At 38.6% G+C, this 144,179-nt stretch overlaps 1 protein-coding gene across 16 annotated transcripts; it reads left to right on the top strand.

The window, feature by feature from the left end:
• Positions 1–26,352: 26,352 nt before the first annotated feature.
• On the top strand, positions 26,353–140,951 carry MPDZ (multiple PDZ domain crumbs cell polarity complex component). Of its 16 annotated transcripts, none has more exons than XM_032206236.1 (50): positions 26,353–26,410; positions 34,526–34,600; positions 35,237–35,403; positions 43,995–44,105; positions 44,989–45,128; positions 47,024–47,237; positions 49,460–49,588; positions 51,615–51,818; positions 54,707–54,821; positions 59,915–60,003; positions 61,621–61,816; positions 62,634–62,723; positions 64,782–64,861; positions 67,889–68,035; positions 68,734–68,901; positions 69,926–70,111; positions 82,941–83,150; positions 85,225–85,341; positions 87,751–87,903; positions 93,312–93,596; positions 94,430–94,553; positions 98,095–98,293; positions 101,209–101,250; positions 105,868–105,972; positions 106,776–106,871; positions 107,349–107,526; positions 109,687–109,797; positions 110,323–110,406; positions 113,029–113,130; positions 114,306–114,377; positions 117,067–117,229; positions 117,851–118,047; positions 120,093–120,184; positions 120,449–120,533; positions 121,306–121,386; positions 123,139–123,231; positions 123,332–123,406; positions 124,985–125,156; positions 127,716–127,861; positions 128,181–128,264; positions 128,373–128,566; positions 128,803–128,950; positions 132,117–132,203; positions 133,706–133,799; positions 134,464–134,504; positions 135,536–135,658; positions 136,591–136,695; positions 136,884–136,996; positions 137,797–137,920; positions 138,770–140,951. In XM_032206236.1, exons 2-50 carry the CDS (start codon positions 34,585–34,587, stop codon positions 138,914–138,916), a joined length of 6,294 nt encoding a protein of 2,097 aa, XP_032062127.1. In that variant the 5' UTR covers positions 26,353–26,410; positions 34,526–34,584; the 3' UTR covers positions 138,917–140,951. The 16 variants fall into 16 exon arrangements, with proteins under 16 accessions (XP_032062127.1, XP_032062126.1, XP_032062122.1 ...); XM_032206235.1 differs by having other exon boundaries at positions 43,992–44,105; XM_032206231.1 differs by having other exon boundaries at positions 43,884–44,105; positions 106,779–106,871.
• The last annotated feature ends 3,228 nt before the right edge of the window (positions 140,952–144,179 follow it).

Genomic DNA, 144,179 nt, shown 5'->3' with positions numbered 1-144,179 from the left:
GAAAAAAAAGTCTTCTTTTTCCTCTGTAAACTCTTCTAACATGGATGGGAACAAGTTCTGCACAAATTCACTAGTCTGCATTGACCTACTCCTGGAGGGAGAGCTCTCAAAGAGAACTCTTTCCTCTGTACATTTGTAGTTTGGACTCAGCTTGGAAATTCAACAGAATTCAACTTGGAACTTCAACAAACTTTTACAACAGTTTTTTCCTTATCTGGGAGAACTGAGAAAAGACCATTTCAGAAAGGTCACAGATGCAACGTTTATTCAACACTGTATTCTGATATTAATAATTTTAATTATTTCAATTTGAATAGTTTAGCTCTGTATGAAGAACTTTTTAGTTGTCTCAGACCATTATAGTAACATTTATCCAACCTTTCTCCTCACACTCTTCATGCAAAAGTCTTTTGTATTTATGTAGCTCTTAATTTTTCTGCCTTCAAATGACAAAAGTAATATCGCTAGGTTTTAGTGGGAATTTTTCAAGGTGTGATGTTTGGGTTTTGACTCAAAGTGTTTATTAAATTTCATTAGTCATATGAATACTCCTCACAAAATGAATTTAAAGTTTAGGGAACAGTCATTTAAAACCAACAGACGTGCATCTGGAATAAAGAAAACTTAAACCTAGTGGAGGGGGACCAGACCAGTGAATATTTAAGCATATTAGACGTACAGAAGTATGGGATCTCACAGGGTGCACCCAGAGTTGCTGAGACAGCTGCCACATGTCACCATGACATCATTCTTGGTTATCTTTGCAAGGTCATGGCAATCAAGGAAGTTTCCTGAGGGCTTGAAGACAGCAAAAGTTACTCTTTTCTTAAAGACAGGCAAGAAGAAGGCTCTAGAAGCTCCGAGCTGGTCAACCTTGCCTCCACAAGGCAATCAGGAAGATTGCCGAAAAAACAGACGTGGCGTATTTCCAAACGCTGAGGACAAGAATGTGTTTGGAAGTAGTCAGCACAGGTTTATGAAGAGGACATCATCCCTGACCACACTCATAGTCTTATCTAATGGGATGCTTGGCTTGCTGGATGAGGGGAAAGCAGTGGATTTTGTCTATCTCAACTTCAGCAAGGCTTTTGTCATTGCCTTTCATAGCAATGTCATAGACAAGCTGATGAGGTATGGGCTAGGTAAGTGGAAAGTGAGGTGGATTGAAAACTGTTTGAGTGGCTGGGCTCCAAGGGTTGAAGCTTCTCCAATGAGAAGCAAAAAGTCCAGCTGGAGGTCAGTCACTACTGATATACTCCAGGGGTCAATACTGGGTCCAATCGTGCTTCTGTCTTCTTTAATTTGACATATTGCACCCTCAGGAAGTTTGTAGGTGATACAAAACCATGAGGACTGGCTGTTACATTGGCTATGTTGTTTTTCAGGACCTTGACAGGCTGAAGAAATGGGATGACACAAACCCTGAAGTTCAGAAAAGGGAAATACAAAATCTTGTACCTGGTGAGGAGCAACTTCATGCACCAGTACAGGCTGGAGGCCAACTGGTGTAAAAGCAGCTATTCAGAAAAGGTCTTGTGGGTCTTGGTGGACATCAAGTTGGTCATTAGAGAGCAGCATATCCTACTAGCAAAGTAGACAAATGGTATCCTGGCCTTCTTTAGGCAAAGTATTGCCAGCAGATTGAGGGACATGATCCTTTCCCTCTGTTCGGCACTGGTGAAGCCACACCTGGAGTTCTATGACTGGTTCTGGGCTCCTCAGGACAAGAGAGACATGGATCCACCAGAGAGAGTCCACTGAAAGAGTAGCCTATGATTTGGTGACTGATACAATTAAATCAAATGAAAAAAAAAATAAGATCTATTAATGTTTCTAGTACATAAAAGAAAATTGAACTTCAGAGATGGAATAGGTGAGTAAAAATATATGTTATGCAATAGATGGCATTCATTTTCTATTTTGGCAGCTGTTCCTTAACAGGTTAGTTTCAATGAGAGATAGGGGGAGTGAGTGAATGTTAAGATCATCTCCAAAAGTTGATAGCCTTTTACTGCATTCCATGAAGAGTATTTAAAGATGCTTCATTCCATGAAGAGTACATGTACTTAAAAATCTGAAGTTCTTCATTTGAGACCAAAGATAAAATACTACATGTAAAAAAGAGATACTGCATGACTTCTTAGTTACTCTTCCCAAATGTTCGGTGAACATGTTTAAAAACTTGATTACATGATTCTGGTAGATTATACCTGGGTTAATGCCAGTAAGTTACACACTCCAAGAAAGGTGAAAATCTCCCCAAACTACAGTGAAATTAATGCTGCCAAAAGCGAATTGAATACTCTCCAAAAGTATTTCCAAATAAAACTCCTCCATTACTCAGTTGGGTGCCAATAAACAGGTCCACTTTAAAGCTTGGAACTTTAAGTGCAATGAAAACCAAGAGCTCATTTGCTACACTTTCATGACAAGCACGATTTTATTTTTTTTCTTTTAATTTGAGCTATTAGAGGGCACATACTATATTAAAAACAAAAACAACAATAAAACAAACAAACAAAAAAGAATAAGTTGCCTCTCAGCCTCTCAGGGCTTTACTTAAATATAGTGATCATCTTATAGAGAATAAAAGAACAGGAGGAAGAGCTCTAAGACGAAATTCCTTTGCAATTATTTTGGTGAAAATATAGGGTCTTCATTTTGACTTATACCATTGTAACTGGGGAGATGATTCAGTTTTTGTTTGGAAATTGGCTGTGAGTTCCTAGTAATTTACCTGCCCTTTTATGCTTATTTATTTATTTATTATGCTGAAAGTTAGTCTAATGATATTTTTTTAGTTAACTGATAATGCCTGTATCCAATCCAGCTGTCAGGCACTGCATGTGCTATAAACACGTAATTGGAACATCCTGTTGAGTAAGTGTATAAATAAAATATAATAGTTTAAATACAAATCAGATAATTACAAAAAAGTATCCAGCTATGCATATGATTATTTTTACATTGTTAACATTATACATTTAAATCTTTTATGTGTCTTTGATCTCTAACAGAATGTTATGAGCCAAATTTAGCTTTTTTGTTACTCCAGTGAGCGTCATGCAAACATACCAGTAAATATATATTGTCCCCTATGCTGTTTTATCTTGTACCTTCTTTTCAAAGACATTTTGAGGTATGTCTCCTACAAGCCATGCTAAGCACAGGAATTTGACCTGTTGTCATAACAGCTTGACTGGGCTTCCATGGAAGCCTGCAAAACTAAGTGCACTCCCAGGCTGAGTGACCAGAGCTGCCCATTGGGCAACTAAGTCACAGGTACTCTCTCTCATGCAACATGATGTTAAGCATCTCTGTAGAAGAAAAGCAAGGAAGATTTCTTACTAAATAATGCCCAATGAAGAAAGAAAAAATACTCTTAATGTAATTCTGCAGAGCACCTTTCATTATAGGAGGGAAGTGGACACCTGAATTTGCTTTCCCTTCACTACTTTAAATATTTTGGGGGTGAGGAGGGCAGTTAACTTTATAAAATCAGACACAATTAGCTGTCAAATTTCCAGGTATGCAACACTATGGCATGTTATAAAATGTCACACAGACATGTACATGGTACCTATGGCTGTTGATGGTATCTGCTGCATACCAATGGGCTTCTTAATGAGAGTTCTGTGTATAGGAATTGATTTTAATTTTCTATTTCAGTCTGTGAATAGCTATTGTTCTCAATACACAGTGTCTAGCAAAGTGTTTAATGGTAAAAAAAAAAAAAAAAAAAAAAAAGTAAGATTTTGAACACAAAAGAGTAGAAGACAGAAGAGACTGAACTCATTTGCTTTCAAAAAATGAAACTGAAATGGTGACAAGACTTTCACAGAAAAAACAACAACAACAACAAAAAAAAAAAACCCTCTGCTAAGTCTCAAAACACTTCTGAGAAAAGACTGATGAAAGACTGTGAAGAAAAATGATTCATCACTGTTTGGGAGGGGAAAAAATGAAGTAGAATTAGAAAAACAAATATTTGGAGCAGAAAAGATGAAGGAGAATGCTCTTTATAAAGTTAATGGTAAACTCAAATGGAATAAAAATTCCGACAAATAGCTAAAGGAAAGACAAAGGGAAAAAACTATAAAATGAAGAAATAAGGTTATTATAGCATACAATATATGTACAGTTTGTTGTTGATTTACAAAATGGCTACAGATAAAAAGCTCCTCTTTTTTGTTTGTTTGTTTGTTTGTTTTCCATCTTTTCACTGAACCTCCTGGAGAGATCCCAGAACTGTATCTGGTGTATGTTATTAAATGCAGAAAAGCTAACATTTTTTTTCCTTATACCTATTATTTTCTTATGATACCTTGAGGACAAAGTGTGATTTTAGATATACCAGTACAAAGGTTAAAAAAAAAAAGTCCTGATAAATCCCTGTGCTTTCTTGCCTCTTACCTGTACAAAGTATCAGTATAATTTTTTGAAGGGCAGTGATGATGTTGTGTGAGGGTGTGCACTGACTCACTTTAACCATACCATAAAAGAAAACTGTTTTTGAGATGGAGGCAGAAAAGTGCAAGAAGGTGAAAGTGTGAACAAACATACTTTCTGCAGTGCTGTGGTAGAGGAGTTAGGGTCCAAAGCAGCAACAGCAGAGGGTATCTATAGCAGCATCAAGCTTCTATAAAATTACCCACACATACTGCTGCTGCCCTAACTTTGCACTATGTCTGGCTGGGCTAACACCACTCTCCTTTTGGTTACCCTGGCTCTGACCCTGAAAACCCCATTCTGATAGCAGAAAAGGATCAATCCTCTCATCTACTGTGCTAGAACCCACCACTTGCCTTCCCCAAAACACATGCTGAAACCTGCTTTTCACAGCCCAAATGGGCAATATCAGAAGGATATTAAGTTCCCAGCCTGCAGTAGAAAGTCTGCTAGCAACACTATAAAATAATCATGAATGCATCTGAAGAGTTAAGGAGCATGGCTGTATGAGAATGGGGTGGGTGGGTGGATGTGAGGCAGTCAACATGGTCAACCATGGGAGAAGAGCTCGGGAGAGGAATTTCTTATGATCAGAGTACCTTGCAACACTTTTCTTTGACACAAATGTTTTCATATATGTTTCTTGTGATAGTCTTTCCACACATTTATATATAAGTTTGGTTTACAAAGGATGACATGTGCACCAATATGCTAGGGGCCCTGTGGCCTTACTCATTTATTTATAGCTGACAAAGGATTCAGTAGGTTTTGAAATAAAATATTTATTTTTTTTTTCAATGTATTAAAAGTGTTCTCCTAATAATAGAGGTTGTTATTTCAAAATATACTACTGGATTAATTTAATCTTCATGTAAAGATATTTCTGACTTTCCTTCTAATGATATTCTCCCTGTTGGCTGTGTCTAAATGCCTACCCCATTCAGTGTTAATACTGTTGTATACAGCTCATGCCTATGGAATACTATGCAACATGGAAGTAGTTTCTCCTATCTTTCTATATCTTCCACACTACCTCGTAAATTTTTCTTCACAGCCCCAGGCCAGGAGCAGGAAAAAAAAAAAAAAAAAAAAAAGTGTTTTTTCCCTGCATTGCTCATGGAAAATAAAAATAAAAATCTGAAGCAATTAATTCAAAACAAAATTGTTTTTTTTTAATTTGATTTTTTTTTGTTTGTTTGTTTTAATTTGAAACAGAATTGTTTTTTATTATTAGTGCTCTCCCAAACAAGTTATAACTATAGTACTGATTTAATTGAAAGATTATTCATCTATGCCATAAATTTCCACTTACAAGCACTGAAAATGGAAAGCCAAGATATAAAAAGAAGAGTTATCCTTGCAAACCTTTTGTGTTGATCTAGCATCTGTCCTTGGCATACCAGCCAGCAGAGACCTCTAGAGGCTGCTCATGGCTTCATCCTCCTGCGCATTGGCATCCATCATACAGGAGATGCATCTAAATACTCCACCATCTGTGGGACAGCCATTTGCTCCCATGGTGTGTACATGAAAGTCCCACAGCTTTCCCATTTCTGGACCATATGCTGCTCTCATTTATATCCCATGGATTTGGAACTCAGGCATAATGTAAATGGGAAAGCCTAGTTATCAGGATCTGCTGTTTAATTTATGCAAAACTAGGGCACTGTCATTCTGTAAATCATATGGTGCACATTTTCAGAATTCATCATTTACATAAAGGTGGGGGTGTCCTTAAAAGTGGTTGGGAATGTACAAAGGCACACATCTGAATCACAGAATTCACACCCAGATTTCTATTACTACCTCATCTCTGACTCTGTAATATTCTGATTTTCACATTTCAATTAGATCATCAAAGACACAAAGACAAAATTTGCATCTGCGTAGGTTTCCAAATACCTTCCATATTTTCAATATTTAGTTGCATCTGCAGTTTCTATTAGCAGCAACAACAACAACAACAAAAAACTCCTCTTCCTCAAAATTCTATGAAGACTCTTCTTACTGTATTTTGAAAGTACCAGTTTATTCTACTAATAATTAGGTCTTCTTTGGATGTTAGACATTATTCTCTTTGAAAATTAAAATACTGAGCTGGTTCTACCATGGATATAAAACATGCACATGTAATCTGTCTTACAAGTCAGAGGTTGTGGATTTTTTTCTTTTAATTTAAAAATAAATAAAAATCTTATGGGTCTGGTAAACATCAACAGAAAAACTTAGAGTTCTGCTTCCATCAATGCAGAGTCACAATTTCCTGGTGCACATTAACCAATTCCAAATATTTAGAAATGTTGTGAGCCTTTTGTTGATGTCAAGCTGTTGGGCCCATGGCAGCACGATGCTGCAGATACCATCAAGTAATGCAACAGCAAATTGGACTTTGACTAAGGTAATTTCTCCCACCCTTGTGGAAGCCAGCCCTGATTTGCTAGGCACTTGGTAGTGTCTAGAAAAAGGAGTGGAGAAAGCTGCAACAGGGTAGACTCCTCATTGTATTTGCTGCCCTTGTTCTTTTCTCAGATGATGTTTTTTTTTCTGTTGTCCTGTGTGAAGGCCAAGTGCACAATTCTCTGAGAGTTTCTGGCAAGGAGTTATTCGTTTAAATGCTTTGTGGATTTGATCTTCAATACCAGCCTCCTAGCGCTATAAATCTATTGCCTCTGCAATAAGCCACCGTACCACTGAGGCAAACCACTGAACAATTGCTGGTGCCACCAGCAGACCTGTTTATTTCTGTTGCTTTGAAGAGCTTTATTAGGGCAGGCTACTTTTTATGTTGCATTTGTAGGTATTTCTCATAACTCACACTACTGAAGATGCCCTTCAGTAAGGACTAGCAGTATTCCACAGGGAGGAAAAGAAAAACAAAAAAAAAAAGAAAAAAAATAGTGAAGAGGTGCTGCCTTTGTTATGCAGTTAATCCTTCCCTTTACTTTCTGAAACACCAGCACAGGGTATAGAGGTTAAGGAAACACACAGCTGCTCACTCCAGCTTCCAGTAAGCTAGTGATGATCATCAAGTTGCATCCACTACTCATTGCATAGTTATAGTAACTGGAGTCCAACAGTGTCTCAATGCCTCATGGAAGAGCAGAATTAGTCTGTTGGGGTACAACTGGTGCTTGCTGAATTTCTGGAAAGTAGGTAGGATGAAGCAGGGTTTAGCCAAGTTTCTTTTGTTGTTAAGTGATGCCACCATCTGGTGAGCTATCATTTTTCACAGCTGATTATCAGGATACCCTCCACAAGCTGAAGAGGATTATGGTTGAAGGTCAGCTCACCCATGCCTAGATGGATGCCCTTCTAGTGACCAGGATCAGGACAGCTGTTTTAGGGTCTGCACGGATGTGTGAAGGAAAGTAGGCACTTCTGAGGTGAACAGAGGAGCTGCGTGTCAGTTAGACCCTATCCAGGAACGTTCTGTGTTTCTTTTGGACTTTATCATTTCCTTGCTGGGGTGAATTCTGTGACCTAGTGGTAAGGTCAAGCCACTGAAGAGTTATTAAAGCCTTGAAAGTTCTTGCACATGGAACAGCATGAAGATCTTGCTTGTATGGCAAAGACGTGACAAAGGGGACACTCAGCCAGCAAATATTAGCAAAGTCTGAATGATTATGCAGCCTAGCAATTTGAGATGGGCAGTCTGCTATTGCTTTTTAAAGTCCAAGTCCTTCTATCACTTTTTGAAGTCCGAGTAAAATACAATAGCACTTAACTAAATACAACCCTCTCTTCCCGAAAATCTGTATTTGTTATGCTGTATTTTGTGAAATGTATCTTCTGCATGGAGGTCAAAAATCTTTCTCTCTCCTTTTAGCAGGAGCTTGGTTACTGAAGGGACAAAGTTTTCCCCGTTTTCCCCTGTATTTTGTCAAAATAAAAATGGCTGCTTAGACATTTGATTCTTCAGAAAGGAACAAGTAGAAAGTTTGTCTCTCTTTCACAGAGACAATCCCTTCTCATACAGTACTTATTGCTGTGTGATTGATCAAAGTACCCAAGAAATAGGTCAAAGCCTTTACAGCACTACACGCCATGTTCCATTTGCTCTCTGGTTTATGTTGATTTTAAGAGGCTTGTCCTTCCCTTAATACCAAATATCTATTCTTCTCCATCTTTGATCCTAACCACATTTCCCAGTCTGCATGTTAAGCACAGTTTCCTGAAGGCCTGATTTCAACTCTCTTCTTTTTGCTCATATAGCTGGTCAGAGAACTTAATGTCACTGAGGCATATTCATTCCAAGCTCTGTAATCATCCTCCTGTACTGGGTATTATGTATTTTATACATCTTAATGCCAGCTGTCTGGTAATGATCAACAATGTGGGACTGATTATTGACTTTCATGAGAACTGTGGAGATTGTAAATAATACAGTCTGTTAAGTTTGATGAAGAGATGTTAAACTTGCTATGATTCATGAAGCCAAGAAGAATATTAGTCAAGAACAGACCTGTTGCTGATTACAGTGGCCTCTTTAGAGCACAATGTTCATTTCTCGAATCATTCATCAAATCACCTCATTGTAGTAAAATGATACTTGTGCATAGCCAAGACAGATAGCAGAAATCAGTGGGAGGAGACAGGTCTTGGTGAAATTCTTTAATTTCATTGTGCTCCAAACCACATTCCACCTTGAAAAATCTTGTATGAGCTTCTAAACCCTAAGGAAGTAGAGCAATTTGCCCATAATGGCTTTATCTAGATAAAGATTTCTTTTAAAAGTGTCATTTAATAGACATTTATTCTTCTTTCTGCTTTTGCTTTTTTGGTTTCAGTGGCCCGTCTCAACTGTTTTCATCCTGCATGTCAGTCAAGGACTTTATTTCTTGGGGTGAGTTTTGCATTTCTTTGTCAGTAGTTAATGACATCACTAACACCTAAATCATCCTGAAGAATCTAACCTTGTGCTCTGCTTTGGGTGTTAGGACTACCAGCAGTTATTGCAGGAAACAATAAAGAATCACAGTCTTGGCATATGAAAATGTGAAATATAGAAGAATAGCATTATCAGCTATTTCACTCTTTAATGTGATTATAAATCTACCAGTTCAATATATCTGGTCCTGGTAAACTATCTGCCTATATATGTATTTGTGTGTGTGTGTGTGTGTGTGAAAAAAAGACAGAGGTATGTATAGAAGTATAGCAGGAATGTGAAATATGTGTGTGTGGGGGGGGTTGGGTGGGGGGGTTCAAACTAAAGCAAATTCTTTCTGCTTAGCTTGGACTTCATCATTGGCATGAATTCCTCCCTATGAGAAAAAAAGACTTAACTGGGCCTCCTGTAACTTTTGTTGTGTTTAGCTCCAGTGTGTAAAACACTTTGCTACCCTCAGATGGCAAAGTATCAGGAGGGTAGACAGCTGTCAGAGCAGTTCAAATCCAGAGATAGAAGCCAGGAATTTGTATTTTCAGTCTCACATCCTGTGGATCCATTTGTCTCCTATACAAGGATAGTTGAAAAATCAAGGAAACTGTATTTGCAGGACTTGGAGGAACAGAGCAAGAAACCAATCACTGCCAAACTTTAAGTGCAAGTGCTTTTTTCAACAGCTCTCCCAAAATGTCCTAAAGCAAACACTCATCTTAATGATATCAAAGTCCCACATCAGGAAGTTACAAGCACATAAATCCAAACTAGCCAAACTAGTACAAGAAATCTGTTACAATGCTGATTGATTAATAGTCACTGGAAGGGAGAAAGGATGGCACCACATGGAAATGAGCCCCTGTGCTGCCTCCTTGGCTTACTTGTCCTCCTTAGGCTCAGTGCAGTCCAAGCATTAAGGCCTGACTGTCCAGGATGCCCAGGCACCCACCATGCTCTCTCCCACTCCCCCCAGCCCTTTCCTCCCTGTCTTCCATGGAAAGGAAATGTCAACGTGTAAAAGAAGCATAGCCAGTGACATCCATGTATCTGGAAGCCAGCGTAGCCACAATGTCCATTTCTTTAGGCTTATTTCTAAGCTGTGGAGTGTGGTGAGGATAAGCATGTCAAATACACAAATGTAACAGGCATGAATATAAGCTACAATTTGATACTATGTAAATTAATATCTCTCTGTTTCTGATCAGTGATCTGTTTGCCTAGGTGTCACTTGAAAGTCCTGGAAAACAATGATTTGCTTGTGGCAGCTGAAACAGCTAACTTTGGAGGTCCACTTTATTTTAGGCCCACTTTATTTTAGTTTCTAAATTGCAGTGGGTGCTACTGGCCTGTTTTGGTCTGAGTATTACCATTTTGTAATGTTCATATCCAGGATCTAGCCTGTTTTAAACACCAGGGTCATGTATTCTCAAATATGCATGCCTTGTATACCTAAGAAAATATACTTTGTGTGTGTGTGTGTGTGTGTGTGTGTGTGTGTGTGTGTGTGTGCGTGGTATGCTGTTGAAGCTATTAGGCTACCAGGTAGAAGTATAGCAGAATTGGTGTAATGAGTAGGGAATGTTGTACCAAAGGTAGATTTCAGTTTATTTTGATGCTTCCTGTAGTGTTAATTCTGCAGGTCTTTGGGATTCCTGGAGGATTAGTCAAGATTTCAACTCAAGGAGCATGAGATTAAAAAGGGAATGAGAGGAGGTGAAATGTTGTGAGAATACTCTGGGAAAAAAATCTTCCCAGACCAAAGCTGATAATGAAGGTTTGTCATTCCCTCAAGGAAGGGATCTGGTGTAAAGACAGTCTAGTTCAGCACTTGTTAAGGCTATTATTGTGCCATTCCTACCTCCTCTTTATGTTGAGGGTAACCAGTTCCTGGGTCTCTGCTTATTGACAACTTCAAGCTTTATTTCAACTTTCCCATTCCCTTGAAAGTCAAGGAAAATTTTGTAATACAGGTTTAATGGAACAAAAGTTATTGTCCTCTCAAGTCTGGACTTGTGTTGCAATGGTCAAAGAAAACTACAGTTATCAGTGATCATGTGTAACCTCTGGCTGGATTTCTAATACCAAATTTTGGCCCAAAACTGTTTCTTTAGATGCTAGGAATTCATTATTTTGCATACAAATGATTGGGGAAAGAAAATGCAAAATTAAAGTTGCTGTTCAAGTAAAGATAAAAATACCTTTGAAATTGTTTAACACTGAAAATCTCTTCAAACTCTTGATGCTACAAATCAATCTATTTCATGATATACTAATCTTCATCAGTATAGTTTCATTTGGCTGCAGCACTGAACAAGAAAAATACACTCTACTATCTTGTAGTCGAGCACAATGATTGTACTGACATCTACTGGTATAATAATATTTTAAATTATTTTGTGTTGTATTTGAGTTAAGAAATGACTAGCTTTGTTAGGTGTGTTAGAGAAACTTTCACTCCCTGCAACTCCTACCCTCCCGTCCAGTCCCGTCCCGCCCCTCGCCTCCCCTCGCCTCCCTTCCCTTCCCCTCGCCTCCCCTCGCCTCCCTTCCCTTCCCCTCGCCTCCCCTCCCCTCCCCTGCCTCCCCTCCCCTCCCCTCCCCTCCCCTCCCCTCCCCTCCCCTCCCCTCCCCTCCCCTCCCCTCCCCTCCCCTCCCCTCCCCTCCCCTCCCCTCCCCTCCCCTCCCCTCCCCTCCCCTCCCCTCCCCTCCCTTCCCCTCCCCTCCCCTCCCCTCCCCTCCCCTCCCCTCCCCTCCCCTCCCCTCCCCTCCCCTCCCCTCCCCTCCCCTCCCCTCCCCTCCTCTTCCCCCCGCCTCCCCTCCCCTCCCTTCCCCCTCCCCTTCCCTCCCCTCCCCTCCCTTCCTTTTTCTTTTTCTTTTTCTTTTTCTTTTTCTTTTTCTTTTTCTTTTTCTTTTTCTTTTTCTTTTTCTTTTTCTTTTTCTTTTTCTTTTTCTTTTTCTTTTTCTTTTTCTTTTTCTTTTTCTTTTTCTTTTTCTTTTTCTTTTTCTTTTTCTTTTTTCTTTTTCTGTTTACAAAACCAACTGTGCTATTGTACTGATATCTTGGTAATAATAGGATATATTTTCAGGAAATGCATTTTCATTTCAACCTATCAACAGGTTACAATTTGGTTATTTTGGTTAACGTTTTTGGTACACCAACAAATTTGGGTTGGTATTTCAGTACCCCTTAGTCATACATTGAAAGAGATTGGTGATGATGCAGGATAACGCACTGCTAAACTCAAGTGATTGCAATGACAAAAAGGTTAGACCACAAAAGTAATGGTAGGCAGAAAATTTCCAAGTCAGGGTTTAAAATCGCCCTCCTATTACATGAGAAATGCTCCATTATCACTCTGACAGCACAGACATCCTGCAACCCAGCATCTGTATGAGGACAGAAAAACAACCATCTCTCTCCTGCAATCACCTCTGACTAAAGCTATTTTAACACTTCATGGAGGAGTTTTTAATTTATAGCTGGCCGAACACATCATGAAATGAAATGGAATCCTATTAGAAATGAACATGCTGATATATATATATCCAATGTTAGAAATGTTCTATCTGATTTTGATTGAGAGTCCCCTGACTGCAGAATAACATTCCTCATCTTGACCAGAAAAGAGAGACACAACGGTCATTGTGCCAGGAATGGAGAGAAAAAAAGACAAAGAAACTAGATCCTCTAAGATTTAGCAAGAAATTTGTATGCTCTCTCTTTCAAAGGATTTTTGGTGTGGTCTGTTGAAAAGTCCACTTGGAAATGAAAGGTGTAAAGTATTTAGCAGCTGTTGCTTGATTTTTAGCTATGATCATCATTTAATTGACCTCATTAATGCAAAACATTAACATAACACATTTTAGTGTGTTAGACTTAACAGGGTAACCCTTAGAAATGGTTGATATATGTTTTACCTGCAGTCGGATTGGAAGTAGTACAGTGTTATGTTTATTAAATTTGATTTATATATGTATTTTTTAATCTCAGGTTTAGGACTTTATCAAAACAGTAAGAAATTATGAAGTTTGAGGTGAAGGAGCATTATTCTTGACAAGTGATTAAAAATGTAATTTAGGATTTGATAATACTGTTAAATACCTTGATTACCAGTAGCTTTGGACAGGATTGTATGTGAGCAGATTTCAGATTCTTTGTAAATTAAAATTCATAATTACATTACATTTATCCTTTTATGCTTTGGTTATTATAAGGATACATCACTCACTATTGTTTGCTAAGGGAAACTGCTGACCAGTAACTAAATTAAATGCTTTCCCTTTACTGTTGTGATATAAGCTTTTTAAAACAATAAAAGATCACAAGAACTTGACCCAGTCTAACCCATCTTGACCCATCGTGACATGGTATGTTCTCAATGTGGCTTTAGAACAATGCATTAGGAATATAAACTCATTTATAATAAATGGTTATTATTTAAAAATATTTTAAACTGTGTTTTTGTTTCTTTTGTTTCTTTTTTTTTTTTTTTTCTTTTCTTTTATAGACTGATTTATATTTGCTATAGATAGTAACAATATGAAAAGTAGCTTTTAGCTGGGGTCATCCAACCAAGTACTTTACAAATTCTAGTTTTAATACATAGCTCTTTTGCAGTGTTAATTTATGGGAAATACATTCTTTCTGCATTTTTTAGTACAAAATAATTCTTGTATATCATTCAATAAATCCTAAGGCTGTGGTAACGGAAAATCTAAACTGACATCCAGGGCTGAAAATAGTGATTTTATTTAAGTTATTACGGAAATGCTGCTGTAACTAGAAAACCTAAATATTTGAAATGAGAACTTAATACCCCTAGACAGCTTAATTCAACTTTTGAACCCTAAACAGCTTAACTAAACCTTTCATTTTCAAAGTGTGAGAATTCTGCAATACAGCTTGCTCTTTGAAAAAGGAGACAAAGGTGAGCATACTGGTAACTTGTTACAGATATTTTCAGAAACTTTGCTTATAATTAGATATCTCACTTTTATACCTATATGACTAATTTTTCCAGCTTATACCTTAAATGTTGTAAAATTTTGCCAGCTATACCATCTTGACAAACCTATCACATTCTTCACGGCAGTAGACTTGGCATCTACCTTTGAAATACTGTCCTTAAACAAAGCGTGTTCCAGAATAAACTTGTCAATTCACTGATATTGTGATCATGAAAGAAATTTTAGTAAAACCAGTCTAACTTAGTCTGGAAAGTATGGGGCATCAGATTTTACGTAGGGTCTTCTTTTGCCAAGATCACTAGAATCAATTTTAATAGATTCTACTTTCTAGTTAGCTACTGCACTTCTTCCAGGAAGGCACTCAGGTATTACATGACTGGTCCTAATGAAGAGTTTGAGAAAATTATGATTTTAAAAGTAATCAATATTTTCTGTCTTATGGCTTTTCATGTCTTTATATTTAAGTTTTGAATAGTTTTTTATCCATATATATATTTTTTTTTTCTAATCATTCCCTGAAAACTTCTTTCCTGTGGCAGGGAGTTCCACAAATTGTACAAAGATTTACATTATTCTAATTTTTACCTTCTAGTTTAATTTGAGAGCTCCTAGTGGTTGCATTGGACAAGGCAATGAACTACTGTTCCCCATTTTCCTTCTTTGTATCACTCTCTGCTCTACAGTTTCCCTCAATCAGGTGGACTTCCTGTAAGCAAAGATTGTACCAGGTATTATGGTGTTTGTTGGGTGAAAATGTCTGATGCTGCACCAGTGAGCTAATTTGTATACATTTAATTTTAATCTTTTTAAAATCCTTGCTTACATTTTACTGTATTGTAAGATAGTGGTGGTATGTTAATTGCCTGCATGCACTATATATTGTTTATTGCCTGTAATGTATGTTTGGTACTTTTGTGCATCACGATGGAGCCACATGGGTGTCAGAAGCAGTGTGGTCATACTAGGACAGTGTCTGCCCGGACTAATATGCTTTGCTGCCCATAGCAAATAAGCAGTGTCAGAGTATTGCACTAATGCAGATCTAATGTTTCAGGTGCCCCAAATATCTCTGAATGTCCAAAGGTATTCTGCCTATACTGCCAATATTGCCTTTATTTTGCCAATACTGCCTATCTCTGCACAGCAGGGCATAATTACCCATAGGTATATTTGAGATAGCAACAGCACCACTGACAAGAAGTCAGGACTGGTCCCACAGGTCACTTTGGAGACCAATTCTGCAAAGAAACTGCTACCTTTCTTGCTCATTTCTTGTTCCATAAGTTACAGTTATAGGTTCCATAAGTTACAGTTGAGATACACTCCATTATACTTAATGTCTTTCCTCATCAGACACTTGATAGAAGTAGTCCTTAAACTTCTCTTAGTGTTTGTTGGGTGTTCACCTGATTTATTTACAGTTTTGAATAGAAATTAAGAAAACCTTTTTTGAGCCATATGCCAAACTAATTTGAAGTATAAATCTCTTTTGTTGATTATCCCCAAAATTCTACAACGGAAGTCTATCAGATTTATTATTTCACTCACTGAAGAAACACTTCCTTGACTTTTAACAGATGTTAAAATTCCTTAATTTCTAGAGTTTGCAATTCTGCTTGGTCTTAATGAGTACCTTCAATACCTCTGGGTTACAAAAAGTTTATGTTCTCACATTCTGCCACACTTTAAAGGAAAATACCCTTGTAAGAAAAGTGTAACTGTTACTGTTGCTGTATATGGTACATGCTCCCTTCTCTGACTGATGATGCTTTGTACTGGGTCTAGTGGAAGCTTGATGCAGCTGGGAGTCTGAAGGCAATACTGGTAAGTGTATTTTTTATCTGTTTATTTTCCACAACTATTTATAGCTGGGTATGGGTATAAGCTTGCTGTCCCTCAACAAAATTGCAGAGTAAGTCCTATTACACTGTTCTGAGGATGAATTTGCCTGTTTGAAATACTTTGAACTTTCCCCTTACAAATCACACAAAAGTATTAAAGTCAAGACGCTCCCAAAGTTTGGGAGGTTATGCATGTATTAATGACAGACATATTTGGACCCTTTCCTGAGACCTGAGATTAAAAAAAAAAAAAAAAAAAAAAGCTGGTAAGAAGTGTGGACCTGAATCCAAACAAAATGTGATTAGTCCAGCTCGGTTCAAGTTTGCAAATGTATTTGCATGCCTAGTCCCTTTCATAGCTTTTAGGGCTTTGCTGAAAGTCCTAAGATATGGGCAGAAAGTATATGGTGTCTTACTAAAGGACACTAGGACAGCAGTTGCCTCAGCTATGAAGAATATAGACACAGGTATTGAAATATTTCTCCCTTGTGGGACCGAGGCACTTCTTGTCATATATGATTTTCAAATAATGAAGTTTTCTGAGTAGCTGATACCTGAAATAACAAGTTGCTCTCCTCCACCTGTAGTAGAGATGTCCACTTACACACAGAATAATTCAGTGTACAGGCTCTATGCCTATTGCATAGCAGACCTTAACTCAATTTTCATTCCTCCCTGTGTTTGGACTGAGGGTTTTCTTGATCAAGTACACTGATGTGACATTTATGTAGTAAGCGTGGTTTAAGAATTCTGCTTTTAAATGTAATGTATGTGACACTGTGTATGCAGTCTGCAAAGTGTAACACTCAGTGTCAAATGTAGGAACTGTGTCTAAGAGTAACTGTAGTTAGGATAGTCCAGCTTATTTTTGCAATAAATGTGAGCTTAAATCCCTTCCAAGAGGGTTTTGAAATTTATTGATTTATCTAATTGCCTGATTCTTGCTTTAAAACAGTGAAGGAGAAGCATAGTATCCTTTGGTCATTATGGTACCTGGTTAGGAAGGGAAAGCCTGGCTTCAGACCTCAAAATGAGATAGAAGTATGTTTGGATTCCTAGCAGACCTTACCAGAAGGTAGACCACATGTGTATCAGGAAACAGTCATCCAGGTAGATGAAATGTCCCAAACAATGTTAATAGATTTCAAGGAGTGAGGTCTCAGGTAGCAGACTTTGGAAAGTCTGAGTGTGGGGTGTAAAATTACCAGTAACCTTCTTTAGGTACTTACGTATATCCAGAGAAAGACTTTTTGATCTCTTCAACTCCAAGAAATTCTTTAGAAACTTATTTATTTATTTATTTTTATTTTCCTGAGGATATTTCAACATCTAGTCTAATATTTAATTCATAACACTGGAATAGAGAGTGGTGTTATTAGAAAAAGCAACAACAAAAGACTTCTGCAGTGCAGGTGACCTTGTAGGCTGTACTGGGTCTGGTAAAACCACCACATAGGCATAGCTGTGTGAAGGCATCAGCAATGTTCTTGCAGTCCACACCAATTGTGATGCATTAGGTCCCAGAAAGGAAGACACAAATACAGTAACCTGGAGGAGGGAGGACAAAAGGCTTCTCTAAGCCACTTAAACTGGATGAAGGGCTCTATGTTTTGTGGTGGTGGTGAGGGGCTCCATGCTAGCGGTCTACAGAGTCCCAGCTGGTTTATGCACGGGAGTCCTAAAAACTACAAGAGCTGTTCTTCTACCAGCTTCCCTCAAGTTTTTCCTATTGAAAAAACATTCAACGGGGAGCAGAAAGTGTAGAAATGTCTCTCATTGTCTGCAGTAGCTCCTTTCTGCTGTTCGAATAGCTTTTTACAAAGCAGATGTGCATTTTGGATCTTTAAGAATGTCTATGCATGTTAAGGTAATATAGGGTTAAAAGACACAATGGGCTCAGTGTTTTTCCACCCTTTACCTCCCCTTGTTTCGGGTGTTGCCTGGGCACTTAGATTTAAAAGCTCAGGTTATCAAATGATATGGACATGTGAGGAACACAGGAGGGAAAGTCTGGTTTATTATTATTTTTTATTATTATTTTTTTCTGAAATGACATTGTTATTCTTCATTCCTCCTGCATACAAATTAGATTTAGAGTTCAAATATTAGTAACAGCAGCTTTAAAATTCATCACTTTGCAGTTGTTAAATCCATTTCCTCTCAGTTTGTCCCCTTGGCAACAAAAATAAAAAGGCAACCATACGATGAAAAAAAAATTGCATCTCATCTGAGCCTGTCTTTGCATAACACATTCTGAGACTCTGTCTGGTTGCTAACTTGACGTTGGCTCAAGACAGAAGATTGGAGGAGGGAAGTTTATGAGTGCTTTGAGATCTTGCCCTGTGCTCTGCACACCGTATGAATTCTTAAAGACTGGAAAAAAAAAATAAAAATAAAAAAGAGAGAGAGAGAGAGAGAGAGACTTAGCTAATGACAGTGGCAACACAATCTCGTTAGAAAATAAACAATTTTAACCAAAAAAAAAAAATATATATATATAGGAAAGCATTTTACTGCTGAAATTGAGGAGTTACCACAACTGTGTGTTTTTATATAGAATATTCATTCTTATTTTTAGTTATGATGTAAGTCTGGCATTTACTGAATGGCTAAGGGCAAATTTTCACATGTTGCATATCAAGTTCTTTAAAAGCTCCTCATAGCCATACCACTGTGAGAAGGAACCCTTATATATGAGAAGCAGATGACCTAACTGAAGAGGTGTACTTTAACAGAAAAAAGGGATTTACTGAATCAGTTTACCAGAGTAACACAGCTCTTTTAATGCTAGTGAGAGTCCCATTGGTCTAAATTCATATCCGCTTCATTTGCTAAAGTGATTTTCACTTAATACTAAAGTCCTGTTTACGAATGATGCAAAATTGACCATACAGTTGTCAGGTACTTGTAAAAATGGGCTTATTCCAGAAATGCCACCCTTTTCCAGTTTTTCAGTTAGTTCAAAACTCTTTCCAAGTGGTATTCCTTTTTCATTTTTTTCTTATTATATTCTTGGTGGTGTGCAGAAACCATGAATGCCTCTGTATTGGCTGAGCATGTACATGGGAAGGCAAGTCTGGTACCAATCAGAGAAAATAGTAAGGATTTTTGCATTAGTGAACCTGCCTAAGATCTTAAAAACTTGGCCAGTAATAGGCATGCTCCTTCACATCTGGGCCAAGAGTCTGCAGCACAGAGCACCAGAAGTTTCATCCTTTCATCCCGCTCACAGAATAGGAGATGTTCTCAATATGGGAAAGGTTACCCCACTCTGCCTGTCTTTACAGGTGCTGATCTTGCTAGACAAAATATCATTGGCATGGGATGACATGGTTAATTGCTAATTAACCATTATTTTTTTCCTAGTGCTGGAAAAAAAAAAAAAATTTCCTAGTGCTGGGGCACCTGAAACATTTTTTTCCTAGTCCTTTCCCGGTGCTGGGGCCGGTCCTCTTTAATATCTTCATTGATGATCTGGACGAGGGTATTGAGTGCACCCTCAGTAAGTTTGCAGATGACACCAAGCTATGCGCATGTGTCGATCTGCTTGAGGGTAGGAAAGCTCTGCAGGAGGATCTGGATAGGCTGCACCGATGGGCTGAGGTCAACTGCATGAAGTTTAACAAGGCCAAGTGCCGGGTCCTGCACCTGGGGGCGCAATAACCCCAAGCAGAGCTACAGGCTGGGAGAGGAATAGTTGGAGAGCTGCCAGGCAGAGAAGGACCTGGGAGTGATGGTGGATAGTCAGCTGAATATGAGCCAGCAGTGTGCTGAGGTGGCCAAGAAGGCCAACGGCATCCTGGCTTGTATCAGGAACAGTGTGGCCAGCAGGGCTAGGGAGGTGATCGTCCCCCTGTGCTCAGCTCTGGTGAGGCCGCACCTCGAGTACTGTGTTCAGTTTTGGGCCCCTCGCTACAAGAAGGACATGGAGGTGCTTGAGCGGGTGCAGAGAAGGGCGACGAAGCTGGTGAGGGGCCTGGAGAACAAGTCCTATGAGGAGCGGCTGAGGGAGATGGGCTTGTTCAGCCTGGAGAAGAGGAGGCTCAGGGGCGACCTTATCGCTCTCTATGGGTACCTCAAGGGAGGCTGTAGCGAGGTGGGGGTTGGTCTGTTCTCCCATGTGCCTGGTGACAGGACGAGGGGGAATGGGCTTAAGTTGAGCCAGGGGAGTTTTAGGTTGGATGTTAGGAAGAACTTCTTCACTGAAAGGGTTGTGAGGCATTGGAACAGGCTGCCCAGGGAAGTGGTTGAGTCACCATCCCTGGAAGTCTTCAAAAGACGTTTAGATGTAGAGCTTAGGGATATGGTTTAGTGGGGACTGCTAGTGTTAGGTCAGAGGTTGGACTCGATGATCTTGAGGTCTCTTCCAACCTAGAAATTCTGTGATTCTGTGATTCTGTGATTCAAGAGACTATAACTATTTCCTTTGGAGGTGTCAGCTGACATTTAATAAACCTAGTCACACTATTTTTAGTATAAATCCAATGTGCAGCTACATCATAAACAAAGTGAAAGAAGGACACAGATACACATTTTGGCTTAGTCTCTACATGTAACTTAAAACTGAAAGAGTCATGTGGAAGCATCCTCATCGGAAAAGCACCTTCTGGAAGGTCATGGAGCAGTTGTTTGCCAAGTTCCTCCATACACAAAACTACTTGGCAAAACTGCCTGTAAATTCTGTGGTCATTCACTGCCCTCTTGAACAGACTACAGCTCTGATGCTGGTTCATGCCTGGAACTGGAAGACACCATTTTGGTAGTCCAATAGGTAGGAAGCTGTTTATCCCAAACAGGTAATATTTTCACTCTTCCTGGGAACCCAAGCCTCAAGACTGTAAATGCCAACCTTTATTTTCCCTGTGCCTTTAACTTTGAAAACCACTAAAGTAAATCTGAACAGAAACAGCTCTCTAATTTCACAGTTTGGATCAGAAGCAAATAAGAAAAAGACCAGGACAGAATCTCAAACATGCTGATTAGCTCAGTAGTGTATATGGAGGAAAATACAAAGTATTTGGGCAGTACCACAAACAGGATGGTACTTTTGTGTGATGAACTGCAGAGCCATGTGACAAATTGATCTATGCATACTGGTTTGCTTTAGTTTAGTTCCATCAATTCATCTTCAAGAGGATTTATTCTGAAAATAAATCAACATGCCAGATAAATATTTCCTTTTCTTCCTGTAAATGTGGCTCCCTCCTATTTAGCATGCTGTAGTTTAGCTGTCTGTAAAACCAACTGGTTGATCATGTGGCATTTTCTCAAATAAATTTATATCATTGTTCTAATGTCTCAACACTTAGGGAAGAGGTACAATACATAACAGCAACATGGTTAACTGCATACAATTCTATTACTTATACAATATACAATGTATATTACATATACAATTACAATACAATACAATACAATTCAATACATAACAGCAACATGATTAACTGCATACTCCTAAACTGGTCAGGTCAGTTCTTCCCATTCTGATTTTAAAGCTCAGAGTACTCTCATGTAAGAATTATCTATTTTTCTAACACAGAATTTATTAAAGATATTTCACTTTTTTATTTTTATTTTATTTTATTTTATTTTCCAAATACTGGAACAACTGTTGTATTGGTGACTACACCTGGTTACATGGTGCTCTGGACTGTGTCCCCTGAAGCACTTAATAAAAATAAATAAATAAATAACATTTAAATTAGATTCTCTGAGAGTGAGGTGTGCCAAATATGTGCTTACCTTCAATGAGACATATTAAGAAAAAAAAAAAAAAAAGTCTTAATCTGAACAAACCAGACTCTCCTTGTAGGTATTTTGTGTCTGAGAAATCTATGATAATGTTTATAAGCTTTGTCACTTACTTGGCTTCACTCCTCTGCTATGGGCAAGGCCTGTGGTTTTAAACAATCCTGTTTGTGTGTAAATAAATGCCCTTTTAATTTGCCATAATTTCAAGTATTTTGTTTTGTAGTCATAAATAATTAACATACCTTTTATGATTTTTTTTGCTCCGGTCTACCTTAAGGGGCATACTTTCTCTTCTACGCACATGTGTAACCTCCAATAGCAATAATAACAGTTATGAAGTATGGCCCCAGGGGAGACAATTTCACTAAAAACCTTTAAAATGTAAATCTACACACCATTCTTGCCAGCATATATGCTCCAGTAAGTGAAACTAATATTCTGTACCTACCAGCATAATAATCCAAAACTTGAATAAATTTCAAGTGCTAAACTTAAGAGAAAGTTCCTAATTTTAACTTTGCATGACAACATGCATGGTGTTACCTCCTACTGCATACTTACTTGTTGCTGTCTGACTTTTGAAGTGTAACTTTTATGTTGAGGTAACAGAGGAGAAAAATGTTATGTTTAACTTGATTGTGTGTTTCTTCTAGTATAATTTCTTGAAAATGTAGTAAAGAAGTATTGTATTCTAATGAGTTCCATGAAAAATAAGAGGAAAGATGCTGATCCAGCTTTATTTGGACAGATAAAGTTAGAATGCATAACCACGTACTTAACATAAAACTTTACATACTAAAACTTTAGTCTAGCAGTTATAGCAATTAGAATCACACTTGCCTTTGATCTCAGATTGTTTTCTAGTTTAATTCTGCTTAATGCAATGGATTACTTTTGGTGTACACATCTGGGAATAAGATTTAATATATAGGAATAATTAGCATTTTCTGACAAGGAAGGTTATTAGTGGTGTTTAACCTAAATTTTGCGTAAATGCTCTGCTCAGAAGTGTAATATTGTATATATGTATGCATAAGTACATGTGCATAAACATCAATAAAATAAGTACTGTTAGTACTGAACAGTAAGGTTATAAAAGCAGAAATGTATTCAATTGTTATTTAAGCTAGTGCTTATAAAAAAGGTTTATTGTACTATTATGTATATATATACTTAAGTTCAGAGATGGGATTTTTCAAGCCTAAACATAACATATATAAATATTTCAGAGTTCTTCCTCTCACATTTCCTCTATGTATCTAAAATACATATTCTATCCATCCTGCAGCTGGACATCCAATACAAAAATACCATACAAAAATACCATTAAATAAAAACAAAAATCAAACAAACAAGAAACACAAAACAAACAAACAAAATGTTTTGATACACAATCCAGTGTGATAAAAGCAGACAATTGCTTTTGTGAATGCATTTATTTTATTTTATTGTATTAGGAAATACAGTGACTTGTGACTTAATGGACACATATCCTTGTTTTTTTGTAAAGACATTTTTTGGAGTTCACTTATCCTTCATGTCTTCTAATCTAAGCAGTGCCTTGTTAATATTAACCTCTGCTATTTTACCAGCAAGATATAACCAATGACTACAGAATTAAGTCAAATAGTTATCTCATCCAATATTCATACTTCCACCATGAGTATGTCTTAAATCCGCCAGAGAATTTAAATATTGCTGGAGATTAATATAAAAGAACATTGAATGTTTTTTTAGGTCCCATTCATCTTCTCCTTAAGAGATCTTTCTGACAAAATAAAATGTTACAGATTTTGTTGTAGTAATGGTATTTTGAAGAAAGTTTCTGTTTTAAAAAGTTTAAAAAACTGTTTGCAGTTTTACTTTAAAATCACATTGATATATGTATGTAGATATATCTTTTGTTTGTGTATTTGCTTTAAAAAAATTGTGAACACATTTAGGCTTGAAATACAAATTAGATTCTCTTCCCTCACATATTGAGGACAGCATCCCTCAAAATTGCATAATAATGGCTGCTCTACTTATGCTAATGCAGCTATAACACAAACTTAATTTTGTGTGTTAGGTGTACATCACCTAACCTACCTTGAGGAATCTTTAATAGTTTGAGACTTTATATTTTATTTATTTATTTATTTATTTATTCGTTTATTTATTTATTTATTTTCCTGGGGAAGGACTAAAAAGGTAAAATGGTTTCCTTACTGTGGAATCACTAAAATTACTTTTTGCCCTACTCTGTAACACTTTTGATAAAAAATAATAAAGAAGTAAATAATAATTGTTTCTGTCTGTCTAGTTATTTTTCTAAACCTATTAGTAGGCATATCCGCCAGACTAGTACTGTAGTCTAACCCCAAATGGTTTTCTTTGCTATTTTGCTAGATCTGTATCTGCATGACTCTTCATAAGTGTCATCGACTATTGTAAATGAGAGCTCATAATTTTACTATGATGGTTATTCACAGTACAGTACATTTACTGAGAAGGCTAGCTTTGCAGGTACAGTTATGTGAGTATAATTAAGCCCATGAAAATACTTTTAGAACAGGCAAGGCCTAAGGTAGCATGATGTTTTGAACATCAGTAGGTATAACCTACTTATCATATACTTCAAGGGATTTGACAAGATCTGAATGTAATTGAAATTCTACCTGAGAACAGCAGATTGCATGTTAAAAAATTATCTGGAAGGTATATCCCATACAACACAGATTGCTGTGAGGAACTGTTACATAGCTGTTGTTGTTATGCATCAGGAGTAAAATACCACTGCACCTAATTCTGATCATTTTAGCTCCAAATAAAATTACAGACTTCACTGTATTTGATTTCATTGGGATGCTGTGGTTAAAGCCAGAACAACAGAATAAATAACAATAGCTGTCTGGTTTTGCATTTATCTATTTGACTGTGGATCATTTGTTAAATAATGATACATGCAAATTGTGCCTTATACATAAGATTTCACTCTAGAGTCAAAAAAAGGCTAATGTAACATGGAAAGTAGGTGGGGCAATTTATAGGGTATTCACTGTTATAGCAATAGCAAACACAGCTCCAATATTTGATCTGGTGGGCAATATGCTCACCAGCACACACTGGATTGAGCAATATAACCTGTGAATTAAATATTGAAAATGATTTTTTTTTTCATAGCCAAGAAGTGGAAGAATGATTGTTAAACATATAATTACATGCAGATTTGAATATGTATCAGAGAAACAGGTCGCTAATCATTTGGAGTCCTTCAATCTGCCAGCTGTAATACATGAAAAACATTGTCCTGAGGGTCAATTTTTTTTCATAAGTTAATCTGTCAAATAATAACAACAATAATAAAAACATTACACGTACAAAGAGTGGTGTTTCTTTAAATTTACATGAGAAATGTTCTGCTTTTTAAAGCGCCAATACCGGTATTGCACTCATCGATCCTCTCTCGGATAAATAGGTTGGTATTCTACCTTATCTCCAAAACAATTATATTCTTTAATTGTTTTTTGGTACAAAACAACAACAAAAAATATTGCTTGAATATCGTAACACACTCAAATCCATTTGCAGAAAGAACCAAGCCAAAGCGAGAAGGGAGGCGGGAGAGCTGGGCGCCAAGCAGCTGCAGACCCTGGGCTCTTTTCACCACAAAGAGTCTCATTGCAGCAGAGCCGCCATCTGCATTTGCAACATGGCATTATCTCTTGGCAAGGAGCAGTGGAGCCGATGGTCTTGATGATGTGATGTCCGAGCATGCAAACTTAAGAAATCAAGTGAAATAATTGCACTTTAAATTTTTTTTTTTTTTTCAGAATTATTTTTTACTGTCTTACCAACCGTTTCTTCATTATGTGCATTACTCTCACGGTGTTTATACTTACGTGAAAGATACACAGCACCTTATTTTAGTTGCTGAAAAAGAGGGAAAATCACCTTTTTGTTAGCCTTATGACCTCATTCGGCATTTTGGCTAATTTCACGCTTTATTTCCAAACGTTTCCCCTTTCCCTCCACTCAACCCCAGACTCATCTTGCTGACCCAGCGGGGATGACGGTGGTTCTTTGGGGTGCAAGCAGGGGTAGGTAGCTTCGTGATCTGCGCTGCGCCTGCATGAGGCTGGGCCCGGCTGACCTGCAGCAGGAGGCACGGCGCACGCCACAACCCGAGAAGCTCACGGGCGAGTGCCCGCTTTTTACAAACAACAAAAACAAAAAGGGACAAGAGGGGAGGGCAAGCCCAGCCGCCCGGTCCCATCCTGGCGAAGGGTGTGCGCTGAGCCAACCGGCCCCCTTCGGAGCCTCGCCTACGGCCGGGAAACCGCTGGCAGGGCCCCGGGCAGAAGACCCCTCGGCTCCCCCCGAGCCCTGCCGAGCCGAGGCGATCCGAGCCGCGGGGGCGGCGGTCAGGATTAGGTTTCAGGCCGCCGGGGCGTGCCTCAACGGCTACCCCGCGGCGCAACGCGGCCGGCGCCGTTACTCGGGGTTGGGCAGGGCGAAGGCAGAGAGCGGAGCCGGGCGGGTAAGCGGGGCGCCGGGCCGGGCCGGGCCGGGCCGGGCCGCCCGCCTTTGTGGGGACCCGTGGTGGTGCCGGGGCCGTGCGGGGCCCCGTGAAACGTATTTATTTCCCGGAGCGTGACCGTGGGGATTTCGGCTCGCCGGGTTGCGGGGGGCGGCTGGGAGGAGGAGAGAGGCCGCGGGGCCGTGCCGGGCTGAGCCTGTTGCTGCCCCCGGTCCCCGGCCGCGCCGTGCCGGCCTGGCGGGCAGTCCGCATGTAAACAACAGCCGCGTCCCCCCCGCCGGCTGCGGGAAGGTCCGCCCGCCGCCCCCGTGCCTCTCCCACATCTCTTTCTTTCTTTATTATTGTTTTTTTATTTTCCCCTGCCAGGGGGCGCCGGGGGTCGAAGCCGGGTCTTGGGGGTGGGGGGGTGGGGAAGAAGAGGGGAGTTGGCCGCTCTCTGGAAGCGAGAACGGGGCCGAGCGGCCGGCTTGCACCCGAGCCGGAGCCCTGGGGCTCGGATGCAGGGTGCCTGTATCTGCTGCTGCGCTGGTTCGCGGAGCTGGAGCCCGACAGAGCTTTCCGAGGCCCCGCCGGGTCTGCGTGAAACACGGTCCTTTCCGTGGGGTGGGGTGAGAGGTGCAAGGCTGAGAGTTAGTTTTTTGCCTTTTGGTGGGTCTGGTCGTGCGAAGAGAAGGGTTTGCTCTGTGGGACGGTCTGTTTCTTGTGTGGTGCCCCTCCCCTGCATCCTGTGCGTTCCTGGGTTACTGGGAAGAATGATTGGGAAGAATGACAAAGGCAAACCCTCACAAAGCTGACCCTTTGAACTTGTACCACATTTAATGGATTTGATTTATAACTTGGCTAAGAAGTGTTATTTTCTCTTTTTCCCTTTCTCTTTTCTTTCAGCTTTAAAAACAGTGCCTCATCCCTGTATATTTTTGCTCCCTTTCACACACACGAGACTTTATTAGCGTAAGCTGTTGAACAGAAAATATCATTACTGGCTATAGTACTGGAAAGGATAGCTGGAGTCCTTTGCCCAAGCAGAGCTGTCTGTATCTTGATCAAATTAAAGGGCCTGGCTTCAGCTGTTGTGGGAGTCTGTTGTGTAATACCTTGTGGTTTCCATATCAGCAGTGCATTTTCCAAGATAACAACTTGTTGGGAGGGAAGAGTTTAAACTAGTGAAACGGAAAGTAGAATATTTGTGATGTTTATATGGAAATGGAAAATAATGTAACATTAGAAGACAAAGAATGCAGAATTAAAATATCTAAGGGCATATCAGCATAGACATTAGCAAGCAGTGTTTTAGTGGCAGAGAACATCATATTTTTTTTAAGTTGTTATCCATTTTTAGATTACGTATTTTTTTTTTTTATTTCTATATTGCATTAACAGAGCATGCATGCAACATTTACTGATAATGGCTAGTGTTTCTAACTTCCTTTGTGCTACCAAGAATTTTTTTCTTCCGGAACAGGATGTGTTCTTCCCTCTTGTCACATAAAAGTGTATTAGTAAAGCTAGATTGCTATCGGCAGTATGGAAAAAAGAGCTGCACTACTTACATACTAATAGATGATCTTTATTTTCTGTCTGGCACTGTGTCTGTGAATTCTGTGGAAATTAATGTCATACAACTTTGCAGGTACTCAGATCACTGTAAATGGTTTTAATTGATAACATTTTAATCAGTGCCTTGAAAACCAAAATAAAGGCCTTTGAAATTGTCTGGTTCGTGTTTCCTATAAGAAAATTTAAAGTTCCATAGGTGGTATGAAGTAAGTTTTAAAATCTGCTTTCTATTGAAGCATCCTGATGAAGCAGTTTAAGCCAGAACAATACTATGCCGACGGTATGGTGTATCATCATTGGTAAGAACAATTTTGTTTTGCCATTGACATACACAGCAAGTCAATACATAACTGTGCCATTGAGTGTTTAGTGCCCTCTTCTCACACACAAATTGCTTTGGAGTACTGTTGCTGCTGCTTATGAAATAATTGGCCTAGACAGATTGAAGTATTTCTTTTAGTAGGGTTTTCAGAGCAAGTCCTTACATCTGAACCACCTTGTACAGTAGACTGGTTACATGATGTAATGACTTCCTGCATTACTCTCCTTTAATTTTCAGAAAATATAATAGAAGTTCTATAGTGTCTTCAGCTTTAAAGGAAGATGACAACTCTTCATTGAAGATCAGTGGCAATTCATCAATGATGCTTCTTGTTTATTCATTTATGAGTACTTCTTTCACCTCTGTGAAGAGTCCAGTATACATTAAGAAATGCAGCTGTTGTTGGAACTGCATTTAATTAAGCTTAACTGAATTTAATGAATATGTTAATCAAATCTGTATACTAAAGAAGTAAATAGGCAACAGTAACCATGCCTGGATTTTATACTGACTCAGGATATGTAGTGTCACATATATTCTGCATATTCTTAAAAATTGCTTTTCAGTTTCAGAAGCTAATCCTATACTTCTGGTGTTTGAAGCAAGTGTTTTCAATTAATGCCAATTTAAACTGTTTACTGAAATATATGTATATATATTTGTAAACAGATTATCTATTTGTTACTTTACTTACCATAAAAAAAGTTTCCCTGCTCTGTTGTTTTTTTTCAGTACTCTTACTGAATATTTCTGAATATCCTACATCGCATAAGTTTAAGCAGAAGGTAGAAGCACAAAGTGTAGTTTAGGCCCAGTTCCAGGTTGTAATGGTAACTTATGCATCAACTAACATGAATATTACATTCACGTAGAGGTTCTTACTGAGTTACAGAACATTATTAATTCAACAGAAAGGAAAAGATTCTGCATTTATCTGAAAGCACTGTAAGTTTCCTTAAAACATTAGTGTGATGTGTACAGAAGGCTAAAATCAGTTGAGTGTTCAAAATTTAATTTTCATAGTTGGTTCAAAAGACGTTCCTTAGCTCTTTCAAAGGACTTTCCTCTGACATGTAGAGCTGCTACTATCATCCTTTTACGTGTTTTTGATATATTCAGTATTTTGCTAAATTTCAGGGAGCGTCACTTTTCAAACCAAACTGCTTATAGTCTTAATGTAGGCTATCTATTTGTGAACCACTTTTTTTTTTTTTCCCTGCTTGGAATGTTTCAGAAAAATTTTTGCATTAATAAAGCTTTTAAATGTAAATTTCACATTTCTCTTGTTACATTCCTGGTAGTCAGTGGAAATCTGCTTTGTTTCTTGTGGAACAGAGCACATTAATTTTACCTGTATTTAGTCCTTACAAATTGCTTTTTCTTTTATTGAATCAGTTCCTCTTCTGTCATACAGAAGCATGCAGTCTGAGCATGCAGTTCCTTGACTTGTGAAACAGGTGGTTGTTGTTACCTGCATGTTGGTGACCTGTCAGTGAAGTACTGGGCTAGCCTTTTTTCACATCTCTATTCATTTCCACTTTTTGTTTCTTTTTCCCCTCTTCCCCTGTTTGTCACTGCTCTCCTGCATTTATTTCCACATCCACTCAGTCCATGCTCAGGTATGTATATCACTTTCATTATGAGTAATGAAGGCTATACCTGTCAAGCTGCAGTGGTCAGTCCCATCTAATATTGCTCGTAGTCCTTGAAAGTGAGCTCCCTTCACGACAGTGGAAGAATGAATAGGAAGCGCGAGACCTTTCAGTTTACCTTGGATAGTTTCAGCTGCCTTTATATTGACAAGTCTTGTCTTCCAGGAGTTCAGGCATCACCTTAATTTTCTCCACAGGGATAGTAGCCAGTGTGGCAGAAGTAGCTGGGTGAAAGAGAAGAGCTCCTTTAAACTGCAGGCAATACCGAAGGTTTAGCGGTAATTAGTATCTTCCATTTCCTGTGTGGTTTGGTTTTCATTCTTGTGCCAAGCAGGGCTAACATGCCCGTCTGAGTGACAGAAAGCAGGGGAAAGGAAAGACAGAGGATAACAATCAAGTACAGAAGGATATATATACCTCAGCCAAATTCAAGCCCAGGTGTTGAAATTTAGATTAGGAGTTTTAAAATGCTCTTTTTAGCAGCTACAGAATATAGGTGGTGATTACCATGTTGTTTAATTGAATCAGATTTGGTTTTTAATCTCATGCAGCTCCTAGGCAAACTTTGTGCCTAGAGATCGCTCTCAAGATAGGTGTTTCCTTTGTATCCTGAGAGCGCTTAAAGTAATGGAAGAGCTATAAGTCAAAGCCTATTACCATGTTTTCTACCTTTGTCACTGCATGTTTGTTAATCCCGTGCTATGAGTGTTAGTTTTTGAGGTATTTTCTGAAATGGATTTATGAAATTGTAGATGGAGTACCCATCAATGAAAAAGAGTAAGTTTCCTTGTTGAAACTACATGATCGTGAAAGAGTAATAATTAAAAGTGACTAATTTTTTTTGGTGAATCTTCTGTCTGTTTCACTAAATAGTTTGTATAGTTGCAGTGAAGAGGAGGTGGTAAATATAAATTTAATGTCTGGTTTTTAAAATTCTTATACCTATGGATTTTAGTGTTTTAGGAGTATGTTCTAAGAAATCAAGACTGCAGCATGTCGGCTCTTTTCTGGCAACAGAAAACATAACTTACAGAAGAAGGGTAGCTGCAAGAGTGTAGAGGTACATAACACACATTTTTGTGTGTTAGTTGGGGATTTCAAATTTTAGAAGGGCAAGTGTATTAATGAGTATATGAAAGGGACCATCTTTTATCTTTTGTGCATGCTTAGTAGAAGGTTACATATCTTTCATTGTGTACCTGGCTAAAATTGCGTGTGCTTTTTACTTTCTTAAAAAACAGGAGGGAAGAGAGATGTCTTTTTTTTTTTTTTTTTTTTTTTTTTTTTTTTTTTTTTAAGCTGGATCTGTCAGATACCCATACCTTTTAAAAACATTGAAGTGCGATTAACTTGCTACTCATTTAGCAGTACTTCAAGTAGCCAATAAAAAAGTGCAATTCATTCAGTCAGTGTTCTTATTACTGTGAAGAGATTAATGAACTTTTGCTCTGAAACACACAAATAGTTAAAGCCACTTTGAATTAAGCTACTAAGCTCTTTGAGTCATGAACAACCTTTGTGTCATTTATAGGAGGGTAAGTTTGGGCTTCAGACTCCTCTGATACAGACAGCCAGGAGAATGGAAAGTAAGACAATCAGAAATATCTCACTTGTGTCTCTAGAATTTGTCATTGTGTTATAAAAACACTCTCTGTAGCAAATGATGGCTATACTTCTTTCAACAAATAAAACTGTGCATCCTTCCCTCCACACTTCTCCCTGGACAAGATTTGTTCCAGTGCATTTTTACTGAAATACCTAGAATCAAGCCGCTTTAAATGCCAGCAGTTGCTGCTGCAGTGGGTGGTGGTTGGTGATTATAGATGTCTGTGCAGTGCTTGCTGCTCTTGTACTTGGGCTACATTGATGTGCCACTAAGCTGGTGCTGACAAATCCCGCTTGCTAGCGTGGATAGGACACAGCAGGATCATGGTCACATGGTTTTTCGCCATTTACGAGTGTGCACAGAGCAAAGAGGGGTCATCTTGGACTGTGAGACACAGAAATACTGGTGCGCCTCAGTGCCTTGCTTCTGCGTCAGAGGAAGTGTCCTGAAGGAAAACATCCTGACGGCAGTTTCAGTCTCGATCCCTTTTGGTGCTGCAGTCAACAAAGGCATTAAGCGGGTCAGCTGAGGAGGCAATTTCTGCCAATATAAACACGCAATAAGGATAATTAAGGAGAAATAAAATAAAGGGTGAGTTTAAAAAAAAATAATGATTTGCTGACACTCAAGTAGCTCTGGAGCAGTATTCCTACCTCTAGTGCATGAGGTAAATATAAAGTATATCATGAGTGCCTTAGCAGAGCTAAGCACTTTTTTTCATTGCAGATTAAATAGGATCATCTCTATCTCTAGAGTCTGTTTAAGTGACTTCTGTTAATAAGTGTCCATTTTTAGAAAGCTTCCATTACAAATCATCAGAGATCATTATTCTAGGATTGCACAAACACAGTGGTGACCTTGTCCATTCTGTCGCCTGTAAAACATGCTTTTCACAGCACACTAAGAATGATATTTTAGGCAAGTTGAAACATAATGTAAAGCAAGATCCTGCAGCCTCAAAAGATGTTTGCTCTTTACAGCTGCTTCTCTTCCTGAGATTCTAAGGGACCTAAAGCAGAACAGTAAACTTGTAATTTTCATGATTAGTTCATCAAAAGGTTAGAGTTAAAGGTATTATAGCAGTGTGCATGTGCATGCAGTAGCATAATAAAAGGGTCATGGGACAGATGTGACAGAAGTAATTTCTTTTTTTTTTTTTTTTTGATGCAGTTCTCTGCATCCACAACACAGCTGCTTGAGCAGTTGTACAGAAAGAGCTGGAATGGTGAAACAGGGAAAATCTGCTTTAGTTGGCAGTGCCACTGAGAGGAGGACATAAACAGGACATAAATGGCTCTGTTTGTAAATAGGGGCTCTGAATAGAGGATGCGATAGTTGTTTTTTTAATTTTGAAGTAAAAGCTATCAGTGCTTAAAGTTTGGGGAATCCAGCTTCTTTCTTGATTTTTAAATAGCCTTATCCCATGTGAAATAGACATTTTTTTTTTTGTCTTGATTTTGAAGGGTTACAAGGTGAAAACGTAAGATATTCTTTGGTTTTGTTTTCAGATCTGGTAGTCATGTGCTGGGATTACCTTGTTAAGTGAGAAAACATTCATGAAGGCTTGAATTTCGTGCCTCTCTCTAAGTAGTGTATTGTCCTAAAAATGATGATCAGTGTTTCTCTGGCAATGTATTAGTAAATTCAGACACAAATAAACTGATATGAAGTTTCAGGCATATTGAAACTAGGGAAGTCTTGGCAAGGGAACCTGAAAACATTCTAAATCCACTTGAATTGAGTTTTCTGTACAAACTGCAAATGATACGTGCTTGTCAAAATATTTGTCTTGGTTTGTGATCCTTCTAACTGAATCCATGTTGAAAACTTTTTTCTCGCTGTTATTGTGAGGATTGACTCATGCTTATCCTGCTCAGCTTCTACAAGTTCTATTTATACTCTTGAATTTTAGTTAGGCTCTCACCCCCAGAGATCTGTCAGTATCACCCTTTCTTGATTTTCCTTTTTATGTACGAAGAAAAAGTCACTTTTCCTGAGTGTTTACTGATCACTGTTCTCTGTGTGGTGATTTGCTCACCAGACTGAAATTGGGATGTTGTCTTAAACTGCTTTCCTATTCTCAAGAAAACAAAGGTACTGTTTTGGAGGATAATATGAAGAAAGGCACAGCTGATTTCATGTATCTGCAATGAAGTTTGAACTCCTCACTTCCCTTTAGTTACCCATCTCCATCATTGTTGTGGATGCATGGAGGGACTCTAGCACTAATCCAACATTACAAATTTCTGAACAACATCAGACATGCTATTAAAAAACAAAACAAAGCAAAAACCCTAACAAAAACCCTAACGAAAACCCACCAACGCCCCAAAACCAGACCAGTTTCAGAAATTTATTCTTCCCAGGACAGAGCTTCCTGCCTGGAAACTTATGTTTGCAAAAATTGGCCGTCATTCATATATAACTTTTAATACCAGTGTATGTTAATAGTGGAGGTTGTAGTGTGACAGGCCTGGATAGCATTAACATGTCATGGCTTCAGTGACTTTTCTTTTTAAAGGTGACTTTAAAAGGTAAGCTGCAACTCATGCAACTGAAATTGTCAACATAGGGCTTGAAAACTGAACCCAGGGGTAATGCTTTTATGAATCACTGAAAAGGAAAGCAATGAAATGCTGTAAAGTGTCAGTGACAGCTGTGATTCATAGCTTCTGATTAGAGCAATTCAGGAGATGTTGTGGAGCTGTATACAGACAGAGCCTTTGATATGGAAATGTAAAAATATTACAAAGTATATTCCTAAAAGCAATTTTCAGGAAGGTTTTAAGCTGTAAAGTAACTCAGAATGTGGTCACCTATGAGGTTATTCTAATTATTCAAGGAGATGTAGTTTTTGTGGGTTGTTATTTTGGGAGGTTGTATATTGCTTTCAGAAGTCAAACTTTTTTCTTCTTGTTCAGAACTCAGTACTTAATAGTCTATAAATGTGACAGTTTTCCTTGTCTGATATTTTGCAGGAAAATACTGTATTTGCTACCACTTACCATATTGGAGTAGAAGCTGAGAAGCTGAAAAAATGTTGGAAACAATTGGTAATCTTTTTATTTGTATCACTGTATTTTTTTAGCTAAATTAAGTGTGCTTAATAGATGTAGGATGTTGGTATATACTCCATATATTCTATACAGCCGAGGTAGGTTTTGTAAAAAACAAACAAACAAAAAAAAAAAAAAAAAAACAACTTGCCCATATAATTATACATACATAATTTTTTTACCATAGGAAAACACATCATTTGTTTAGTGTATTTATCTTTTTCAACTTGTTTTGTTTTAGTCTGTAGTAGAATTTTAGAAGTTCATATGGAAAAGACAAATGTTTCCTTTTAGAGATATTTGTGTCACTTCTTATTTACAGTTGCCTGTACACTTATGTACACTTACGTACAGTTGCTACAGTTCTTGTAAATGAATTTTAATGAAGGCTCTTTCACTTTTGCAACCCAGTTTATAGTGGAAAGAAGTGTAATTTTCTTTGCTCTCTGTCTTGTGCTCTGCCTCTGACTTCCTGATTCATTAAGACGTGTTTGGGATGTTTTTTGTGTTCAGAACTGAACCACTGAAGTCCTCTGTAGTTTGAACAGAAGAGGGATTTATTAAAATCCATTGTGTGCTTCCTATGTCTCTGTTCCTAAATTTACACTGACTTGGAGTGAATTATCTCTACAGATACGCATCGGGCTCTCCAGGCCGTAGAGCGCTTACAGGCAAAGCTACGCGATCGAGGTGACATTGCAAATGAGGAAAAACTGAGCTTATTAAAATCGGTGCTGCAGAGTCCTCTTTTTAATCAAATTCTCAACCTTCAGACTTCTGTTCAACAGCTGAGAGATCAGGTAGGAAAAGCAACCACCCAGACATAAGAGAAAAATTGAAGGTGCAAAAATAAGTGTATCTCTTTGCATGTTTTGTAGTGAAATTATTAAATTAAAGGTCTGATCCAAAGCTTCAGAGAATCGAGGAGGATATACCAAGTGACTTTTCTGGGTTTTATCGTGGCCCGTAGTGTATACACGCACTTTTTACGTACGTACTTGTAAGATACGATGTGCACTGTAGGGAAATAGTGGTACTGGGTAGTAAGTTAATGTACAGCTTTCTGTCTGTCCTTCAAAAGGAAGCAGTATGTTTTGTTTGTGGTCTCACTTTTTTTTTTTTTTCTTTCCTATGAACCTTCTATTGATTCCTTATATCTTAACCTGCTAAAATGAGAATATATAAGTGAAGCTGTGGAAATGTTGGCTTCATAAAGCGATGAAGATATATTTTTCTTGACATTGGAGTAAGAGATTAAGAAAAAGTGAGAGTTTCTGCCTCCTTTCTCCTTGCTCAGGAGTTTAAGTAAAAGTATGACTTTTATGCCTTCCTTTGGTGAGGAAGAGAAAAGGGGCATCTTATTTTTATTAAATTTATTATTGTCATCTTGCTCTGATGACATGGAAATAAAAACTTAAATATAAAATGTAGTTCAGTAACTAAACTACATATCTAGCTCTGCAAATAGTTTTTCCTGTTGAATTCTGCAAGATGGGTGATTGTGTGACTAGTATGCAGAAATGCTGAAGTAGGAGTAAGCAGCCCCTGTGTTTTGACCATATCATCAATATGTAGCTGCATCTGGTCTCTGGCCAGGCTGTAGCTGGTGAAGAGTCCTTGTCTTCCTGAGGCTAATACAACTGCATGGTAGAAGGGCAGAGTCTGGCCCTTTGCTGTTTCTTGTAGATCATCTTGATGCTATTTTACATAATCAAGAACTACGTTAGAGTGGTGCCTATTGTGCCATGTGTGACAGTGTTTTTTGAAATTTGCATTTTTGGTACGTGCTGATTTGATAATATTGGAGTGATTAAAAAAATATAGAAGGAATGCTGCTCTGATGATTTGTTCACTCTGTTATTTGGAAAGTGGTACACAAAAATACATGGATACTTATGTGGTGATGACAGTGGAAACATACAGTCCAAAAATAAGGTGTGCCTGAAACATTAGAGGGAATTTGCTTAAAAGGCAGATGAAATTTTTACTTCTAGTCATTAGTTTTGAAGTTGAAGGTTGCTTCTGTTTCTAAATACAGTCATCTAAGTGAGATGCAACTGATAGTCCATAGGTTATTTCAGATGAGCATTTTTTTTTTTTAAATCAAGTAATAGTTTCACCAGCAGCCCCAGCCTTGCAGGTCTATCTGTGCAGTAGCTTCAGTGTTCTGTGCATGTAGCGCAATATATACGTAGTATCCAATCTAGCTGACAGGGGAACCACTTGTACATGTATGTGATTTTTTTAATATGCACTTATATGAATGCCTGCACATGCAAATGTGAGTTCCCATGTGTGGATTTGGGTGACCTCAAAGAAATTATCCAATATTTTCTCTACGTAATCATTTCTTCCCTGCAGTATAACTTGAAATAGTCTGTTTCCTCTTTGCTTTATTTAAATGTTTATAAATAATATTGAAACAAGGGGAAGAATAAGTGTAATAGGCAGTCAAGTTAGAAAATTAAATTTCTTGATTTCGTGGCATTTTCAAAGCCCCAAATTTGTTCAAGGCCGCCCTATAGTTTTATTTATTTATTTATTTATTTTGATGGCTGGAAAGGCACTGTGATCTTGGAACTCTTAAATTAGTAGTTGGTGAAAACTTCAAGGCAGGTGAGTATTGACCAGGCTTTTTGGCTGAGCCCTGCCAGACAGAGGATGGAGACACATTGTTTCCCAAGCACTTGCAGTCAGAGCTATCTTTGAAACTTGTCAAGTGGTGCTGAGCTAGTTGTAGCAGTCTACCCATTGCAGCCTAAGATCGTTAAATTCTCTTGATCCTGCACAATAAGCTGTCCTGAAGTTGAAACGTGGTCTCTGTCTTCTCAAGGTAAAGTGTGACAGTCTGTTAAATTGTTAATGTGTTTCTAATTAGTTGATGAGTTTTTGAAGAGTTAGAAGACTACTGCAAAGTTCTCAGGAGAAGGGCATCTGTCAGTGAAGTATTGGCTTGGAGGAGAGGATGGGAGCATAGGAGCAATGATGGCAATTTACTTTCTAAATTAAACTGATTTGTTGCAAGAATCCCAGTAGAGGTAGATCATTAAGTGAGACGTACTTGTGGGCCTGTAGTGGCCACATAAAAATTTCTGAGGGTTGGATATATTTCTGTCATGTGGCATGGTATCTGGAAGGTGCAGGGTTGATTGTGAGACCATCTTCTGTTTGTGTAGTGAGTCTTGAAAATGTCCTGGCAAATCTTGTAAACATCAGTCATGTTCTATCAAGATTTAAGATGTAAATACACAGTTTTAGCATACAAGTACTTTATGCATTCCTGTGAGTATTCTCACCTTTTTATGGTCTAAAATATTAAGCTTCCCGTGTTTTGTTTTGGTTTGGTTTGGTTTGTTTTTTTGTTTTTTTTTTTTTTGACAGAAAAGTGATCGCTTGAGCACCCAGAGATCTGAAAAAGAGTGTCAACATGCAAGCAGGTGTTTCAGATTTGCTGTCCCGTTTTCTTAAAGCTTCTGCATATTAATTGAAACTGATCCTCTTCTATTGTTGTTGTGTGCTTAACGAGAACCTCTTGAGTTTGCATTTGTGTTTAGTGGAGTTGTGCGGAATGAACAGTATGTTGCTTCAGATGGATATTGATGAGGCACAGTCCCGAAGTCAGCAAATATGAAGCTTTGGTGCCTATTGATAGGTGCTCTAAAGGTTGTTTTTTTCTTAGATAAGCGAACAGTTTTTGTTTACGCTGCAGATCTGTCATTGCAGAGTTAAGAACTTGAGTCTAGGAACACTGAAGCAATGTTTTGTTGAGAATTGTTATCCTGACTTCACCAGTCCCTTGAGTTGAGGAGTGCTGAAGCAAACACTTTTTTTTTCTTTCTCCCTCTTAGTATCCTTATTCCGTGGTGAATGCTTGCTTTCTGATTGTGAAGAGCAATCTTGTTTGCAGATAAAGGAGTGACAGAAAAGAAAAACTGTGACTGTGATGTTTTGAACTTTCCAGTTAAGAATCTCTTAAGAATGTTTTCTTTAGCATATAAAATTTATTAAAGAAAACACCCAGACAGCACTGGCAGCCCTTCTATGGCACCTCTAACTCTATTCTATTCCTTTCTGCCTCTCACTTATCTACTCTGCCTCTCTTCCACCTCCCTCCTTCACTCAGCTCAGTGTTTTACCAGAACAAAAAATCCTTTCCTTGGCTAGGCTACATTCCTCTAAAAAGATTTTTTTTTCTTTGTGAGCTCAGTCATAGTTTTTTATACACAATAATTCAGTAAAGGAAGAATTCTGCCTGCAGTGCAGCCACCTACTAATTTGCATGTGATAGCTGGGTGCCCAGCACTGCAAGACAAATTTAGGAAATGAGCAAGATGGAGAAACTGCATCTTTCATAGTGCCTGTGAATGGTCGCTTAGCGCTGTGATTTGCACAGCATACAAGGACTTCTAGTTATTATTCTGAGCTCCTTCCTACAACTGCGCCATTTGTTCTGTTATTTGAAACAAAGTAGTTCATACACTCGTATGAAAAGCTAATTTGGTATCTGCTCTGTACCTCCCGAGGACGGAGCCCTTTCTCAGGGAGGTGAAGGAGCATTTACCAGAATTGCTTTGAAGCATTACCAGGGAGCAGGGTGCCTTATGAATAGCTGCTGCTTGTTCCAGAGGAGACTTGGAGGAGATTTCGGTGCTGCCCTCACAGTGTTTTTGTGTGTGCTGCCTTCTCTTTTGGAGAGGAATTTGGAGCGGGCAGGGAGGCTCCTGCATGGAGCCTGGCAGCTGATCCTTGCCTGTGACCTCCCATGCAGGCCTACTGTGCGGCTGACTTGTGCTTCACCACTTCTGTTACCACTGTTGCTCCTACTGCCACATTTGCTACACAGCACACTTTCATACTGGTTGAAATACTGCCTTATGTTGCATGCGGTCTCTGAGGCTGGGGACTTTAAAAAGTAGAAACACCAGGAATTTGTTCTTTTGACAGCTGAGACCTAGCAGTGATTATTGCATTGCTTTAAATGCTGATATGCTCACAGACATTACTTTTTTTTTTTTATCAAAGACATTTTGAACAACCAAATATAAGTGCTGTCTGAATGCATTTAGCATCTATCTGCGCAACTGTAGTGTAGGTTTTATCATGCTCAATGGTATTTGTGAATTTTCTTTTCCTCTTATGCCAAATTATGTCCATATATTGTTGATGTTGTGTAAAGTAAGAAAGAGGCCAATCAAGGACAATTACCATAAGCCAAATTATAAAACAAAGCAACGTTCTTTCATACATTACTTAAATAAACACATTGCTATAAAGGAACTTCTCAATACGGAAGTAGTATAGTATAGTGATTTTATTATTATTTTATTATTGCAAAGTATTACAACTCATATGCTATGGAAACTATTTCTTGAAACGACAAGACCATCATCTTCCTAAGATTTCTACTTGTGACTTATTGCACCCCCAGAAATGACATATACTTCTGTGATTAACAATGACATACACCAGTTCTCCTGATTTTTTACATGCTGTAAGCTTGTATTTGAAGAGGTGGAGTGAAGAGAGGAAAACCAAGGAATCATGATGTTCCTGTTCTTAGTTTGTGTGGGGATTCTAATATTCTATCTTTAGGGACATTGTAAATGTCATTTTCAAATAGAAATTATTTTAAAGTGTGCGTGGGTGTGTTTCAGGAGAGAAGGGTAGACAAATTATTAAATACAAGGTTTTTTACACACACATGTATGCAGAACTTCATTCTGTTAACAGTTTGGTAGATTTTCTTAGACTTCTCATCACAAGCCAGAAGCAGAAGCCACGTTATGTGAGGTAGGTTTCCCATGTTAAGCACATCCTCTATTGAACATGTAACTGTTTATTTAAAAAGAAAATGATTAAAATGAAGTGTTACTATCAATTGTTAGAGAAGAGGTAGTGTTTGATACTGCATTGTAGGTATTCTTTAATGTAGGTATTATTTCTAGGTATTACTGAAGGTTTGAGATGAACTTTTTCAAAGCTTTATTTAAACTGATATTAATTGGATGTGCTTTTTAACTTTCCATGTTTTATATAGTGTGCAGCTCTTCTTTTCAGTGATACATTAACCGTCATGCAAATAAAGACTATCCAGTGTCTTTAAAGTAATAGAGTTAATAAGCATTTATGGAAAAATGTCTTAGAAAATCCTGAACAATTTCCATCTCAACACTAGTTTGGAAGGCAGAATGAATACAGGGGTTCAGTCGGTTCCCACACCTTTGCAGCAGTGTACCACGTAGCTCACAGAAATGTACAGAAAGGACAAGGTACCAGGCTGACAAGGTAGGTCCGTATTTTCAGTTTGAACAGGATTTGGTCTGTGAAAACATACAATGTGATGCTAAAACATGAATCTGTGGCCTGTTGCTACATTTTTTTCTAGCAAGTAGATGTGAGAGTTTTCTAACAAAGAGGAAAAAATAATTTCCGAAGGAAAATGCCATATTTTAATGAAAAACACACATTTAAGAACTTCAAACTTATCTAGAGAAGAAAATGGTGATACTAGTAATACGGTCAGGTGGAAGTTAATGTGTCCGTTGTGGTCTGTTGTTTGAGCATTGCCAACAGTGAAATGACCTTCCTAAAGCAATACTTTGCTATGCAGTTCTATCAGAATGTTCACAGAACTTTCTGCAGGATGTGCACAGAGCTCCTCTATATACTGATGGCTGTGCTGTACTGGATGCTCAATGCATGAGAAGAACTCTAGATTCATAGAAAACATATATTATACAATTCACAGTAAAGGGAATGTGTTGTACTCAATAGCCTTTTATTTTTGAGATGTAGCTCCATTTTTCTATTTGCTGTTTTTGCATACAGAAAAATAAGTGCTTTATTCTGTGTTTGAGCAAGACAATACCAAGATATAAATGTTATTTACATTATTCATACCATTGTAAAAGTGCCATGCCTTAGGAGTACTGTGCTTTGCTTGATCTCATTTTTTTTTGTGCACGGCATGATTTTTCCAGAGTTTTATATTGCTTCCTATATTTGTGTGTGTAAAGGAGTGTTCCTGCTACAGGGAGGACAATGCTGCTCTATATGGTGAGAGGTTTCACAGGCTGGGATTCTCTTGATGATAATAGTTCACATATCATATGATAATATGGAGAGATTCAAAGTGAAATTAATGAAGAAGGGTAGGGTTTCAGACAGTGAGGTGGGCACGGCAGCAGTTCCTCAGCTTCAGCAAGCTCCTATGCCATAATATTCTATTTCTTACCCTTTTTGTTCGTTTGTTTTAGCCTGCATGGCTCTTCCTGTTCTAAAGCAGAGGGGTTCTAGCTTTATTTATAGTCTCAAATTTTGCTCCTAGCATAATTATAATTTTATTTCTTTTTGTTCTTTTGTCTTATGACTATGCACACCATTCAAAGGCAGTTTTCACAGACGCTAGGGTTTCTTAGGACTAATGATAAAGCCAGTGACCCTTCCCCTTCCTGCCATCCTGACTGATGAAACTTAAGTTCATGCCATATTAAAAGGGTCCCAAGATGAAATAGTGTTGTGTTGAGAAAGGTGCTAAATGAAATGTAAAGCATTTAATACATTTTTTTCTCCAAGTTTAATCACGTTGGCTGGAGTCATTACCACTCACAACTGCTGAGCCTTGCCTACTTAGTTTGAGGTTATCACTCCAAAGGTTGCATCAAAGCGGTTTTATGAATTCTCACCACTGTATGTGGCAGTTGGTTTTGGTCATACTGTGCTGTTCCTTGTCTAGGCTAACCTTGCTGGCTTTGCCGGAGTTCTTTTGTGACTCCTTTCACCAAGCAAGTTCTGAGAATGATAACCTTCAGCAGGAAGGGCAGTTAAGTGCTATTTTATGCTATGAGCAGAGTGATTTAGAAAATGAACATGTATCCATGACTGATTAATGCTTGTGATAAACATCATGTTTTTCTTCTTTCCCATTTTGTTATGGCAGAGCAGGCTAAGTGTTATTGAGGGCTTTTCTTTCTAGTGCTGCCTTGTATTAATTCTTCTGTAACTTGTTGAACTTTCCAGACGGATAGGGTATTCAGCAAATGACATTTGTTCTATTATATTTTCCTAAAGCACTTGGATGAGAAGGAATTGTGTGATGGAGAACGGTACTGACTTTTTTTTTGTTGTGTCTGGGCTGTTAGGAGAATGATAAGATAAATTTGAAAGGGGTAGCCTGTTTAAATAGTTAAGACTGGCTGGCACAGTAGCCATTTTAGAATAAGTTCCCAGATTAAGGAAATTTTGTTGATGCTTGATATATAAAAATAAGGCTTTGAAGAAGGGGAAACAATGTCTGTTGTGGTAGAGACTGCTGCAATTTTTGCACTGTGAAACTATTAAAAGTATTTGAGGACAGGGTATTGTGGTCCTGAGTAGAGGTCAGCATGCCAGGCAAGTGTGACACAGATGGGTCTGGAGTAAAAAAGTGCATGCTGACGGACAACCATCAGGCGAGTGGGATAAGAGGCAGCTGAGGGCTGCTTCTCCTGAGCATTGTACATTCATTTGTGTGAAGTGATGTCTCCATTCTCCCACCCCCAGCCATGCATTAGATTGGTCAGCCAAGACCTGCTTGAAAGTGGGTAATTTACTCTGTCTGGGCAAGATGGGGACTTCTCTTATTTTCTTTTCTTCTCTAAGAGAAAGGTATTGTCACAGCTGTCTGTGTAAAGGTACAACTGCAGCTTTCAGATCGGCCTGGTGATTTTAGAGTTGCTCAGTAATTTTGTATATAATTGTAGCTCATGTAGGGTGTCACAGTGGCAGCCTCAGTGTATAACAGTGCAGAAAACCTGACTGGCATAAATTTTATTTGGACCATTGTTTCCTGCATAGTAGGTGAGGTTTCTTTCTTTTTTCTTTTTTTTTTTTTTTTTTTTTTTTTATCAAAATGCGCATACTTTTCTTCCTTGTAAAATAATTGAACAATTTGATTTTTAAAAACCTGGCAGTATAGAAAAAGCTTGTTCAGACTTGTTTACCACTACAGTGATTTGAGTTATTCAAGCTGCTATGCTGATGTGAACAAAAGAATTTTAGGGAGAGTGTGCAAAATAATTTTAGATTATTTTCATAAATTTATTTCATGTTTTAGCTCATAATTCACAACTTGTCAACTATAAATACTAAGGATAATTTATCTTTTTAAATTGTTGTTCTAAAATTGCAAATTGTGATTTTAAATATTTTTAACAAGCTAGCACCTATTCATTGTGCTTTGTGGTAAGCAGGAGTATCTCTGGTGTGTGAATAAATCTGTGTTGTTATCAATCTCTTTCAGGTAAATATCACTCCTTCCATACATTCCACTGGTGAATTGCCCCAGCTTCTCCACCATGGTGTGAATGCGGGGTCCTTACCACATAATGAGTCATGTTTGTTGGCTCAGCAGAACGGCAGCCCAGCTAACGTGCTAGAAGCATCAATGAGATCCATCACTCCTCAGATTAATGGGAAATCCTCTAGCGATGACTTTGAGCAGCTGGTCAGAAATATGTCCCAGGTAAACATGTCTTCTGTTGACCCTCAAATGTGGCAAACAATAGCATACTTGCTGTAAAAAAATAAGATAATCTCTTCATGTGAGGAACAACTAGTAATGAGAAAGCAGGATTGGAAAACTATCCTTGATGTTGTTGCTGCTGATACTGTCTTTAGTTGAGCAGTGTGACACTCATAGATCTGCATGCCATTATCTTTCTGGGCTCATTGCAGGACTGATGTGTGCATGCAGAAGATGCTTTGTCAAAGCATGTTTTTGTCTACATCATTTATGAAGCCTAGGTGTGCTGCTTCATTGGAAATAAGACAAAAAATTCATTTTTGGGCTTACTGTGCATTGTTCTGTAATCTTACTACTTTTCTGTGGTAGACAAAAGTAGTGTTTGAGTCCCTTCAGTGGCTGGGGCTGAGAATAGACAGGCATGTATTTTAGCATTTTTCTAATTAACCTTTAATAGAGCTTGCTATAGGAAGTCCTCAGCTGTTCTTCTGGAAACACTTTTGCACAGTTCTACTTTTTCCTCTTTTTGAAATTCATCCTCATTTCTTTTTGGCATCAAAATTTCAGAGGGTACAGGCCAACTTTGTAGACCTTTGTATCTTAGTCTTGTCACTAATGATCCTGCACTCATTTAGCTGATTTTTTTCTGGTTTTCCTCTTCTGATCTAAGGAACCTTTGTCTCTCAAATCTTTTGTAATTGCTAGCTTTCTATATGATAGCTAGAAAGGAGCACTGAAGAACTATATTTCAGTTATCAGCTTGTGTAGCCTTGCACAGCTCTAGAAATAAAGTTGGAAACTTATTTACCAAGCTGTTTACCACACTCATTAAAGCTGCTTTTTGACATTTTTAATATTCATCCACTTTTCTTCTGCCAAACAGGGTCGTCTTGTTGAGACAATTGAGCTAATTAAACCTGTAAGTGGTGGTCTGGGCTTCAGTGTTGTGGGACTCAAGAGTGAAAACAGGGGAGAACTGGGAATATTTGTGCAAGAAATCCAGGAGGGAAGTGTGGCACATCGGTAAGAATACTACTGGAATATTTTTCTGTACCAAATGTTAACATGACGCTGTGATTTAGTGGTGTTATTGCTATTGTATTTGTCGTACAAGAGTGTTCTTTGCTTTTATTATATGCCATGTGTCCTACCAGGTTTAAAATAACTCATGAGAGCAGCTTTTATAATTTTGGAATAGAGTGCTGTATGATTTGTGCTTGAATTTTACTCAGAAGTAATTTCTTTGTGGTTTTCTTGTAGTCTCTCCCTTTCAACAGGGAAAAAAGAGAGGCTACAGTTCTATGTCACGGCTTTAAAAACTAAAATACAGGTGTTGGCATCCTTGATTACACTGAAAAAATAACTTTATCCTAAGAAATCCATTGCAATTAAAAGGGTTGGTTGTGGAGTAGGGCTCTGTTATACACGTGTAAGAAATCTATCTTTTAACTCAAGCGAGGCTTGACCTGAAGTCTGTGGACTATTAAAAAGAAGTACTTGGTGTTATCAGAAACTCGGTGATAACAATAGCTTGTTGACAGTATGGTTTAGACTTTAGTCCTGATTCCACTGATTCCTAGTGATCAAACTCATTGGTGAATGGCAGCGATACTGGTTCATGGCAGACTCAGTGGGGTATATCACTCCGTTCAGATTTGCTGATTGGGATCCTGGTTAGAGGTGCTTCGTGGTGTACTCTGCATGTCATGGGGGATGGCTGGATCATTTTGCTGCTATATGTCATTACAGTATTTTTTTAAATTGCCTAAATCCCTCTTTTCCCTTCTCCTCATTTCCCCTTAGCCCCCCACTCCCTTCCAAGTGACTTTTGCTCCTCATATTCCAAGGAGTTGAGACCTATCTTCAGTGAATCAAGTCCTGCCTGACTTGCTGGCAAGAAGAGAACTATTCAACAACTGTTACAGGACTCATATATCAGAAAGGGCCCAGCAATAATAAATCTTCCAAAGCACTCTGAAAAACAGTTCAAGTTCACAAGTAAAATATTATTGGTTAAGGCAAAATAGTGTTTTTCCTGAAAGATACTGAGTACCTTGGCTTCTACACTACAGGTGTAGAAGCTGATATAATAGGGAGCCTTATTTTTGTTGCTGCTGTTTGCTTTGTAAAGCACTGCCACTTCGGGATACTAAAGGCATGACTTCAGAGTTCTTGCTGGTTTGTTGTGGAAGTAATAGAAGGGTGGAAAAGGTAGAGGATAACTTGTCTGTTTAGGCTTCATACAGTTCCTTTGAAGTAGGTCTGGGGAAAGGCTCAGTATGTAATTCTACAGCAGTGTTTCCTTTGTCAGGAAGTGAAGTATTATTCTGTAATTTATTCAAACCTTATTTTTTTTTCTCATTTAAAAGGGATCTTTTGTATCATTTTCTTTCTGTTTCTCTCTCAGCTTACCCCCACCCCCCCCAAAAGGAGGGGGCGGGGGGGGTTGTGCAAAGCAAAATTAGTTTCCATAACATCTTGATGGAAATGTGTTCCATTCTTCAGTTCAATAAATATTCAGAATGGGCGCACTGAACAAAATAAAGCACTTGGTCTGTTAAGCAAGAGACTCAAAGTCAAGAATAAACATAAGTTCCCAGGCTATGGTTGGTTATGGTTGGGAATGACTGAGGCCTAATGTGCTTAGTCTCAGATGGGGGTACACGGAGAAGAAGGCTAGCTAGGGGGTAGCAGCCAGGGGAGAGTGGCAGTAGGATTAGCTTCAAAGGAAGCAATCATCAGGGTGCCACATCAGCTCCTTTCAGCAAAACTGCAGGGAAAGATTAAAAAGTGGGTGAATACAGAGCAGGATATTAAAAGTATTGGAAAATTGTCAAAATACTGTAATTTCTCTGGCAACACTCTCTTGATTTTTTTGTTTTTGTCATCCCCCTTCCCTGTTTATACATATGTGACAGAGATGGAAAGCTGAAGGAAGCAGATCAAATCCTTGCTATTAATGGACAAGCCCTTGATCAGACAATTACACATCAACAGGCTATCAGCATCCTACAGAAAGCAAAAGATAACGTCCAGCTAGTCGTGGCCAGAGGCAGTTTCCCTCAGCTCATAAGTCCTGTAGTTTCCCGGTCTCCTTCTGCTGCTAGCACAGTTTCAGCCCATTCCAACCCGGTGAGTATACCCCAAACGTATGTTTATTCCGTTTTGGGCATGTATGTGCTTTCTGTATTGAGACACTTTTTGTAACTTGTATGTATATTTCCTTCACAGTTCTAGAGATTTTTCTTCCACATATTTGTTTCACTTTGTCCCATACAAAGAGTAGAAAATATTAAGCCTTGCTGCTTGTATCTCGATGTTGGCCATATTCATTCTTCCCATCACCAAACTCTGTCCACCAGTGCAAATAGAACCTTTTTGTCTTACATTGTAAAGCTCAATTTTGAGTTAGTAGTAAACAGGATCTTTTTCTTTCTTTACTTCTGCTTGTGTGTGCAGACATTTTTGAGGAATTACAGTCTGATTTGCACTACCAGCTGAAAGGGTGCTTCTCTGTTTACTCCTCAGTTGTCTTTTTAGCAGTTACTCTCACATAAAGCAACAGGGAGCCATCCAAATGCCATGCCTGGGTATGCACTATAGGACCTATAGAAAGCAGTTCTGCTACATTTTCTTTCTTTTGAAAGCTTTTGCACATCTAGTTGAAGAGAAGTTAGCTCAGAAGCATGGTAATATTACGCACGCTTTTCTCTTCCTGGTGTCTTCCTCATGTAATGGCTGATATGTTTTTGCTTCCCCTGGGGTTATACAACCTATCTTTGGTTCCTGTGTGTTTCATTGTTCAGTTATCTGTCTCTTCTTCAGGGTGGTCTAAAGTTGGCGGTATATGGAATGATCAGCCTGGAAAAAAGAAACCATTTTAGTGTTCATTTTATCCATTAACGTAAAACATTTGGTGACATAAGAAAATAGTAATTCTGAAATCATTTTTACGGAGATGTTGCTGATGAGCTTAACCTTCCCTGTCAGCACATAGAAAAGGCCTACATTCTTGCAATTTTCCTGTTACATACTTATTTTCTGTATGTCACTACCTCTGTATTTTCTGAACAGCATCTGCCTCTCGAAAAAAATGTTCCTTTTAAACCTGTCCTAGGTCCTTCTGTTTTTTCTTATGCATATCTTTTCTATTTGTCTTGTTCATTAAGCTTTCAGTTGCTGGTGGAAAGCAGCTTATCTTAAGGCATTCTTTTTCCTTAGGGCATTGCTTTATTGTCCTTGGTTTATGTTAAGACTGTGGATACCCAAACAAATACTACAGGGCTTTAAATTTGCAGCACCTTGATTTACTCCAAACTAGTGACTTATTTTTGAGGTCCTGCCTGGTGGAGTACCAACTGTGGTTTTAAATTTTAGACGAGTTTATGATGTGATTTGTTCTTACACTAAACAATATCATGAAAACTCTACTCATCCGCTCAGTACTGTACCATATGAACTACTATTTGTCTTTCTTTTAGAGCAGTTATGTCTGCCACAAAAATGAAGCCTATAGTCAAAGTTATTTCATTCCAATGCTGTTGACATCAGACAACGCAGAAACTGTTGTTCATTACACTTCTGCTAATGTATAGCTCACAATGTCTAATGCTGCTTTCAGTCTCAACCTCTGAATGGGGTTTATGCTTTCTGCTGTGCTTTGTTATAATTGCCAGCGTGAACATGTACACATCTGAAGATTTTATTTTACATTTCTGCAAGATTTCCCAGAAGTGGTATTTTTCTTACTGACTGAAATGAGTCATGGAGGTGGACAATCATAGGTTGTTGCATACATTCTTTCAGCAATCAGGTTGAAAGGCTAAACACACTTAACTGATGTCAGAGTATGTGGGAATGGCACAAAGCTGCTCCAGGGAAGTTTCAGACTGGACATTATGAATAAAATCTTCACTGTGAGGGTGGTCAAACATTGGAATAGGCTTCATCGAAAGATGGTTGATGCCCCAAGCCTGTTGTTGTTCAAGAGGCATTTGGATAATACCCTCATTAATGTGTTTTAACCTCTGGTTGGCCCTGAAGTGGTCTGGCAGTTGGACTAGATGATCTTTGAACGTCTCTTCCAACTGTTCTATTTTGTTCTATTCTGCTTTCTTCTCTACACACATCTGATTCTTTCAAGAGGAGGTACAGCTGTTAGAGATGAGCAATTTATTACTAAATATTATGTAATCTTACATGTAATAATAACAGTTGAAAAGGTCCCACATACCTGCCTGTAGTCTACCTGTCTTTATTTAAAAACTCGCCCAAGAAAGAAGAGAAAATACTTTTATTTTAATACATACGTACTTATTTTAATCACATGCAAATGTAATGTTTATTCCTTTGAGGTTCACTGGCAGCACGTGGAGACCATTGAGTTGGTGAATGATGGCTCAGGTTTGGGATTTGGGATTGTTGGAGGAAAGTCAACTGGAGTGATTGTTAAAACCATCCTCCCAGGAGGGGTAGCTGATCAGGTAAATTCAACTTAACCTTCTGTTTACCATTCTGTATAGTGTGAAGTTAAACTTTACTTTTATATTCATGCTGAATAATGCTAGCTTTTTTCCTCTAAATATAAAAATGAGAGAGCAAGTAATGAAATCTATCCTCAGTAACGTAGTGTTTAGTGGAGTGCATTTTATTGTACCAGTCGGGTTAGGCTCCAAATGACTTTTTCCAAACTGTTACGTTATATCTGTGTGGTGCCGATGCCTTTAGACTCCTAATTCTTTCATGAATATACTTGTTGTGATCTAAGGAGGGACTAGTCTGTTTACCTCCTCTGCCCATACAGTTGTGGTGGTTCCGCTCGAGTGGGCAGCTGAGCTCAGCCGCTCTCTCACTCCTCAGCCACAGCCGCTCTCTCACTCCTCCTCCTCAAAGAGGAACAGGGAGAAAATATGTGAAAAGGGCTCAATGGTTGAGATAAGGACAAGGAGATCATGCAGTAATTATTGTAATGGGCAAAACAAACTCGGCATAGGGAGACAGTAAGATTTATTGCTTATTACTAACAAGCTAGAGAAGTGAGAAACAAAGGAAAGAAACCAAAAACCTTCCCCCACCTCTTCCACCCTCTTCCACCTCCTCCCCCCGAGCGGTGCAGAGGAATGGGGGAATGGGAGTTATGGTCAGTCTACAGCACTTCTTCTCTGCTGCTCCTTCTCAGTCACTCTCGTCCCCTGTGCTGTGGGGTCCCACCCACAGGATGCAGTCCTTGATGAACTGATCCGGCGTGGGCTTCCCACAGGCAGCAGCTCTTTCAGAACTGCTCCAGATATGGGTCCGTACCATGGGGTCCATCTCTCAGGAGCAAACTGCTCCAACCTGGGTCCCCTATGGGCAGCAGCTCCTGCCAGGTCCACCTGCTCCTGCGTGGTCTCCTCCACGGGCTGCAGCGTGGAACCCTGTTCCACCATGGTACTCCATGGGCTGCAGGGGGACATCCTGCTTCACCATGGTCCTCACCACAGGCTGCAGGGGACTTCTGCTCCGGCGCCTGGAGCACCTCTCCCCCTCCTTCTTCACTGACCTTGGCGCCTGCAAGGCTGTTCCTCACTCCTCTCACTCTCCCAGCTGCTGTGTGGCGCAGCGTTTTTTCCCTGTCTTAAATATGCTCTCACAGAGGCGCAAAACAACATTGCTTATTGGCTCGGTCAGCAGTGGGGCCCTTCCCAAACATGGGGCAGCTTCTAGATCCTTCTCACAGAAACCACCCCTATGGCCCCCTGCTACCAAAACCTTGCCACGTAAACCCACTACAACTGTTAGAAAGAATGATGCATCAGCTTCACTTACTTGAGGTTGAAACAGGCATCTGGGCTCATGTGTCTGCTTCTTGACACAGCCCGTGAGACTGCCTTTGTTCATGCCTGAAGGGCTCAGAAGTGAAATTGGTCATCACAGGCCATTTCAAACCTGTCCATGAGCAGATAGATTAATTTTCCAGACATTAATGCTTTTCCTGTGGGCTAAATTTCTGTGAAGCTTTTCTATTGGTAAAATAAATAGGAGAGTAAACCTAAATAGATATGAGTGTAAGGTGATATAACTACGTGAATCACGCTAAGAGAGAAATGTATTTTATTTTGAAGTTATGGTTAATCTTGTGGGCCATTTTTTAAACAAGCATAAATCTGAGTGTACATTTTTAAGCTGTGTTTGGAAATGAAACCTGAAATTCTCTAAACTACATACAGCTGTTAAATATTAGTAGGTAGTAACCATAACTATGTGTATTTTTTTCACATCCCAGTGACTTTCCTTGAAAAAATGATGTCCAGGATATTTCTGGGGAAATTTTTAGTAAAAGTAATATGCTCTTAGGCAACATATTTGTCTTCTCCATACTGTCAGGGTATTGATGTGGCATTCAAAAAAAGTCACCTACTTCATATATATTAAAAGTAACTAAAACCATGTAGTCATTTTCTATTTGTATGATTTATGGAAGAAGTTGCAGGATTTTACTAATTTTTTTCATTATTACTCTTCTTCCAGCATGGGAGACTGTGTAGTGGAGACCACATCTTGAAAATTGGTGATACTGACTTGGCTGGAATGAGCAGTGAGCAGGTGGCGCAAGTTCTAAGGCAGTGTGGAAATCGAGTGAAACTGGTAATTGCAAGAGGTCCTGTTGAGGAGCCACCTCCACCAGCAGTCCCACCAGGTACTCCAATACCTATCTCGACACCAGAGAAGCAGGTAAGCAATATATAAGTTAATATATAATAAATACACTTAACTTTTGCTAAACTTTTACTTTAGACTTCATTTTCTTTTTACAGCTGTTCAAATGTCTTTCATGCTTATGTTCTCAGAATTCAACATTTTCATATGTAGTAGTGTTATTTTTTTTTATCTTATACTGTGGGAGGCGTTAAATGCTGTCAGTCCACAGTGCAAGGTGCTACATGCTTGAGGTCTTCTGGGATCTGGGCTTGGGATTAGAAGTTATTAAGGTCATACGTCTGGGTTGATTTACCCTTTGACTTGCTTATAATTATGCAGTGATACTTCAGGAATAGCAGAGTCCGTGTAATATTTTCTTGAGACATAGCATGCTGTTTCTTCAGCATTTCTCTGTCCACTTACCCTTTTACTCTCCAGGAGCACTTATTTCTATATCATTGCAGCCGTCCATCAGACAGTTCTTCTCTGTGCCAGCCACCACACAGAAGCTGCCTCTTTCCTGCATCACCTGACATTGCTCATTTACTAGTCATTTTCCAAAGAAAACCAGCTGCTACCGTTATTCCCTTGCTGATGATTATACTCTGTAGTGTTACTCCTCAGACTAGCTATGACTCCTCTACAACTCCCAGCTACAGCTCTCAGCATTAGCTTTGTCCCCTCAGAACCTCAATGATATAGGTCATTCCCGCATTTGCTGCAAAGCCTGTTTTCAGGGAAGTAAGGAACAGTAGTATTGTGTCGTATGCTTTGGGGCCTACAAGTAGATAACATTTATGCATTGCAAAGAATTTTTCATTTTCTTTTTCCTGTTGTTTTTTCTAGACGTATTCTACAAAGTGCATTTCAGGTATATCCCTAATAAGAAGCCTTTAACAATTTCTTGCATGATTACCAGTGTTTTGCCTTTGTTCCTTGTAGTGGTATATGTGGGAAAGAAACAGATGTGTTCATCCCATCTGTTGTGTTTATCAGGCTAACTAAGAAAGTTACTGTTAACATGCACACTGAGTCTTTTCTGAGTATCTGAGAGGAGAGAGTGGTGGTTTTGTGTCTCTACAGTACTGAGGCATGAGACCCTGCCTATATTTCAGATAAAAGGATCAGTGCATGACCTGTGATGTAGCAATTTCTGAAGGAAAGCTGAATATGGTAATTTGTCTGTGTGTATTTTGTTTGCCTTTCTGAGGTTATGTGATGAGATTTTAAGGGCCAGTTGCAGGATTGTGGAATTCCTAGTAACAAGAAAAAACTTCAAAGCCCACAAGAAGCAAAAACTGTCTTTTTTTTGCCACCTTCCTTTTCATTTCCGTTGTTTAAAAATACCCTGTCACTCGTATGCCACTTCTGGCAGAAGGCACACTGTTTTTAAACTATGCCTGCCTGCACAAAGTCTCATTCATGGAATGAACATTCAGTTAATGATACTGCAACCTCCGTAATATGGATTTGGGTGTTAAACATGAATCGAGTGAAGATGATGACTGTTACAGCTTTGTTTGTCTGTTTTCTTTCTAGAAAATATATGGTGGCTAAAGAATATGTGAGGCCCTTGACATTCAGTAAGAGCAGAATGCTTCTCCAAAATTGGCATTTCTCATCCTGTTCAATGTAGATATATTTCCTGTAAAAAGTGATGATGTTACTGAAATTGGAGCAGATTTTTAGCATTGTAGCTCCCTTGAAGTATTCTTTCTCTCCCCACCCGCACTTTTTTTTTTTTTTTTTTTTTTTTTTCTCTCAAATAGCTTTTATTTTACTCAAATAGTCAATGTGGGTTTAGATGATATCTGCTTGGTTTCCATATTGGCACTTTACAGATATTAGCTGTTGTTTTTTTGTCATGTAGAAGAAGCAGAAAAAAAAACAGAGTATAGCAATTTCATCACAGATTTATACTATATTTATAAATGCTCATTTCAAATACGTGTGTAAGTACTGATGTCCATATAAATACAATGCAATTGAAGGTTTTTATGTTCCAATCTAAATGATTCTATGGTTCTATGTGAAATCATATATGTATCCGTAGTAGCTATGGAATTGGCTAGTAAGTACACATTTTAGACAGCTGAAAGATTAAAATTTATTGGAAAAATAAGTTTTTAGTGTTGATTATTTTTTCTGTTAATACAAAAGCAATATTGTTAAAATGGGAATTTAATATGTATCCTCCTGTAATAGATATTTTCATTAACAATAAGTAAATGAATTCTTTACCCTAAAATTCTTTGTTATTGAAATTCAGAGTGCTGTAGTAGGTGTTATTGAAGGTTGTCATTGTTTAGCTAGCTGGAAGGATAATTGCTACTTGCTAAAAAAGAAATTTTAAGTCTTTCAAAAACAAGAAAAATAATTTCCTCAGTAGAAACAGCTTTTGTTAAGTTTTAAGCTTGGTATGCATAGGGAAAAATAGCTATACTTATTCAACAAGAATTAAAACAAATAGAATACATAATATAATTTTGATTATTATAATTTTTTAAGAACACAACAGTCCAAAATTGGTTCTTAGGAAGTACCAGAAGGGCAGTAAGGTATGTATAATAGTATTTATGCACGGTTTGTGTAACTTACTGTACAAGATGTTTATTGTTAAATTTGTTCAACTTCCACCAGTCATTTCTCTCATCACATGACTTTATTGGCTGGAGAGTAGTATCTCAGGGGCACTGGGATGGAGAAGGCATGGTCTGCATTACTTTACAGTTAGGAATGTTATCTATGTGTATATCTCTGCTGAATACCAAATAAGAGCAGAAGCAAAGTTGGTACTCTTTTTTTTAAAAAAAAAAAAAATATGTCTAACTTTACAGATCAATGTTAATGACATGAAAGTGTGTGGTGGACCTTTTTTAAAAAACAACACACTTTCTTTCTAACTATACTTTTCTTATTAGGTGGATGCTTCTGTTGATAATTGTGAAGATGGGGAGAAATTTAATGTAGAACTCACTAAAAACATCCAGGGATTAGGAATAACTATTGCTGGTTACATTGGAGACAAAACATCAGGTAATGATAGATTTCTGTGATCTACTAAACAATTTATTATGTAGTATGGTGTAGTTGCTTTAAATTTGAATGCATGTAATTTAGTTTTGCTATAGTATCTCACAGAATCACAGAATTTCTAGGTTGGAAGAGACCTCAAGATCATCGAGTCCAACCTCTGACCTAACACTAACAGTCCCCACTAAACCATATCCCTAAGCTCTACATCTAAACGTCTTTTGAAGACTTCCAGGGATGCTGACTCCACCACTTCCCTGGGCAGCCTGTTCCAATGCCTCACAACCCTTTCAGTGAAGAAGTTCTTCCTAACATCTAACCTAAAACTCCCCTGGCTCAACTTAAGCCCATTCCCCCTTGTCCTGTCACCAGGCACGTGGGAGAACAGACCAACCCCCACCTCACTACAGCCTCCCTTGAGGTACCCATAGAGAGCGATAAGGTCGCCCCTGAGCCTCCTCTTCTCCAGGCTGAACAAGCCCAGCTCCCTCAGCCGCTCCTCGTAGGACTTGTTCTCCAGGCCCCTCACCAGCTTTGTCACCCTTCTCTGCACCCGCTCAAGCACCTCGATGTCCTTCTTGTAGCGAGAGGCCCAAAACTGAACACAGTACTCGAGGTGCGGCCTCACCAGAGCTGAGTACAGGGGGACGATCACCTCCCTAGCCCTGCTGGCCACACTGTTCCTGATACAAGCCAGGATGCCGTTGGCCTTCTTGGCCACCTGAGCACACTGCTGGCTCATATTCAGCTGACTATCCACCATCTCTTAAAAACACTTGACCATCTAAAAAAAAAAAAAGGAATTAGTTTCTTTTTGGAGGAGATTCAGATTAGAAGTAATCAATTTATATATTATAAGATCTCACCTTAGTATTTTTGATCAGTTTTTAAATTCACTCTTATGCTTGTGCTTATATCTTTTTGAAAAACATTGCTAAAACAGATTAAGCCAATTTTATGGGAACTGGCTGGTCTTTTTAAACCACAGTTACATTTTTAAAAGGCCCTTACAAGATATCTTGTATTCTTGTAATGTTGTATTCTGACAATTTTTAGCAAGTATTTAAAAAGCAAGTAGTGCTTTTTAAAACTAAGTGTATAGCACTGCTGGCAGATCAAGAATTCTTCTCAGTGAACTGTGGTTATACTCAGTGTTGTGTTTTTTTTTTTTTTGTATTTTTTTAAATCTTTTGGGCTGTTGCAGATTTAGATTAATTTATTAATTGACTTCCAACTACACTAATGTAAAAAAAAAAACAAACTAAAACAAAAAAAAAAACCAACATATCAGTGTATATATACAATTGCGTATTTTTACTTTGTAATTTCAACTACAAGTTGCAGAAAAATGATCTAGAACTCTGTGAGGCCTCCATAGAGGGGCAAATAAAATACTTTTGTGAAGGGCCAGTTGTCAGATGCGTCATCAAACTTTTCAAAGAGCTGTTGTTTTGACTCTTACCCGTGTACATATTGTTAGGAAAATGTATCAATAGATACATTGGAGTTCATAGACATAATTACTTAGCTTTGAGAAGCTGAATTAAATTTTAACAATCTATTCTGTAGCATATAATGGTTACAGCTTATTTAAGTACACTCTTCAGCATCTTTCAGTAAAATCTTTAAAAGGCAGATTAAGTTGTAGAACGTGGTAGATCTGATAGTGTATTTTGACTGATGCAGTGTTGGAGTATCAGCAGTTTAAGATTTTAAATTATTGTGCTGCATGTAACTGCAGTAGGAGTTACTTGTGTAACTTAATGATTAATTATGTAATCATTAAGTCAAAATTAAAAATAATTTTGCTGTGACAGAAGCAGCAATGAAACTGCTGGACAATGAGAACTGTATTCGAATCTTTCTTCACACTGGCAAATAACAGCTTGTCATCTTACCATACAGCTGTTACAGGATACGAAAATGCTTGGAAACTAGGAAGACGAGGCATTTAATTATTTACAAAACTTGGTAAAAAAACAAATTAAGAAAAAGGAGAAAAGAATTGTCAATCTTATGACTTAAATATACTTGTTGTCTTATTCTTTCTAAGCTGAATATAGTCATTAGAGCAAAACAGAGATGTATTACAGAATCACAGAATCGTTTAGGTTGGAAGAAACCTCCAAGATCACCTAGTCCAACCTCTGACTTAACACTAACCAGTCCTCCGCTAAACCATATCACTAAGCTCTACATCTAAACGTCTTTTAAAGACCTCCAGGGATGGTGCCTGAACCACTTCCCTGGGCAGCCCATTCCAATGCCTAACAACCCTTTTGGTAAAGAAGTTTTTCCTAATATCCAACCTAAACCTCCCCTGGCGCAACTTTAACCCATTCCCCCTCATCCTTTTGCCAGGCACGTGGGAGAATAGTCCAATCCCCACCTTGCTACAGCCTCCTTTAGTGTACTTACAGAAAGTGATAAGGTTGCCCCTGAGCCTCCTCTTCTCCAGGCTGAACAAGCCCAGCTTCCTCAGCCGCACCTCATAGGACTTGTTCTCCAGACCCCTCGCCAGCTTTGTTGCCCTTCTCTGGATTCTCTCAAGCACCTCGATGTCCTTCTTGTAGCGAGGGGCCCAAAACTGAACACAGTACTTGAGGTGCGGCCTCACCAGAGCTGAGTACAGGGGGACGATCACCTCCCTAGCCCTGCTGGTCACACTGTTCCTGATACAAGCCAGGATGCCGTTGGCCTTCTTGGCCACCTGAGCACACTGCTGGCTCATATTCAGCCATCAACCAATACTCCCAGGTTCTTCTCTGCCAGGCAGCTTTCTAACCACTCATCTCCCAGCCTGTAGCTCTGCTTGGGGTTGTTATGCCCCAGGTGCAGGACCCGGCACTTGGCCTTGCTGAACTTTGTACAGTTGGCCTCAGTCCATCCAGATCCTCCTGCAGAGCCTTCCTACCCTCAAGCAGATTAACACATGCACCTACCTTGGTGTCATCTGCGAACTTACTGAGGGTGCACTCGATCCCCTCATCCAAATCATCAATAAAGATATTAAAGAGGACTGGCCCCAGTACTGAGCCCTTAAGGGATGCCACTAGTGACTGGCCTCCAGCTGGATTTGACTGCATTCACCACAACTCTTTGGGCCCGGCTATCCAGCCAGTTTCTAACCCAACGAAGCGTGCGCCAGTCCAAGCCAAGAGCAGCCAGTTTCTTGAGGAGAATGCTGTGGGAAACGGTGTCAAAAGCCTTGCTGAAGTCAAGGTAGACCACATCCACAGCCTTTCCCTCGTCCACCCAGCGCGTCACTTTGTCATAGAAGGAGATCAGGTTCGTCATGCAGGACATGCCTTTCATAAGCCCATGCTGACTGGGCCTGATCACCTGCTTGCCCTGCAAGTGCTGCGTGATGACACTCAAGATAATCTACTCCTTGCTAAGATTTGTCATATCAAGGCCAAGTAAAAAATGAGTCTTCATGTCTGTGTAGACACTGGTGTATCTTGACAGCTCTTAGAACCCATTTTTTCATGCTTTATCTTCCCATTGGAAGTACTCTGAGTGCGATGTCCTGCATCTGGGCTGAGGCAATGCCAAACACAAATACAGGCTGAGTGGAAAGTGGATTGAGAGCAGCCCTGAGGAGAAAAACCTGGGGGTGTTGTTGTTGAGAAACTCAGCATGAGCCGGCAGTGTGCACTTGCAGCCCAGAAAGCAAACTGTATGCTGGGCTGCATCAAAAGCAGCATGGCTGGCAGGGAGAGGGAGGGGATTCTCCCCCTCTGCTCTGCTCTGGTGAGACCTCACCTGGAGTACTGCGTTCAGCTCTGGGGCCCCCAGCACAAGGAGGACATGGACCTGTTGCATCGAGTCCAGAAGATAGCCATGAGGATGGTCAGAGGTCTAGAACACCTTTCATGTGAAGACAGGCTGTGGGAGTTGGGGTTGTTCAGCCTGGAGAAGAGAAGGCTCTGGTGAGACCTTATAGAGGCCTTCCATTACCTAAGGACTTAAGGGGGCTTACAAGAAAGCTGGGGAGGGACTATTTGTCAGGGAGTGTAATAGTAGGACAAGGAAGAAAGGTTGTAAACTAAAAACCAGTATTTTAGATATTAGGAAGAAGTCCTTCACTCAGAGGATGGTGAGGCACTGGCACAGCCTGGAGAAGTTGTGGATGCCCCATCCCTGGAGTTGTTCAAGACCGGGCTGGATGGGGCTTTGGGCAACCTATTCTGTGATTCTACTTGTTAGTCAGAGCCGGAACATTTGTTGAGTGGAATGGGATTCTGTTAAAGTTTCAGAAACAAACAAAACAGGCTTGTGACCATCAGACCTGATTTCATGGCAGTTCATGCTAATATTTTTCTTTATGTATAATAATGTGAATAACAATGTTGGAAATCCAGATATTTTCCCTTTCCTTAGCTGAAGTTATTTGAAATTGCACAGTGCTTTTTCTCAAATTGATTTTTTTTTCTTCTGTAGATGTTTTTATATGCGGCTTGTACCTTCAGATTTAAAATCAGTAGTTGTCTAAAATATGTGGTTTTTTTTGTTTGTTTGTTTGGTTGGATTTTTTTTGTTTTGCTTTTGTGCCTATTTTGCTATTGAATGAAATAGACTTAGAGCTGTGGTTAAGAGCTGGTTCAAACAAACATTGTAGTCCTGCCAGTTTATAATTTTCTCCGTTTGTTTATCTAAGCATACAGCTTCTTAAGCAATTACGAAGTACATAGAAAATACAGAATTTACTAGGTTAGTACACTCAACCTGAACTTTCTGCGCTGCAATTCTAAATCTAACCAAGTGTAAGAAAGACTTTTTTTTGTCAGTGTTGTTTTTAACATTTAGATTAGATTAAAGTAGAATATTTTTTGTTCCTTTGCAGTAAACAACGTACATTTGGAGTAGTAAGATTTTGAGTAAAATTGGCTGTAATGCAAGCTGACATTGATTAGACTTATTCTTTAGGAATGTTTTACTGGAAGCATGTACATTCATGATGATTCTTTCCTTGTTTTACCTCAAGATTGGGTTTTCTTTCTTTTTTTCCTTTGGCTGGTGACATTAGTAGGTGATTGTTGCATTATTTAAAATGTTTCTGTAATAAATTTATTTGCTCTGTTTTTCCATCCCAGAACCTTCTGGTATCTTTGTGAAAAGCATTACAAAAGGCAGTGCTGTTGAACATGATGGCAGAATCCACGTGGGAGATCAAATTATAGTTGTAAGTAAACAAAGAAATAAAAATACTTTTCTGCCAAGCTCTGTACTTATACAAGTTGTGAAGGAGCGCTCATGTAATACTTAAAACGTTTAAGATTGGCGTTGAGATGGTGAGTTGTCTTTTGACTGAGAATTCAATTAAATTACGTTTCTGATTTTGCTACCTTTTAGGAGCTTTGAAACTGATAAGGCAGAGTTTCAAAGTTTAATACAAGTTAAGCAACTGTTTTCAAAATTATTTTTCAAGTAAGTTATTAAAATTTTAAATGGTCAGAGAAAGAAGAAAATATTTTCATGCATAATATGTTGCTTTTTTGATGAAAATTTGGTCATAAATGAAGGAACCACGCTTAGATCTTAGATCTAAGTCTGTCTTAGATCTGTACTTGCATTTGTGTGAAGGCAGCACTAACAAATTATGATCTCTCTCCTAGTATGAATATGCCTTCATGTTTGTCTGTGAAAGTATGTATGGTTTTTATAATGTTTTAAATGCTGAGTTCAAATGGCTGAAACAAATCAATGCGAAATTTGATTTCTTTTGCTACTTCAGATGCAGAAGGAGAAAAAGATTTGAGATGACTGTAGGCAAAAGGATAATAAATGTTTTAAAAATATGTTTTCCTTAATTGTGGTGGAAAAAATAAATACTCCCAGCTTATTTTAATTACTTTTTATTTAGAAGGGCACCAGAGTTGGAAGTAGTTCAAAGAAGGGCAAGGAAATGACTAAGGATATAAGAGGAGCCATTCTTCATGCAAGAGGAATTAAAATAATGGGATATGTGTGCTATATACATAGGCCTAAACAATTAATGGGCCAAGGGGATGTAACATTGCTTCGAAGTTTTTCAAAAATTACAGATTCCAAGGCATGAGATGTAGAAAGAATAGGGTAATACGGAGCTTGCAGAGAGGAGAATGAAATGTTGTGTGTACTAGGGACAATGGAATGAAAATGAGAACGCCAAAACATTTCTTGAGTTTCAGAAAGCAAAACTGAATTAATGAGGTAACAGGATGACTTCAAACAGAAGAGGCCAAATTTCTATTTCTTAAAATATTAAAATTCTGGACCATAAATAACATCTGGACCACTGATAGAGTAATTGGACTTTATAGTGTTCAGACTTTCCTGCATCTGAGATTACCTGACTCCAGAATTGCTATGCTCTGTAGTTCTCCCTATGACAATGAATGAATGTGTCCCTCCTCATGCCCCTTTCACAAGCTGTTCCAGCCATGGCTGTGTTGGTTTATTTGCCATGTGTCTTCTGCTCGGAGGTGGGGATGTTTGTGCAGCTTGCCTGCCTGCCTGATCCAGAGCACCTCGCACAGCACTTGCTTGTGCTCTTGCTTGTGTCCTCTTCCACCTCACAGAGTTTATCTGCATAGTCCCATCATGGCAGGTACTCACTTTGCTGTGGTACAGGTTGGTACAGCTTTTGGGTAAAATGCCTAGCGTGCCGAACATCAATATGTCTTCCAGGTTTTTGTTCTTGTCCTTCTACTTGCTTTTTGCTCTTACAGATGCGGTATGATCGTGACATTACTTTTCCCTGGACATTTTTTTTTTCTGGTTGTTTTCTTGCTGGCTAATAAACTACTCAATCCTGCAGGTGGATGGAACAAATCTTCAGGGTTTTACCAATCAGCAAGCAGTTGATGTTTTGCGACATACAGGACAAACAGTTCGGCTCACTTTGATTAGAAGAGGGATTAAGCAGGAAAATCATATTCAGCCCCAGGAGGAGTTCAATGCTGCTGTTGAAAGGGACTTACTGTTACCAACAATGGATAGTGGCACAGCCAAAGGTAATTAAATCTGGCTTTGCTTTAAATTTGGCTTGAAATATTTTTCTTCTCAATTACAAACTAGAAATAAAATTGGTCAGTTTCATTCTGGACAGTTATTCCCGATGGCAGAGCATGAGGGCAGAATTTGGTCTACTATGATATGATGAATCTTTTAGAAACAGTAGTATTATTTTCTACATTTTCAAAGCAAACCTTGAAAGCACTGCACTCTTGGCTGAATTCCTTGAAGACTTTGATCCTGCAGACCTTTGAAAGGTAAGAAGGCAGTGAGTATGTTATTAGTGCTGAAGTGTGAGAGTGGCATTGAAGAGCAAGCAAAGAGATACCCTCCATGTTGGGAAAAGCAAGTCTCAGTTCTTTTTACTTACATGTCTGTGTCACAAGGTGGAGGTATGAGAGGAATGGGTTATATGTAGAGGTCATTAATAATCTGATGGGGTATTTATTACATTTGTACACAAAGTTCAGAAGCCATGGCGAATATTAGTTTTGCCACTGAGATCCAATTAGTGAAGCTTAATCTTAACTGTGCACATCTTGAAGTATGTGTGCCAGATCTTGAGAGAATATCCACATGGAGGCTGGATGATAGACAGACTTATTCATCTACTTACCTCTGCTGATACCAGTCCAGAAAATATATTTCAGCTCATAGATTAAGGCATAATCCTTAATTTGCATAAGATTTTGAAAAATGTACTATTGTGTTCCCTGTGTAACATCCTCTCAGTGCTCTGAGACATGCCTGTGAAGTTGGTGAAAATGGCAATGCATAAAACTGAAAGCTGGAAGTTGTTTTTTCTTCTTTTTCCAGATAACAGTGAAACAGAACAGGGATCTCCATCATTGCCATGCAGTCCCAGTGCAATAAACATTGGAGAGGACATTAAACAACAAGAAACAGGTTCACAATGTTTAATATTTTATTCTGTGAAATGACACTTTGCTGTGCTTACGCAAAGGTCAATTGTTTTATGTGCCTTTCAATCATCTGTGTGCTATGCAACTAGAAAGTGGAAGTAATCATACATGAAAGTGTGTACTGTGTGTGTACTCCTGAGTGCTGTAAGTCAAATACTGTCTTTCACTACTACTGAGGTGTGTCTGAAAACAACTGCATTTATTTGTCAAAAGATGTCACACAAAGCATTCTGCTTTCTACATGCTTGTGTTTCTTTTTATTGTAGTTGTGTATTTCCACTTGAACTTTTTCATTAAACCTTTTGGCCTCCTTATTCCCCAATATGCTTTCTCTTTCCAACTCAGCATGCCCTATCTTTCCAATTCCTTGCAGCTATCTAGCTAAAGTTTGAGGACTTTTATCTTTTGTGATAAGTATCTCTCTCACAAATTCCCAAGCTTGCATTCATTTCAATCTGTGCTTTCTGTTAGTGTTTGAAATTCAGACAGTTCTGGAGCACTGACATGCTCTGACTTTCCCGTATCTTTTATGGAAGTTATTATTTTATAATGGGTATTTGCTTTTCCCCTTGAGATGTTAGGGCATTGTGCCTCATTTCAGATTTCCTCTGTGGATGTATATTTTCCAGATTGAGACAGCACTTGATGTGTTTTCTAATATCTCCTTGATTTCATAGCTAGAGAAGCTGAAAAGCATCCATCTCTGTGAGTTATCTAGTAGATATCTTCTTGGTATATCTTTTCATAAATGCTGCTTTCCATTATTCTAGATAGCTGAAAACTTTGTTTTTAATACCTTCCCTTCAGATACTGCAGGGTCTCTGCTTTGAAGGAAGTACTGTTATATTTGAATGCTGCACAGTACCTAAGCAGCTGGCTTTATTTTCGTTGTTTCTGAGCAATGTCTAGATTTGTGACACTGTCTGAGGCTGTCAGTCACCTTAAATTCTTACAGAAAACCAGTGGGAGTTCAGAACTTAATCTTTGAATAAAGATTTTAGGCTTTGTCTATGATTAGCATTCAGTTACAAAGTTTATTTTGATACTTGCTGTATGCACAGCATGGACTGTGGACCTTAAATATATAGGGTTCCACTAAATTTGCTGTGCTGTTTTATCTAAATACTGTTTGTTCCTTCTGTTTGTTTGTTTCCTGCCTTTAAATCCAAACAGTTCAAATGAGGGAAAAGTGAGTAGGAGAAAATCATTTTTCTGTTTTATTCAGATTGCAGATAAACATTCAATTGAGTTAAGAGTTGCTGCAGTTTGCTGCCTAGCTTGTCACTGTATTTTTCACAGCATCATGACTTTTCTCCCCTCCTTCTATTCCAACAGGAATTTCATTGCAGCTCTTCCACTGCTAGTTATTTCTCATTATATGTGTGCATCTATCTGAATCTATTTTATTTTTTATTTTTTAAAAAGGAGCTACAACTTATGTTCTTCCACTGCCCTCTAGGGCCTACAGGTTTAAAAGATCTTTTATGGTCATGCTCAGAGTTTTGAAAATATAAAACCTCAACACTTTGTTTAGAAACTCACTCCATTTGGATACGCTTTGTAAAATGTATCCAAAAGTCCAAAAGGAGCAGGATTCAGTATTGCATCTGTAAATATTTCAGCCATCCCACTGAATCAGTCTGACCAGCCCACCAGTCTAATTTAACAAATCTGTGGGGCATCTATGTAGCTTCTTTATTTCATGCCCACTTAATTTCTTTCTCAGGTAAGGTTGCATTAATGTCACTCAACACCAAGGCTGGTTTAAATCTGTCCTTTAAGACAGACTTTTTGACTGAACTTCATGTCTTTCAAAGTACACTTAGCTTTGGGGCTGGGATCAAATATGATTTGGCAGGTTTTAGTACTGGTAAGCCCAAACCCAGTAATAAAGAACATGTCAAAATTTTAGTCATATATAGGAGAGTGCTAGCGTTATGGAGTGAATGTGTAATCTTGTGTGGTGCGTAAACTTTACCAGAAATAGGTTTAGACAGAAGTTTTTATTTTTTGTCATAGTAATCTCAGACGTAACTTATAGATTTTCAGCTAACTACTACAGAAGAAGCGGCTACAAAGGCAAAGTGGCAGAGGATTATGGGTTCAGATTATGAAATAGTGGTAAGTAAATTTTAATTATTATTAAGTGTCCTTGAATTGGTCCACGTATTATGTTGTTAGCATACAGATAAAATATGTGCATATTATATTTGTGCATTTATTTATAAAGATAATATATACACTCATTAATCTGTTGGGAGGTTTTTACTTTATACCCATATGCAAAATTTACAATATTTTTCTGTAGTGATTCTGGTAAAATGATCACAATTGTCTTAGGTTACTGTGCCGACGGATATTGTTTCACAGATTTCCTGCCTTCATGGGGATAAGCATGTATTAGAGAAAAAATAATATTTAAGGTAAATTTCAAAACTCCCTTGATTAGGCAGAATTTCAAGCTAGTGCCTGAAATCTCTTACCCATTCTGCATACTGAATGGATTGTTTGATACAGCAGTAGAAACAATACATACAACATTTACTGTAGATACAGCTGTAAAGCAGTACCTGAGTTTAGGACTTTATTTCAAAGTGATGTGCTTTAGTCTCTGCAAAAGCTTTAGTCTCTTTTTAGTCTCTTCCTTAGTACTTATTTTTACCTTTAACTAAATTATCCTTTTCTCAACCCGTGAGTTGTTTCTTTCTTTTTCTTTCCCTCCTCTTCTGAGGGAAATTCTTCTGAGGAGGGAGAGTGAAAGAGCAGTTGTGGTGGAGTTCAGTTGCCTAGCAAGGTAAAACCACCATAGACCCATCCTGTCCAGGTCCCTCTGCAGGGCCTTCCTATCCTCCAGCAAATCGACATTTTCCCCCAACTTGGTGTTGTCTGCAACTTACTAAGGGAGCACTCAATTCCTTCATCCAAGTCATCAATAAAGATATTAAAGAGGATGGGCCCCAACACTGATCCCTGGGGAACACCACTGGTAATTGGTCACCGGCTGGATTCCACTCCATTCACCATCACCTCTCTGGACCCAGTGCTCCAGACAGCTTTTAACCCAGCAAAGAGTGTCCCTGTCCAAGCCATGGGCTGCCAGCTTCTCCAGGAGAATATTGTGGGAGACTGTGTCAAAGGCCTTGCTGAAGTCTAGGTAGACTACACCAACAGCCTTTCCCTCATCCACCAGGCAGGTCACCTAGCCGTAGAAGGAGATAAAATTGGTCAGGCAGGACTTGCCTTTCATGAACCCATGCTGACTGGGCATGATCCCTCGGTGGTCCTGCATACTCTGCATAACTGCATTCAGGATGACCTGATCCATCACCTTTCCTGACCCTGAGGTCAGGCTGGCAGGCCTGTAGTTCCCTGGGTCCTCATTACAACCCTTGTTGTAGATGGGTGTCACATTAGCACATCTCCAGTCATCCAGGACCTCCCTGAATGACCATGACCAGTGATAGGTGGTGGAAAGTGGCCCAGCAGTCACATCTCCCAACTCTCTAAGGACTCTCAGGTGGATCCCATCTGGTCCCACGCACTTGGGACAGTCCAGGTGGAGCAGCAGGTCTCTATTTCCACCTGAACTGTGGGAGTTTCTTCTGCTCCCCATCACAGACTTTCAGGTCGGAAGGCTGAATATTCCGAGAATAAGTGGTCTGGCTAGTAAAGACAGATGGAAAGAAGGCATTGAGAACCTCAGTAGTCATGTTCCTCCCTGCATCCAGTAAAGAATGGAGATTCTCTTTGGCCATCCTCTTGTCATTAATATATTTATAAAAACATTTCCTCTTTTAGTTGACCGTGGTGGCCAGGTTGACCTTGTACTGGGCTTTGGCCATCCTCATTTTTTCTCTGCATATGCTGGCAGCTTCCTTATACTCTCCCTGAGTTGCCTGTCCCTTCTTCCACTGGACAAAAACTCTCTTTCTCCCAGACACAAAGTGAAAGTTCCCTGTTCAGCCATGCCAGTCTTCCCTGCTGACTCATGGCACATGGGGACAGCCTGCTCCTTTGTCTTTAAGACTTCCGTGCTGAGGAGCGTCCAACCTTCCTGGACCCCTCTACCCTTCAGGACTGACTCCCAAGGGACTCTCCCTCCCAGTGTCCTGAACAATTCAAAGTCTGCCCTCTGAAAGTCTAAGGTAGCAGTTGTACTGACCCCCCTCTTCTGACTTCACCAAGAATAGAGAACTCTATCATGGAATGGTCACTCTGCCCAAGACAGCTCCCAACCGCCACTGATGTAGATGGACTTCAGTTATGCAATTGCCCTCACCCCCAACCCTGGGACTGCTCTCCCAGGCTCATCTCTGTCAAGTCTTATTTCCCCCCCCAGTTCCCCTTTGTACCTAGTTTAAAGCCTTCTCTACGAGTCCTGCCAGTTGCAAGGCTAGAGTCCATTTTCCCCTTTGAGACAAGTGGGACACAACAGCAGCTGTCAGGCCAAGTGCCAAATAAACCTCCCCATGATCAAAAAACAAAACAAAACGAAAAAACAACAACAACAACAAAAAAAAAATGCTGCAGCTGCACCAGACTCTCAGCCACATACTGATTAGTTCAGCCTTCCAGGTACACTCAGTATCTCTCCCCACCACTGAAGAGATGGAGAAAAACACCACCTACACATTCACTCCATCCAGTAACTGCCCCAATCCCCTGAAGTCTGTTTTGATATCTTTCTTTATCCACACACAGGGGGCAACATGATCATGTTATTTCAGATATGTTTTTTTTGTTTGTTATGGTTCCTGGATGACACTCTGTAAATCCACAGTGATAGTTTTTTTTCCAGCATAGTCTTAATAGCCAGTGATTGTGTAGATTACACTGATTGTGGCCTGTAGATTTTAGTTTTTATCTGCTATTCGTTTTATCCTCTCAGTGCTCGTCATCCTGTTGGGACGTTGGATTCTTTCTTTTAAGCTGCTTCTGTTATTTCACTCAATGCTACTGAAAAGCTTAAATTAGTAACTTGACACATTTGTTTGCAGTTTCAAGCCTGCATTATACATGTCAGTGTTTCTAGTTTATCCCTACAGGAATTCTCATTTCACTATATGTAAATTGAATCTGAAGGTAGCACATATAGCTTTCAATATGACAAAAAGTAACTTCTTTTTTTTTTTTTTTAATCTGTTTTAGGTAGCTGTAGTTAGCAAATTCAGCGAAAGCAGTGGACTAGGGATAAGCCTTGAAGCTACAGTGGGGCATCATTTTATCAGATCTATCCTACCAGAAGGGCCAGTTGGACGAAGTGGCAAGCTGTTTAGTGGAGATGAGCTTCTGGAAGTAAGAAAAATTTCTGCTTTATTTTAGTCTGCTTTCAGTAGAATTCTTGAGAAGTGACTTGCTTCTCACAGGTTACAACTTTGGGAATGTAGGATATCTTAACAGCATACCACCCATTACCAGAAGTGTTTGTGTACACAATTCATGTGTGCTTACTACATACTTACGTGACTGCATCAGCACAGCTGCATTTCTCAGCTCATAGCTGATGTTTCAGATACAATTGAAGTCACGAAAAAAGAATACCCAGGAAAAGCATCTAGAAATACCCCTGTACAGTGAAGGGAATAAACACCTGTTTACGTTTCTAAATTGTTTTTTTAGAATTAAGATTCGAGTTTTGTTCACATGAATGCAAGAAATCAATATGATGTATCTGTTTTCAGGCTTAGTATGCCAGTTCCTATGCAAATCTGCTAGTGTTGTTTGTTTTCATGCTTCTATGTTCTGAATTTTACACAGGGGTTCTAAGGTGTTTAGTAAGATGGCATCATATAATCTATGAGACTCTCCATTCAGCTCAAAACATATCCTTGCACTGATTCTGAGCATCAAATTGAGTAGAAACTGAGGGCTGAAAATCTATTGATGTTTTCATAAAAATCAGACAATTAAGTGTTTTGGTTTTTTTTGTTTCTTTTTTTCCATTTGTGTTCATTATTCTTCTGCTAAACACTGTGCATTCTTTCATTCTTGAGGTGAATGAGATCTCTCTGCTCGGAGAAAACCACAAGGATGTGGTGAATATCTTGAAAGAACTGCCAATTAAGGTGACAATGGTATGTTGTCGTCCAGTAGCTCCCCCTATCAGTCATCCAGAAGTACTGGATGGTATAAGTCTATCGGAGGTTCAGCTCACAGAAAAGGTATATATATGCATGTATGTAAGTATTTTTTAATAAAAATTACTAAGAAAACAACTTCTTCCTTGAGAAAAAACATGTAAAGATCTTGTACAAGATTAGAAGTCTCTTTTAATATTTTGGGACTTGGGACCAAATAAATAGGAAAAGGCAAATTCTATTCATCAACTGTACTTTAGGCCAACCAGAAGATATACATACTGTTGGGACGTTGGCAGAAAATTGGAGACACAGGGCTTTCTACCCAAATACTTAATTTTTGTTCTGCATGTGGGCTGTGGGGATATAGCAAATTGAACTGTGTTGTCTTCAGAATCTTAATATTTCATGTAAGTTTGAAGCTAGGTTTCTGTGTTTGAGTTGAGCAAGCCTGAGCATGCACTCCCTGACAGACAAACTTCTGTCACTCTTAAGTTCGAAGCTCTGGGCTGTCTGATGTGTTAAACATGTAGGAATGGCCTACAGTGTAACAAAACAATAGCATTTGTATGAAAAGAAGCTCAGTTAGTTCTGACTTCTGGGCAAGACACAGAATTGAATTTACTGTTGTTAAGCTTTGCTATGAAACTGAGGGAAGAGAAAAAAAACATGTACGCTTGTGTGTATGTACATATGTCCTTATGTGTCTGTGTCCTCTTTTTTCAAATGTTCTGACTCCTGTCAGTGCTACTATATTTAGATCAAGGCATTTTTAGACATACCATTTAATAACAGATATTTCCTTTATATTTTGATACATACACTAATGAGGCTTTCTGAAGTTTTTAGTTTGATGGAAGTTCTGCTTTGTAAATACTGTTTCCAAGGAGTGTTTTCGTATACTTGCATCATAGATATTTTGTTACAAGAATATGTGAATTCTGTGCTAGACTTAACATAATTTTGTTAACTCTGTTTGCACTTTTTTCGTGTTTAGAGAAACACCACTTAGTTTTTATCTTGCTTTTTGTGAACAGAATTTAGTTTCTACAAATTCGCAAACATTTACATTCTATGGAGTTGGTGAACATACACTGTTTTTTCCCAGGCTCATGTCGAACTTGGTTTCATTGGCTCCTCAGACACAGAGGGAACAACTCTGGAAATGGCTGACGAGTCTCAGAGTATGGAAGAGGTTCAGAGCTCTTCTTTGGCAATGTGGGAAACAGAAGTACAGCACATAGACCTGGAGAAGGGGAGTATGGGTCTTGGATTTAGCATACTGGACTACCAGGTAACTTCTACGCTCCTTTCTTTGAGTAGGGAACTCAATGCTCTGTATTGTTGGGATCTTGCAATAAGATCTAAATAAGTATTTTAGTGGTAAACGTTAGTGGAAGCCAGGCAATGTAGTAAAGCTGAATGGATGTCACTACCAGCAGGCATCGCACTAGCTACATTACCTATTTGTATTACTGTGTTAAGAATAATGATAGGATTCATGTGGCCAAGTCTGGCAAGAGGGTCTTTCCCAACAAGCTGGCCAGACTTATGAGGGCATCTTTAAACTAGACTAAGAGGGAAAGGGATTCAGTTTTGACTAATAGAGAAGAGCCAGGAGTTGCTCGTGTATTAGAAATCAACAGGAAAACATGTGTGAAGTGCCTCAGAGGAATTTGGGTGTACACATCTTAAAAGGTTGCAATAGCCTGACTGAAGCACCTCTATACCAGTACATATACTATGGGTGAAAAACAGGAGGAGTTGGAAGCCACCATGCAGTTAGAAAGTTTTGATCACTTATTATCACTGTGACTTGAACTTGGTGGGATGAATCATGTTACAGGAATGCTGTGGTTGATGGCTATAAACTACTCAGAAGGAACTGGCAAGGAGGGAAGAGGGAGGGGTTGCCCTCAGTGTCTTTTTTTTGTTGGCTTGTTTGTTTTGATTTTTTTTTTTTTTTTTTAAAAAAAAAGGATTGACTGCACAGAGCTGCCTTTGAAAAACAGTGATGAGCAATTTGAGGGGTTATGGGTAAAAAATAAAGGGAAAGCCAACAAAGGAAGCCTTGTGTTTGGAGTTTGCTGCAAGCCACCTTAGCAAGGGGAACCTGCTGAAGAAGCATGCTTACTTCAGCTACAGGAAGTGTTGTGCTTGCAGGCTGTAGTCCTGCTGGTGTACTTTGGTCACCCTGACATCTACTAGAAAAGCAACACAGCAAGCTGTAAGCAGTTCAGGAGACTTTTGGGTAACTTCTTAATGCAGGAGGTAGATAGCCTAATCAGAGGAGTAGCATTAAGATACTTGTTGCTTACCAATGCAAATAAACTAATTAGAGAGATAAAAATTGGTGGTAGCCTGGGGTGTGGTGACCATGCCCTGCTGGAATTCATGATCCTAAGGGCTCTGGGACAGGTGAAGAGTAAAATCAAGACCCTGAATTTTAGGAGAGTGAACTTCGAGTTGTTTGAGTGGGGGTGACTTCATGGTAAGTAAACTTCCCTCAGGGATTAAGGTGGAGAACAGGGCTGGCAGTTCTCTAAAGATAATAGGTCTTGATTCTTATGTGTAAGAAATCAGGCAAGGAGGGCAGGAGACCAGTATGACTGAGTAAAGACCCTCCTGATCAAATGAAAGTGAAAGAAAGAAATGCATAGGCAGTAGAGCCTGAAGCCTGTATCCTGGGAAGAATATAGGGACGCTGCCTGGATATGTAGGAATAGGATCGGGAAAACTACTGCAGAGTTGGAGTTGAATTTGTCAAGGAAAGTGAAGTATGATAAGAAAGGCTTATCATACTTCTTCATTTACAGCTACATTAGCCAGAAAAAAAGGTAATTATAGAGAATTTACCCCCTGGTACAGATGGCAGAACTAGTGACAACTGACATGGAGAAGACTGAGGTACTTAGCATTGTTTTTCCTCATTTTCTCTGGTAAATCACTGCTTCCACATCTCTCAAATCCCTGAACCTCAAGGCAAGGACTTGGAGGCACAGTAGGGGTGGGGGGTGGGGGTTAGGGAGACCCAGCTATTGTAAGAGAAGATCAGGTTTGAGACTACTTGGGGAACCTGAACATACCACAGGAACATACTGCAAGACCACAGGACCTGATCAGGTGCATCCCAGGGTCTGCAGAGTATTGGCTGTTGAAGTCACTAAGCCACTTTCCCTCATGGCATTCAGGCAAAGTCCCAAGTGACTGGAAAAAAAGGGAATATTGCACCCATCTTTAAAAAAGAGTAATAAGGAGGATGTTGGAAACTATTGTTGAGTCAGCCTCACTTTAGTACCTTGTAAGATCATGGAACATATCCTCCTGTAAGCTTTGTCAAAATGTGGAAGACAGGGAGATGATCAGAGACTGCCGACATGGCTTGACCAAGTGAAAATCATGCTGCCTGACTAATCCAGTGGCCTCCTATGATGGAGTGATTGCAACAGTGTACAAACAAAAAGCTACTGGCACTTCTCTGAGACCTTTGATGTCATCTCCCACTGCATTCTTGCTCCTAAGTTGGAGGGATATGCTTCTGATGGGTGGGTTGTTAGATGGATAAAGAATATGCTGGGTAATGGTGTCCAAAGAGCTACAGTCATCAGCTCCATGTTCATGTGGAGAACTCTTATGAATGGTCTCCGTCAAGGGTCTGTGCAGGTGTCAGTACTATTTAATATCTTCATCAACAGCATAGCTGGTTGGATGGAGTACGCCCTCAGCATTTGTGGATGACATGAAGCTGAGAGTACCTCTCTTGAGAAGAAAGGCTGAGAGAGCTGGGAACATTCAGCCTGGAGAAGAAGCTCCACAGTGACCTTCTTGTGGCTTTTCCAAACATAAAAGGGGTCGTAAGAAAGATAAAGACTTTTTAGCAGGGCCTATATTGAAAAGACAAGGGAGAATGGTTCTAAAAAGAACTGAAAGAGGGTAGATTTAGATTGGATATAAGGAAGAGATTTTTCCATGACGATGGTGAGATGCTGGAACAGGTTGCCCAAAGAAGCTACGGATACCTCATTATTGTAAGTGTATAGTGTTGGGTTGGATGGGGCTTTGGGAAATTTATTCTAGCAAAAGAAGTCGTTGCCTGTAGCAGGGAGGTTGGAACTAAATGATCTTTATAGGTCCCTTTCAATCCAAATCATTCTATGATTTTGTGATTTTACAGGTTCTCATGGTAATGATTTTACTTATCCAGAAAAATAAATAATCAGTAAAATACTAGGCTCTTGAGAAAGCTGAACCTCTAGTGCCTCAGGTGTAACGAATGATGTACACATCTTAGAATACTCAGGCATCTTGCCATGTATTTTGCATCTGCAGCGAGGGTGCCCTTGTGTCGCGTTAAGGGGTGTAGCTGATTAACCGTTACGGGCCCGGTCAGATTCAGGTTACTGAACCAGTCGGACATTCACCAAAAACACATTAACCGCCTGGGGGTCCAGTCAGACATTCACCAAAAACGCATTAACGGCCTGGGGGTCCGTTCAGACATTCACCAAAAACGCATTAACCATCTGGGGGTCCGCTCGGACATTCACCAAAAATGCATTAACCGCCTGGGGGTCTGGTTAGATTCAGAACACTGAACTATCACGGATAACCACCCTCACCCTCGTTGCACTCAATGAGAGTTATCACAATGCAATCAAGTATGGTTTATTACAGCAACAGATAATCAGGTTCTTTTGGATTGCCGGCGATAGTGACTGTCTGCAAAAGCAAGCTAGTATGCATAAAATACACAGGTGTTATAGGTGTTATAGATGTTATAGATGTTACAGGTGTTTATAGGTGTTACAGATGTTATAGATGTTATAGATGTTACAGGTGTTACAGGTGTTATAGATGTTACAGGTGTTATAGATGTTACAGGTGCGCAGCCTAGAAATAAACGCGTTAAAAGGATCAAAGACTCTATAGAGATTTATAAGCAAGTATTTAGATCTCACCCAAAGGCGTCCCAATGGGGGGGGAAGAGAGGCTCAGCCCGTCGACTGATCCCAGGAGTCAGGAGGTCCTAAGGATGTTGTCCTCGGGATGGTATCTCCCCTGACGGTGGTATCTTCCCCAACATCCCCTTTCTCTTGGGCCAATTTATATTATTTTCTATCTTTTAGGTGGAGCTTGAGTGGCTCTAGTCAAGCATATCTTAGTTATGATTGGTGTAAAGTTTTCCCGTCTCCGTTTAAAGTAATAGGCTCCGAGGAATTCAGAGCGCATGCTCAGTGAGGGGTGGTCGCACCTTGGAGGCGGGTAGCTTTTGGGATGGAGGTGTGTTTTGGTATTATAATGATATTATAATGAGCAAAAAGTACACTAGGGTACAGCATTTGTCAAAACATGACAGGTCTTTGGCTTAGGGTGGCAAAAAGTGCAGCTGTGTGCACAAGAACAATCGAGGCCCCATCTGATTACAGAGCCTAGCCGTGGTGTCTCCACTCCACTCTACGCTCCGTGCTGTTCCTTAGAGCTAGCACACCAAGTTTCCCCAGCGCGATAGCATCTAAGGCTGGGAGCCTAGGGAACGCTCAGATAAAGCAGTTATGCCCTACCCTGAAAGCCTCTTCAATGCTGTACCTTTTCCTTAAAAATGTGAATGTTAGTTTTATTTTCCTAGTTACTTCAGGCACTTACACCACATAATCCACCCCGTGACTATAGTCACTCAAGCTTCACAACAGTTGGAATATGTCGGGGATATCACATACATTCTCGGATTGAGGTTTATCGAGTGTATGTACATTGTGTAGAGATGCTAAGTGTTTCATCATAAACCAGAGTTTAACATACAAACTAATTGTCAGTATAAAACATAATACAGTGAGTATTAGCAGAACAATAACAGGGTGAAGCATCTTGTTGAAGATTCCCTTGGCAGCTGGCGACCATCCAAACAAAGTGTCCCACCAACGGTGTCTCTCATCTCTCTGACAGTAATCAGAGTCTTTTGTCCATTTTCTCGGACCTGTGTCATCAGCTGCTTCAGGTCCTCATGTACCAGCAATTTCTTCACCAAGGTAAGGTTCATTCCAATAGGAGTAGGCAGCAGTTCATGAAGCAGAATATAATTAGATGCAATAAGTTGATAAGAAGTGACAGGAACTGAGTATTTAAAATCACATCCTAGAATTTTGGTAAAATTGCAAACACAAACATTAGAGTGATTATTGATATCTACCACTGCATTATCTACGACTATAGAATCACAATGAGTTCTCATGCAAACACAACCTTTCCCAATATATACAAGTACAGTTTCAAGGGTTTCATTAGGATGTATCTCAAAGTGGCAAATATTTTGCTCAGTGTCAAGACAAATGTCTTGAGATTCCAGCATGTTACTTTCACAGATGAAACCTTTTTGTTCACGCACAATGCATGCTTTTACATCAATTGTTTGCCACTTTCCTCCCTTCTGATGGGCCCATACTTTATGCTCTTTAGGATAAAGTATGGTTCCATTATGATTGAGTCCTAATGCAATGATTGGATATACATTGTATACGGTGGCATTGCTTATAGTAAGTACAAAGGCAACAATTTTATCATTTTCTGCATAATGGGTAAAGTTGACTAATTGCCATCATGCTTGAAATTCCTTTTCAAATTCTGAAGCATTATCCCAAATCAATTTTTGAATTTCAGTGGGCAAAGTTCCTCCTTCTCCCTCTCCAATAATAGCTGCTGCTACAGATTGTATCCATAACTGTGCTTGGATACAGCTCAAGGCAAGGGAGGTATTGCCTTGGGCTTTTCCAAGGGCATTTACAATTAATTGATGATCATTTTCCTCAATTTGTTCCCAATGGGGTAAAATATCTGATAGAAGCCATTGATTTGCTCCTAAAGCCAATAAAGTTGATTTTATTGGTTGTTCCAGTTTCCTTAGGTCATTTGTAGTAGCAGTTATTCTACTCATTAAAACCTCAGCATCAATGCTATTTAATATACCTAATCCTGTCCCTAATAACCCAGTTGCATCCCGTGGCCCTCTTTTAGGGACCAACTAGGGTCAAAGAGAATTTGTTGTTGAATTATGTAAGGGCCTGTATTGAAGATGGAAGGAGTTAGACCAATGGGAGGCTGAGTCGGTTCGTTTTCAAATATCTGCGGAGGCAGAGGCTTCTTATCCTTTGTAGTCGATGATGTTTCTGTATTAACCATGAATTCAAATAATATTTCTGTGCCTCTGTAACCCCAAAGACAGTACACAATTATAGGTTTGGTGAATCAATGTATACTGTCTTAATTTCAGTCAGCCGATTATAAGTGGATCGGTTAGTTATTCGGCAACCAATTTGTATTGTCTGTCCAGACATGGCTTGAAGTTCAGCCATTCTTAGAGAATCATTCCAACTCCATTCATCTTTTGAAAATATTTTGTTTCCATGTAGAACTAAAGTAGAGAGATTTAGGTCCTTTCTGTTTTGAGATGTTCCAGTGACTGTGCTATACTGTGAGAATACATGGTTAGATGCCATGGTGAAACACCTCAGCTCCATGCACAGCCACAGTAGCTAAGTTTCCTTTAAGGTCTGTAATTGCATCAAGGTCAGGGTAAAGCATGGCATTATTAATCCAAACTGTTCATTCGTCATCTTCCAGCTGTCCATATACAGTTTGCTCAGGGTTCCTGTGAACACAAAAGAAAATAAAATATGCTCGGTTGTATTCAACCGGCAGGGTTAGAAAGAGGGTGAAATAGCAATCTTTGATTTCCCATGCATAGAAATATTTGGGAGTAGTTAGCACTATTACTACTGTTAGATACACAGAGGGCTTTCACTATCTCTGCCATGTTTGGAACTGCGGCAGTCAAAGGTATAGTGTTAGCATTCAACTGTCTGTAATCCATTGTAAAATGCCATTGCCTGGTTGGTTCCTTTACTGGCCACACTGGTGAATTATAAGGTGAATGGGTCCTTTTAATAATGCCTCTTTTTTCCAATTCTGTTACCACCCCGTCAATCCCCGTAAATACTGCTGCTGACAACAGATATTGCCGATCATTAATGATTTTAGCAGGGGATAAGGGTATGGATGTTTGTAACAGGCTCAGTCTCATGGTGCCTGAATCCCTTTGATGTGTCGCGAAACTCCACACAGTTCCATCAGGGAGTTTCCACATACGACCATGCAGTATGTCAAATCCTAAAATATTAGTATATGCAGCACCAACTAATACTTCTATTCTGGTTAATTTTTGTTCCTCTGGCAACCAGATTGAAATTTTTGCAGTGGGGCATTGTTTTTCCACACCATTGATTCCCGTGAATTTAACCCTGCGTTGACCAGGTGTTATGCTCAGGGTTTGTGCTGTCTCATGTGTAATTACTGACATTTGGGTCCTGGTATCAATAAGAAAATTTACCAATATTTTTGGGGGTTCAACAGGAATGGCAATTATAGGGTCAGAGTGTTCATTAGAGAGCCATTGAATTGCTAATGCCCGCTGAGCAGGGTGGCTCACTGCCCTCCCCGGGGACAAGAGTTTTTTTGCCGACACCACAACTCACCTCGTTCCCTATTAGGTTTCAACCTCTCTTTGAATTTGGGATATCTGGGATTTTTAGTGTGGATTTGGCGGACTCGCCGAGAGTGGTCTTGGGATTTAACACTGGATGAATTAATCCAGCCTATTTGGCATCCGTATTTATCTATGTCTTGTACCAATTCACTCCAGGTGGGAATAGGGGAGTTAGGATTTCGCCTACAACCACTATCATCATCCCTACAAGCAGCTAGTATGTGATCTTGGGTGTTTTCTACAAACATCTTAAGACAATCAGGGAGTCCACGGATGAGAGGGGTTAATTGAACCGGGTCAATAGGAGCTAACATTGGGGAATTCCTTAATTTATCTCTTTCATATATCGCCTGAATGCAGGCTGCTTTCTGTACTGCTACAGCCAAGTCAGCTCCTGGTGTGGTGGTTAAAAATACTCCAGGTCTCCAAAAGCCTCCTACTTCTTCCTTACACAACATCATTCGATCTCCTCCTTTAAGAGAAACTTGACACACATACTCAACTTCTGATTCCCCTGACCGCCTTGAGAACTTCTCCTGTATTTTAACCAACTCTGCTGGTGACAACGGAATCGTTTGCACAGTAGTACGGATTTCATCATTATCATCAACAGTAGTCTCAGTCTTAACCAAAGGTCTCAAGGAAATCGATTGAGGTTCAGAATCAGAAATCTCTTCAACACCATCATCACTGTCAGACCAGAAATCACTGTCCCAGCTTTCAGGTTCTGCACTATGCAGCACTCCACGAATCTGCTTGACCGGAGCGCAAGGCTGTACTTTATTTAACAGATGACTAACCCTCTCCAGCAATTGTTTAAGATGATTATTTTCACTCACAAGTTTATCATTTTCAGTCACAAGTTTGTCATTCTCAATGGAAAGTTTATTATTTTCATCCAAAAGTTTATCCACTCTGATTCCTAATGTTTTTCCCGTCTCCCTTTCAAAGGCCAATGATGACTTCAACACCTCATTCCCTGATTTCAAAGCTGTATGTTCCGCATCAGAGATCAGTTTGGGAGCAGGAGTTTCCTTAGCTTTTTGCCGAGCACAAGACAAACAGGCTCCTAACACAGCACAAATTGCACCTTTACCCTTTCTTTGACCAATCTTTCGTGAAGCCTGACAATGCTCAATGCACTCTACCACTTTCTCCTCATCTTTCCAAAACTTTTGGGAAAACTCCTTCCCTGCCTGGGAAGGGGCACATTTGTATTTTTGCAGACTTTTATCCATAGCAATCCTGCCGACTACGCCAATTTTACTGTCGCGTTAAGGGGTGTAGCTGATTAACCGTTACGGGCCCGGTCAGATTCAGGTTACTGAACCAGTCGGACATTCACCAAAAACACATTAACCGCCTGGGGGTCCAGTCAGACATTCACCAAAAACGCATTAACGGCCTGGGGGTCCGTTCAGACATTCACCAAAAACGCATTAACCATCTGGGGGTCCGCTCGGACATTCACCAAAAATGCATTAACCGCCTGGGGGTCTGGTTAGATTCAGAACACTGAACTATCACGGATAACCACCCTCACCCTCGTTGCACTCAATGAGAGTTATCACAATGCAATCAAGTATGGTTTATTACAGCAACAGATAATCAGGTTCTTTTGGATTGCCGGCGATAGTGACTGTCTGCAAAAGCAAGCTAGTATGCATAAAATACACAGGTGTTATAGGTGTTATAGATGTTATAGATGTTACAGGTGTTTATAGGTGTTACAGATGTTATAGATGTTATAGATGTTACAGGTGTTACAGGTGTTATAGATGTTACAGGTGTTATAGATGTTACAGGTGCGCAGCCTAGAAATAAACGCGTTAAAAGGATCAAAGACTCTATAGAGATTTATAAGCAAGTATTTAGATCTCACCCAAAGGCGTCCCAATGGGGGGGGAAGAGAGGCTCAGCCCGTCGACTGATCCCAGGAGTCAGGAGGTCCTAAGGATGTTGTCCTCGGGATGGTATCTCCCCTGACGGTGGTATCTTCCCCAACATCCCCTTTCTCTTGGGCCAATTTATATTATTTTCTATCTTTTAGGTGGAGCTTGAGTGGCTCTAGTCAAGCATATCTTAGTTATGATTGGTGTAAAGTTTTCCCGTCTCCGTTTAAAGTAATAGGCTCCGAGGAATTCAGAGCGCATGCTCAGTGAGGGGTGGTCGCACCTTGGAGGCGGGTAGCTTTTGGGATGGAGGTGTGTTTTGGTATTATAATGATATTATAATGAGCAAAAAGTACACTAGGGTACAGCATTTGTCAAAACATGACAGGTCTTTGGCTTAGGGTGGCAAAAAGTGCAGCTGTGTGCACAAGAACAATCGAGGCCCCATCTGATTACAGAGCCTAGCCGTGGTGTCTCCACTCCACTCTACGCTCCGTGCTGTTCCTTAGAGCTAGCACACCAAGTTTCCCCAGCGCGATAGCATCTAAGGCTGGGAGCCTAGGGAACGCTCAGATAAAGCAGTTATGCCCTACCCTGAAAGCCTCTTCAATGCTGTACCTTTTCCTTAAAAATGTGAATGTTAGTTTTATTTTCCTAGTTACTTCAGGCACTTACACCACACCTTGCTAAGAGAAAGATCCAATAAAGGACTTACATTCTTAAAGCAGGATTTATCAAAATCCAGAACTGTAATTCCGAAATCCCTTGCTTAGCTGCTATCTAGGACATGCCTAGACATTCTCATTCATTTTGTGTTTGACTTGAAAATTCCCGGACATCTCAAGGTGTGATTCATATTGTGTCCCTGTGTCAGAGCAGCTGAGTGCCTGTCTCCTGCCTCCGCTTGGTCAGGATACAACAAATGTTCCTCCTGTGTTTCCAGTTGTCACAGTTGGTGACAACTGGAAACACAGTTGGTGGTCTAGCAGGTCTCTGCTGAATCTTTGCCCTAGGAGATTGTCGTGGTTTAACCCGGCTGGCAGCTAAACACCACGCAGCCGTTCGCTCACCCTCCCCCCTCCCTCTCTGGGACGGGGGAGAGAAATGGAAAGTGAAGCCCGTGAGTTGAGATAAAGACAGTTTAATAAGACAGGAAAATAATAATAACAATAATAATAATAATAATACAATGATGATAATAGTACTACTACTACTAATATGTACAAACAAGTGATGCACAATGCAATTGCTCACCACCCGCTGACCAATGCCCAGCCTAACCCCGAGCAGTCCGGCCCCCTCCCCCGGCTAGCCACCCCTATATATTGTTTAGCATGACGTCAGATGGTATGGAATACCCCTTTGGCTAGTTTGGGTCACCTGTCCTGGGTCTGTCCCCTCCCAGCTCTTACTGCACCCCCAGCCTGCCTGTTGGCAGGACAGAGCAAAAGGCTGAGATGTCCTTGGCTTGGTATAAGCACTGCTCTGCAACAATTAAAACATCGGGGTGTTATCAGCACTCTTCTCATCCTAAGCCAAAACACAGCATTCCACCAGGTACTAGGAAGAAAATTAATTCTGTTCTAACTGAAACCACGACAGAGATATACACATTGTACTTTGCATATGGAGGTCGCTTAAAGGTGGAAGTTATTCCCATGGTGTGTTGCTTAAGAATAATCTATGCCCCAGAGGTATTTTTGCACTTGCACACTGATAACTGTGAAGAACAGTGTAGTTTAGTAATCACAGAATCACAGAATTATAGGGGTTGGTAGGGACCTCTAGAGATCATCGGGTCCAACCCCACTCCCTAAGCAGGTTCCCTAGGGCAGGTTGCCCAGGTAGGCATCCAGACGGGCCTCAATCTGAAGGATATAGGCATAGTCAAGTACTCATATTACGAAACAGCAGTTATGATTTATTGTGTTACTCTTAATGCTCTTAAATTAGACACTATAGCTGAGCCTGAGTATTTGGAGTCCATATTAGCACACACTAAAGCATATTTTTGCTTCAGCCTTTTCTGAAGTGTAGATACAAAATGTGGTTGTGTATGTGGTTACTTAAAACATTATGTTTTTTAAGAGTTGTTGGAAATACCTTAAATTGTTGTATACATTTTACTGTGAGTTTGGTTATATCCTACAGGCCTAGGAAGCTTTCTCAAACTCACTTACCTTTTTTTTTTTTTTTATTTGATATTATAATACTTGTGTCCTGTGTTCTCACCTTTGAGATGGGGTTAAAACATTTCAGTTTGTTTCCAGAAGTTCTATTTTCATCTAAGACTGTGAACAATAAACTAAGTTTACAGTAAGATTTATGCTTGTGTTTTGCTTTTTCCATCCATTTTTTAATTAATTTTCCATGGACAGTGGATAAAGTGAAGGTTGATTTTGTATTTCTGATGTTTCATACAGTGGTAGGCCTGTGGGAGAGTACGTTATTCCTTACCCCAGGGAAGACTTTGAGGGACATAAGAATCACATGCACTAGAAAGCTGATTTTTTTCCAAAAATATGTCATGCAGTATTATCTCAAGTGGTGGTATAAATACTTGTTAAAATAGTGAGGAAAGTGTCAGTATTCAGGTCCAAGCACGATGTCCAGCAGTGCTAGCTGTATTTCAACTTGTAAAGTTTTGTTTCCTCATGGCATTCCCTTTGTTGCATTAATTGCCATAATTAAGGGTCTTCTCTCTCCCATTCCCTCTCTCAAACACTCTCTCTCACATTAACTTTCAGAGGTCTCTAATTCCTGCGGTTTTGGTTGCTGCATTTACGACATGCATCCTTTCAGATGTACATTCTGGCACGGAAATTGTTGCAATTGCTTTCCAGTTTGTAGATGTTTGTTTTTCTCTTTCCTTTGCTATCAGTAAAGTTGGTACATTGTTACATGTATCTCGTATTTTTCTATGCATGCACACAAGTGAATTGCCATGTGTTGGAAGCATTAACATCTAATGATCTTCCTTGTGAATGTAATTTCTAAAAGAGTTATGAAAGTTTGTGTACCTGTTATGATTGTTACAACAGAATTATACTTTCCTGTTCAGAGAGCTTGATGTTAGCTTATTTATAAAAATATCCGTGCATTGGAGGATGGAGATTTGAAAACAGTTTTCTTTCTGAAAGGAAGATCGACTTTGTTGTGCCTTGTTGCTGTGTTGATATGTTCCTGTCTCATAAAGTATTTGGTTAGGCAGACACGAGGACTTTACTCTTTAAATGTGCTTTACCAGCTGAGCAAGATCTGGTGCCATGGTGGTTCTTGAAATAAGCTGTTTGTTCCACTAGAGATTGTTAACTTTCCCCAGTCTGAACTGTCCATCTTTATTCACAAACAGCTAAGTGTAAGAGAGGATGAGGTCTGCACAGTGTCATAGCAGTAGGAAGTATTTACATTTTTGGTGTGATTACTCATTACTATACATACTGCACTCAGCAGTTTAACAGTGTTTTATGCTGGAGATTTGTGATGGAACATCACATAGAAAAGGTTTTCACATTTAGGAATAGAAAACAGAAGGAAGCATAAATATACAGTTGTATGGACAGGGGTATGTGTTCCTGCTGAGGGTTCATCTGGAGCAGGGCTGCATTGTGGATCATTAAAAGTGCATACATAAAATAAGCCTACCAAGATAGAGTAAATAAAATGAAATGTCTTTCTTCCTTTTACTCAATTAGGATCCTGTTGACCCAGCAAACACTGTAATTGTAATTCGCTCATTAGTTCCCGGTGGTGTGGCTGAGCAAGATGGCAGACTTCTTCCTGGAGATCGGCTTATGTTTGTCAATGATATCAACCTGGAAAATGGCAGCCTGGAGGAAGCAGTGCAAGCACTGAAAGGAGCCCCAACAGGAACAGTTAAAATAGGAGTTGCCAAGCCACTGCCTGTAAGGATTTGGGAGTGCTGTGGATAATTTTCATGTCATTTAAGCTGGTACATAATGATCCTGACTTCTGTGTACACTTTCTTTGCTTTGGAATACAGCCAGGTGACACATGAAATCCAGAAGACTGTGTGTATGAGATTCCTTGCATGCAGGAATGGCCTGTGTAGTGCATGACAGGTGTGGTGATTTCAGGACCTAGCACGCCAGTCTCCTAGCAGAGAAGCAGTGAAGCATCTTACAACCAGCACAGTCTTTCTGGACTGCAAACTGCTAGACATAGTTTTGTACATGTTACAAGATTTTCGGAATGTGCAAGGTGGTGACATAAAGACAGTTATACATTGTTTGGAATTTGCCTACTGCACTACTTCATAAGGTCTGGTCTGCTATATGTGTAGCACATATGCAGTCTTTCTGTACAGACTATGTACTTAATTTAAAGAATGGTAAATAGTCTTAAGGTATCTCAGCACCTGCTGGTTATTTTGGTAAAGCCATAAATAATTCTGGGCTTGATTTTAGAAAGGAGTCTCTAGCAATTAGGAGAATGAGGTTGAATAATTGCGTTCCTTTAGCCATTCTGGGGCAAAAATACATAATGAGTTTTAAGAGGGAGATTATTGATCTTAAGATTTGGATTGTATGTGTCTTTTTCAGTGGTAACAAACTCCAGATATGGAAGACCTAGGGTTATGGAGATAGTGTGTCAATATGGATGCTATGCAGTTCTGCATCCATGTGGTTATATTTTAATAATGTACTCTGCATTCTGAGGGCTGGTAAGAGTGCTTATTTGCACAGCATCTGTTCCACATCTCTTCCTCTTGCATCTGGAAGTGTCATGATTTACAAATAAAAGAGAATATAGAGGATTGGCCAGGACAATATACATCTATTTCAAGATTATGTAAGGATACAACTAATGAAAGATTCCTGTGATTTCTAAACTGTGTATACTTCCTTAGTGACATCTCAGGTCAGTGAATTTAAAAAAATCTATGTCACAGCTACCACTGAGAGTATCTTCCTGAATTATCCCTACCAAAGTGGGAGCATGGACTAGTGTCCCTGGTGTCTATAAATTCAAGTCAGTAGAATGCAATTGGTATTATATGTAGAAAGATCAGTCTTACTGTATTTGTAAGGCCAAGTGATTTTTTGCAGTTCATTTTTGCTTTTTACACAATGACAATCTTTGTAATCCTTGTGAATGCAGATAACCAAATTTTCATTTTCAGTGCATGTGAAGTAGGTAGGAGGGAATAGCTAATGTTTAAATTCATAGAAACTCTCCTCATAGTAAAGAGGGCACTTTTTAAACTTTCTTTGTGAGATTTATTTCTATAGGGCAAACTGTGTGTCACACACTAAAACGTCTTGCAAATCAACGTTGTCTTACTTAAAAGGGCATTCTGAAAGAGAACCTTCATGGTTGTTCTGTTTCTGTTCCTGGAATTTTGTAAACATTCTGCATTTCTACTTTAATATGTCATGTATGATTTTACCAGTTAAGTAAACATTTTGAGTAGTCACTGGCTTCTTTACAATACCAGCTGAGTGAACCTAACATCAAATTATGTTGGAAAAAGGTGCTGATTTGCAGTGAGAATTATGTTTTGTCCTTTTGAGCCTGTTAGACCTGGCAGATACACCTTAAAATACAGGCAGTGGATTCAGTGCTCCTTTGATCAGGAATATTCGGCAGCCTGGGAGGTTGTGTAGGCCTGTACTGTTAGGCTCTGTCCCTTGAAGCAGCTCCGGCAGTTCTAGTAAATGCTTAGTAAGAGCAGAAATTGAGAATTAATTTAGACTAACCTGTAGGTTCTGTGGTATAGCTGGATAGGTACTTTTTTTACTTGAGTATCTAAAGTGACATGTGAAGCTGAATCAATTCAGATAATTTTGAAAAAAAAAAAAAAACACATCTCTTTACCTATTCAACAGTATAACTGTGATTGAAATGAACTCTGATGCATTTGGAATTGATTTGCCTCTCTAAACCTCCCTCACATGCACTTTGAACACCCTGTGTGCTGGCCACTCAATCCAACTCAGAGCTTCGTTCTTTCTGCAGCTTTCACCAGAAGAGGGCTATGTCTCTGCTAAGGAAGATTGCTTTTTCTACACTGCCCAGTCATTTGAGGAGGAGGGGCCAGCTGATGCAGCCCTCTTCCATGCTGATCTAGCTCTGGTTAGTGGCCCAACTTAAAAAAGATTTCTTAAGTCTTTGCATTTCATAATGAAAAAAGGTTGCGTTGTCACTGTTCATGCTTATCTTTTAGTGTTTACTATCACCACGTTTCTCATTCACTATAGTTGAGATGAATTCCCACATGGTGGAAACTGGCATTTAGAGATTTTGGCAGTTTGCATGGGGGAAAAAAAAATAAAAATAAAAAATAAAAAATTTTGCTGAGATTTTCAAAAGATCATGGCCATCCATGTCTCCTTGCTTCCACAGTGCATCCCTTTGAAAATCTTAGCTTGTGTAGAGCAATGTTCATGTGCTCATTTGGTAAATAAATCTTTTTGCCTGTGTTTCATATTATATGACTCTACTTTCCTAGCTGCCTTGAAAAAAGTTTTGGGAACTCTTTTTACATGTAAGCCAGCCTTACAAAGAATGCTGTCCATCTTCAAAAGCTACCAATGCTTTCTTCGTGATAGTATTCTTTAAACTTCAGCATCAATCAGTGATTATGAGATTTGCAAACCAAAATGTACAAAGACTTGTACAAAGAATGTAACTTACCCGAAAGTTCACTGCCTTACATGGCCCATAAGTTAGAATTAAGAATTTAAAGAAAAATGTCAAAGGAAATAGGAATCTAGAACAAATAAACAAACAAAAAAAAATATTCAAACATACATTCTCATGATTATTCATACTGATCTGGGATTTATGTTGTTTTTAATTGTTTGGCCCCCGTTTTCTGGGGATATGAGTAGGTAAACACTAAACACCATAGCTTAATTCATTTAAGGAACAAATTAAACAAAATAAAAACCTGAAATGGACCCTTCCAAGGAAAAATCTCTGAATTACTGATTGCAGTGTGTTTGATATTTTTTCACGTTTGCAAATGACAAATTGTTTTTAATAATATGCTTTTTAACAATACTTTTTTTTTCTTCAGTTTGTTATCTTGATGAACTAGTTAAACTGCTAGTTATTTCAATATAATAGGATTTGCCTTACTTTATTTATAAAGGAGAAAGAAGTATGAAGAAACAAGGTTATGTATTGAAAATATCCTTTAATTAAAGATGGGTAGAAAAGATCAGACTAAATCTTAAGGACTTAACTTTTTGACTTCTATGTGTGATTCATATAAAAAAAAAAAAAAAAAACAACTTAAAAGTGAGCTGAATGAATATAGCAGATAATTATACGGTTAAAATTGTCAGCTATGTCAACTGACTGTGAAATATGCAAAATATGAAAATGAATATGCAATCATCAAGTCAAAATGTTTGCAGAGTGCATTCACAAGGAACTGGTTTTAATAGATAAATCTATGCTCAGATTCTTCTAGTCTTTCCCCTTATTACACAATCATTATTTAGAGCTTAGCTTTAGTATCACTGATGTGTATTTTCCAAAAGATGGGCTGAGAGTGAATTACACCAAAGGAATAGTATGAATTATTTGTTAAGCCTTTAGGGGTTGAGACAGTAAAAACCAGATCATTTGTACCTCAGAAAAGAATCAATCTTTTGAAGTCACTGTAGAGTTTTGCTGTTGTTGTTGTCCATCTGACAATGAATAAATTCATTTCGTGATTAACCTCAAAAGCTGCAAAACAACACTTAGATCCTATCTCTGCAGATGGATGTTTACACTTAGTTGCTTCATATAAGTTTACAGTATGGTCATGGTTATGAACTCCACTGACTATTTTTGTTAGCATACAATGTTCCCTTGAGCTCTGCCAAGGGAGATAAAAGTATAGTCACAGTATAGAATATGAAGCACCATGAACTGAGTTCTTTAGGACCTAATTTTATTATAGTATTTGAAAATTCTTTTCAAGACTTGTGTATTATATTGCATTGAAGAACAAGAATACCCCTAAAAGAAAAAGACTACTCAAGTTTGGAACTCTTTTTAAAATCTTATTTCATATGTAAGATAATAATAAATATTTTTAAAATTATAAGAAATATGACATCTGACTTTTTATAAATGTTTTGGAAAGAGTTGCAGTTTCTTGTCTTTTGTGTCACTTAGTCAAGCTCATTTTTTTTACAGCCTTAATTATTGTAAAAGAATTAATCTAAAAGAAAATAGTAGTTGCCAACACCTCATATTTCTATTAGCAGGCACTAGCCTATTTCAGCCCTACAATTTGTTCCAGTTCAGACTCCAACTTTAATTCAGATGTTCCTTGCCATCTCTGAAGATGGACTAACATCTCTTGTAACTGGAAGAAGAAGTTTTTCCTACTGTGCTGTACAAATCTAACTTCACTGTAAAACTCAGAGGGGGAAAAAAAGCGAAGTGTCAGTCAGTTAGTGGCGACTGAGGTACATGTGTTTGGGGCTTATGTTGCGTGAAGGTTACAGACAGCCTGGCTGATTAAATTGCTTCTGTTGTTAGGTGGACTCTGGAGAGGCAGATCTAGCGGATGAATCCACCTTTGAATCTCAGTATTCTCCAGAGAGTGACACCTTCCAGGCTTCAATGTTAGCTCTGCATGGCAGCGCCTGTAGTGATGAGCTGAACTACTCCCTTCCCTCGTCAACTCCCAAGGTAAAATAAGGATGATTTTATTGATAATAAAACTTGCTTATGAATGTGAAAAGGCTCAGTGTTCTGTATGCAGCTGTATTACTAGATGTTGTCCTCGTTCCATCTGCACAACCATTTGTTACCATTTTAAATTACAGTTTTATTTAAGATAATGCTGTTGTCTTCCAGTTGTCTGTGTGGAAGAGAGAGGCAGGTGGAAGATTGAAAACTTGGGCTACGTTTTGTATAGCCAGGTAGAATACTGTGAGATACTTGTAATGTTAAAGCTGTGGTGAACAGTCTACTACAAAAAAAAAACGTAACTGGTAATACTTTAGAACATATTAAAGAGTGGTAGCACAAAATAACTGCATCGTTCTACAAAATTCTAGATTTAGTAAGTTTTCATCCTAAGCTTTGTATTTTTATTTCTTTGTAGTTAGAGTACTTGTTAATCAGATTACTTTGTTCTTGCATAAATTGTTCATAATTATACTGTAATTAAATATGAAGCATATCGAACTTCTGGTTGCTACTAATTTCTTTTTTAAATTTCTCAAGAATATTACAAAGACCAGTATCTTAATTCTTGCTGGTCACATACCGTTATGATTGAATCAAAGTTGGCTTTGTTTCTCTCCATGTTTTTTCATTATCCTTTATCTTGTCAATCCATAGATCTATTTCACTAATCCAGAGTCTTTAGAGTCATTTCTCCTAGCACTCACCGTTTTTGAACCAAACATTGTAGGGATTTCTTCCCAGGCTTACAATCTCTGATCTTCAAAAGAGTAGCTTCTGCTTTTTTCTTCATGCCTGAGCCACGGTCTCTTTATCCATTTTATATTTGGCCCATACAAGGCATTGTTTTGGAAAGCTAAATTCATCTTCTAATGGCTTCTCCCAATCCACAGAAGAGCACATCTCTGCTGTCCCCATGGGACAGATTGCATTGTTTAACTCCGTAATTGTTACTTAAATGGATTATGCATTTTGCATGCTGAGAAGCATTTTATGAGACAAAGGTTAGATTTACATTATATTTCATGTTGCTGCTCTAGGAATCATTAAGTTATTTTTGGTTTTAACTTAAAGATGGCTTTATTTTCTTTTTTTGTTTGTTTGTTTGTTCATTTTTAAACATTATGGTCATGACATTTCACTGCTCTTCTTCATGCACAAGTATGAAGGGAGTGTTAAATTCTCTACAAGTAATATTTTACACTGTGCGATTATGAATGGCTTCACAAAGTTAACATTGCAAGGACACTGGTTGGTAAAAGAAAACTTCAGAAGCAATTGAAATGCAGTAAAAATGAAAAAAGTGCTATTAGGTGTAACAAGGAATGCAGAGGTATTTCACTTATTTCTGACTACAAGGACAGTTGAAATGCTGATTCTGAATGCCTTCGCTGTCAAATTATGTCAAAAATAAGTGATGAAAAGATATTCTAAGTCAAACTAATCAAAATGCTCTAAAGATGTACCACATAGATGTTGTTAAAAATTCCTGAAATTTTGTCTTCAAAAATCAAAGCGTTGGCTTTCCTTAAATGAACAAATTATAAACGTGCATATACTGCTACTTTAATACACATGCATGGCATACGGAGTAAATGTTAAACACTGTATGGGTCTTTGTAATGAATACACCTCACTGATTTGGAAATTAATACAAAACATAGTTAAAAGTAGGTGTCACAGGTCTCTTTGAAACCTTATGAAACCATTTAAATAGATTATAGTCTTGGTGTTCTGTTCTCCAAAAGGTAGGAAATTATTTCATTGATTACATCATGCAGATTAGCTGTATTTAGGCCTTGCTCAATTATCTTCTCAGATGTCACTTAAACCAATTGTTTACAGGTGAACCTTTTTTGATGATGTCTGGGTACAAAACAAGCATGTATGCACCTCGTAAATAATGAGGGGAAAAAAAAACAGTTTTAAGACTGTTGATACAAAATGTTGCAAAACCTCTTGAAATCGTGTGAATTTTGATTTAATATGTACTCCAAAATAAATTGGTGAATCATGTTTTTATTCCCACTTTATGAAAAAGTAGAAGATTAATAGGACCAGTAGATAAAAACTGAAACAGATAGAGGTAGAAATTCTCGTGACTACATTTACCGCATTTAAGAGAAAATTCCCTAATATTGATAAAGAACCTGTACATCCAACCTCTTAGTGTTTGATATATCTCCTTAATATCTAATGGCCTACATGTTTCTAAAATTAATTACTTTGAAAGCTGGTCTAGAGAATGTTTGGATATTTTTCCAGAAGCTAGTGATTGTTGAAATCCCTTAAAAATATTTGCAATGGGAGACCTTGGGATCTTGGAAATCTAAATAAATTTCATATAAAGAAATTTGTCCTTTAATGATGCTTTGAATAAAGCACCAGCAATAAGTACTGATTGCTAAATTTCTGTAACTGCATCATTGTATTGCAGAGCTGTCACACTATGAAACTTCCATGTTCATTTATTTGCTGAGATTTGACTAAGTTTTTACTATTTCTTCTTTGTATGGAAGGGGCATAGATATATGTTTCTTCTCAGTTAAACAGATAATCAGATTGTGTGATTATTTTATAAGCTGCTTGAAGTTACTTGTAGTGTGCAAAGTGATTTGAAAATAAAGACTTCGATCTTGCAAATTTCTTCCACCTTAGGAAGACAATTGTATGCTTTAATTCTAGTAAGTTGATGGTAGTGCTTGTGTCTGATTTGAGGATGTCTGAGTGGACACCACTCTGCTGAAGTTAGTGAAGATTTCCTGAATGATACAGTATTAGAATTTGGCCCTCAGCAGTAACTTCAGCAAACGTGACGCCCATCTACAAGAAGGGCCGGAGGGCAGACCCGGGAAACTACAGGCCTGTCAGTTTGACCTCAGTGCCAGGAAAGCTCATGGAGCAGATCCTCCTGAGAGTCATCATGCAGCACTTGCAGGGGAAGCAGGCGATCAGGCCCAGTCAGCATGGGTTTATGAAAGGCAGGTCATGCCTGACGAACCTGATCTCCTTCTATGACAGAGTGACGCGCTGGGTGGATGAGGGAAAGGCTGTGGATGTGGTCTACCTTGACTTCAGCAAGGCTTTTGACACTGTTTCCCACAGCATTCTCCTCAAGAAACTGGCTGCTCTTGGCTTGGACTGGCACACGCTTCGTTGGGTTAGAAACTGGCTGGATAGCCAGGCCCAAAGAGTCGTGGTGAATGGAGCCAAGTCCAGTTGGAGGCCAGTCACTAGTGGCGTCCCCCAGGGCTCGGTGCTGGGGCTGGTCCTCTTTAATATCTTCATCGATGATCTGGACGAGGGCATCGAGTGCACCCTCAGTAAGTTTGCAGATGACACCAAGTTAGGTGCGTGTGTCGATCTGCTTGAGGGTAGGAAAGCTCTGCAGGAGGATCTGGATAGGCTGCACCGATGGGCTGAGGTCAACTGCATGAAGTTTAACAAGGCCAAGTGCCGGGTCCTGCACCTGGGGTGCAATAACCCCAAGCAGAGCTACAGACTGGGAGAGGAATGGTTGGAGAGCTGCCAGGCAGAGAAGGACCTGGGAGTGATGGTGGACAGTCGGCTGAATATGAGCCAGCAGTGTGCTCAGGTGGCCAAGAAGGCCAACGGCATCCTGGCTTGTATTAGGAACAGCGTGACCAGCAGGGCTAGGGAGGTGATCGTCCCCCTATACTCAGCTCTGGTGAGGCCGCACCTCGAGTACTGTGTTCAGTTTTGGTACCCTCACTACAAGAAGGACATCGAGGTGCTTGAGCGGGTGCAGAGAAGGGCGACGAAGCTGGTGAGGGGCCTGGAGAACAAGTCCTACGAGGAGTGGCTGAGGGAGCTGGGCTTGTTCAGCCTGGAGAAGAGGAGGCTCAGGGGCGACCTTATCGCTCTCTATAGGTACCTCAAGGGAGGCTGTAGCGAGGTGGGGGTTGGTCTGTTCTCCCACGTGCCTGGTGACAGGACGAGGGGGAATGGGCTTAAGTTGAGCCAGGGGAGTTCCCTGGAAGTCTTCAAAAGACGTTTAGATGTAGAGCTTAGGGATATGGTTTAGTGGAGGGCTGTTAGCGTTAGGTCAGAGGTTGGACTCGATGACCTTGAGGTCTCTTCCAACCTAGAAAATTCTGTGATTCTGTGATTCTGTGATTCATATTCATTGATTTCTGTTATAAAATAGAAGTCTGAAGAATCAAGTAAATTCTGTAGAAGAATGCCTGTAGCATTCTACTGAAGATAATGATGTAACAACAAATACTTTGAAATTCTTGCATTCTTGGTATGGTTTAACCCTAGCAGGCTGCTCAGCACCATGCAGTTGATTGCTCACTGTCCCCAGGTGGAATGGGGGAGAGAATTGGAAAGGCAAAAATTGTGAGAACTCAAATAAGGAATTCATTCTCCGCTTCCCATTGGCAGGCAGGTGTTCAGTCACTTCCAGAAAAGAAGGGCTCATCACACAATTTCACAGAACGGCTGAGGCTGGAAAGGACCTCTGAAGATCATCTAGTCCAATCCCCCTGCCAAACAGGACCACCTACACCATGTAGCTCAGGATGGCATGCAGGCGGGCTTTGAATACCTACAGAGAAGGAGACTTCACAACCTCTCTGGAGAACCCGTTCCCATGTTCTGTCACCCTCACAGTAAAGAAATGCCCTCTCATATTCAGCTGGAACTCCATATGCTTCAGTTTGTGCCCACTGCCCCTCGTCCTTTTGCGTGGGCACAACTGAAAACTGTCTAGTTCCATCCTCTTGACGCTCTCTCTTCAAATATTTATATGCATTGATGAGATCTCCCCTCAGCTTTCTCTTTTCCAAGCTAAACAAGCCCAGTTCTCTCAGCCTATCCTCATATGACAGGTGCTCTGGTCCCCTATCATCTTAGTAGCCCTGCTCTGGACTCGCTCCAGTAGTTCCATGTCCCTGTTTTACTGGGGAGCCTAGAGCTGGGCTCAGTACTCCAGATGTGGCCTCCGTTACAGTTTCTTGGGAAGTCAAACACCATCACTGCGAACATCCCCTCCCACCCCTCTTCCTTCCTCTTTACCTCTTTTATTGCTGAGCATGATATAATGTGGTATGGAATATGTCTTTGGTCAGTTCTGTCCCCTCCCAGCTCCTGGTGTGTCCCCAGACTCCTTGGTGGCAGGGCAGCACAAGGAGCTGAAAAGGCCTTGGCTCTGTGTGAGCACTGCTCTGCAGTAGCTAAAAGATGAGAGGGTTATCACCACTATTTTCATTAAAAATCCAAAACGCAGCATTATGTGAACCACTACAAAGAACGTTAATTCTATTCCAGCCAAAACCACAACAGTTCCATGACATTAATTTCTACTTAAGATTTTAGCATGAAATATACATTTTAATTATACTACAAAATAATAATGGTTGTTTATTGTCTCCTGTTTTTAACAGGCTGTTGGAGACGAATTTTTAAATGTGGCAGCTGATTACCATATATCCAACAAGAATCTGTACAACATGGATCTGAGTGAAAGAGTGAGAGAGCAAAAATCTGTTTCAGGCAAAAACCTGGAAACTGCAGCTGCGTTTACTAAAAAGGATCTGCCTCTGGATGTTTCGGTTATCAACCAAAATGAAAATGAAAACACAGAAGCTTGGGCTGCATCTCAGACAACAACAGAATTTGCACAAAGTACAGGCCTTGCTACTACCATGCAGCTTGATGGCACTGGAAAAGTAAATATTTTTTTAATAATGAAAAACAAACAAGCTGTGTAAAGGCATTATTAAATGATAGAATCTTCTGCTGAGGTTGATGCTGGCTAACACCCACATACAGTTCTTTGCTTGTAATGCTGAAAGTCAAATGTGTGCTGACATCAAACTTTAGAATTTAGTCAACGTAGCCAAAACAGGAGATAATTTATAGCTTCAAGATAGTAATCTCCCAGAGACTGGAGATGCAGTGGGTGTTTAAAAGTGTGCTCATACTCACAGTACAAGACGCTGCTGGAGCATGGTATACTCATTGGGCAGACCAGAGGTCTAGAGCAAGGCTTTTCTGTTAACTTCTGCAGATCTGGACATATGGAAGAAGTTATATGCCGGTGCTCATGCAAGATTGCACAGTTCAACTTTCATACTAGCTTGTGGTGCCAGTGTGTGCAAATACAGTTTTTCTTTATATGACAGTTGCTATGACTTCCTTCAATTCAGTGATTACTTAAGAAATTCTTAAAAGAGTTGCAATTTTATATTAGCTTTGTTACTTTAGTATTGGCAAATTGAGAGGCATCTCTGGTGAATGAGTCAGTGAGCCCTTGAATTCATCCCACCTATTTTAAGAGTGTAACTGGTGTCCCTAAATTAACAATGTATTTTGCAATATATTCTATGTTACATAGTGAATGCACATGTATGAGTTTGATCTTTGATCTGACTTTTCTAGTGACTGTATAAGGTAATCTGTATTAATTATAGCTTGGTAAAAGGTAAGATGAGTTAAGGTCTGTGTCTAGTCATATTTTTATATTGGCATTCTGAACTGATGTTATTTTCCTTTGTGTTAGGATCAAGTACTCTCAATGGAAAAGAGCTGCTCAGTATCTGTGGAGGGAAGTTCCACAACCCCAAATTCAGTCAAAAATATATATGAGAAGACCATCACTATTGCAAAAGGCAATTCAAGTCTAGGTAAAGTACCTAATATTTTTTGTAAATTGTTCAGGAACGTCCTTTCTGTTTTTCTCCTGTGTTTCCTGTTCTACCAGTGAAGATTAGTCAATCCAGTTGCTGTCTGTCACCTTTAACAGCAAATAAGGTGCCCACTCTCACTAAGGATTTTTTCTATAAAGGAAGTTAGTCAATCCTAAATGTTAACAGTACAGTTTTCATACATTGTTTTTTTATTTTCTGTGCATAATGCAGTGGAAAAACAAGATAGGGCCAACAAGTGCTGTGTTTTGAGATTAAAACAAAACAAAACAAAAAAACCACCTGTGGTCAAAGAGTTGCAGATTCAAATACATGTAAAAGTGAAATCGTCTTGTTTTCTGAAGCTAGTCAAAAGGATCTAAACAAGCCATTCACTTCCTTGATACTGATTTTTACATGTATCATGAATTCCAGTATTTTTGCAAATCAGATAATTAATTAATTTAATAGGTAGTATTTGTGACTTAAAGATGTCATCATTTTCTAGAGAATTTCAGGTTTTTAAAGATCTTCAATCTGCAACATCCTGAGCATTCTGACTGTTGTCGACGGGAGGAAGACACATACGCTCAATATGAGTGAACAGTGAACTTCAACTTTAATGGATAGCTCAGTCGCCTTTTATCTAGTTCGAACATAATCAACTCATACATATTGCAAAAACTAAGCTCAGGATTGGCTAACATCTGACTAGAGGTGCATTGTGGCATTAACAGGCACAACAGGCTGGAGAACTCCTTGTCCTCTTCAAGTCATAGAATCATAGAATGGTTTGAATTGGAAAGGACCTTAAAGATCATCTAATTCCAACACCCTCCCATGGGCATGGACACCTCCCACTAGACCAGCTTACTCAGAGCCCCATCCAACCTGGCCTTGCCCAGGGATGGGGCATCCACAGCTTCTCTGGGCAGCCTGTTTCAGTGCTTCACCACCCTCTGATTAAAGAATTTCTTCATAATATCTAAAATACCCTTTTTTATTTTTAAACCATTCCTCCTTGTTCTTTCGATACTCTCCCTGACTGGAAGGCTGCTTTAAGATCTCGCTGGAACCTTTTCTTCTCCACGCTGAGTAACCGCAACTCCCTTAGCCTGTCCTGAAAGGAGAGGTGCTCCCTGAGCCCTCTGATCATCCTTTTGGCAGTCTTCTGAACTTGTTCTAATACTTCCATATCCTTCTTGTGCTGGGGGCCACAGAGCTGAATGTAGCGCTACAGGTGAAGTCCCGTGCTTACATTCCTATGTCTAAGAAGCTTATTCATAAAATCATAGAAAGACCTGGGTTGGAAGGGATCTTAAAGATCACCTAGTTCCAACCGCCCGGACGTGTGCAGGGATGCCACCCACTAGATCACTAGATCAGGTTGCCCAGGTCCCCATCCAGCTTGGACTTGAACATTTCCAGTGATGGGGCATCCATAACTTCTCTTGGCAACCTGTCCCAGTTTCTCACCAGCCTCTGTGTCAAGAATTTCCTCCTAACCTCTAATCTAAGTCTCCGTTTTTTGTTTAAAAACATTTCCCTTTGTCTGATCATTATCTGCTGAAGCAAAAAGTTTCTCTCCATCTTGTTTTATAAACCCCTTTTTAGCACTGAAAGACCACAATTACATCTCTCCAGAGCTTTCTCTTCTCCAGTCTGAACAACCCCAACTCCCTCTGCCTGTCTTCACAGCAGTGGTGCTCCAGCCATCTGATCATCTTTGTGACCTCCTCTAGACTTGCTCTAACAGGTCCACATCCCTCTTTTGCTGGGGGCCCCAGACCTGGATGCAGTACTCCATGAGAGCAGAACAGGGGGGACAATCATGTTCCTCGCCTTACTGGCCACACTTCTTTTGGTAAATCCCAGGATGCAGTTGCCCTTGCGGGTTGCAGGTGTGCACTGCTGGCCAATATCAAGCTTTTTGTCCACATATTGGACAGTTCCTAGTTAGTCAGGGTCGTCTTCTTACACCTTAGACAACTGTGTTGATTTCAACTGCAAGTGAATGTGAGGAACTAAGATCACTAAGAGATTTCTAAGAGATTTTTGTAAGGATTTCTGTAAGGAATTTGATAAACCACAAGTTTAGTGTCTCTATTACTGTTGTTCTTTAAGTATTTCTTTTCTCTTATATAGATACATAGGCAGATGTTTATGTGTTTGGCTGAATCTGGGTAGCCTCTGGGTTACAGCTGCTTTTTAAACTCTGTTCAGCCAGTTTCTGTTGTTCAGCCTGTCTCCCCCAGTCTTTAGTTCATAGAGTAATGTGTTCAGTCTTTGTCTTCTGTAGTCATGTTTATATATAAATGGTTAGAATTTTCTTATAATCAGTATCTTTGAAGGCTTTGCTCTGGGTAGCTTTCACCTTAAAGATCATCTTCTTCTGCTCAGTCTGGAAAAGAATGTAAGAGATGATGAAGACAGAACTTCACTCCCATTGCTTACTATCTTGAAGTTTACATGCAAAACCAGGAGAACACAAGTGGGGTGTTCACTGCTTCTTTCTCTAGTAAATCTTCCTGTATAAGGCAGTCTTGCTTCAGTTGCTTCCACTTGTTAGGGAAAACATTCTTGTTGGTCAGTGCACAAAAAGTAGTGAAAACAAGTTTGGCACAGCAAAGATGTTGAGGGGAAAACTCTGTTGGGCCTGCAGGTACCTTTCATTTGCCTTTGTGAAGAACAGTTTTTCTTAGAAGTGTCAACAGTGTTGTTATCATGAGCATTGCTGCCCTGAAAATTATACTGAGAACCCATGTATATAAAAACAATCACTATGACGTGAAACCCAGCAGCGCAACTAAGTGCCAGTGGATACCCCATGGATGAGTAGGGGGAAGACCATTTCTGTCTCATTTCCCATTCATGAAAAGAAGGAGTTAAATGGTGCATATAAGCCTCAAGAAGTATTGTCCTGCTTTACCACTGGTAGGATTGTTATGTAAATCAAATAATGGATTAGATTTGTCAGTAGTGCACATGCTCTTGCAGAAGTCAGGATTCTCTTCTGGGCCCAATCAATGGGCTGCCGTAATTTTGTACAGAAGATTAAGAATATTTGATATTATCCTTGTACTTCTAGTTAATCCTTTAATCATTTTAATTCTTTTCCTAAAAAGAACCATCATAAACAAAACTGACACGTGGCAGATGAACTCACTGAACTACTCAGAATTACAAATTCAGGTTTTTTGAAGCCATTCTGTTACCTTTTTGGTTGAGACCTTATTTGATTGTTGGCTTATTTTCTGCTTTGAATTTCCGCTGCTCTTTGTTTTCTTATATTGAGCTTGATACATGAAATAACATAAGATAAAGTCAAGATACTGTGATTGTGATTTGTAAGTCCTTTCTCCTGTTAGAAGAAAGAAACTCCAGGAGAATAAGGGCAATATTCAGGCTTGCTGACGTTGGCAGGTCGAGTGGCTGTATTCTGCCTTCTCAGCTTCTTGTTATATTTCTTTGTCTTGTCATTCAGAACTGGGGCTCAGAGACTATATTAACTCTTACATGTTTCATGCCTTTTTCACTGTAGGGATGACAGTAAGTTCCAATAAAGATGGCTCAGGAATGATAGTCCGTAGTGTCATCCATGGAGGCTCAATAAGTCGCGATGGACGGATTGGTGTGGGAGACTGCATCCTGTCCATTAATGAAGAGTCAACCACTAACTTGACCAATGCACAGGCCCGAGCTATGTTAAGAAGGCATTCGCTTATTGGACCAGATATCAAGTAGGTACACCTCAAACATTAGTTGTGGTAGGAAAAGGCTAATAATCAAAATCTGATGAGACTTATGCAGATTTTTTAATTCAGAATTTTGTTTGTTTTCACAGTGTGGATTTATCTTTAAATTACCCTTTCAGATAAATAATTCACTATTGAATTACAGCTTCGTAAGTCTGAAAGATAAAATCACTTGTGTGGGAGGCTCTGGGTGTTCTTAGAAAACTTATTGCTGTGATTAGTTTCCATTGTCATTACTGCCCTATCTGTCCATATTGAAAGTATAGGATTTGTTAGAGTTCTGCATTTACAGTATGATTCTGCTAAACAAAGTAAGGATTTCCTCAAGGTATTTGTGCTTCTGAAAGGTTAACTGTCTGGCAGTTGCACAAGTGATTTCATCTGATGGAGACCTTTCTTATGGATTTTTTCTTTGACTGCCAGACAGAAAGTATGATACCTGATGTTAATGCAGAAAAGTAATATTTAAAAAATGTCAGTACATCTATAATAAACAGCAGAAATGGGCTGTTCTGTGAAGACACTTCCAGGTTTTCATTAATACATATGAAGGAGCTTTTGCTCCTTCATACATAGATGTCTTCATACATAGTACATAGATGTCTATACTTTGGAGACCTATTGTTATTATACTTTAAACCTATTTAATGTGAGTCTTGAAAAATCCACTTGTTCAATGAGAAAGTTTCTTCTTCTCAAGTTCAGTTTACAGAAATTCAACTTTCCATCAAAGTACAGTTCTTTCTAACTGTCATGGTTGTAGAGTTAACTTTTCCCATATATCCACAATCTAGAAATGAGGTGTTCCTGAGCTTGTGGCCAGTGCTCCAGACCTGTCAGTGCTGGGAAAAAAAAAAAAAAGACCTAATAGCTGTTTTTCTGAAACCCATGTTAGTATGGACTGGGTCAGGTCTGCTAATGGAATTACCAGAGATGTTGTTAATAAAAACATCTTTTTTTTTTTTTTTTTAAGAACGTGTCCTTGAAAATGGTCAGTTCAGTCCCAGTGTAACAGTGTAGTTTCTATCTGTTAAAAACAGACTGCAGGGCATTTGCTTCTTCCTCAGTCATACACTACCTTTGAAGAGACCTGGCATTCTGAGAACCGGTGGGCAAGGTATCTTCACTGTGGGTTGTAGGTTTAATACAACCTATATAGCTGTCATATTTGTAAGATCAGGACTTCATACAAGCTTGTTTGAATGGTGGGTTCTGCGCATACAACTGATTACATTTATAGACAATGCTTTTGTGAATATGAGCAAGTCAATGTTGATAAAACTTGATATTGATTATTCTTGTAAGATTTCAAACTGTATTGTAATTCCAACTTCCATGACTGAAATCAGTTGGTATGTACACACGAATATGTTTGTACATCTGCTTAGATACGCATATGCCACAGCACGATTTTTTCTGCAAAGTCTTTTATTAGCACCATAGTCAAGTGATCCAACACAGATGTATTCATTTTTTGTGATTATCCCTTTATAGCTCTTTATTTGTGCTATGTGAATATAAGTTTTGCTTTATAGTCTTAGTCTTTTTCCAGATACATTGGAAATATCAAAATCTCATGAGATGTGAACATTCAGATGTCCAAAAGATAAGTTCATCACCTCCTTCTGTAAGAAGCTGAGGTATTCACATTCTGACTTAAGAGTTTTAGCTTTCATTTTACGTTTAATGTTCTTCGGTGCATTCCCATGATAAGAGTTTAGAGTGAAGCCATCTTTTGTCTGTCGGACAAATAAAATTCCAAATCTTTTATTAGCTTCTAAAGGAATCTTGCAAGAATAAGGACAATATTTTTTGGCCTACATAGTTTTGATACAAATCTACTTTATCACCATAAATAAACGTTTCAGTAATTCGCACTTTTAGGAGAAGTACAAGATTCCGAAAAAATACTGTGATGCAAATGCGTGGGTAAATGTGTCCCAAATCAGGAATTCGGAGGTACAGAGCACTATCTCATGACAGTTATTCCTGTTTTCTAAGAGGGGTCCAGAGCTATATAAACACTGTTTCACAGTTAATGTGATTCATGATCTAAGGGACAACCTTTCTAATAACCAAGCATTTAATCTTTTTGGTGTCATGCTAGGGAAACAAGGGTGTACAACCACTCAGATGTGATTGTATTATTCCTTTATCCATACAGGGCTGCCTGACACCTTAACTATTAAGCTGACACCTTAACTATTAAGCTGAACTTTTTGGGGGTACCAGGTTGACCCCAAAAAGTGATTAAGCAGGAATATTTTAATTTCAAACCTGTCTTTCAGTGGCAAACGTTGTTTACTAAAAGCACAGGAAGCCATTCTTACTTGCTGTGTAAAGGCTTTTTTATTTTATTAAAGGAAATCCAATTTTTTATAGTTTAGGAGCCAACAATCTGTAGTTCCATTTCATGTATTCTTTTTCTTTTTCCCTTTGCTTGTGGAAAACCAGATGTGTGGCCTTACCAGAATGCATTCTGTTTCATATACTCCACCGTTCCAGGAGTTCTTATATTTCTGTAATAATAGACAAGGTTTTCTGCTCAGAGGCAGCTGCTTCTGATGTCTGTCAGATAATCACCAATCTGAATTAGAATTCACCTGCCTTAACCTAAAGTGTGGGGATGATTTCCTGATCAAGGAAGAGAAGACAGATTGCAATTCTATTTTGCATGCTTGTTAATAATCACTGCTGTAGACAGTAATAAAGATCCTTTCTGGGGGAAGTATAGGTGAAGTAGAGATGGTAAAAAAGAGAAAAGAGAAAGTTAAAAAAAAAAAAAAAAAGGCAGCTCACACTTTTAACTACATAAGTATGCCTCTCACATTCAGCATGAGACAGTGACATTTGTTAACACCGTTGTAAAAAGATGCTGCATCGTATGCTTCACATTCTAGATCTTCTCCAGCACCTGCTGATGATCAGGCCCTCTTTTATGTGTGAGTATTGGCGATTCAGAAACTCATTATGGCTCTGTGTTGCAACTTGTCTGTAAAATCATTCCATGCCATGCTTTTATTACATCTGTAATAATGTCAGGGATATATCCAGATATAGGTACATACTCTCTCTGTCTTTGTGTGTGCATGTGCATGTATGGATGTATATATAAAAAAATGTGTGTGTATACTTGTGCTTTTGTGTTTGTTTTTTTTTTTTTATACATATAATATATACACATAAATATATATATATGTGTATAATGGTTTAAAACTTGAAGATTATAGCATATTTACTAAAACCAGAATACAAACGTTTTCATTCAAAACAATTACTGCTAATGACAGCCACCCCAGATGTGTTCAGAGCATGTGTGTGTGGGGGGAGTGTGTGCTTTTACAGGGCTTCACTGTTAGAGTTGTCCTGAGTACAATGTACTGATATCTGGATTAATCAATGTCAAATTTTCTGTGGCACTTATATTTTACTTTCTTCATGTATAAAAAGGTTCAAATTAGAACTTAATTATTAATGACAGTTATTTCTGCTGAACATTCTCCATACATTGTTACTTGGTTTGTTAGTGTTTCAAGGTTTTGTGTGGCTGTTCAGTCAAGCATGTGATAAATGTTCCTATGTACTGCATGCATTCTTGTGTTTACAGATGTTTTCATATGTACACCATGGTGTTTCCATTGTCGCTGCTTTCTTTGCTAGCACATATCTTGGTGAGGGGGTGGTAGCTCCCAAAAAAGGAAACCAGAGTACTTTCTCCTTCAAGCTGTGCAGCTATGAAAAAGAGGGAATGATTAAGCCCTGTGTATAGTAGACAATTCACCTGTTTCCTCTCTTCTGTGTCTTCATCCATATTTCTTAGCAATTGTTTCTCTTACTACCTTCCCAGTGACTTAATAAGGCAGATGTTAGTCCTTTCTGGGGATGAGCCATTCAGATGCCTTGATGAATTTTTATTTCTACCTTAAAGCACAAGGGTCAACATAGTTGACCAGAGTCTCCCAGGACCTTTCATGTTCTGGCACTCTTGTCACCTCAGTCTGGTTCCTGGCACATGATGGGGCATTCAGGATGGTGATGGATATCTTCAGACCTTGCTGTGACCTCCAAAAACCGAGCTGCAATAGCAATCCAGCAAATGATGGATTTGATTCACTGTGGGCTTTCAGCCCATGAACTACTAAACTGAGAACAGATTCTTGGCAGATGTGGAATATAATGCAGTTAGTGCAATCTGACCTTGCCATGTCTCACAGAAGAAAGGACCAGGAAAGAGAGAGACTTAGCAAAAATGAAATTCTAACAAACATACTCCCTAAAGCTCTAATTTTAAGCAGAGCTGGGTGGTGCATGTTCCTTCTCATTTCAGTAATAATCATAGAATCCTAGAATGATTTGGATTGGAAGAGACCTTAAAGATGATCTAATTCCAACACCTCTCCCATGGGCAGGGGCCCCTTCTGTTACACCTGGTTGCTCAAAGCCCCATCCAGTCTGGCCTTAAACACCTCCAGGGATGGGGCATCCACAGCTTCTCTGGGCAACCTGTTCCAGCACCTCACCACCCTCTGAGTGAAGAAGTTCTTCATAATATCTAATGTAAATATACCCCTCTTTAGTTTAAAGACATTCTTCCTTGTACTATTATTACACTCCCTGAAAAAGAGTCCCTCCCCAGCTTTCCTGTAGGCCCCCTTTAGGTACAAGAAGGCTGCTATAAGGTCTCTCCAGAGCCTTCTCTTCTCCAGGCTGAACAACCCCAATTTCCTCAGCTTGTCCTCAGAAGAGAAGTGCTCCATCTTTGTGATCATCGAGTCTCACGAGAGCAGAGCAGAAAGGGAGAATCACCTCTCTCGCCCTGCTGGCCACGCTGGTTTTGATGCAGCCCAGGATACAGTTGGCTTTCTGGACTACAAGCACTCATTGCTGACTCATGTTAAGTTTCTCATCAACCAACACATCCATCTCTTTAGGGCTACTCTCAATCAATTCTCTCCCCAGGCTGTATTTGTGCTTGGGATTGCTAAAAGCAATAGCATGGAGAGGGGAGAAGGATTCTCATGGACAGTCACATCAATAACATAGCTTAGCTTATAGGAGCAGTTAAGGAAAGCTTTGCAGCTCACTGAACTTCAGAAATTAGCAAGCAAGAAAAAAGATGAACTCCAACACAGAATATATCTTTTCATACATTTGATCCATGCAATTTGGTTTTCTTTCCCTCACTTTTTTGTTTTCAAAATGCAAGTAGATGTTCTTGCTTATATTTGTGAAATGGCTGAAGAATTATTGGTGTTTAGTTGTAGATAAGAACAAAGAGAAAAAATACATATTTAATATTCCTTAGAGTTCTTAGAATTAAGCAGTTAGAACCATAGTTAAGCACTAGAATAGGAATAATGTAATTTTTCCAAAGAGATAAAGGAGCTGCCAAGTGATAAATTCGTCTGCATCAGTTAGGTGATAGTCTTTCAGTTTTAGACACACAATCTTAAAATGGTGGAGTGAACCTCTTTCCTTCTTGGTTCCTATGCTGAGCACAGAAATGGAAGCTTACCTTCATAACACAGTTTTCAGGAGATGTTTGTAAGTAGCATGGAAGGCATCATTTGAGCTGCACCTTTTGAATGTCCTAGCACAATGTCATTTACTCATTCATATAATTAAAATCTACATGGTATCCCAGAAACCTGTAGCACATCTGGTTTGCCCCACCCTTAGCTGATTGGTAATGCTGGCGTTGCAAAGCAGGATGAGGTAAGGACTACCATTACCCTTGGGCCTTAGAACCCTTCTTAGTTTCCAGTGCTCCCTGTTCAAAAGGATAGGACAAGAGATGAAAGATTCTGGGGACTCTGCTGTCAGCGATCCCTCTCTGCATCTGGGCGCGGTCTGGGCACATATATTTCCTATTAAGGCATTTGCCATTCTCTTATCTGTGCTATGAACAGCAGCTTCTTGCTACATTTTAGCATAAAGGAGACTGTTGAGATCATCTAGCCAACAGAAACATTGCTGGCAACTCTGGTTTCTTTAAGTGCAGCTGCCTTTCAAGGGAAAATATGTTATTTTCTGCTTACTTTTATGGGGTAAAAGTTAATGAATTTGATTGAAGTGGAATTGATGGCTGTAACTGCATTTTCTTTCTTTGAAACACGGCTTTGGCTTTTATAGTGGCAGTTTTATGGGGTTACTGGGTGGTGGTTCCCCAGTAACATTTGCCCCTGTGAGAATTTTGTGACCATAATACTAGGACTTTGCTGTAACTTACCACATTTAGAATTGGAGATGGCTGAGAAGTAGTTGGGATTATTTGCAAAAACTAAAGAACTTCTAAAAGCATCATTACTCTTTTTTCTTCCCTCTTGCCATTCTCCATTTCACTGCTAGGCTTCACAGAATAACTGCTGCATGTCTTGCGCACTTCTTGGTCCTGGAATGATCTCAGCAAACACAGATATTAGGTCATTGACCTTATGCTGTGTGTTTGTTCGCTAGTGTATACTCCACAGCATTTCAGAATGAGAACACTTTGTGTCAAGCACGTAACACTTGAGTATTTAAAAAAAAAAATTGAAGGCAGAAAAACAGATCTCAAGGAAAAGAAAAATAAGCAGGTGACAGTATAGATGATTTAGAAATTTCTTTCAAAAGAACTGGAGAGTTTCTCCTGTTCAGCATCTAGGTGATGGATGATAGGACACACGTTTTTTGTGTTCTTTTTCTGACAGTCTTAATTGTTACCACATTTTGATAGCTAAGCTGCATGTGGGACAGTCAAAGGTTTTTGACTCAACAAAGCCTAAAGTAGGGCCATGTCTTTTATTTGTGTTTTTAGTTCATAGTGTCGTTTCTGGAAGTAGAAGGAGGTTTTTTAAGAAATACTTTTCATGCCTTAATGTTTTTCCTTTTCTTTGTTCCTCTCTCCCCAGTCTGTTGTGCCATTTCTGTTTCTGGCATTCACACATGATTGAGTTACACCAGGGCTTCAGGAGCATGTCATTTGGCTGGTGAAACACAACTGTCTGTCTGTCCCAAGCTGGCTGGAAGTGCATGGTGATGGGGAGGAAGGAACTGAGCAGAGGATTGCTCCCTGCAGCTTAACTGGTTTGCTATAACAAGTTTGTGAGTCCAAAGCCATGCAGTATTTTTAACGAAAAGCATGGAAACCTAAAACAGATACGAAACCTCTATAGAAAGCACAAAACCTGCAAACCAACTTCCAGAAGCATATTCAGCCAGCTTTTAGGATGGTAATGGTGCTTCACATTTTGCTGATCTTCCAGTGTTTGTCTTTGCACGGGGAATCTGTTTTGACTGAAGCAGGATTGTCTCTATTACACTCTAGTCACTCTTAAAGCACCATGTACTTAGAATATTGAGGCCAACTCTCAAAAAATCAAGTGCTGTTCAGCTGTCTAATTTGACCATAAATGCTTATTTGCTGTAAAGTCAAAAAGGTTGTATATAACTCCTTATTCCGAAGGCAGTGCCTGTTATGAAGTAGTCTTGAGTGACATCCTCATATCCATTCCTCACACCCATGAAGGGTATGTCCACCAGTGCTCATACTACTTTAATCATGTTCCATTTTATTACAGTATTACATATGTGCCAGCAGAAAATTTAGAAGAGTACAGAGCCAGTTTGGAACAACAGACAGAGGAAACTGTGCCCATTGAACTTTTTCCTTCCCATACAGTCAGGTGAGTCAAAAGACTTTTTATCCCATAGGACTCTTAGATTGAGCTTTTTGCATACACTTCGCATAGTTCAGGATGGCAATTTTTTTTTTTTTTTAGAAGAGCTGATAAATGGTTACTTTTCCTCAGGCTAGCCTCCATTAAGAAAAAAAAAAAAAGTCTATTTAAAATACAGTTTTTGCTTTGGTTAATAAATTTTTTCTGACATTTTTACTAGGCTATTTTATAGGTGTTTGTTCTCTCCACTGAGGAGATTGCATGCTGTCTCATCCAAAATTCCTCTTAAATACCATGCAATTTGATTTATGTATTGCCACAAATATTCTGTGCTTCAACCATGAGAATTTAGTATTGATAGTCTATCCTGAATGTATACTGCAAGGAATGAATTTTGCCATCTTTTTCCTTGCCTTCAAAAATTCATTACTTACAGGCCAAAATATTCAGCGTCTAACGATTTTTGTCTTCTTTAACTTAAAGTCCAACAACAATAACTGTCCTTGAATTTTTATGTTGTTATTTCTTCCATTTTGGAAACAATAAGCAATTATATTTGGTTGTAGTTCTGAAATACAGGTCTTTGTTCTGTAGCTGTCGGTTGTTGGCAATGTAAAATCAGAGACAAATGGATGGGGAATCCCTGAATGCAGTATGTGTTCTAACAGTTTTCTCATAAGGCAGATCTCTGTACTGATATGAATTCTGTGTACAAATACAATGCTGATCCTGTATGTGAAATTTTGCAGAGAAATACAGTGATTATATGGGATTTTTTTTTAAATGAATTGCATGCTCATGTTCATCAGCAGGGAAATCCCAGAGCTTCCAGAACGTGAAGAGGGGGAGGGAGAAGAAAGTGAACTTCAAAATGCAACTTTCAGTAACTGGAACCAGCCCAGAAAGTAAGTGCAGATCTTGTACACTATAAAATCTAAATCTAATCTGAAATTCAAAAAAATTGAAACCTGTTGCATATATTGTGCATTGCAAGAGTAATTCACTGTTGATTTTTACTGCTGGTGGGCTAAATCCCTGCAATCTAACACTTTCCTTGATTGCTTTGGTAATTTATTTATTTATCTATTTATTTATGTATTTTTGGTAAGCCCAGACAGGCTTACTGTCTGGGAGCCAATAAGAAAAGATGAAGAGAAGGATACAAAGTTTTAATTAGAAGCCAAAATAAAGTGAACAACAGCAGGCACAATTACAGACTTTCTGAGCAATCTAATAGATTCACTCACTGAAAGACAAAAATCTAGGCAAGGAGAAATTATTACTGAATGTTCTTAAACCATCTTGTAAATCCAGGAGTCTTCAGTTGGCACCGTCACAATCACAATAGATCATTTATTTTGCTCCTTGTTTTGTCACAACAGGGTTGAACTTTGGAGAGAGCCTAGCAAGTCACTGGGGATCAGCATTGTTGGAGGACGAGGGATGGGAAGCCGCCTGAGTAATGGGGAAGTGATGAGAGGGATCTTTATCAAACACATCCTGGAGGACAGCCCAGCTGGCAAAAATGGAACGCTGAAAACGGGAGATCGGATTGTGGAGGTACCAGCTGAGTGCCTTTTGGATCTAGTACCCCCAGCATCTCAGGAGTTGCTGAGATGGATGTTTGGTCTTGGGCAGACAGCTCTGCAATTGCTACAGCTGTCACCACGTGAGCCATAGTGTACTACTGTGTTACAAACACAGTAGTACCATCTACTGATGTCTGTGTGCAGTTTTAAGTTGATTTTACAACCTGAAGCATAGATATGGGAGAAGGGATCTACAAAAACAGTAGTTCTACCTGCCTCTCATAAAACCAGCATGTGTAGGAAAAAGCTTAAGTTTGGTGAAGCTAAAAAGTTTTACCTTTGCATACTGGATAGCAACAGAAATGGCCAGAGAACAGGACATCATGCAAATAAATGCTACGCTTATTTCCCTTTTAATTTGTACTCGGGCCACATCATTCTTGTGCACTTCAGGAATTAAGGAAGATACTATTTTTTTTCCTTATGACATATAGAAAGGTGGATTTGATACGGAGGTGTTGCAAGGAAGTTGAGAGCATTGCGTTCATACCTGAAGATAGTGTAACCGGTGGTGCTGCAGGGAAGAAATGATCTAGATTCATCATCTTCTGCTTATCCAATCCTGTGCTTATGCAGCAATTTCTGCATTCTAGTTCAAAGATGTTTAAGGGTGGATGGATGTACTGAAAGGGATGTCTTTCCTGTGATGGTTATCAATAAATAAGACATGACCCTGTTTCTGTTGTCATGCCATGTCACAGGAACTGTACTTCTTTTCATCCTGCTGAATGTTTTTATCTGATTGTCCATAAGTAAGAACGTAATGAGCAGAGTGATGGAGATGTTAATACTATCCCTGGGTCAGACTGCACATTCTTTACCTAGTGATACTAAAACTGGAGATAAGTGGCTGCTGCAAGATCTAAATATAGGACCTTGAAATAATACATTAATGCAGGCAGCACTTACTTGGACAAAATAGAAGATTTTTCCAATGGACGACAAATGGGGAGGTGAAATTTTGCTTGATGGCTACAAAGTTAATAATTATTCATTATTGCTGAATGCTTGGTTTTGTAAGAATGCAGTGATTGTCTCTGAGAATGGTGCTTGCAGAAGATAAAGTGGGTGATCAAAATTATGTAACTAAAGTCTTGTTAATATGACTAACTAACTGGATGGTTTCAGTTTCTCAAGTTGTGGCATATTTAGGGTTTTCTTGTCTTTTCTTTCTATCAGCGCATACAGTATTTCAGACATGGAAGGTTGCAGAGAAGCAGTGTTATTGTTCAGTCCCTTATAGGTTTAGAACCCTCTCACAACTGCTTTTTCTTTCTCTCTGTATTTTACATTTGATAGTTAAGTTTAAGATTATGTTAGACAGTTAAAGAGGTAGGGGTAATCCTCATTTTATAACTCTGTGTGCAAGAATTACCACTAACAAATAACCTTTCTGTGTTAGCTTCTAGCTTTTATTGTGGTCATTGTGAGAATGCTTCACTGATGCTAATTTCACCATAACATGGTTTTTACCTGGATAACAAGACACTGATATATATGAAAGCATGATAAGGAGCAACCAAGCAAAAATTTGTCCTTAGCCATCCTTTGTAAATGTTTTATTTTAGAAGAGAGAAAGCTCATGGATTCTGACCTGAAAATTTATCTTCTGGGGATTGCATCTAATAGCTGAATCTGGCTTTACATTATTGGTATTTTTAGTAATAAAAAAAAAAAAAAAAAAGAAAAGAAAGAAAGAAAAAAAGTACAGACATCATAACTCATAATGAAAGAGCGCTTAACCAGTTTCAGTTTGGAAATTTAAGATCTTGGGGAGGTAGGTTAGTCTGAGATAGGTTTTATAGGCAGCAGTATTTGGCAAATGCTGCAACTTGTTCATATTATCATGTCTCTTGTATTACATTGCCTGTGGGGAAAAAATATGGCACCTGAACCAGGAATGTTGAAAACTCTGTATTTAAAATCATGGACATTTATTTCATGTCCTTTCAGTGTTCTTTGAAGTCTCAAACCTGTGTGTGAGGGACATAAACAAGGCCAAGTCATTGGAAGCTTTTCCACCAACAGGTTTGGGCTTAGGTTTTATACGAGGTTTCCTGTCCAAAACCCAAAGCTGATTCATGATTCTTGTAGCTTCTTGTAATGTTAAGATGAGGCCTTCCAATTACAGGTGGATGGAATTGATCTCAGAGATGCCAGCCATGAACAAGCTGTGGAAGCCATACGGAAGGCAGGCAATCCTGTAGTCTTTATGGTACAGAGCATTATAAGCAGACCAAGGGTAAGCATAAAAAATATGAAAAGAGACATATTGTGTAGTAATAGATGAATGGAATGTTCAACGTGGTGGTGTTTGGGAATGGGATATTTAAGCCTGAAAGTTCCATCTCAGCTATTTCAGGAACAAAGATTTGATTTAAGTATTATTTCCGTTTAGAATGAAATCGATTTGGATTTGGATTTACCCTCCAGCACGCCGTTCTCAAACTATTTTGAAAAGACTCAAGAATGATAATTTGTTGGGGGGCAGAGTAGGAGTCTAATTAAAATCAACTCTTAGAGATTGACAGCATGTCTGAGGAGCGCATGCAGAAATACAACACCTGTTAAAATGTTCATTGGACATTAATGAAAGGACCTAGAAGTACGCGGAAGTTTTCTGTCACTAAGCTGCATGGACGTTGCAGACAAAAGCTGATGAGCTTTAATATAGTTGCTTGCATTCACTAGAAACTAAACTTCCTCATTGTAGTCTGTGTACACTGCATGTTTATTTACTAGTTGTCTCATAACTCTTGTTCCCTAGCCAGAGTCTCTTTATAGCCCTTCATCAGCTTCTGCTCCCTGTGGGCAGAAAACTACTAACCCATTTTATCATCAGTCATCAAAGGTAAAGTTGCATGAAAAAGCTCTGTTGAATGTTGGTTATTGATACTCAAGTTACTAAAGTAATGCTTTTGCATTTGCTGTGATGTGAACAATATTGCCTCTGCTGAATGTTCAGAACACTGTTTGGGATGGATGTTACACCATTACTTTATCACAACTTTTCGTATTTAGAGAATGCTCCTCTTTTAATTGCAGTTCTTTGTTCTCTTTCTTTCCTATTATTAAGTTTGTGCATTATTTTTGAATGTTTATTAACAAACTTCTGTTTATTTGTGAGCAGAAACATTGCATATGCTCTTGCTGTACACATGCTTTTCATTGTGATCTTTGTAAATGGCATTATATTTATTGTCTTCAATATTTGAAACTTGCATCTGTACTTCATAGTAAGATCTTATAAGGGAATTTCCTGTCTTCATGCATGTGCAGTCACCCAAATAGTTAACTGCCTGCACACAATAGCTGTACTTAATATGGTTCTGCATGGCAGTCATTTTCAAGTGATGTGGCTAATGAGTCCGTTTCTTTCCCCATTTTTTTTTTACTTCATTTGGGCTGCTGTAGTAGTTAAAGAGTTCCTAAGTGTATTCCAGAATAGCCCAAATAATGCAGAGAAGTTGTGAGAAACTAGTTCAATAATTTTCCTAGTAAACAGTTACCTATCAAATCTGTGTTTCATACTTGCTCTATTCTGTGTACCTCTGAGTACATGTAAGAATTACTCTGTCACCATGTTATGGCCCCAGACAATCTATGTTACAGCATTATGCTTTACAAGATGCTAGGTTGCTTCCCAATACCTCCGTATCCTGGACACATTAATAAATTGCTGAACACAAGTTATACAATAATAATAAAAAAAAAAGTAAAATTATTCTGTTACTTTTTATTTTATTTTGCAAAAAGAAGTGAAAGGAAAAGTACCGTTTATTTTAGCACTTGTTTTGCTTGCTGTAGACTGTAGAAGAAGACATGCTTTATGCACATTGTTTAAAACATACCTGTTCAGACAAAAATAAGTGCCCCATATTCTGTCCTGGTAAGCAGACCAAAATAATGTGATGCAGTTGCATGGATTATAATTTGAACTGGCAGTTATATTTTAGGTGTTATGCTATCAATACAGATGGTAAAAGGCAAGATTTTGAATTACTGTGGCTGATCCCGTGTTTCCTCTTTTACTAGGACTTCACTGCTTGTATATAAAATGTTTGTGATGCTTATTTTAGGTGCATAAAGTTAATCAAAATACAGTTTATAACTTTATGCAGTGGCTTAATGTACTGTTAGTGTAATAGGATCATTACAACGGTAAATTACATTTCCCAACCTTCTCTTTACAAAATGTGACATCAAATGTGAATTACGTATGTAAACGGAAAATCTTGTACTGTAGGGAAACTGCCTGTTGATAATGAGTGGCTTGTCAATGAAGAAATCTTGTTAATACAGAACTCTACCTCCTCAGTTCTGAAGACACTGTAGAACCAAAATGTGTTGTCTTACTAAATTGCATTGCATTTTGCTTTGCAAAATATTTGAGAATAAATCTGTAGGAATGCATTTTACATTTCCAGGAATGTTTAAAAGAAAAAAGCAGTTTAAGAAAGTTTTTAAACTGCAACATATATCTGGACTAAATTACCATGATGTAAATGTACTAGTTGATGCTGCAAGCCTTTCACATTCCTTTCCATTTAGGATGCTTCTTATTTTCCAGTAGCATGAAGCGTACAGACATCAAACATTTAGGCCATAGCTACATAGATACAAGTAATGTAGAAATTATTTTTAAGTATATATTTGACAATGTTTCCAACATACTATGTAATGTCAGAGTTGTTCCCTCTTTATTAAAAAGTTTCTGATCTGAAAACAGAGTACAATACAAAAACTACGTAAGGAATATAAATGACCAAAATACACCCTTTGATTTCATCTAAATATGAAAACTTTTTGCATTAAATAATGAGAGGAACTACCTCACATTGTTTAACGAGAAGACCAAAGAATTTCATTTTATTAAATTCAAGAAATCACACATTTTTGCAAAAGTGAGCTGTATTATTAACTCTGTTTAGAGATGTCTAAAATTATTCAACCTTCTATTTTGAAAAGGACACTGAACGTGTTACCACAAGACATAAATCAGATGATGAGAACTCATCTGTGGTTTTCAAAATAAAACTAAACCTAAATTTGTACTGCATTATGACTAAGAATTGCATTCATTCTGATCTAGAAATGCACAATTCTATTTTAGTTAGCTAATTGGTAGGAGTGTCCCATACACTGAGATACTTGTGCAAAATTGTACATATATCACAGTAAGTAAATTTTATGTTGATCATAATGCTGAATAATGCACTTAAGCATTTTGTGGGCTAGAACAGATAGATCCATGCTTTTCATCTACTTTCTGCTAAATGTAGCTGATATATTTGGGTGTACACCCTAGAAGTACAGAGCAAATACTATCTTTAACTGACTGCACCAAAATATATGAAATGGAGATCTTGTGCTTGGCTAGCACAAACTAGTAAATTAACACATTTTGTTTCATGAGTCACAGAGCTTTCATTTAAAAAAATTTTGCTCAGTTTCTGTTATGTTTTCCTTTTAGAACCCTTCCCTGCCTTTCCCGCAGAACAATCTTTTCAGTAGGCCAGCTGTCTTCAGCAGCACTAACCCATTTGCTGATTCTTCTCAGTTCAACACTAACAAGGTTGGATGATGACTCATTGTCTGGTTTTAACTCACCAAACATTATATGTGTGCTTCTTTGCTATTAGTGTCTCTGTTTTTAAGTTCTACTGTAAGAAATTTGGGTAAAATACTGTGCTAACAAGGATTGGAATTCGGTGTAGTGAATTAAGAAGGCAAAGACACACATGCGTGCACGTAGAAAAAAAGTTTTAAAGAAGTTACGAAATGTCAGCTCTGTTAATCCTAAACGCTGAAGCTGAATTAATGAGAGCTGCCAAAGAAGTGGATTATCAATTACAAAATCAGTCCATGTGGTATCTATTAAATTATCCACCTGGGTATAAATCTCTCATCAGTTTGAGGTGTTTTGCTTCTATTTGCTTTGTTTTCTTTTTATGTGGTTCAAACTTTACAGTTTTGATATCACTTTTTTTGCCCCCTCCGTGAAAAACCAACAAACATTGACTGCTTTTGCTTTATGATGCTGTAAATGTGCTTCTTGAAAATTCTTTTAATGCACCATCAACATAATACTTGCATCTTTGGAAATCTGAAAAAAAAGTTAGATTCTGTTTTTTTGTGATTAGTGCTTACTGCATGTTACTTATATTGGGGACAGAATTAACCTCTAACGATAATAAATAAAGGCTTAATTCTTTTGTGCATGCATTTCTGATTTAATAGAAGTTCTCTCCGGCTATACACTTTGGGAGTGATTGTAACCTCTCTCTTTTCCATGTTGTAGTCTGTCAGATATCTCAAATGTACACTGAACTTTTACAATATTTGGTATATAATTGCATGTATGTTTTTGAAATCTCTCTTTGTTACAGTTACAAAGAAAGGGAGTAGTAACATAACATAAGCAATGGCTTGTATTTTCTATATTTTCAAAATTATTTGCAAAAAAATTGCACATATTTTTAGAGGAAAAAAAAAAAGATTTTGCAGTTTCTACATTGAGATAATGGTCTTTGCCATGTCTGTTAGCTTCCTTAGTAGTGAAATAAGGTTCATGTACAGTAAGAAACCTTGCTGCATCAGGGTCCTTAACCCCCCACATAATTTTGTCCATTTTTAAATGGACTTAATAAATCTACTGCAGTTAATAAAATGAAATTGAGTTGTCATTAATAATGCTGCGTATTGCCAAAGGTACTGTAACATACGGATTGCTGTTTTCTGTTGCTGTAGGAGATATCGAATCCAATTAGGGTTACCTTCCGTTGTTCCCCAACTAACCCTTTTGCTCCCACACCATTCAAGGTTTGTTTTGATTCTAGTGAGCGGGTCATACTGTATGTGTTCTGTGTGTTTGTACATGGCCTGTGATACCTCCTGAAGTACTGCTTCTTCTTTATCTGTGCCTCCTATGTTGAAAGTGATAGTGTGATACTTGCTCCAAGTTTGCTGCCACTTTTAATATTTGCTTGGCTGTGATCACTGACCCTGATAGCAAAATGGGTTCATGCACTGTATGATGCTTTGTGTCTTAAATAACGTAATATGAAATACTGTGCCATGGCATACTGCAAGTATTTCATGAGTTAAAGCATTTTAGGTTTGTTTTTTTGTGTGTGTATGGCCTGATTCAGGGAGCAAAAGTCTTATGTGTGCATAAACTGAGGGGCCAGCTCCTGTTGATAGACATGCACATGTGACAGGCTGAGTCCTGAAGGCAGAACCTGGTCCCCAGCGTCTGAATTGCATAGGAACACCCTCCTCACCCTCTTCACAAGGGAGCTTTGCTTTTACTTTCATTTCAGCATTTTCCTAAAAATCAGACATACTCAGATGTATGTATACATTCATATAGATACAGAAACAAGTACTTTTTCTGTCAGTCAGATCACAGTGGCTGCAGCTGCAGTTCCTAAGTACTCATCAGGATACAGCCATATGTCCACACATATATCTTCTTCCAGAAGACCTTGACAGCAGTGGGTTTTTTGTTTTGTTTTGTTTGTTGGTTGGTTGGTTGGTTAGTTGGTTTGGTTTTGTCATATTTTGTCATTTCTTTATTTCTGCAAAGTTCTTGGAAGCACTGTCATTTACCGAGAACATTAGTAAATTTATATGCTGATTTTTATTTCAAACACAGAGACTACAGTAAGATCTAGCAATCTGGTCTGCTCACACACTGTTTCCTCGTTTTTTCTGTATGTAGCTTTCTAGTTAAACCTCTAGAAAGCACTCTGAAAAATCATAGTGCTTCTAGAACTACTTTCCCTTTTATCCATGCTCAATGCAGAGGTCTGCCACCAAGTTTTCTCCATGTTGAATACATGAACTTTTTATTATGAAAAAATAACTGCTCTGCTATTAACTGGTGTTTCCACCCTTCTCAGATTCTGATGGATAAAATTTCTTTGCTGTAATTTTGTTGCTTCAATTGAGGTTTTTGTTTTAGAGTATAATTTGCATGAACTGTAAGTTGTTCAGTGACATAACATATGCATTGCCTTAGATTTCAAGCACAGACCGGCGTAGCTGATACAATGATACAAAAAAAACCCACATGGCATTTATCAGAACTTTTAATGTAAATCATTGGCTTGTGTGCCATATTAATACTTTCCAGGCATTTGACATTTAAAGACTTCTTCATCAAGCTCCGAGCAAACTTTATGAATGAAAGGAGAATATTTTTTTTTCAAGCAGAAGCAGCATGAGGGAACCAAAATATGGCATTTTCATTTTTGTTAGATCTTTGTAGTAAAAAGAGAATGAAAAGAACTAATTTTTCCTGTGAAATTGGAACTTCCTTAAATCTCAGTGCCACAAAGTTGTTAACTTTGTAGTTTTTTTCAACATCTTCAGTTGAAAGAGGATTGAAGTCTTCCAAGGTGTATACTGTTATTCTGTGTGCTGTTGCATCTGATAAGGAAAGCATCTCAGTGTTTTTGGCTCCCAGAGACAACATCTGAGACGTTGTATTCAAATTTTTTGTAGGAGAGGTGATTTAATATTTCAGGTGAAAACTGAAATGATAAGAACAGGGCTATGAAGCTAGTGCAACACTTGGAATGCCTTAGTTCTTGAAAAAAATTCTTGTTTATCACCAAACAATTTGCTAAATAACAAAATCTTTAGGGCGTAGATAAGCTTCAGAATGATGATATTCAGGCATGAATTCCTTGCCTGTGTGTTTGCCTGAGCAGGTGAAATGGTATGAATTAAAACGCCTAGCCAAATCCGTGACCAGAGTCCATGTTCCCGTATTCATTTGGTAGGAATGGAGGATTGCTAGATTAGATTATGGCATTTGAACATTATGTTGCAGTAGTTTATACTTTTAATTTTTTGTGAACATGAATCTATGACATACATCAAGGCCAAAAGTATCTTTCTTCTTTGTGGTTTAATTTCTATCTTACTTTATGTGATCTCCGTCATGTAACTTACAGGAAATCAGTAAATAGAACTGAGAAAGTCCAGTTACTGTGGATTTTTTTCAGTTATCTGTTTAATTTTGTTTTTAAATCGTCCTTTCCATTGAAAACACTAAGTTCTCTGTTTCAGCTCCCTTTTCTCCTATTTGGCTTCCCAAGCATATCAGAAGAAAAAATACACGTGGCAGCTTTTAAAAATAAAATACAATAGAATTCTTTTACAAATACAGCATATTGTAAAAAATAAGTTGAGTCTTCACAAGAGACTTTTTTCTGACATGTGAAGTGGCACATAAAACTTTACTGAATTGGGCTTTTCTTGTCGGTTCTGTATGCTTCTCAACACATTTTGGAGTGAAGTTCTCTCTTACCTCGCATAGCGTTTGTTTCCATCTTTGATCTCTTGCAGCTTTTCTGTGCCGTGTTACTCATTTAGAATTCCAGCTGCTTGGTATTTAAACTTCAAAGCTATAGTCATTGACATTTTGACATTTTTGTATACTAGGTTGCCTTACGCAGAGTCTGCATTTGCTTAGCCACTGTATTTTTCTTATTCTCCACAGGCATTCAGTCAGTCAGATTCAGAGCCAGAAAAGACTTCATTTTGTAACTTGCCTCTGCCCCCTCCTCCAGCATTTTCAGGAATGAGCGGTGATGTTACACAGTCATCTTCCAGCAAAGTCCAAGAAGATATGGAAAAAGAGGATGAGTTCGGTTACAGCTGGAGTAAGTTTATCCTTGATGATCATTTTTTCAAATATTCATTGTTGAAATAACATTGTAGCAGAAGACACAGGATGTCCAGTTTGAACTACTTTGTTCTTGTGTGTTTTGTGGTTTGGGTGTTAAGCTTTGTTGTCAGCTTTCAGTTGTGGTTGATTAGAGGAACAAAGTAAAATACAAAAGTAATTTGTTCTTCTAAATTGCATTTCGATCTCTGTGTTCCTCCATTGTCTAGACTATTTCTCATTCAGGACTATTTGCAGAATTTCAGTGTAATCTAGGGAACTGATGGCAGTGATATATAATCTCATAATTCCTGTTCCTTGAAGTGTTTTTGGAGTAAAGAGAGTTAAAATTATTGCTTTTATACATTAAAAGTCTTTTTTTTTTTTTTTTTTTTTTTTAAGAAAAGATTTATTGTTTTCCAAAGTTGGAAAGAAAACATAGAACTAGAAATCACCTAAGACTTAGCTGAAATGAAAGTGTGGTGTATAGTTAAAAATTTCTCATCTAGTTTGGAATTGTGCTATCAGATACTGTTGGACATTGCTCATGACTGTCTGGGTGGTTTGTGAGACTTTCTAATATAAATCCAACCTCTGCTGCCCACACCTTTACATTTAGAAAAGATCATGCAGCGCTATGGAAATCTACCAGGGGAGCTACACATGATTGAGCTGGAAAAAGGAAGGACAGGTCTGGGACTTAGTCTTGCTGGTAACAAAGACCGATCCAGGATGAGTGTCTTTATAGTGGGAATTGATCCAAATGGAGCAGCTGGCAAAGATGGCAGGTTACAGATTGCAGATGAGTTGCTAGAGGTGAGTTCTTGCAATTTATACTGACAACAAAACATACTGACTTAAAATATATACAAAAATAAGATTCTTGCTGCAAAATAGGTGTTTTTCAGTAGATCTTGAAATTCCCAAGGTACCCACATTGACAACACTGGCTACCAAATATATATGCTGGTGTATGGGAAATAGTTGCAGCTGGGATGTTTTTTCTTCTTCCTGGTTACAGTAGTATGAAGTAAAAGTGCATGTGCTTGCGTGTTTGAAGTGGATAAAAATGATGAGATCCAGCAGTTTCTGTGTCATGGAGATGTATGGAAGAGCAATGCATTGTGGACCATGAAAACACTGAAGTCCTGTACTCCATCCATCTGTGGAGTGCTTCAGACTTTCTAATTACTTCTTTGTCTAGTGGAAGTGTGGTAATATAAGAATGCTGTTAACGTTGTGTTACATATGAAATGGAAATTAAATAGGGGAAATAGGAGCAGATCCATTTGTATCAAGGACTGTCATCTCATGACAAATTTGAGCTGTTCTCTAGTGGCTTTTCGAAGGAACACAACCACTGACTATGCAACTAACATTCTCAATATGTTTAAGAGCATAATGTTTATTTTTATATTGCTACAGTTCAACTGATGTTCTTGCAGATGTATTCTGTTACAGCATTCACTAGTCCAGCAGCAGTAGTTATGGTAATTAACATTGCCATCACAGAACTGCTTTTCTGTAACCTCAGAACTGTATGTTGAGGTCTAATAATGCACTGTAGTTGAAAAGGAATGGTGGGACTGAATAAAGCATGAGGGTGATACTGAACTCCTACAGCCTGTCAGCGGTTTTGCGTTACTGTTTTTTGAGGTACCTAGCCTCATGCCTGCTATCTGCAGAGTCCAATGTTATATGCTAGGTGGTTCTCTTGATTCAGTTAAAGCTTTAAAGTTCAAAAACCTTACTATTGCAGATGCTGAATATCCTTAGAACACATTGAAACACATCTATCTGAGCCAGTTCTCATATAAACTTACTGTGAACCTGAAACCTAATGCTAAGAGATCCTCTTAGGATCTTCTGAAAGGGGCATCTAAGCTTGCTCCTCAGGTTCCAGAGTTGCTGCTCATCAGCTGTGGTGGATCATGTCTCATCCCCCAGCTGACAGATTGACTATGTTTCTTCATAAGTGCAGGGTAAACACTGGAAGCACTACTGTGTCTGGATTGTCATTTCAAGTGTAAATGGTAGGGCTCAGTAATCTTGTGACAGTGCCTAGTAGGTACAGCTTTCATGGGAGCTGAGGGTTTGCTGTTAAACTCAACACTCAGTTCAGTGTCTTGCTTCTGTTGCTTCCTGTTTGCTGCGTCTCTGCTTCTGTTTGTACTACCTTGGTGTATGTTGTACTATTTACCCTTTGTGTGGGTCCAAGCAGTCCTTTTCAAATAATTTCCCCATTCTTAAAATGGACTTATCCACTGTGGCTTTCCATTTGCAGGAACAAACATAATAAAATGTAAGCCAGTTATGGCTTTGCATATTCTGCAAGTTCACACTGATATCTCCAGCCATATCTGAATCATGTGAGTTTCAGGGGCTTTCAGTGAGTCTGCTCAGCTAAATGAAGACAATGATTCTAAGGTCAAATCTTCAGATTGTAAATGCAGCAACATTCAGACTCCTTTGCATAAAGTGCATTGCTCACAGTTGTGATTTAATAAAGAGTAGTAATCTTATTGCTGAATGTATGTATTTATTTGTTTTGGTTAGAATTTTACATGGCCCTGCTTTGTTGCTCCATCAGGCACAAAAAGGAAATAGACGATGTGCTAAGTCAATACTGTACAACCCAGAGAATGACATTTTTAGCTATGTGACAGTGTTAGACTGAAACTAAACTATAAGGATTTTTTTTACTAAAGAAAGTAAGTAAAAGCTGGACACACCATATTCCTTAATTTTAATACATTTCCTGTTTTAGCCACTGATGTGGGATAGTGGATTTTTTAAGCCTGATCAAAAGATTAAGGGAACTGGAATATTTGCAGAAATAATTTCTACTTTCTTTTACATAGATAAATGGGCAAATGCTCTATGGAAGGACTCACCAGAATGCTTCATCAATAATCAAATGTGCACCATCTAAAGTAAAAATAATCTTTATCAGGTAAGTTGTCTTTAAAAGTTTTATTAAAAAAACATGTTTAATATGCTCAAGTTCTTGCACAGGGATTGTTTCTGTTTTTTAATTTTGGTGAGATAGGTATGCTTTTGTACCCAGTTCTTTGTAGATTTTTAATACGTTTTGAGTTTTCTGTTTTCATATTTGTGTTGGTACTGCCACAAATAAAGCAGAAAAAAGAGCTAGACTTGAACATGTCTAAGAAACATGGCATTGCTTTACCGTATGCTGTACCTGAATCTATTTTAGAAATAAAGATGCAGTAAATCAGATGGCCGTTTGCCCTACAAAGTCAATAGAGGCTTGTACTTCAGGGACTCTTCAAAACCAAGAGGTAAAGTAAATATTTGTTTCTTCGTTTGACTGAGATACTGACACTGTTCTAGATACAGGGGTACTCTGTCTACTTAGCAAATACTACAAAAAAAGAAGAAATCCAATGGAAAAACAAAGAGATTTTAGTGCAGCTGCTACATTTGCTGAATGTATGTATTTATTTGTTTTGGTTAGAATTTTACATGGCACTGCTTTGTTGCTCCATCAGTCACAAAAAGGAAATAGACAATGTGCTAAGTCAATACTGTACAACCCAGAGAATGACGTTTTTAGCTATGTGACAGTGTTAGACTGAAACTAAACTATAAGGATTTTTTTTTTACTAAAGAAAACTCCCTTGTTGCGCCAGGGGAGTTTTAGATTGGATGTTAGGAAGAACTTCTTTACCGAAAGGGTTGTTAGACATTGGAACAGGCTGCCCCAGGGATGGTGACTCCACCACTTCCCTGAAGTCTTTAAAAGACGTTTAGATGTAGAGCTTAGGGATATGGTTTAGTGGGGACTGTTAGCGTTAGGTCAGAGACTGGACTAGGTGATCTTGAGGTCTCTTCCAACCTAGAAATTCTGTGATTCTGTGACTTACTGTTCCTATTTCTTTTTTACTTTATGTTCACCTATCTGAGAAGTAAATCTAATATTGCCATGAATAGGGTTATAGCAGTTTAAATGGATCCATAAAATGACCAGTCCCGCTTTAAATGTATGCATGCTAGTTCATTTTGATGAAAAATGCTGAAAATAGCTGCTCACAGTTGTGTTTTCATTATCAGATTGATCCCAGTGCTGGAAACTCCAGTGTTAGTTCTGACTTCAGTTCGTATAAAAATATTCAGTATGTGGAACTCCCTAAGGTATGTGCTGAAAATTAAATTTACACCAGCCACATTTGTGTTCACCAGCTTGATTTTTTTGTAACGGAGTCCCACTTAATGGGAAACAAACTTTGTCCCTTGCTTACTAGAAATAAAAATAGAGATTTCTAGGGGTCTTTTGTTCTTTGTTTTTGTGAGTGAACCAAAAACTTTGCTGATGTAATGACTGCCTTTTAAACTTCACATAAATTCTCTACGTGATCTGTATCTCTGAAATAAGTCATCTCTTGACCTAATGACAAAATTTTCAGTAACTAGTTGCTATAGTTGAACAGAGAGTTTGTTTGTTTGCTGCCTAAGGTAAAACATTGCCTGCATTGTTCCAAGTAAATTAATTAGCATTAGAGTATAAGCAGCAAATCCCCTGAAAATAATATATATATTTTTCTGAAACTGTGCAGCTGAGAAAAAACGGCCAAGTGTTACATAACTGTGAAGCTGCCACATGAGGGTAGAAAAAATAAGCTCTTGCTTATTGGCATGGGGAAGAAGAGTCGCATTCAGTGGACATGAGACTAGACTTCACAAAGGTTCACAAGTTTGTCTCCTTGGAAGGCACCTAGCCTTCCCTTGTCAACCAGCACAGTATCTTAGAAATGATGGTATCCAGATGATTTAATTCTAGCTAAAAACACTGGGGAAATTTCACTCTGTCCCAAACATTTGCTAATTTCAAGGGATGAGCATGCATTTTTCCATCCTCTGTATTTTCCATTGCTGTACGTATTTCTTCTGTGGTTTCAAATAGAGAATTTAAGCTATATCATGAAGTTTTATTTACCTTAGTCTATAGTTTCCAAATGTTCTGAGTTCCTGCTAGGAAAACTAACCATATTCTTGGCTGTATTAGACGAAATACCACTAGCATGTCAAGATGGGTGATTCTTCACCTCTATTCAGCATTGGTGAGGCTGTACCAGCAGCACTGTGTCCAGTTCTTGGTCCCCCAGTGCAAGAGACCTGGACATACTGGAAGGAGTCCAACAGAGGGCCACCAAGATTATCAAAGGACTGGAGCACATCTCCTATGAGGAGAGGCTAAAAGAGTTAGGACTGTCCAGCCTGCAGAAGAGAAGGCTTGAAGGGAGGATCTTACTGATTTGTACTAATGCCTGAAGTGAGAGTGCAAAGAGGACAGACCGATGGTATTTTCAGTGGTGCACAGTGCCAAGAGTAGAGGCACTGGGCACAAACTGGAACACAAGAGATTCAGTCTAAATGTCAGGATACAATTCTCTACTGTACTGGTGATGGAGCACTGGTACAGGTTTCCCAGCAAGGTTGTAGAGTCTCCTTTCTTGAAGATCTTCAAAAGCTGCTTGGACGTGGTTGTGGCAACCTGCTTTAGGTGTCCCTACTTAAGCACAGAGGTTTGGACCAGATGACCTCTAGAGGTCCCTTCCAACCTTAGCCATTCTGTGATTTACTGTAATTCTTATGTCTGTTTATGAATTTAACAACTGAATCACAGTTGACCTACAAAGTTTCAAGAAGAATAAGTTTGAATTTAGATTTGCTTCAGATTTGTCTTGCTAACTATCTTGGTAGTCAATGCACTATTTGTAGGTTGGAAAAATCTGCTATTTCAGAAATAATTAGTTTAAAAGGAAAACATTGATGCATTGTGAAAACTTTTGTTATGTCTGCAAGCTTCACTAGTTATTTCTGAATGTATTCTAGCGTTTTGGTAAATGCAGTACCTAACCATTTGCATATTTCTATTTATCCCAGGATCAAGGAGGTTTGGGAATTGCCATTAGTGAAGAAGACACAATTAATGGAGTAGTTATTAAGAGCTTAACAGATCATGGTGCAGCAGCAAAGGTGTGAGAACATTTTAAATCCATATAGGGAATGAAAAATGTTTTTTGGAGTAGCATCTGTAGTACTCATAGTTTGTTTTTTTTTTCTATTTTGTTTCCAGGATGGAAGAATCAAAGTTGGGGACCAGATCCTGGCAGTGGATGATGAAATTGTTGTGGGCTATCCAGTAGAAAAGGTGCTTCTGAAGTGTAAAGAATAGCATAGAAATCACACCACTAAATATAGGAGATGAATATGTCTAGAACCACTAAGGTTTTTGTGACTGTACTCTGATTTCGTTTTCAAAGCTGTCTAATGAACCAAATATCTAGAGGCTTTGTCTGGATAAGGAAACTACTGTAGAATAAGATAAATCCTGCATTTAGAGCTCAGTTGCTATTTTGTATTAATGCACTACATAAATAGTCTTTCTGTGCATTTCTCTGCATGTGGCTGTTTTTTCCCTGTGGTTCAGATCTGATGAATCAGAGGCACTTAGATGTGGGATAAAAGGCATGAACTATTTCTGAATAATGTATTTTCATATGTATGTACTGGGTCTGGCTGGAATGTTAACTTTCCCGGCAGCAGCCCATACAGTGCCGTACTCTGTACTTGTAGCTGGAACAGCAGTGTTATCACACCAGTGTTGTGTCTACTGCTGAGCAGCAGTGGCACAGCGTTGGGCCTTTCTCTAACCCTCCTAGGGGGTGGGCAAAAAAAGTGAGGAGAGAAACATCACTAGGGCAGCTGACCTAAACCAATCAAAGGGATATTCCATACCATGTGGTGTCACACTCAGCAATAAAAGGTGGAAACAGGAAGAAGAGGGGAGGGGTGGGCTCTCGTTGGGAAGACGTCGGTCCTCCTCTCGAACACCGGCTGCGTGCGTTGAGGCCTTGCTTCAAGGACGTGGTCAATCATCGCTCATTTGTGGGAAGTAGAGAGTAATTTCTTTCCTCTGCACTTCCATATAGCTTTCATTTATTTTGTTTGTTTGTTTTCCTCCCTTTTTCCCCTTTCCCTTTTATTTTCCCCTTAGTTAAATTGTTTAGTTCATGGTAGTCTTTATTTAATTATTATAATTATTTCCCTTTAATTAAATTATCCTTATCTCAACCCGTGAGTTGTTCTTTGCTTTACTTCTCCCCCTCCTTATCTAAAGGAGGGGGAGTGAGAGAGCGGTTGTGGGGTTTAGCTGCCCAGCACGGTAAAACCACCACAATGTAACACTTTAAAATGAGAAACAGTAAAATTTAAATGTCTGTATTATGCATGTTAAATTGCATCAGTGGTAAATTAGGTCATTTACTGTGCTTATACATGGGGAGGGTCTGTAACAATCAATGTGTTATATTCCAAGCCTGATACTTCAACCCTTTGGAGAACGCTATTTCCCTTTCTAAATAACAACTTGACAGAGTTTCAGGGAAGCTAATTGAATAACTTCAGCCAGATCTGTCCCACAGTTAACTCTGACACTGTTTATTATCAAAGCATAAATGTTTGGCCTTTTTCATTGTGAAGAAAACCTGCAGGATGGTGACTTCTAGCTCCAGTTTGTAGAACCGTTATTTTTCTGTATTTTTGTTTTATAAGTGATACTCCAGCTATATTCTGTATATACGTGTATATATTCTGTATATGCATGCATATATATATGTATATGTATGTGTATATACACATACATATACATACATATGCACATACATATACACAAATATATACATATATTTATATATATTCTTCATCAGATTTTCTCTTAATCTTTCAGTTTATCAGTCTTCTGAAGACGTCCAAAACCATGGTGAGGCTTACAATCAACTCAGCAGAGGCAGGTAGCCTGACTACAGCATCAGTCAGCACTACCCCAGCAGAGAGGAGGAATATCCAACCACCAGCAACTGTCCCCCCTTCCAGCTCACCCGAACCAGAAGCGGTCAAAAGTAAGGTTCTCCTTGTTTGTCTAGCTTCACTAGAGCTATGAGATAAAAATATAGACCTAGCCTGTAAACAAATTATCTCTTTTTGTATACACTCAACTGTTTCCTGAACTTCAGTTTCTAGTACTTCCAGATTACAGATCCATCTAAATAAAGCAGTAAGGCTCCAAACTGAAGACCTAACTCTTGCTTTCCCACTGGCCAGTAGTAGAGTTGGAAGGGTGGAGGGATTTCCTCTTGCGTCCCAAAGGTGTGTAGCAAGTGCTTGTATCATGGATGTCTAGAAGTGGGAGCCATTTCCTTTAAAGCAGCGAGAAAACTCACCTCATATTTGCTAGAGCAGAAGAATGAATGAGGCGGTCTCACTGTTCAGAACTAGCTGAATTTCAGTCTCCCCCTTTCAATGGAGACTTGAGATGCAAGTGATTGATGATAGTTATTGGTTAAGCAACACACCACCGAGAAGTTAATAGCTTAATTGACTAATGGAAACCTCACAATTAATTCGTATGTACATCACTGCAAGGATTGCTGAGTCATGTTTCTATTGACTATTATTAGTAGTAGTATTGATACACAATTATATCACTACTAAGTTCATAATATCATAGAATGTCCTGAGATGTAAGGGACCCAAAAAGAACATCAACTACAACTCCTGGGTCTGCAAAGAACCATCGAAAAATCAGATCATATGTCTGAGAGCATTGTCCAAATGCTTTTTGAACTCTAATACCCTTGGTATCCTGACCAGAGTGCAGCCGCCCTCTCTGTGAAGAATCTTTCCCTAACACCCAGCCTGAACCTCCCCTGTCACAGCTTCACACCGTTCCCTCAGGTCTTACCACTGGTCACCAGAGAGAACAAATCAGGACCTGTCTCTGCCTTCCCCCAGTGAGGAAACTGTAGGCCACCATTAAGCCTTCCAACAGTTTTTTTCTAGGCTGAACAAACCAGGCAACTTCATCTGCTCTTCATACATCTTCCCCTCTAGACCCTTCACCATCGTTGTAGCCTTCCTTTGGATACTAATAGTTTTACGTCCTTTTTGTACTGTAGTACCCCAAACTGTGCACAGTATTTGAGGGGAAGCTGTGCCAGAGCACAGCAGGACAGTCTCTTCCCTCGACCAGCCAGGAATGATATACTTGATGCACCCTAGGCTAAGGTTGGCCCTCCTGGCTGCAAGGGCACACTGCTGGTGCATATTCAACCTACCGTGCAATGGAGCCTCCAGATCCCTTTCCGCGGGGCTGCTCTCCAGCCTCCCATCCCCCATGCTGTGCACACAGTGATGGTTGTCCGTTCCCAGGTATAGAATCTGTCACTTGCTCTTGTTGAACTTCATATTGTTAGTGATTGCCCAGCCCTTATAATTTGTCTCTAATGTCTCTGCAAGGCCTCTTCACCCTCGAGGAAGTCTACAGCTCTTAGCAGTTTAGTATGATTTGCAAACTTTTACTCAAAAAATTTATCTGTGATCACAGATAAATCAATACATAAGGATGTAAGTTGTAAGGAACTTTTTAACACTGTATACGCTGTAGGAACTTACATTAATTGTGGCTTTAACTTTATATATATTATTTATTCATAGTAACACCTTCAAACTAAAAGAGGGTAGATCAGCTATATGGAAGAAATTCGTTGGTATGAGAGTGATAAGGCACTGGAAAAGGTTGCCCAGAGAAGATGTGGATGTCCTATCCCTGGGAGTGTTCAAGACCAGGCTGGGTGGGGCTTTGAGCAAGCTGGTCTAGTGGGAGGTATCCCTGCCTATGGCACAGAGGTTGGAATAAGATGATTGTTGTGTCACTTCCAATCCAAGACATTCTACGATTCTATGATATTTATACCATGAGACATATGGCTTCCTAAAGCTGTGTCAATGGTCAGTTAAAAGTATGAGTGGTGTATAGAAGTTCTTGTTGAGGGCTCCTAGATATAATGACGTGTGTGTACAACCTTTGTTTGACCAAGTACTGGTAGACTTGGAATACATCACTGTATTTCACATTCTTTCTCATGGTACAAATCTGAGTCTGAGACAGAATATTTAGGTAGCTGGACCTTGACTTAGCCCATTACAAAAGGGTAGGACTGACATCCTTGCATCCATGTATGTAATACATTGTATGCACTTCATTTATCTGTGATCTGTGTTGCAGAGTTACTGGTACAGACATTTAAATTATCTCTGAAATAGCATTTGTTGTGTACAATAGCTTCTGTGGCTATCCAAAAAAAGAGTTTGTAGGTTGTACAAATACAGCATGTTGTATGTGATACTATCTCAGTAAACTTAAAACTGTGATCCAGGTGCTTGTTGACCTAGAAGCAGGACAACTGCTATTAAAACCACAGGACAGTACTTGACTAAGGGCAAGGGAGAGTGGTATTATGTGGAAATTTAGAAATGTTTCCTGTAGATTGATTGTTGAGCTCTTACTGTAGAGTATGGTCCCTCAAAACAATATTTTAAAGTCACTTTTCTGATAGTAAGCTGTCTTACCTAGGATGTTTAGTTAATCCTGTAACTAGGATGTTTAATTTTTGTTTTAGATACAAGCAGATCTTCAACTCCAGCCACACTAGCTTCTGACCCTGCTACTTGTCCCATTATTCCTGGCTGTGAAACAACCATTGATATCTCCAAAGGACGGACTGGTCTTGGTCTGAGCATTGTTGGAGGAGCAGACACTTTGCTGGTTGGTTGGAAAAATACCTGTTACTTACATGAAATAATAGTATAGGAATGAAAATATCTGTTAGAAGAAGAGATTTTGTCTTCATTTGTTCTGTGGCAGTTTTATAGAAAGTTACTGAAGATCAGGAAAAAAAGAGAAAAAATATAAAAGAACTTTTGATATTGAAAGTGTAAGTGAACTTCTTAAATATTTTGGTAATTTGTCATTATTCTGACTTTTTGTTAACAATGAATTTTAGCAGGAATTTTCTGTAGCTCTTGCTTCAAAGATTGGGGCATTTTCTTTCAGTATGCAATTTATTTTTGTTGTGTACCCACAGGGAGCAATCATTATCCATGAAGTATATGAAGAAGGAGCAGCATCAAAAGATGGGAGACTGTGGGCTGGAGATCAGATATTAGAGGTGCACTTACTTCTTTGGTCAATGTTTATTTTCATGTGCTAGCTAGACATCTTTCATTTGTCTGTTGGAAAGTCCTGTACATTTCATCTATGTACGCTTTCATTGTAGGTGAATGGGATTGACCTCAGGAATGCCACACATGATGAAGCAATAAATGTTCTCCGACAGACTCCCCAAAAAGTTCGTCTGACGGTGTACAGAGATGAGGCCCAATACAAGGAGGAAGATATGTATGATGTACTCATTATAGAGCTCCAAAAGAAGCCTGGTAAAGGCCTTGGCCTGAGTATCGTTGGGAAAAGGTATGAACATACATGGACAGTCTATGTCTGGGACTTGGGCATGCATGTGTTTCTGTTGCAGTGCTGTGCTCAAATCCTGTAAAGGCAGTACGTGTCATTCTTGTGCCATTCCTAGAGGAACTAGCCCAACATGACTCATCAGAAAATGAGACAATATTTATTGGGTTCCCAACTGCAAGCCATAAAAGTGACCCTTAAACAATATTGTAATTCAAAATTCATGTGTGTGTTTACAGAAATGATACGGGGGTGTTTGTGTCAGACATCGTCAAAGGAGGAATAGCAGATACAGATGGGAGATTGATGCAAGGAGATCAGATACTGACTGTGAATGGAGAAGATGTTCGAAATGCTAACCAGGAGGCTGTTGCAGCTTTGCTAAAGGTATCAGGAAAACAGGAGATGGTTAAAAGTGAAGAGAATGAGATCCAGATTTTTGAAAGCTTAAGTTTTATTCAGCCTGTGTTCAGACTGTTGTTGAGATGTCAGGGAGAACAAGCTTTGGATCTGAATTTAAATTTCTGAAGGCTAGAGCATTCAGATTTTCATATTTTGCCTGATAAAAGTGAGAATAGAGGTAGCACAAACTGCCATATCTTTATATAATAAAAGACCAATACCTAGAGCAACCTAGAACTTAATACTGTGTTTTATGCAACAAATGCCTATTTGTTTAACTATCTCATATTTTCAGAAAGATACGTAGAATTGCCTTTAAATTATACAGAGCTCATCAGTGTAGTTGTGCCAGAAAGTGATTGCTTTAACAGTTATTAGTGTTCATCTTTTCTTTTTTTTTTTTTTTTTCTGTGTTTATCTTGTGTCACGTTACATCAATTAGATTTTATAATGCCTTTCTCAGTGAGCAAGGCATCTAGGGTAAGAAATCACTTTCTCACAAAGATAACTGAAGTAACCTCCTGGCTGCTGTTCTCAGAACGAGAATTCCTGTTCTCAGTAAACGTTGTGTATCTGATCTCCTCCATTTCCAAATCAGAATGAAGTCATACCTACAACATTTTCTGTGGTCTGGCAGGAAGTCCAACTGGTCAGCCAGTTTGTCTGTTTTCCATACAGAGTTTTGAAATACTCTGTTGCATGTCAGGATTCTGTTGAGTCAGCATTTTCCAATGAAAACCTTCCGCTGGAAAAAATTTAACAGCCTTTATTGATAGCTGACTCTTGGTTATGTAGACATAATCATTCTTCTTTGCATTATTTTAAAAGGTATATTTTTCCAGGTCTTAAATAGTTCCTCCAGCCTTTTTTTTTATTTATTTTTTTTATTTTTTTATTTGCCTAGGGTGAGCACTTTTTTTTTTTTTTTTTCTAATATTTTCAGTGTGTGACCATAATTGAAAATGTCACAACTGCATCTGTGTTCTGATAGTGAACTTGTTAATGTGCTCCTTTGGGGTAATAGTACTTTCCAGTTCTTACCTGATACTTTATTTTGTATAAGGACAATGGGTTTCTTCTTCAATACTGCACTTTGGATGAAGTATTTCTTCCTCATATGCTGCACTTCTACATCTCCTCTTAAAACACCATTAAAACATCACTAAAACACCATTTCATTTGGAAAGTTTCTATCATTTTTGTTAGCTGGCAAGAATTTTGGAGTATACAATTAAGTATACTTAATTAATAGTCTCACTTATTATTTGTATGTTTAAGTTTTTGATACTTCATCCCACTCAGTGGTACTTCTAAATAATTGTCCTGGCCCTGAGAAATGTGGTGTCTAAAAGACCTCAGATATTATTAATGGTTCTGTTTCTTTCACACAGTAAAAATGGATAAAAGCATGATCACTCACACACAGGCAGTCATCATTTTTAGTTCAGGTTTTCATTCACAAGTGAATGATCTACAGCGAGTTGTCTTGAATTGCCTAAAATGTATTTTGTTAAAAAGTTATTTACAATCTTTGTAAAATCCAAATGTATTTAAACTGCCATAAAACCACAAGAATGTGTGAAAATTCCTCCCGTTCTTGCAGTGTTTCTTGTTACGTATCCCCCAGATATGTGAAAAGTTGATATGTTTTTTTCCCCCTCATTTGACTTTAGATTTATCAAATAGGAGACTCCAGGAAAAAAAAAAAAAAGTAAGAAGACGGAATGTGAAGTGATTTACTCACAAGTTCAGATGGAAAGTATTACCTCCCACTTTCACACATAATAACTTTAAAATCTCATTTGTGGGCTTGCATTTTATGTGAGGATGTGGTAATTTTACAGGAGGAAAGCAGCAGGAAAGACTGTTAATGTCTGAGCCCTGATCAAGTCTTTTCCAGGACAAGAAGAAGTCAGTATTATTTAAAAAAATAAAAAGTAATTTAGTAGTAAATCTCTCTTAGCTCTAAGAGAATATCAATAGTATATGCTAGTATATGCTAGCTACAAAGATTTAGAAACCCTGTTTGAATGGGTATATTATGTTGTTGAGTTTGATATATTGGTCTGTTTCTTACTGTGAATTTTCTGATAAATTTTTGAACCTCTCTTAAGGTAATACAGCTAAGGTATGATAAATAAAGGCAGACATCTGTAACAGTAAATTCTTTAGTTGCGTAGGTACCAGAGATCATAGTAACAACTTCCCAGTGGAAAAAAGGGAAAAGCAAAATAGCAACAATACTTAGAAATTTCTGTATTTAAATATGTTGCAAATAGATAGATGTTCTTTTTGTATCATTTTGGAATTCTAGTTTTCTGAAGTGTTCTTGTGATAACACCTTACCTATCTGTTATCAAAATAAGCCTAACATCTCGGTTTCTAAATGTTTGATTGCATGGTGAATTTTCATCTGAGGTAGGTATCTATACATGAAATGCCTCAATGCTTAATGGAACTCAATGCTTAATGGAAACATTGGAACAGATATTCCAATGTGCAATCAATCCATATCACCCAAGTTCCTCTTGGGAGTCAGATACAGAAAAATCACTTAAACTACAGATAGATGTTTGGAAAACCTCCCACTCAAAATCTCTTTAGTTACATCAGTATGGATCCATATTAACAGGTAATTTCAAGAGTGGGAGAGAGATTGCCAACTACCACTTTAAATACCACACTGTCAGCTATATCAACAGAAATACTAAGTAATACTTGGAGGTCTTGTACTGTTTTAGTGCTTATTGTGAAAATACTCCACTTTTACTATTCTTTGAAAAATGCCATCTTGAAAGTACATGTTGACATTACTATTTAGAAGCCAAAACCACTACTCTTTAAAGAAAAGATAATGAAATTAGGCTTCATATGTAGTCCTCACATCTGTATTAGAATACTGTTTAATCCAAAAAGTTCTCAGCTCTGTATTGAATATCATTCAATAGTATCATTCAATCATAGTTGGTATGGTTCTGGACCTGCCGTGAATTCTGTCTTTTTCAGTTCTCACTGGAAGGTTGTTAGTGCTATATTTTCCCCTCTGTTCATACTTCTTTCTTCTTCTACCATCTAATAAGTTACTTAAATATTGTTGTTGGCTTTAATGTTGTAGATACAAGAGATATATTAAAAATGACTCTTTCTTTAGTGTTCATTAGGTACGGTAAGGCTAGAGGTCGGAAGAATAAAAGCTGGTCCGTTCCACTCTGAGAGGAGAACATCCCAGAGCAGCCAGGTTTGTAACTGTAAAACTGTTTAGTCTGGAAGAAAAAAAATGTGGTTAAACAGTGGAAGCAAATAAAAATAGTTAATTTTGTGATTAAAATTATTTTCCATGCACCTGATCCAAGATGAATAGAAGTAGGAGCTTTTATGCACTTTGCAGCTTTTTGGTAGTCATTTTACATGTTCATTTTAGCTAGTTGTATCAGTTAAAGACATGATCCAGCCAAGAGTTCATTCCAGATATAGTAGAGTAGATAGTAGAAATAATAGATTAGATTCCAAGCTCTACTATGTTGTCTAGTATGACTTTTAGAGCTCTTGCATGCGAAGTAGGGAGAGCTGATTGTCTTCATTACCGGAACAAGTTGATGTACAGTTTAAACCTGTTACCTGGAGAGAGCTGAGTGCAGTAGGGTATTGTTTCAGTAATCTTACTGAATTTCTCTGTACCTTTCATACTCTTAACATAATCTTGGTCACAAGAAACAGGAAACCTTTAGCCTTTCGGTCAGGCTTTTCCTAAGTTTATTTGTTTTATTGTTGTTTTAATATTGTTTAATGTTATAACTCACATCAGTTGCTGCATTTGAATGCATCCTTGATGTGGTAGCAGCTCTCATTGTGATTCTGTGCCAATGTATGTATTGGGATTTCCAATAGGAGCTATTGAAATGAGAGAGTTCACAACTTACCTTAGAACTTTTTGTAGTTACAAACCAGATATACATCACCATCACTATCGTCAGTGATTGAACGTAGATGTAAATAGTTTAAGGTGAATCCTAATTAAACTGGGACTTTTTCTTTCTGAAATTTGGAGTGAACAGGTTAAGACTGGTTAAGGACTAAGTGTCAGTATCCCTTCAGAAAAGGATAATGCCAGTCCAGACAAAAATACACAAGCTCTGTGTGATATTAATCTAAGCTACTAAGTAACAAGTTCACAGTGTTGAATGTTTAGAAGAGTCTGTAAGAGTCAATGAACTAAAACCACTGTGAGCTATGTTGTTCCTTTACATTGTCCTGAGGCTGTAGTGAAAATCCTGGAAATTGTTTAGGGGAAGCTGGAAATTGTGTAGGTGAAACTGAGTGGAGAGTCCAATCTTAGTTTTCGCTTACGGAGTATCTGGATGAATGTGAGGATGCATGTGGGGATGCGTAAAGATTTGTCTTTTGTATTGTGTCCCTACCTTGGTAATGGTGACTGTCTTACTCACCAGAAGGTCTTTCAAGTGACAAAATGTGTAGAAATATCTAGAAATAAGGAGACAGTCAGAAGCAAAGTGTTGCACGGGTCTGTAATTACGCAATCTCTGTTAGTCTAATGACATGTTTCAAACAAGGAGCCCTCTAGAGTGTCCAGGAAACATATAGAAATTCAGTGTATCAGCTTTAACTGGGCACAGAAAAAGTAACAAGATACAGTAAAATAGACTGAATACAATGGGTTATAATTTTATCAAATTGGGTATCTGAAGCTGCTTTCTAATCCCAGTGTAATACTGTATTTAGGTCAGTGAAGGAAGTGGCAGTCTCTCATCCTTCAGCTTTCCAGCTTCTGGTTCAAGTGCACCTGAGGTCCTTGAAAGTGGTCTGAAGAAAATCTGTAAGTTTTTTTGACCCTTTCAGTAGTTTATATCTGTGTATTGGTAGCTGAGATCTGCTTTCTCTAACACATAGTCATAGTATACTATATGCCTGAAAGTGATTCCTTAGTCATTAAATTGTTGCAGGGCTGGTGGTTATTATACAGTACATCATATATCTCTTTGAATCACTTTTTATAAAAGAAACTAGCAGGTGTTACATCAGCAGTTTAGATGCTGAGAATCTAAGTTGAGTGAGAATTATTTTCTGTTTTATCTTAGTATGTCTTTAGTCAAGCTGTCTTACTCATTCTTGGAAAGTATGTGGTCAATTCTGGATACTACGTTACATTAGAATAGCTGTGTAATAGCTCTCCAGTGCTCAGATTTACACCAGTTACTTGTGACCCAAGTATCGCTATCAAATAGTTTCTATTCTACATGAGCATTGCTTAGCATTTACTCCAACAGTTGTTTAAATTGAAAGAATGAATGACTGTATCACCCATTCTAGAAGTATTTCAATGCTATTAATTTAATGACAGCTGCTTTCAAAATCTGTTTTAAAATGTATGTCTGTAATGAAACAGTAGAAAGCTAGAATCATCACAGTGGCTTGGATGACTTTAATGAAAAAGTTTCTTTTCTATACTGATTTAACTTTTTAAATTTATCTGACAACAGCTTCTGAAATACAGGGATTAAGAACAGTTGAGATAAAAAAGGTAAGTTATAGTATAAAGTGATATGTATCAAGAAAGGTTCTGTAAATGTTATGTGTATGTAAAGGAAGAAGTCTGGCCACCCAGTTAATCATTTAGAGGGAGGAACCGATGTAGCAATTGTTAAGTTATTTGTCTACTGGTTCTACTGATCTCCACTACCCATATTTTTAGGTAAAATAACATGACTTCCACCATCACATTTTGTGACCTGTTTTTAAAGCAAATGGAGAGAGAATTAGTAACTGTTACCAAACAGAGTTAAATGCAGGCACAGTTGTAGTGAAGCCAAGGGAACTGTACTAAACTTGCAAGTCCATTATTTTGTATTTCACATTTGTTTGACATGTGTTTTTAGTGGATAGGCCTTTATATGACAGCTGCCAGGTTTTCAACTGGGTTTCAATTGCCTTTCTCATTAACAGGAGCATAAGATCTAAGTTACAGACTGCTTCTGATTGTCTAAAGCACGTATATTTATTTGACTTTGCCTGGTATCCAGTTTCCTTGATTACGCAGATTGTGTTTAACTATTCTCTTTTTAACATTGAATCTGTGAATACCAATTTAAGATAGCAATTTTGGTGGTTAGGTAGTTGAGCATTGCACAGCAGTGAATAACTAGTTTTGTTGTGGGACGCTAGGGGGAGCATAAAGATTAAGTCTCATCTGTAGGAGGTTCTTAGTAGGAGACTGATAATAAAGGACAATCAATCCCATCTCTACAGTTTTTCTTGCCAGGCATATACTGACATTAAAGGTTTGATGTTGACTTCTGTAAGTGTTCAGTTTGGTTACGAAAAAACATATAACTGAGTCAGTAAATTGTCACCCTTCACTGATGGGAAGAACAATGTATTGTACACTCTGTGCTTTCCCAAAATATATTAACTTTTCAAAATGGCTTGAGACAAGCATATTCTGATTTTCATACAATAGGATTTTTATTAATTTTCAAGGTAAGCCTACAATTCTATACGTATTTTTCTTTCCAGAAAAAAAAAAATAATATTTTTTTTTCATGACAATAATAGGGCCCTGCAGATTCACTAGGAGTGAGCATTGCTGGAGGTGTAGGAAGTCCCCTTGGAGATGTTCCTATATTTATCGCCATGATGCATCCAAATGGAGTTGCAGCTCAGACTCAGAAACTCAGAGTAAGTTAATCGTTAAGAAGGTTATAAAGATTGCATGGGTTCTGCACAATAATTACTCTAGACAGGTAATAAGGTACCGATTTAATGATGCAGTCATGATTGCTTCTGGCTGTGACAAGAATTTTTACTATTTGGATTGACAATAAAGTAACTCAGATTGGTGACATGGTAAAAGGTAATTGCTGAAAGGTATATTAACTTGGGAAGGAAGTCCTAAAGAAATCTTGGGTCATAGAGCTGATAAACTTGTGAAAATTCAAAGTAGGAAGGATAGTTCAGAATGATGGATTATTTAAGTGAGCTACACCGGTGAGTCTCGTGGTCATTCCTGTATGTGCAGTCTGTTTCATATCTCATGTTCTCTGTGCTTACCTGTCTTAGGATAGAAAAATTCTTTTTTAGGTTCCAAGTCAAAGTAGGCAGTCTTAACTCACACAGCACTTACATGTGTACTGTATTGAATCTATATCAGAGGTTGTTGAATTTGACTAATGTTCCTTGGAAAATAGACAGTGTTATTTCAGGATTAATTTAAATATATAATCTCTTAAGAAAATGTACTACTTCGACCTGTCTGTATTCAGATGATTTTCCATATCCTTCTAGAATATTAATTCTGTAAAGAACAAGTATTTTTTTACACTGAATACACTAAACTTAAACATTGATCTGCTGATTTTGAGGTCAGATTTTCTACTTTTCCATCACTTCACTATGTTGTTGTGATGTTATCTTGTGTTCACAATGATGTTGTACCTTTGAGAGAAGTGTACCATGCACTCTTCCTAATTTCTTTCTTTCTGCCCTTTGTCACTGATACATTGTAGGTAACTCCAAGTACTCAAACCTGCGCTTATTGAAAGAAAATGCCAAATAAATCTATGTAACTAAACTTATATTGATAGTTATGTTTTCTACATTTTCTTCTGCAGGTCGGGGACAGGATTGTTAGCATATGTGGAACATCTACTGAGGGCATGACTCACTCCCAAGCTGTTAGTGTCTTAAAAAATGCTTCAGGCACTATTGAGTTGCAGGTAAAAAAAAAAAAAAAAAAAAAAAAAAAAAAAAAAAAAAAAAAAAAAAAAAAATCCTCCAGTGACATTTGGAATATTTTCTGAACATTGGTTGCTATGATGTATTGTTTTAGTATCAGTGTTCTTATTTTACTGGCTTTTTTTTTTTTTTTTTTTTTTAAAATCATTTTACTGAACTCTGTTCTTAGGTTGTAGCTGGAGGAGATGTGAGTGTCATAACTGGTCAGCAGCAGGAGCCACCTACGTCCAGTCTTACATTTGCAGGACTAACTTCAACCAGCATTTTTCAGGATGATTTAGGGTCAGTAAATACATAATAACTGGCTTCTGTAGCCGGTTACTTAAGGTGGAACTCAATCTAAAATGCTTACAAATTGTTTTGTTTTGTTTTGTTTTCTCTTCAGTAGAATTAAAATGTTATTTGATTTCATTTTAAATACAGCTTTCTTCATTTCACTGAGCCTAGGTACCTGAGATTAGTTGATACACCCCAAATTGCTGTTCTCAGACTTACATAGCAAGGTTCTTTCCACAGTGGTACTTTGGTTTCTGTGATGTATTTTTTTTAACTCTAGGCTATCAAAAATATTTAACTTTTGGGGTATACAATTGTTACCACTTCTGGTATACTACAAGGAACAGCTACGTAAACAAGTATTGCCTCAAATTATGTTATAAATCTGAGGCATTTTTCCAGGAACAGGGAAAGAAGGAATGGGGTTCTTTAGGCACACAAACCCACATTAAAAGATAGAACTTCAAAATTCATGTAGTCAAAGTTTATGTGTGGAGATACATCTATGAGTTATCTGTATAAACACATACGTGCAAATTAACAATCATAACTCAGAGTAGGAGAGAAACAATTAAATCTTGCAACAAAGTGATTGGCTGCTAATTTTGGACTTTTTTTTTTAGGAGGCATAAGGGGTTCCAGGATTTTTAAAGGTGTTTGCTAGGGAGACTTGAGGTACATTTGTAGTTATAGAGGAAATGAAAGTGCATTGCTTAGCTAGAAAGAAAAATGGTTTTGGTTGAACGTTATACATGTTAAATCATAAGTTCAGACAATATATCAATGCTCTTTTTCCCTTTCATTAGGCCTCCTCAGTACAAGACCATTACTCTAGACAGAGGACCAGATGGCCTAGGCTTTAGTATTGTGGGGGGATATGGCAGTCCTCATGGAGACTTACCAATTTATGTGAAGACAGTATTTGCAAAGGTAAGTGTAAATTTGTTCAGTCAATTCATTTATTAGTTCACAGCAGCCACTTTCTTAAAGCATGGCCTGAGTTCAATGCCAAATGATGAGTGGTTTCTCACAGCTTTTCTTGCCCAGTGCAAGTTCTGATCAAAATGTGCTTGCAACATTTGAACGATATAGTTTCAGGAAGATTTAGAATTTTCAAATGCATGAGACTTTGCATATGGCAGAGTCTTTTTCAACTCTCAAAACTGGAAATATTTACATACTTCGAAAAACAGCCCCCCTACCTTATGTTTAGAATTCATTTTCTTCAAGTAATAGAAGGGACCAATTTATTACAGTCTGAAAGGTAGACCAGCATAAAATAACTGAACTCATCTGGACCTTTGGAGAAATTCAGGTGGAACTGAATCCATACTGAATTTACTAACTCAGGGAGCAGCCCTGAGTTAGACTAAAAAAAAAAATGTAATGAAGAATACCAAATGTTTGTTGTAAGTCAAAGTTCATACGTGGATTTTGATTACTGGATTTCCAGTTTCTGGAAGCTATATCAGGTCATGAAAATCTTGCTGTTATGGTACCAGAGACTAGAAGTTACACTAGCTAGACCAACAAGATTAAAGTACAATAAAAATCCTCTAGATCCATCCTCCAGATCTAAGTGTTGTGAAAGTTAGAGAATGCAGGACATACTGCAGCACTGGCAGACTGTTCTATGATAGACTCTAGTCAAATCACTCTCAATCAAAAAATGTTTAAGGGGTTTTGTGTACTATACCCATCTTATTCAGACCATTGGGATGGTGCGGCAAGGAGAAAAAGAAATGCATGAGTCTGCAATTACATGTTGTATTGTTTCAGGGTGCAGCTGCAGAAGATGGACGCCTGAAGAGGGGAGATCAAATCATTGCTGTGAACGGGCAGAGTTTAGAAGGGGTGACCCATGAGGAAGCGGTTGCTATTTTGAAAAGGACGAAAGGAACAGTCACTTTGACTGTTTTGTCATGAACTAGCTGCTGAAAGGGGTAGGATTGACAAGACTATATTATTTACACTCTGCTTAGAAAAGAGAATTGAAATTTGTATAGCCTTCTTGCTCTTCCTGATTCACAGGACCATGTTACATCACTGAAGAAAAATAACATTTAACCATATTTTTGTATGCAATAGAAATATTTCTCCCTCTGTCAAAACACTGAAGATGGAGTTACATCACCTATGGAAAAGACATAATATTTTTCCTAGTAATATTGTAATGAATACTTGTAAGCCACTAAAAAAATGTTTTCATTAATAACCTCACAACAAAATTTAAATGCTTTGCTAAGAGGCTTTGAATATTTCAAATATGTGAGAACAATAAAGTCACTGAATCAACAACAGGATGGCATGGTAGAGTCAGAAAACAGAAATAAGATTATTGGAGAAAGAAAGTATTAACAAAATATGGAAATTAGGGAATGGGAGGAAAAGCATGTAACGTGGAGGCACATAATTAATGGACTTACTTGTGTGTTTTTTGTTTTTGTTTTTTTTTTATATTACTCTACAATGACCAAGTAGAAGGAGTTGGGAGGGGATTTTTTGTTGTGTTTAGCTTTGTTTTTTGCTTGTGTTTGAATTGTGTTTTGGATGGTGGGGATTTGTTCTCAGGCTGGAAAAATTATTTGCTAGTGGAGACTTATCCTGGTGAGAGAGTGCCCAGCAGCTGCAGTATTAGAAGGATTAAACTTTTCTTTCATAACAGTAGTTTTTTCTAGACTATGTGGGAGTGAAAGCAATCTCCCTAGCGTGAAATGTGTGTAAGCAAAGGTTGTCCTCTTGCAATGGGGAAGCCTAAATACTGTCTTAGTGCAGAAGTTTCTGATTGCTGCTTGAATGAAAGCCGTGAACAAACCACTCAGGACATACTTACTTAGCTGAATATACAGCCTAGGTTAATACAATGCAGAAGATGATAGTGTTACAATGTTGCTTGTCACTCTAAAATAAATAGCAGCAAAGATAAGGTCCTTCCTGGACCGAGGAGAGCTATAACCAGGGGTTGATGGTGGTTAGACGGCTGAAGATCAGTTCCAGTGGAGAAGAGGGGAGCAGTGAGACAGCACTGGAAGTCTTTGCATCGGCATTGAGCTGAAGAGGACAGCTGAGGATCACAAACATTATTTGGGGGTTGTTAATTTAAAAAGTGCAAATGCAAGATATTTTCTGGTAAAAAAGATGCAGCCATGGAGCTGTTATTTGGATAGCAGAGTTGTCAATAAATTTATCAACATCCTCAGTTTACTAAGGAGTCTTTAAAACTTTATCCCAAAATCATACCTACTGATACCACTGGCTGATTGTAGTCTCCCTTTGGCATGCCAGTAAATATGTTGAAGGTGAAAGACACCTAGCTAATTGGCATGCCATATACTTGCTGCTACATATACTGTAGCAGCAAGACCCTTCATGTTGATTAGCAAAAAAATAAAAATTAAAAAAAAAAATATCGGCCTTCTTGCTATATATATATGTGTGTCACTTGTCATTTAAGAGAACTCTCTGAATAGAAAATGCAGGCAGTGGACAGGCCGTTACTAGAGGAAGATGTGAAAGACTAGCATTTGTGTTAGTGAGAAACAAAAACAGTATTAAGAACATCTGTGAAATAGTATTAACAAGTTGGTAGCTAGATCTAAGCGAGTTAACTAAAACCAAACAAAAACAAACACAAACAAACAAACAAACAGCTTTGTCTTATTAACTGTTCCAGAAGTTACTGTGATTGGCAAAAAATGAAAGTACACAGATGGTACCATTACTGACTGTTGTTACTGAATTGTTCTTGTGTGCTCATTCCTTGGTTAGAATGAGAGATGCATACATTAGAGTGCGTAAGGTTGCTTTAAATAGTATCTATATTTGTAACAGAAGTAGTGTACAGATATTTTGTTACTACTGTTGTGTCTAAATGGGGGATTTAATTAAATAAACAGCAAACTCTCAGTGATGAAGAAATAAAGTTGCAGGTGCATTTCTGGTGTGTGCTGGCTTTGTTCATTTTGTTGTGAAAGATTAACCCAAACTTTTTAATTAATAACAAGAAGTTAATGATATTCCTCTTTTTGTGAGCCATCTAGTAAAAGCTGCTTTATTTGTATTTTCAGATTTTAGCTTCACTCACAGTCTTTTAGCACATCAATAAGACAAGATACCAGAACTATTTAGAGAGGAGTAAGAGAGTGCTTTGCTTGTTTAAAACAGACAGTATTTAATAATTTCTCAATCTGTTTAAAAAGTCGTCTGTTGGGCATGGTTCTTGACACGAGCAATCAAAACATTGAGCTGAGTAGCCTGGAATTTTGCTTTTAGCTGTGACCATGGTGCTGGTTCAGAGCACAGGATCTCCCCCGGCCCCTGTGACAGGACAGCTGTTTCATGATCATGACTTAGTGTCTGCTGTGCAATGCATTATGAGGTGTAATAAAGTTAGCAGGCTTAGGGTGATTAGTTTGGTATTCATCATTTGGTATTCAGTGCAACTTAATAAAGGGCTGCAGCGTGGAGATCTGCTCCATGTGGGACCCATGGGCTGCAGGGGGACAGCCTGCTCCACCAGGGGCCTCTCCACAGGCCGCAGAGGAACTGCTGCTGCCTGCCTGCAGCACCTCCTGCCCTCCTGCTGCACTGGCCTTGTTATATGGAAGACTGCTTCTCATTCCTGTCTCCCAGCTCCTATTGTGCAGCAGTTTGTTTGTTTTTCCCTTTCTAAAATCTGCTCTCACAGAGGCACAAACAACATTGCTTATTGGCCCAGCTCTGGACAGCAGTGGGTCCCTTTGGAGCCATGTGGAGCTGGCCCTTAATATGGGGCAGCTTGTGGACTCTTCTCTCAGGAGCCACACATGCAGCCCCCTGCTACTAAAACCTTGCCAACCTTGCCACTTATACCTACTACACTTGCCCCTTCCCCTTTTATTCCCCTCCTACATCCCCCCAAAAAAGGGGGGAAAGAGAAGATAAAAAGATGTTCTTGAGTGGCAAAAAGAAGCTTTGTTTTAGTGACAGAGACTTGCAAATAACATGGAGGAGCTCACTGTTTTTAATATTGTTTTGCAAGGCACGTATTGTCTCAAATTGACAGTGACATTGGAAAGAGGCTGGTTGTGGTCTCACCTTCCTCTCCCCACCTCCCCATCTCTTTTCTTGCTTTTGAAAAATAAATCCTTTGAAGCATCTAAAATATTCATGTGTAGGGAGCACTTCTGTTTCAGGCACCATTTGAAACTGCTAAGAATAGACAAAAATTTTTACTTTTTTACAGATGCTATTGAAACTGTGAACACTGTTGTCCTCAGCACATTCAACACCAATTATATATAATTGGTTTTTATCTTTCAGAATTGGAGACCATGCCTTTTCCACAACAGCTGCATAGATCTTGACTTTAGTGCGTTTTAGTTCATAGACATTGTTGTAGGGTTATATGTTAGCTTACAAACTAATGCAGCTGATATTCCAGAAAATGCTGACAGTAGCATGCTAGACTGATACATTTTGAACACTGGAGAGCCGGCATCATATTCAATTATTAGGTATACTAAGTAGATCAAGCTTCTTAAATTTTTGCCATAAGTTGTAATTTTCTTATGGTAAAATCTCCCTCAATGTTATTGAAGTTTCTTCAAGCAAAAACGATCACTTTAAACAGGTAGAGAAAAACAGATGTTGCTCCTCTTATTTCGGTATAAAGAAGAGGAAAATAACCTTGGATAAGCTACTGATCCTAAAAGCTGTTCAATATACAACAATTATCCAATATGAAATATTAATTTTTATTAATTTTTAGCTTGAGATTTTTTTAATTAAGTTGCAGTAGCAAATCAGTTTTAAAAACTGAAACAAGCAGGTTTTCACTTGACTCAGAAAAAAAAAATCTGTCTCGTCTAATTACTTTGTGATCTCTTCATTTTTTTTTGGTCTTCAGATACGTAAATATTTAATTTTATTTTTCTTTTTTGTGTGTGTGATTATGTCCAGGTAGTGTTTGGATCACCTATGAAAGTGTCATCTGTGTATTTTAAGTGTTTGCTATTAGATGTTCATATCCATTTTACCCATAGATATAAAAATGAAAGGATGAAAGGTTTTTAAGATGGAAGGCTTCAAAGTTGTCAGCACTTTTTCATGTCTTCTGGTATTCCAGCATTTGGCAGTTTGACTACACTTCATTAAGTGTAGCTCTTAATTATTTTTCAACAGTCCTGGGAATCTGAAGAGGTCCCAGTCAACTGGAAGCCGGCAAATGTTGTCCCAGTTTTCAAGAAAAGTAAGAAAAAAAGACACCTGTAATTACAGGCCTGTCAGTCTCATTATAGTGCCTGGTAAAATTATGGAGATTATTCTGGGAGTGAATGAAAAACACTTGACAGACAATGCAGTCATTGGTCATAGTCAACATGGGTTCATGAGGGGAAAGTCCTGCTTAATAAACTCAGTTTCTTTTTCCAGTAAGGTTACCCATCTAGTTGATCAAGGGAAAACAGTACATGCATTTATTTTGGATTTCAGCTATTTAGATTTTGTTACTCTTTCTCACACTACCCTTCTGATAAGATGGGTGAACAGATGGCTGATGGGTCAGGCTCAAAGGGTTATTGTAAATGTGGTTGCATCAGGCTGGCAGCCAGTTGCTGGTGGGGGTCCTCATACTTCCATTTTAGGATGAGCTCTAATTGATGTTTTTATAAATGCTTGGGATGCAGGACTCAAATACATACTAAGTAAGTTTGCAGATGATACTCGACTAGGAGGAGCAGTTGACTACCTTGAGTGTGGAGAGGTCTTGCAGAGAGATCTTGACAAATTAGAGGGCTGGGCAATCATAACCATGTGAAATTTAACGAGAGGAAGTGCCATATTCTGAACAACCTGGAATGTGGCAATCCTGGCTATATGTACAAACTATGGAATGAAAGGCTGGAGAGCAGCCTGCAGAAAAGGATCTGGGGGTTTTGGTCAACAGAAAGTTGAACTTGAGCCAACAGTGTGCCCTGGCAGCCAGGAGGGCCAACCATATCCTGGGGTACATCAGGCATGGCATTGCTAGCTGGTTGAGGGAAGGGATTGTTCTGCTGTGCTCTGCTGTGCTGTGCTGGTGCAGCCTCACCTCAAGTACTGTGTGCAGCTTGGGCACCACAATGTATGAAAGACCCTATAAGAGTTTCCTGTTGTGCACTTCACATGAGTATTTAGGCTGGGGCTCATTAAAAGTCTTTGCAGACTGTAA

This window comes from Aythya fuligula, chromosome Z (genome assembly GCF_009819795.1).
Source record: "Aythya fuligula isolate bAytFul2 chromosome Z, bAytFul2.pri, whole genome shotgun sequence".
NCBI classification, from domain to species: Eukaryota; Metazoa; Chordata; class Aves; order Anseriformes; family Anatidae; genus Aythya; species Aythya fuligula.
The sequence above is the reverse complement of the archived record's forward strand: the minus strand, read 5'-3'. Positions and strand labels throughout refer to the sequence as shown.

Bases quoted from the DNA above. Each gene is read 5' to 3' on its own strand.
- MPDZ (XM_032206229.1), top strand. The intron at 51,819-54,706 runs GTAAGCAATATA...TTTTCTTATTAG, and splicing joins TCTCGACACCAGAGAAGCAG to GTGGATGCTTCTGTTGATAA. The intron at 114,378-117,066 runs GTTTGTTTTGAT...TATTCTCCACAG, and splicing joins TTGCTCCCACACCATTCAAG to GCATTCAGTCAGTCAGATTC.